Genomic DNA, 105,357 nt, shown 5'->3' on the forward strand with positions numbered 1-105,357 from the left:
TATGCAATTACAAAGTTTCAGCCGAAATCAACAAAAATAAATAAAACCACCCTAAAATCTCCTGACCCCCGGGGCCCACTTGACAGGGACAGAGAGAGAGGGGGCGGCTCCCCTGCTCTGCCCCGGCCGCTCATGGCGGCGCGCCCGCGTGAGCGCGGCGGCCACAGGCCGGCCGGCCGGCGGGGCAGTGGGATGGCAGCGGCGGGCACGTGCTCAGGGGCCCGAGCACCCGCGGCTCGCGCAGGAGCGGCACGGGCGGAGCTAGGCGGTGGCGGCGGCAGGACGGCGGCAGCCCGCGGCGGCACGTGGCGGTGGCGTCGTTCCGGCCGTGGCGGGGCAAGCCGGCCGCAGAGCTAGGCGGCGCAGCGCTCAGGGAGCCAGAGCGGCCTCGGGGCGCGCGGCGGCGCTGCGCACGCCCGAGCCAGGGCGGCCCGCGGCGGCACAGGCGGCGGCAAGCGGCGGCCACGGCACCCGCGGCGGCGTTCCGCCAGCGGCGGTGCTAGGAGGGGAGGGGGAAGGGTTCGGGGAGGACTAGGGGGCCTCGGGGAAGCTCACCTCGCGGCCGAATCGAACGGAGGGAGACCGGGGAGGGAAGCTCGACGGGAGGGGCGGAGGCTTGGTGTGGACGGCGATGGCGGACGGCGGCGCAGGGGCCGATTTGGCCGGGAAGAGGGGTCGGTCGGCTCGGGGAAGGGGCGGAGGAGGTGCGTGGTGAAGTCGGGCGACTCGAGGCGCGAGGAAACGAAACACGGCGGCGAGGGATGGCCGGAATCGGCCAGCACAGCTCCGGCGACGGCGAGCAGTGGGCTAGGGTTGCTCGGCTCTGCTCGCGGCGCGAGGAAGGGGAACGAAAGGGGAAAACTAGACTTGGCATCCGACTCGGCAGCGGGGCGCTTAAGCGGCGACGGGCTCGCCGGCGCGACGCGTGGCAACCCCGACGTCGAGGCCGGCGGGGCACTGGCAAACAGGGGAGGCAAGTGACCAATTCAAAGGTTTTTGAGCCGATTTTGACCGTCCAAAACCTAAAATTTCATAAAGTAACTTGAAATTTGGTCAAAAAGGAAGTTGTAGAGGACAAGATGATCTACAACTTTCGTTTTGGGTGCAACATGATTTGAAGCTCAGATCATTAAGAAAAACTGGGTCGAACTTGGCTAAACGATATTTACCGTGAGAACTCGATTAACGCTAACGATGAGCTCAAGTCCATAATTAGCGGTTTAAGCACATGATTAGCGTCGCGATTAACACTGGGGTGTTACATCCTTCCCCCCTAAAAAGAATCTCGTCCCGAGATTCAAACACGAGGGAACGTATAAGATGAGAAGGTTGAAAGATGAAGTACCTGGATGACTATTTAAAAAGTCCGGATACTTGGATCTCAGAAATTCCTCGTTCTCCCATGTAGCTTCATCTTCGGAGTGATTACTCCATTGAACTTTGTAGAATCGATTAGTTGTGCGACGAGTAATCCGATCCTTGCGATCAATAATCTTGATAGGATGCTCAGGATAAGTGAGATCAGACTCTAGTTGAATTGAGTCACTATCAATAGCTTCAGTTGGAATTCTCAAACACTTCTTCAGTTGTGACACATGAAAGATGTTATGAATTGCCGAAAAATTCGCTGGAAGATCCAACCGATAAGCTACAGGACCGCATCTTTCCACAATGGGATATGGGCCAATGTAGCGGGGTGCTAATTTTCCTTTTACTCCAAATCTGTGAACACCTTTTCCAAGGTGATACTTTTAAGTATACATGATCACCAACTTTAAAAACGAGTGGATCAGTCCTTTTGTCAGCGTAGCTCTTCTGCCGAGACTGCGCTATTTTCAAATTTTCTTGAATAAGACAGACTTGTTCTTCAGCTTCTTGAACTATGTCGGGGCCAAACATAGCTCTTTCACCTGCTTCACACCAATTCAAAGGTGTTCGACATCGATGACCGTATAATGCTTCAAATGGTGCCATTTTGATGCTCTCTTGATAGCTATTGTTATAAGAGAATTTAGCTAATGGCAAACATTGATCCCATTTCTGTGGATAGGCTAAGACACATGCACGGAGCATATCTTCTAAAATCTGATTGATTCTCTCCGTTTGACCATCTGTTTGAGGGTGGTAAGCAGAGCTGCGAATCACACGAGTTCCTAAGCAAGTATGCAATTGTTCCCAAAAGCGAGCAGTGAAATGGCTTCCTCGATCCGAGATGATAGTCTTGGGTATACCATGCAGGCATAAGATACGCTCAATATATAACTCAGCATATCTTTTTGTGGAATAACGAGTACTGACTGGGATAAAATGTGCTGACTTGGTTAGTCTATCAACCACAACCCAAATCGAGTCGTAACCTTTTTGGGTCCGAGGTAACCCAACTATAAAATCCATACTAATATCTTCCCATTTCCATTCAGGAATACTCAAAGGCTGCAGGGTTCCTGCTGGCTTGAGATGACTAGCTTTAACTCTGCGACAGATGTCACACTCGGACACATATTTAGCGACCTCTCTTTTCATCCGAGTCCACCAAAATCGTTGTTTCAGGTCCTGATACATCTTGTTGCTACCAGGATGGATGGACAGTCGGGAAGTATGAGCTTCATCAAGAATTTGCTTTAGGAGTTCAAAATCCTTAGGTACCACTATTCGGTTCTTGAACCATAACACATTCTCACTATCTTGGTGGAAACAGTTTACTTTTGGATCTCCTTCTGATAATCTTCTTTGAATTTCCTTTACTCCTTTATCTTTCTTTTGTGCTTCGATGATAAAATCACGAAGAGTGGGAGTAAGTTCTAAATGAGCCAATGTGCCATGGGGAACAATGCTCAGGTTCAGCTTTTCCATCTCAAAACAGAGAGACTCACTCAGGGGTATAGCAGAGAGGCAATGACAGTGAGCCTTGCGACTTAACGCATTAGCAACCACATTTGCTTTTCCTGGATGGTAGTGCACTTCGAGCTCATAATCTTTAATCAACTCGAGCCATCGTCGTTGACGCATGTTCAGATCAGCTTGAGTGAAAAGATATTTGAGGCTCTTGTGATCTGTATAAATGTTACACTTTGTGCCCAGAAGATAGTGTCGCCAGATCTTCAAAGCATGGACTACAGCTGCTAATTCCAGATCATGTGTGGGATAGTTCTCTTTGTGACGCTTGAGTGATCGAGAAGCATAAGCAATCGCCCGGTTCTCTTGCATCAGAACACAGCCAATTCCGGTGCCCGAAGCATCACAATAAACATCGAATGGCTTTGTAGTATCTGGTTGAGCTAAGATTGGTGCTGAAGTAAGTAGAGTTCTCAACTTCCGGAAAGCTGCCTCACATTGGTCACTCCAATAAAATTTTGTACCTTTCTTGAGAAGTTCAGTCATAGGTTTAGCAATTCTAGAAAATTCCGGTATGAACCGACGATAATAACCTGCTAACCCTAAGAAACTTTGGATTTCAGCCACTGAGGTTGGAGCCTTCCAGTTCAGTACATCCTGTACTTTACTGGGATCAACAGAGATACCCTCAGTCGTGATGACATGACCTAGAAATGGAACTTCCTTTAGCCAAAATTCGCACTTGCTGAGCTTAACATATAGCTGATGTTCCCTGAGACGCTGGAGTACTATTTGAAGATGCTGAGCATGTTCTTCCTCCATCTTGGAATAAATTAGGATATCATCAATGAATACCACGACGAATTTATCTAGCTCTGGCATGAATACCGAATTCATGAGATACATGAAGTAAGCTGGAGCATTGGTTAATCCAAAGGACATGACCAAATACTCATAAAGACCATAACGAGTGGAGAATGCTGTTTTTGATATATCTGATGGCCGGATTTTGATTTGATGATAACCAGATCAAAGATCTATTTTCGAGAAGAATTTGGCACCGGCTAGTTGATCAAAGAGAATATCAATGCGAGGAAGAGGATATTTGTTTTTTATGGTGACCGCATTCAAAGGTCGATAGTCCACACACAATCGTAACCCATGATCTTTCTTTTTCACGAACAAGGCTGGACAACCCCACGGTGAAGTACTGGGTCGGATAAAACCCTTATCTAATAACTCTTGCAACTGAACTTTCAATTCAGCTAACTCACTTGGAGTCATTCTGTATGGTCTTCGAGATATGGGCGCTGTGCCGAGCTGTAACTCAATGACAAACTCAATATCCCGATCGGGAGGCATGCCTGGCAAGTCCTCCGGAAACACATCGGGGTATTCACAAACCACCGGAATTACTTCTAGAATCTTCCCCTCAAGATGGTATATGATAGTGGTTGGAATTTCACGCTGGGAAAGATGAACATTCAAAATGCCATGTGTGGAAGAATTGATTCGGACAATGCGAGATGAAGTATCAAGGATAACACGATGTTCCTCCATCCAATTCATTCCAAGAATGATATCTATTCCTTGGTTTGGAAGAACAATGAAATTGGTTTGGAAAACTTTCCCACCTAGGTCAAGGGATACACCCGGAACAGATTGACCGGCTTTTAACGGTGCACCCGGTGCATGAATAATATATGGTCTCTTCATGTGTGTTACTTGCAAGTTGAGCCGTGCTACGCACGCTTCGCTGATAAAAGTACGAGATGCTCTGGAATCAAATAACACAACAACAGGGCGTTGGTTAACGGAGAACATACCCGTCATCACTTGAGTACCGTCAGTAATATCTTCCAATGTGGTGTAGTTCACACGACCCGTTTTGATAGGTACAGTCTTCTTCTTATTATGCTGGGTACTAGAAGTTGAAATTGGTGTAGGAGGCTGGTAATTGACTTGTCTGTGTGGCATGGGACATTCACGTGCAAAATGCCCAGGAAGCCCACAGTTATAACAAGGATAGTTACTGGGACGTACAAACTGCAAAGCGGGAGGTCTCTGCCCTTACTGTGGCGCTGGGAGACGTGGTACCCACGGCTGCTGCTGTGGCGGCCTAGCGACCCAACGGCCTTGCTGCGGTGGATGACTGGGAGTCCGCTGACTTCCTGTTTGTACTAGCTTGTACTTCTGGGCCGCACTGCTGGAAGATCCAACAGGTGCCTTCCTCTTTTTGTCGGCCTTATGAGCTAAGATAGCATCTTCTTGAGTAATAGCCTTATTAACTAGCTCGGTAAAGTTGGCACAGGTTGTTAGAGCTAATTTACCCTGCAGCTTGGTATTCAGTCCCCTCCTGAAACAATCCTGCCTCTTTTCATCACTATCCACATGAAATCTGCCATACTGAGCTAACTGGTTGAAGGTTTGAGCATACTGAAGAACATTATTGTTTCCTTGCTTCAATTCTAGGAACTCTGCCATCTTCCTTCTCATCAGACTAGTAGGAATATGATGGGCCTTGAATGCTGCCACAAACTCATTCCAAGTGAGATGCGCATCAGCGGGGAGTAGAGACTTGTGATTAACCCACCATATCTTCGCTGGGCCTCTCAGTTGTTGCGCTGCAAAGGCTGCCTTGTCTACTTCTGTGCAATTGAGGATACTGAACTTGTCCTCAACAGTGCGAATCCATGCATCGGCTTCAAGAGGATCATCTGCCTTGTGGAACAGAGGTGGTTGTGTGGCTAGAAAACCCACGTAGTCAGTTTTTGCTGGTGGCGCTTGTCGACCTCTGTCGGCATTGTTTTGCACTAATTGCCTCATCAACTCGGTCTGCTCATTGCGGTCAGCAATAAGAGCCGCAATAGCTTGAGCCAAAGAGGGAGGTGGTTGTGGCTGTGCTCCGTGATTCTCATTTTCATGGTTGGCAGCGTGGTTATCACCCATCTGCAAAATAACCACCCCTTGGTTAGCCATTCCGCTATCAGGACTAATTCATGCAAATAAAGAATGTGCATATCAAATATGAACACACGGCATGAACCATTTCCCTTGCGATATGGTTCACCGAGGAAAAAAAATAAACCGACTTGCTTCGGTTGAAACCTCATCTACTCAACTTGAACCACAGATTGGTAACTCGGGGTTGCACAACTATTAACTACGAAGCGGTCAAAAATAAAATTTTTGATGAGACGCAACCACAAACAACAAAGCGATCAACCAACTCGAATATGATAGATGCATGCACGTTCTATCGTTTCTCACCCATGCAAGTACCAAATATGGTATACGAAGACGACTAATGGCACAATTACGTACTCTCCCTATATATATTAGTCGTTCCTACGATCAAGGATTGCATAACGCGCTTAACGAGGTTAGTTACCTGCAGACAAACCAAGACAACAAGAGAGATATAAATATCCATTTCTGGACCCTTCGTGCCAGCACACACGAACGGCCCCCATGTGTCCTACGCCACACGGGTAACGCATATGCAGTTTCCCACATATTCACACATACATTACCATCTACTATAGAGATGGCACCCAAACGTTCGACGCTGATTGGGCAGCGCTGCATACGTCATAATAACGTATTCACTTCCCGTACACTCGCCTTACGGGACATCCAAGGGTAGACGTGTCCCAAGGGTCACGGTCATGGCCAACCGCATGACAGGTTTACATCTCGTAACATTGCCTTACGAAATAACCGTGATCACAATCACACGGTATGAAATGCGCACTCCATATCAGGCGGCAGATAGCGACATGCTCGTTTGAATTGAACCTTACCACCTCCTCGTATGCTCATCATACGGGACCCGCACACGTATGAAACACGTGGGCTATTCTAAGGACTACCAGAATGCTTACCTTGCTTACCTCAGCGTAGGTGCGTCGTTACAGAATAGTAGTTGTGCACAAAAGTAAGGTTTAACGAGAAGTAAATGCTGGAAGTGCTGGAATAAAATAGATACTTAGATGCCACCTAACTTATAACACATAATTAGGGCATACGAACTATCTATTCTATTCCTTAGCGCATCTAGCGTCAACTTTTCGAAAAACCCAAAAATTTTGCAGTTAAGCACTCAAGTAATCACCCCCAGTGCAATTAGCTCTGATACCAGCTGTCACAGAACAGTCCAAATAATACTGATCAAGTGCACTAATTAACCACTTAACTTAATCCTCCGATACTGCACTTCACCAGTACACTCAGACTGCCTGCTTTAACTAGGATCGATTGCACAGGAACTCTCGCCAAAAGACGAGCACAGGTGATTACAAGCAACAAAAGTTTTTAAACTTAAATTACAACCAGAGTTAAATAAAAGTCTCCAGATTAATTTACAATAAAGTTTTACAAGCCAGAGTTACATTTCGAATACAGAGTTCAAACGCAGCGGAAATTACAAACAGTTTGAAACAAGCTTCAAAATCCGTCAACCCTACCCAGCACTGCAGGTCGAGAACCAGATTTCGACGCAATTAAGGTAATTAGCTTACCGGTTTCGACTACCTCCTACTTCCGGCATGTGGTTAGTACTGTTCAATGCTCAGTCAAAGGGCCAACAACGGAACAGTCCTCAATCGACACAGGCGGAGACTCAACTTTCTTTTCTCAATAGCCATGTCCAACTTTCCCTCCGCCCGGTCTTCCATTTCCTTCTCATTGCATTATTTCTCAAAACACTGGCTGAAGTAACAACCCTATATCTCGCGGGTGACAGGAAATCACCCGTCTTCTACCAAGTTTACTTAAGCCTAGCAGTGCTAGCGATACCTACACTAGTAAGGACACTGGGTAATCAAGATTATGCATCTATGGTTCCAATCAATTCCTTGAACGTAAATGCACAATACTTAAATTATAACATGGATTAATTAAAATAAGGGATATGCTCCGGAGCGGGGTTAGCGATTTCTTCGGGAGCGCGCTCGACTGCGTCCTCCTACTGTTCTCCTTCTTGCGGCTCCTGGACCGGCTCAGCAACCAGCTCGTAAACCGCTTCGTTCGTGACGTCTACACGTATAAAAAGATGCCATGCAGGAGTTACAACAGTGCAAGGCACTCAGGAGGCAATGTAATGCGAGTAAAAGAAGATATGACTGGCAATCATTTAACGAACAACCATGAAAAACTAGCGATAAAGGAAACGACTTGGTGCTGCTTGGCAGGTTTAATTTCCGACTGAGCTTAGCCTGAAGTGTTTCCTTTCAACAACACTACTTAAACTTGCATTAAGAAAGCTAGGTGCACCACAAACAAAAAGAAGCAATAAGGCATTGTTTAGCCATGGTGAAAATAAAGAAAGACTAAAGCTAGGAACTAGCTAAACACAAAAACTTAACAAACCGCAACGATCTAGCAGCACTGCTTTTCTATCATGAAAAACTACTGATAAGGAGTGCATAAATAAATTACCAACATTTATTGACATATAAAAGTATTTACTTTAACTCTAGAAAAGGAAATCAAACAACAATAGATCCACAAACATAAACATAGGCCCTACACCTGGAAATTTTACAGTGGACTACACATGCAAAGAGTAGGCTACCATAAAATTTTTAAGATTTTTAGACAAACAGAGCAACCAATACAAAATAATCTAGCTTAAACGCAAACCCTAAATTTAGCAGGGGCAAAAGTGACATTTCACATGAACCAGTATTTTTCTTCTGAAGATCTCGATTTTAGAAACCTAACAAAACTGGGTTTACATTTTTAGGATTTTTCCTTAATTTATTATGCAATTACAAAGTTTCAGCCGAAATCAACAAAAATACTGGTTCAGAGAGAGAGAGGGACAGAGAGAGAGGGGGCGGCTCCATTGCTCTGCCCCGGCCGCTCACGGCGGCGCGCCCGCGCGAGCGCGGCGGCCACAGGCCGGCCGGCCGGCGGGGCAGCGGGATGGCAGCGGCGGGCGCGTGCTCAGGGGCCCGAGCACCCGCGGCTCACGCAGGAGCGGCACGGGCGGAGCTAGGCGGTGGTGGCGGCAGGACGGCTGCAGCCCGCGGCGGCACGTGGCGGTGGCGTCGTTTCGGCCGTGGCGGGGCAATCCGGCCGCGGAGCTAGGCGGCGCAGCGCTCAGGGAGCCAGGGCGGCCCGCGACGGCACAGGCGGCGGCAAGCAGCGGCCACGGCACCCGCGGCGGCGTTCCACCGGCGGCGGCGCTAGGAGAGGAGGGGGAGGGTTCAGGGAGGACTAGGGGGCCTCGGGGAAGCTCACCTCGCGGCCGAATCGAACGGAGGGAGACCGGGGAGGGAAGCTCGACGGGAGGGGCGGAGGCTTGGTGTGGACGGCGATGGCGGACGGCGGCGCAGGGGCCGATTTGGCCGGGAAGAGGGGTCGGTCGGCTCGGGGAAGGGGCGGAGGAGGTGTGTGGTGAAGTCGGGCGACTCGAGGCGCGAGGAAACGAAACACGGCAGCGAGGGATGCCCGGAATCGGCTAGCACAGCTCCGGCGACGGCGAGCAGTGGGCTAGGGTTGCTCGGCTCTGCTCGCGTCGCGAGGAAGGGGAACGAAAGGGGAAAACTAGACTTGGCATCCGACTCGGCAGCGGGGCGCTTAAGCGGCGACGGGCTCGCCGGCGTGACGCGTGGCAACCCCGACGTCGAGGCTGGCGGGGCACTGGCAAACAGGGGAGGCAAGTGACCGATTCAAAGGTTTTTGAGCCGATTTTGACCGTCCAAAACCTGAAATTTCATAAAGCAACTTGAAATTTGGTCAAAAAGGAAGTTGTAGAGGACAAGATGATCTACAACTTTCGTTTTGGGCGCAACATGATTTGAAGCTCAGATCATTAAGAAAAACTGGGTCGAACTTGGCTAAACGATATTTACCGTGAGAACTCGATTAACGCTAACGATGAGCTCAAGTCCATAATTAGCGGTTTAAGCACATGATTAGCATCACAATTAACACTGGGGTGTTACAGTTAGGTCACAGGATCGTGACCCTCTGACAACATGTAGAAAAATAGGATGCGTATAATGTGGTCGATGTATTGCATTGAGCCCATTGAGCTGTATATATAGAGTACATAGCTTGGAGGACAAATAGCATTTTCTCTCGGGATTACAATCAATTATAAACTAATCATATCCGGAGTTGCCTAATATACTCTAACAGTATTGACATGATGTTCTCTTGTTTGTCATCTTAGCTAAACCGTGCAGATGCTAATAAGTGTGTACCGTACGAACGAAATGGTCGCAAACTTCACCGGCACAAAAGAAAGGGTGCATGTCACGATCGAAGCTGTCGGTCAAATGTAGAAAGTAGGCCAATTGAATTGACCAAACGCCATCAAAGAAACCACCAGCAGGCAGCAGCCATAGCAATTCGTGTATCTTCTCGTGTTTGTACCGCACGCACGCACGAATTGAACGAACTGGTCACAAGCTTCACCGACACAAAAGAAAAGGGTTCCGCACGTGTCGAACTGAATTCGCATGTCAAGTACTCGTGCACACTCCTCTTTTAATTTTGGAGATCCATCCATCATACGGAAATCTTTGTGTAATAATGTTTAAGTAAAGAGCAATAAAATCTTTGTACTACCACCTGCAGATGAAACCGTCCCCTATCAAAAGGGCACCTGTTGGTTGCATTGCAACACTCTGGTCCGAGTCCTTTCAGATCTTCAGTTGTGTATTCAGTCTGAATTTAGAGGATTGGACAGGTATGCCAGCTTCAGGGCAGATTCGGCATGTGAAATGAAAGAAACAGCAACCATTTTGTTGCAATTCTGTCTGATGTTCAGAAATCCCAAGACGACGCATCAGAATTCAGAACACTAGGCAGGTTTGTCAAATTTTGATGCGATGGAGGTAATGCAATTGCTACTTAATATACAGAAAGCCAGAAAGGTGGACTTTTTCATCGTTGACAATTTCATGATGTTCCATGGTCTACCGGTGTGGCAACAGTACTCTTGGATTTTTCATAACTAACTAGGCGTATAGCCCGCGCATTTGCGCGGCTAGTATTGAAAATTCAAAAATTCGCATGGCGTTGTATCCTTACTTAAAGATTATACTATTTTTTTTTATCATATATCACTCTGTTCATTATCGTACATTATATCCTATTGTTGGTTAAGACAATTCAAATATGATCTACCTATAATAACAATTTGATGTATTGAGCTTTAATAATATTATGCATATAATTATTCTTATTTTCATTTTATTTTGATTAATTATTGTTAGCTAAATGGTATTTTATATTTAATTTTTTATAATGGCATTGGTGGTGATTTTTAATTAGGCGCAGGGGTATTTTGGGCCAACTTTATCATAATGGCAGTGGTGTGTAATTTTTATTTTTCTATTTTTCTCCGATTAACACGGGAATTTATAAGCCTTGAGAACAAACGTGGAGGCTTCGTTTGTTGGCCAAATAATAAGATATAACTAATTAACCCATCGGTAGGATATATGAAACAAACAAACAACTTTCCATTACAAAATCTCGCACTTAGACAGATAAACTAGTGATTCATGCTACTAGAAAACTGTAACTCCGAATATAACCATATTTTGTCAGAAAGGAAAAATAAAACAGTATGAACAGAGTAACCAAGAGAGGGAGGGAATATTATGGACACCGTGTTAGGCAATAGAATATGCCGCAGCTCCTTACCATATGCTGCGGCATATCATAGCTATAATTAGCAGATGTAAATCAGGGATAACAGCTGTAAATCAGGGATAATCACGAGTTCAGGTCCCGATCCCGATCTAATCTCGCGATCTCTCCCCTCAGCCCCCTCCCCTCCCCATGGGAACCGATTCAGACCTCTCTTCGGCCACCAGCGGCGCTCTCAAAAGCGATGCTGCCCCGTGATCTGCCCCTTCACCACCATCAACATTAAGCTCCACGTCCCCATGACCCTTGAGTTGAAGCCCTCTAACTTCACCAAGTGGTCGACGGCGTTCCAGGCCACCTGTGGGAAATTCGGGCTGCTACATCATCTCGCCACCGCCTCCACCACGAACTCCGACGAGACCTGGCTACAGGCTGACTTCTGCGTCCGCGGATGGATGTACAGCACCGTCTCCGACGCCGTCCTCAACCTCGCCATGACCGACGACAAGCAGACGGCGAGCGCCCTTTGGGCGGCCGTCGGCGCGGTGTTCCAGGCGAACAAAGCTCCTCGCGCCATCTTCTTGAATCACGAGTTCCACTCGATGACTCAAGGGGATCTGTCCATTGACGCCTACTGCGTTCGCATGAAGGAGAAGGCCGACGAACTGCGCGACGTTGGGCAGCCCGTCTCTGAACCCAACCTCGTCCTCAACCTGCTGCGAGGGCTCAACGAGGTCTACTCCAACGTCGCCGACAACATTGCCGGGATGCAGCCCCTCACCCTCGCTGCCGCCCGGCACCAGCTCCTCCTCAAAGAGCTGCTCCTGCAAAACGAGGAAAAAGTGCGCGCCACCACCGCCCTCCTGGCTACTGCCTCCTCTCTTGGCGGTCACCAACAGCAGCAGCTGCAGGGCGGACGGTGCCCTAACACCAAGATGGGTGGCCAGCAGCCCTTCCCAAACTCCTCCGGCGGCACCTCTAGCAGCACCAGCACCAACAAACGCGTTCCCTGGGGCTTCAATCCCTGGACCGGCAAACGTGTGGCCCCTGGAGAGCGTGTCACCCCTCCTGGACAGCGCCGTCAGGGCGGTTCTGGCGCCCCTGGAGGTCCTGGTGCCCAGGCTGGGCGCAACCCGGGCATACTAGGGCCTTCCCCGCAGGCCAATACCGCCTTCGCTCCGCTCCAGACCTCCTCCAGCGGCTCCAACACCTCCACCAGCACCTGGGATGCAGTCGGCCTCATCGCTGCCCTGCAGAACATGCAACTGCAGGGCGACTGGATAGTTGACTCCGGTGCCTCCACGCACATGACATCCTCGGCTGGTATGCTTACCCAATGCCTCCCCCCCTCCATCTCCTCAATAACAGTAGGTAATGGCACCAGCATTCCTGTTACATCTAGAGGTCATTCCGTCCTTCCTACATCTACCACAAATTTCGCTCTTAATAATATTCTTGTCGCACCATCCATAGTCCGCAACCTGCTGTCCGTCCGTCAATTCACTCGCGACAATAGTTGTTCCTTTGAATTTGACGCACATGATTTTTCTATTAAGGATCTCAGGACGGGACGCGTGATTCTCCGCTGTAACTGCGACAGGGACCTATACACCATGCCTGCCTCCACAGCTGCCGCTCCACCTCATGCTCTCCTGGCTGTTTCGTCCACTCTGTGGCATCAACGTCTCGGCCACCCTGCACCCGCTACTCTAGAACGCCTTAATAAACTGCATGCTATTTCCTGTAATAAAGTAGACCGCTCCCTATGTCACTCATGTCAGATAGGCAAGCATACGCGTCTACCTTTCAGTTCTTCGCAGTCCATAACTCATGCCCCTTTCGAACTGGTTCACTGTGATGTTTGGACTTCCCCCATCAACAGTCTGTCTGGTTTTTCATATTACTTGGTATGTTTGGATGATTGTAGCCACTACTGTTGGGTTTTTCCGCTCCGGAAAAAATCAGAGGTCCACCAACACTTAGTTGAGCTTGCTGCGCTCGCCAAAACACAATTCAGCTCTCCCATAAAATGTTTTCAGGCTGACAACGGGACTGAATTCATCAACACTGCCACCACCAAATTCCTCGCTGCTCAAGGCACTCACCTCCGCTCCTCCTGTCCCTACACATCACCCCAAAATGGCAAAGCCGAACGCATCATCCGCACACTCAACAATTCCATTCGTACCATACTCCATCCCCCTCGGATGTTGAGCAGCCACCACCCGACGTTGCGACATCACAAGGATCGCCTCCTTTGACACCAGGCAGGCATGGTCACGTGCCCCCGCCTGGACCCAGCGTGGTCCCTTTTCCACGGGTCTACGTCCGCCGCCCCCACCCTGAGCCGTCCGGAGCGACGGCTGCCCCGGCAGTCCCTCCTGACGCCCCGACACCACCGATGGCGCCCTCACCGGCACCGGCGGCATCGCCTGCTCCGCCACCACCGCCACTGCCGCCCCGTACCACCCGCACCGTGACGGGTGCCATCCCTCGCGTCAGCTATAAAGGGCTGGCGGCCACTACATCTTCCTCACCATCGCCGATTCCGACGAACTACCACAGCGCGCTGGCCGACGCCAACTGGCGTGCCGCGATGATGGATGAGTACCAGGCCCTCGTCGACAACAACACCTGGCAGCTCGTTCTGCGCCCCCCGGCGCCAACATCGTGACGGGGAAGTGGATCTTCCGGCACAAGTTCCATGCCGATGGGTCCCTCGCTCGCCACAAGGCTCGCTGGGTTGTCCGAGGCTTCTCCCAGCGCGAGGGCGTCGACTACGACGAGACCTTCAGCCCGGTTGTCAAACCGGCCACCATACGGTCTGTACTCAGCATCGCCGCATCCCGCACCTGGCCGATTCACCAGCTGGACGTGAAGAACGCCTTTCTTCATGGCCACCTCGAGGAGACCGTCTACTGTCAGCAGCCGCCAGGATTCGTCGACCCTGGTGCCCCAGACCACGTCTGCCATCTGCAGAAATCCTTGTATGGACTGAAGCAAGCTCCGCGGGCCTGGTACCAGCGCTTTGCCACCTTCATCCGGCAGCTCGGCTTCGTCGCCTCCACCTCCGACACGTCCCTTTTCATTTTACGAGAGGGGACGAGCCTCGCCTACCTACTGCTGTACGTCGACGACATCGTTCTCACCGCCTCGTCCTCGGCCCTCCTTCAGTGCATTATGACTCGGCTGAGCTCCGAGTTCGCCATGACGGATCTTGGTGCCCTCCACCACTTCCTCGGCATCGCTGTCACATGCTCCTCATATGGCCTCTTCCTCTCCCAGCGACAGTACGCTGTCGAGCTTCTTCAGCACGCGGGCATGGCTGAGTGTCATCCGACACCGACACCTGTTGACACTCACGCCAAGCTATGCGCGACCGACGGGGTTCTACTATCAGAGAAGGACGCGTCTGAGTACAGGAGCCTGGCGGGGGCTCTCCAGTACCTGACGCTGACTCGTCCTGATCTGGCCTATGCTGTTCAGCAGGTGTGCCTCTTCATGCACGCCCCGCGCGAGCCTCACCGTGCGCTTATCAAGCGCATCCTACGCTTCGTCCATGGGACTCTCTCCTCGGGTCTTCACATTGGCACCGGCTCTGTCGACACGCTGACTGCCTACTCTGACGCTGACTGGGCAGGCTGTCCAGACTCTCGACGATCCACCTCTGGCTTCTGCGTCTATCTCGGCGACAATCTGGTTTCCTGGTCCTCCAAGCGCCAGACCACGGTGTCCCGCTCCAGCGCCGAGGCAGAATATCGGGCCGTGGCTCACGTTGTGGCCGAGTGCTGCTGGCTTCGACAGTTACTCCAGGAGCTCCACATCCAGCTGCCCTCCGCCACCGTTGTCTTCTGCGACAACGTTAGTGCCGTCTACATGACGGCCAACCCCGTCCACCACAAGTGAACGAAGCACATCGAGATCGACATTCACTTCGTCCGCGAAAAGGTGGCACTTGGTGAGATTCGGGTTCTCCATGTGCCCTCCTCTCACCAGTTCGCCGACATCATGACTAAAGGGCTTCCGACAGCACTCTTTCGAGAATTTCGATCCAGCCTTTGCGTCCGGGAGCCTCCCGCTTCGGCTGCGGGTGGGTGTTAGGCAATAGAATATGCCGCAGCTCCTTACCATATGCTGCGGCATATCATAGCTATAATTAGCAGATGTAAATCAGGGATAACAGCTGTAAATCAGGGATTAGTTGCTATAGTTAGCAGATGTAAATCAAGGGAATTACCCTTGCCTTGTAAAGCAAGGCCAGCCGGCCCTATATAATAGAAGGCGCCCCCTCCCATTGAGGTGTGGCCAATTGCCCCAAATTCTAATCTTCTACACTTCCTACGATGAAGCCCAGATCCTTTCTGATCCCGGATGGTAGAGCCAACCTACGATAGATCACACTTATACATTAAGTATTTAGAAACCAGGAGACTAACACTTACAAAACACTTATTTTATTACAACACAATAGTATTACACAAGAGTACACAACACACCCTCTCTTTGTAGCTATCTTATCACTCACTCTTCTCATTTACCATGCTCTTAAATAGATGGCATGACAAGGAGGAGGTTCTCTATTTATAGTCCCAGAAGGATCATAGGGTGGTGACATCCCCACCCCTTCTAGAGTTTTCCTAAATATTACAAGATTTTTTAATTTATTTTTTACTAATTCTAGAGTATTTCATGAAAATATCTTCTTATTGCCTTGTGGAGAATACTCTAGAAGGCTGTCTTGCATTCTTCCAACATTTAACATGTTTGATAATTATCGGGGAACATTGTAGACTAAAAACAATAATTTATTTGTACTTCTAGAATTAATTTGATTACCATATATTTACACTTCATAATATCTATTGGCTCACAAAAAGTATTGAGATCAATAGTGTCCAATATAGTCTTCTCGATGTTACACATTGCAAAGCCATTTAATTTTTTTTTTGACATAGTTGATCTCAAATAGTTATTTAACAACTTTAGTTTTGAGAAACTTTTTAAGCTGAAGCTACAGTCATAGGTACAATTTAGAGGATTCGATAAGCAACCAAAATATTTGAATAGTAATCTGCAGTCATAACAAACTTCATAATCTCAAGCGCTGACATCAAAGAATTTGATAAAGTTACTTGCAAGACCTTTAATGCTTAGCTTTTGGCCTCTTAGACTGTGATCACATAGACCAGCTGGCTAATAGCCATATTGTACGTACATAATACATACCTGAGCTTGACCCCCTCATGACTTGGGCCCTCGGCCGTCGCATATGGTGGCCTACCCCTAGGGCCGGCACTGCTCAGCAAAGCAGCGGTGCGTGTGCCCTACCCCTAGGGCCGGCACTGCTTTGCAAAGCAGCGGTGCGTGTGCACATTGGTAACAGACTGGTTTACACCACGCCAATTGATGAGACATTCTATTTCTGCCTAAGGTATCGTGATAGATACATCGTTTTCCCCATTGTAGCCAGGAGGATGGCTTGCATGGTTTTAAATAGCGGGCTATAGCCCCGCTATAGTTCCGCTATAGCCTTTTTAGCGGGTTTCCGCTACACTATTTGTATTTTTGCCGCTATGGCAGTTATGGACGCTAAATTGGGTTATAGCTGTGCTAAATGGTGTAGCTTTAGCGCCGCTATAGCCTTATCTTTAGCTCAGTGCTAATGTTTTGATCTTTTGGACAACTGAATATTTGATTATATGAATTTTGTTGTATTGTCAACTTAAATAATGTTTCTATAGCCCTAGAAACATATTTATGTTTATGAATTTTTTTCTCGAATACGCAGGAGAGCTGCGTATCTTTGTATTAATAGAGAGAGAATAAGTCGGCCCCTTACAAGCAGCACACCTCACTCCGAGCCGAGCTGTGAGTGGCTGAGATACAGAAAGTTAGGTTTCTTACAAGTAAAAGAACACTTGACCACGAGACCCACTCAGGACAAAAATAAAGAAACTTATCCTAGCCCACTGGCTTGACCAGCACTCAAGGAGTTAAGGCTCCGAGCGCCTGCAAGACACCACAAATGGTGTTCATCCTTGAAAGCCTGAAACAAGTTGTCCAAGCTCGGTCTGGCACCCTCAAAGATGCATGCATTTCGGTGTTTCCAAATGATCCAAGCACCCAGCACAACCGATGTATTGAAACCTTTCCGTTTGTCTTTCTGGATCTTTTTGGCACTCTTCCTCCACCAATCTGAGAAAGAGAATTCATGTCTTGAGGGGACACAGAGCTTCCAACCAAAACTTGATAGGACGCGAAACCAGAAATCTCTGGTGAATACACAAATGGTGAGTATATGTTAGATATCTTCGGCCTCCTGATCACAAAATAAGCAGCGTTCAGGATGAGGGAGATTTCTCCTAGCCAAACGGTCTGCTGTCCAACATCTATTTCTTACAGCTAACCACAGAAAAATGTTGCACTTTGCGGGTGCCCATGTTTTCCAGATTCTGCGCCAAGGTTCAAATGTAGTTGCTCCATTGAAAAAGGCCAAGTATGCCGACTTAGCTGTATACTGTCCTGAGACATTGAATCTCCAAATGTGAGTGTCATCCTCTTGAGTAAGCACGAAATCAGATAGAATGTCTGTCAGCTGGAACAATTCATATAGCCCGATTAAAGATAAACCTCCTTGTATGTCATGCGCCCATCTGTGGTCAACCAAAGCATCTGCAACTAGGCGTATGTTGCGAGCACGTGTCAGTACCGCAGCAAACACCGTTGGTGCGAGATCATTGATCGAGTTACCATTAATCCATCTGTCTGTCCAGAATTTAGTAGTAGATCCGCTACCAATTGTAGTTTGCAAAGCAATCTGAAAAAGTGCAGCCACATTGGCGTGTATAGGAATATCCAGGGACAGCCAAGGTTTGCTTGTGTCAGTTTTTCTGAGCCAAAGCCATCTCACCTGTAATGCCCAGCCCATGATCTCAAGATTCAGAATCCCCAAGCCACCCAATTCTAGTGGTCTTTGCACCTTTTCCCAAGCTACCAGGCAGCAGCCACCCTGTACTTCTCGCCTTCCCTTCCAAAGAAAAGCTCTCCGAATCTTGTTAATCGCTTTGATGAACCATTTAGGGACATTTAATGCAATCAGGACATGTATTGGCAGAGCTGAGATCACAAATCGTACCCAAGTTGCTCGACCCGCCATGTTTTTGTGTATCTATTACTTGTATTTTTTATAGTTTAGTAGTAAACCGCTGTTTGTCATAGCCCGCTATAGTCTCTTAGCTTCGGAGAAAAATACGTAACTATTTGTCATAGCCCGCTATTTAAAACCTTGATGGCTTGGTTGGTCGGCTTTTACACTACTGCCAGCTGCGTGTTTCAAATGAGGATGATGGAATTCCCTCTTTTTCGATGGCCAGGAGACAAAAAGATCATCGTATGCAATATTCTTGGTGAACAAGGTTGGTTTCCTTGTTATTGGGGTATTTATTTAATGCAAAGTGTGCAGTTAACATCAATGGCTACTTTTCGCTCTGTTGTTAATAGAAGAATCTAGATGATGTTAACTGAATTGTGGATTTGTGGAAGAATACATAACACATGTTTTCTCTTTGCCTTGTTCACTAAATCTGGAAATTTGTCCACATGGAAATTTGTTCGCTAACTGTGTCCTTTCTCTAGAGTTGCTGTATTTTTTGAAGCCAAAACATTCAAATGATTGCTGTTACTGCAACTACCTCGATGATTGCTGCAGCTAACTGGGTTATCATCACTTGGCGTCTTGGCATTGTTTCAGTTTAGACATTAATAACCTCTGGCATGCTTCCTGGCAGGATATTGAACAACTCCTGAACTACATCGGCGCAGAAAGTCTTGGGCCGAGGTGTTTGTTCATGCCATAGGCCATAGCCATAGTTACTATTGTTTTAGCCTGTTCTGTTCTAGTAGTGTGAAAAAAATGCACCCCCTGGTTTACGTGCACACTTTGACTGCCGCAAGATCGAGCAATATTTCTTGTATCTTGCACTGCATGTCAGTAAAATGATGAGCTGATTTGCTCAATTCTCTCTTCTTTCCTTCATTAGAAGCTTTCTGTGGTCCAGTAGCCATGGTTCATCCGGGGAAACAGCAACTTCAGTCCGTCCGTTCCTTGTGTACATCTCGTTGTTCAAATGAAAGAGGTGGAACAGAAAGCAATTGCCGCGTGTCAGTCGTGTTTTCTGCTACTCGTGCAATGCAATTGAGTTCTGGGGTCGTTTCTGTTGCAGCAGTTTGGGGGTGGGATCAGGTTTATACTTCAAGCATCAATTAAAGCTGGAGGCCCTCACGGTTGAGCCAGAAGCACCCATTATTCTTAGGCTTTGTTTACTTCGTGAAAATTTTTAGGTTTGGGTATTGTAACAGTTTCGTTGTTATGTGATAATTAATATTCAATTATAAAATAATTAGATTTAAAAAATTCATCTCGTCATTTATAGTTGAACTGTGTAATTAGTTATTTCTTTCAACTGCATTTAATACTCCATGCTTGTGTTTGAAAATTCGATGTGATGGATACTGTATGAAATTTTTTGGGAATTAGTGCTTTACCCGTGTGTCTGTATGGCATTGTTTATCATCTAGCGTAGTCGTGTGATCTAGGGCCAGCAGAGCAGGCACTGATTCATTCATTGCTGCACGCTCCACCCCCTACCCCACAAGAAAAGAACGCGAGCACATGCTGCAGTATCATTGTACCATCTGGGAACTTGTTATTAGGGGGGAAAATGTTTTTTCGCATTACATGTAGATTTAGTTTACAAATTAACATATTTTTTTCACCTCCATGCAGACAGCAAAAGTTGATGGTGTGAGCTCAAAATCAAACCGCAAGCTACAAGCCCATCATTTCCTTCACACCTGAAAGGATGCCGCAGCTTGGCTCTGCTGAAGGTCAGAGGGTCTGGCTTCATGTCATTTAATCAGTGCTAGTGTGCTACACAATGACAATGACCTTTAGCTTGGGTGCTGTACCTCACTCTTAACTACCAGTATATAATCCGCAGCGATGCACGAGCAGCCAGGTCAGACTGGTTGGATGGTCCTACTCTTAGATGGAGACTGTTCCAGTGTTTCGTTTTGAAGAAATGAGGTGAGGTGAGCACGACAGCTAGGGACCAAGCCACCAAAGGGTTCATGCTACTATGATGGCCAAGCACTTTCCCTTTCGCCTTCCCCGCAGCAGGCTCGCAGGACAGACATTGCCGTCAGGTCATGGTCTCCTTTCCGTGCCGGCCAAAGCATTCTTGCCGGCGCAGCGCTTAAGGTGGCGGCCGCTGCTGCTGCTTCTTCCATCTCCCTCCAGGCAAGGAATCCCTGCACCGAAAGGGCGACACTGCGCTGCAGCTTCGTGCCTCCCTCCTCTGCTTGCCTTGCTTGCTTTATTCCCTCCCTCTCTCCCTCACGGCACCTTTCCCTGCCACTCCGTCCCCCCATTCCCCCTTGCTTTCCCCATCCACCCACCCCGTCAAAGAGGCAACTGTGTAAGGGATTCTTGGCTCTCCACGCTGCCCGTCGTCTCGTCGAAGCAGGTGAGTCTTGTGCGTTGAATTGCGGTTCTTGCACCGTGCATACTGCTCTTGTCCTTCATGCCTTCATCCAGCATTATTTTGTTCCGCATAATATCAGTACAGTTTAGTTGATCTGCAAATTTTTGTCAACATTCACTTCTCTTATCTTAGCATCTCGTTCTTAGTGTCATGATCATCTTGTTGAAGGTTCCTTTCCTCGTTCACACATAATGTTAGACCCTTGAGGTCAAGCATTTCACAATCTATTTTCAAGGTTATTAGACTGCAGACCTGCAAAGATGAAATGATCTCCGGCTACAAAGACCAGATAGCTGCCACTTCTGCTATTTCTCTTGATCTGTAACTCTAATGATGCTGACTTGACCATCTCACATCATGTGGTTGATTTTCCTACACAAGTTTAGATGCTACATCTTTTTTCCCCTCAACTGTTACTATACTAATCTGCTTCCTCCTTTCCATTTCCAGGTTATATTTGTATCCCAGGGCTGAATTCAAGGAGACCAAAATGTCATTTGACACGAACAATCTGATGTTGCAAATCAAGAGAATAGTCTATCCTTATGTCAGACTTGGCTATCGATCTGCTTGTGACTATCCTGTAGTACTCAGCATTGGAGTTTTGTTGCTGTTCCTACACAAAGCTTGCCCTTCTCTGTTTATTTTCCTTCTGTCTTCGTCTCCAGTGTTCCTGTTAACTGCACTTCTTCTTGGAGCGCTATTGAGTTATGGGGAACCAAGTGCTCCGGTGATTGGAGAGGAAACGTTGGAGAACCTGAAAAAATCGCCCCCTGAAGCCAAAGTCTCCGTTACTGAATGTTCAGTTGAGGAGGTTCAGAATGTTGCTGTCACCCATGCGGCGAGGAGTTTTGAAAGTCCAGTTGCTTGCATCGAGGAAAAAACTTCTGACATCTTTGTGCATAATACCCATCGCGATGAAGAGAATGTTATATCTGTGTCAGCCGATACTGTTCTTTCTGCAGAAACTTCTGAACCTACCAAGAATAAAGTTATTGTGGAAAGAGAAAAAGAAGAGCATGTCAAGGAAATATGTGAGAAGGTTGAGCCCCAGCATTTTGACAGAACCAATACTGAAAGGTGTCACTATGAAGTGAACAATCAGTACCAGTTTGGTGAACTCATGTTGGCAACCTGTTATGAGGCAGGAACCTCGTTCTGATTCTGGATCTGATCTTAGCGAGAGTTCTTCTGATGCATCAATAACCGACATTATTCCAATGCTTGATGAGTTAAACCCTCCTGTAAACTTCGAAACTGATCACCCTTCCTCAACCTTTAGAGACAACCTGAATTCCTCATCAGATGAAGAAGATGAATTAGAGGAGGATGGTGACCTTAGCTCAGATGAAGATAGGGCAGAAGAGAACAAAGACGACGGAAATAACTGGAAGGACTTTATAGATTCAAACTCTTCAGATATGGAAAACAATGGGAACATGGAGAGTTTGATGGAGCGGCGAAAAGCAAAGAATATTCTGAAGTATGAACTTGACAGGAAGTTAATGGACATGCAAGCCGCTGATGAAATTCAGAAAATGGAGGAGGCATCACGCTTCCGTGTTCAGATTCCCTCTATTTCTACACCAAGGCCTTCAGAGGAAATAGTTGAGTTACCACAAATTCCTGATTCAGCACCATCTGTTCTACTTCCCTGGAGAAAACCATTTGATGTTTCATTTGACCAAATTGTGGACCGTAACAGCCATTTGCAGGAAACATGGACTCCTCGCTCGTGCTTTCCATCAACACAGCATAGGAAACATGACAACTTGTATTTAAGGCAGTCTACTTATCTGCGACATCACAACGGCATAAAGCCGGAGAAGCTTGAAGTCAGTGAAAAAGATGCGGGTGACTATCACTCAGACAGCGATTCTGAGCCAGCATTGAACAATGGCAAGTTATTTGGCTCACTGGAACCACATGTTGGTGACGAAATTAAAATACTAAGTGCAGCGATTTCAGACGTATGTGTGTTAGAAGTAAATCATGGCATTAAGGAAGGCACTGAAAGTACCGTGTCCATCAATGGCACAGATTCATTTTATATCCAAAAATCTATATCCAGCACATCAGAAGCGAATGGTTCAGTTTCTGCAGGTAATATGGGTCATTTTCAGATTATTACAAATGCTATTCAAACAATGTATTTACAATATTTTACTCAACCATGGCTGATGTGGTGCAGGTTGTGAGGAATTGCTATTATGTTCTTTATCAGAAGAATATAATACCGAGAAACTTCTCGTTGAAGCTGACTCCATCAGTGAAGTTAACTCATTATTTAAGTGCCGCATGGATGAAGTACTAGTGCAGTCTGTTTCAGAGTCCGGTATTGACCAACCCTTGACAGTTAAGCTTGAACACGAATTGAATGATACTTCATCCGCAGAATCTGCAATGCCTGTAATTGAAGCAAGATCAGTAGAAGACTTGAGTTCACAATTTGCACAGCTCAATGGAGAAGCATTAGTATGTGCTGCTTCTGACTCCAGTTATGATAATGAGCCGATACAAGAGAGATCAAGTGAACCATTGCCTGTGGAAAATGAGCATACTCCAGAATTGCCAACCAAAGATGGCTATTCATGTTCGACTCTTGACAATCCGGTGGATGCGAAGGTCGAATGTAAATCAAAGGAGCTGTTGACTAAAGATGGTGAGCTTCCTGTTCTAGAAGCAAGCTCGGTTGAAGAGATGAACTCACTGTTCAGGCAACTGCAAGATGAACCGCAGGCGCTAGCACAGACGCCTCATAGCTCAGAGCTCATTTTTGGCGAGCATAATGGGACGACTGATTCTGGTGTGCCAGTTCCTGGTGCAAATTCTAGTGAAGATATCAGTTCTGCTTTTGTGCACTTAAGGAATGATGATGATAAAATTCCTGGCGATGGTGAAGTAATCTTGGATTCTGTGGGGTGAAACTCAGGACTGCATGCCATGGAGACCAATGTTCTGAATGGTGATGACACATCTGGATCCGATAGTACCAAAGCAATTGAGGTCAAAGAATCACTTGAAAGGGCTAAGTCTTCTTTTACTCAAGGGCAGCCAGATGAAGAGACGTGAGAGTAAATATTTGATGATCACAGCGTGCAGCTACATCATCTCCTCAGAAATATTTTTGGCCTTTGGAGAACAATTGATGAACATGTCCGTGTGTTAGGCAATAGAATATGCCGCAGCTCCTTACCATGTAGAAGATTAGAATTTGGGGCAATTGGCCACACCTCAATGGGAGGGGGCGCCTTCTATTATATAGGGCCGGCTGGCCTTGCTTTACAAGGCAAGGGTAATTCCCTTTATTTACATCTGCTAACTATAGCAACTAATCCCTGATTTACAGCTGTTATCCCTGATTTACATCTGCTAATTATAGCTATGATATGCCGCAGCATATGGTAAGGAGCTGCGGCATATTCTATTGCCTAACAGGAAGACTCTACCTCCCGGAAGCCAACTTCCTATTGTAGGCTCTCCCACCCGGAAGCGAGAAAGCGGAAAGAACATCATACACTAAGTAGCTATAAATTGAAAAAAAATTGACTGACTCTGCAGTGAGTTGGTGTATTTTAGATGTAGGTTCTCAGCTTAATGAGTATTAGGAACACCTCAGTTCTCATCATTAAATTAAAAAGATATCAATATATTTGTTTTTGCTTTACAAGTAAATAGCATAAATATATTATAAGATTTATATAAGGTCTGGACTCTCGTAGGAGTCACGATGAGTTCGCCAGAGGGACCTCAAAATCCTAGGGTAGGCAGTGTTGCAGAGCATCTAATACCTGAGGTAGCTCATGCATCGCTCATAGTTTCGTTCGTAGATACTGCTCAGGCATTCCGTCCGAGATGAGGGACACAGTATTCTGCAATGTAACAATTGCGTTTCAAGCATCAGGCGTTCCGTCCAAGATGAGGAACACAGTATTTTGCAATGTAACAATTGCGTTTCAAGCATTATTAAGGAGATGTGGGGCGAGATGACATGAAGAGAGAAGAAAGCGACTACGTACCCTGGGCATAGCACGGATAGAAGCGTCCTTTGCGCCAATCAGTTTCTTCTTCTTGGCCATCGCCGTTGGCCGTAGATGAGACAAGCTGCCAACCAAGAAACACAAGATTAGCTCTTGGAACAAACGTTTCAGCGCGGAACCAAGAAATAGGGGCAGAATCGCGGAAGAGACAAGCAGCTGAGCAGACCCAGATCGAGGACAAGAAATCAAGAAACAGGGGCAGAAATCAAGAAACAAGGACAGGAGAGAAGAACAGAACACGCTCTGTACAAGAAAGAAGGAATTACCTTTCCTTCCTTGATTCTTCGGGATGGCAATGGAGTCCGCCCGCCGCCTCAAGTATTCTTGGTGGGGGCGAGCCTTTCCTCGCTGATCCACGACAACGGCGCCCGCCCGCCACCGTGAATTCTTCTTCGTGGTGGGTGGGGTAAGGGGGTCGCGGCGTCGGCGTGAGGAGCAAGGTGAACGATCCTCCTCTTCGTCGGCAGGCAATAACTCTTCGTCGGCAGGCAATAATAAGCGCCCGACGGAAGGCGCTGCGGCTCCTGATTGCTCTTGATCTTGATCGGTAGACGGAAGGGCAGCCGACCGGAGTATGGGGGTTCTTGGCTTCTTGCTCCATCTTTCTTCTTGCTCCATCTTTCTTCGCGCTCAGTTGTGGGGTTGGACCTGGCGACCGTTGGAGCAGATGCGTTTGTTTTCTGGGCCTGGGCTCCAAGTCGGTGCCGAGCGGCCTAGTACTTAGACATTACATTTTTCATTTTGTTTTCCCCCTTCCCTTCGTTGTATGCCGTTGTCGGTTAGAGATTAAGAATTGTTAAGCAAACATTACAAAATGGTAGAAAACTTTGGTTTCAGAGAGGGAAAAAACAAAAGAGAGCTTGTTTCCAGCTTAGATGGCATATGAGGTGTCAAATTGCTGCACTTGGCTTCTAATCTCTTCATCTATGTGAGCAACCATTGAACAATCTTGCCATTTTTATAGATTTATATATTGCTCCACTCTGCTTGGCAATTGACATCACTGTCTGAGTGACAACCATGACACACCACACGCGAGCATCTTTTTCTGTGATCTCACCTTCTCCATATTGTGATGATGCGGATTAGTATAGTGCCGGCTGCCCAATGTGATTCTAGCTGTCCTGACTCCAGATGAAGGATGAACGAGCAGTCCGTCGACCTTGCAAAAAACCTAGATTCCTCCGTGGGAGGAGAGCAGAGCAGATGCTGCTGCGCTGAGTCAGGAACATGTGGGTACTCTAGCTCTCTGGATTTGAACAACGAAATGGGTGGGAACTGACGGCCAAACGCTTCTAGTTTCCGAGATGCACCGGCGGCTTGCAAGTCCATCAACATCTTCCCAAGTTTCACTTTCAGAATGCTGCTCTCTGCACATCCATCGTACTCTCCATGTTACTATTATCTTCTTGATAGCGTCCAGCTCCGCCATCTTCATTTGAGCTGAGGTGATCGCATATCCCCGGTTTACCACTGGGTTCAACTCATACTTTATCAGCATAACATAAGACATGATGCATCAGGAGAACTCTCAGCCAGATAAGATCCAGAGTCGGACCTGCTCATGATAGGTTGCCAGAATGAGCTCACAAGTTCCACTGGACGCACTGATTCTGGTTCTTGGCTTCAGTATTGATGCTGAAGTTCTTTAAGCTCGACCTTCTCCCAGATTACATTGACAAGCTTCTCTTTCTATAATTACGTTGGCCTCAATACATCCACAAGTACTTGCACAAACAACAGAACAGCCTGACGCAGGATATAGCATTTTCTTCAGCACTCTTCAGTATCTTGCAAATACCATCAGAAGCTCTCTTCTCATGTGGATGACTTGACTTCCAGATTTCTCTCTACTTAGCCTTGATAGCAACATTCTCCAATGTTTCCTCCCCCATCGCACAAGCCTTTGTTTACCATGCCTCAGAAGTCCTCCAACAAAACGTGCAGTTAACAGGAACCCCACAGATGAAGACAACAGAAACGTGTACATAGAAGGGCATAGTTTATATAGGAACGGCAACAAAATGCCATCACTAAGGGGGAAACACACTACTACGGATCAATTCTCGAAGGAAGAAGCAGCTTGACCTGAGAGTTAGCATCTCATCTATTATCCACATCTTCCCTATATACCTAGCAGCGATTACATTCTACACCAGCAAGTTCATTTACTTGTTTACATGAACATATCAGCAGAAACATGAAGCCTTCTGTGTCATGAGAAAAGAATGGTGCCTGTAAAAAATGGCATCAACCCATATCTGCACCTATCGCACTGAGAACTCCAAAAAAAATTAGGGGAATCCATCAACTAGAAATGTATTGTTGCGACTGGATGATCGTTGTCAGCTGGTTGAGGTTAGCTAATACATGCCTCAGGCCAAGACTTTCAGCGCCAATGTAATTCAAAAGTTGTTCAATATCCTGCCAGGAAAAATAAGCCTGAGATTAACATATGCATATATAAAAGAATCAAAACCAAAAGAACACCTGCAGATTTAATAATCAGATTGTTACAGAATCAACCAAATGGAAAATTTCCAACGAGAACAAAAGAGAAATCCTTTCTTTTCAACAAGGGAATTTTATTGATTTCAAGCAATGTTACATCAAGAATTCAAGATGATACATCGGAACTTGAAAAGAATCCCAGCCTCTGCCTTAGAAGCACAGAGCCATACAAAAGAGAAACAAAAGAGAAATCCTAGAGATCCCATGCACCATGGTTTTTTCTAGAGAAAGTGCACAGATGCCTGTTGATAACAATTTCAGGTATTAAAAAGCATAGCTATTTGCTTTTGGGTCATTTGTGACTCACAGCCCCATTTGATGTCGAAAACCATGCAAAAAACTTCATGAGCTGCCAATATCGGTACTCCCACAATGATTTATCTAATTCACTTCATCAGTTTACTCTAGTCTGAACTATTTCTACACATTCTCCAACTCAAATATAAAAACACATCTATTCTGTTTGTGAATAAGGAAACAATCCAGTACAAGTAGAAGCAGGGCGTCAGCAAATATAAACAAGCATTTCAAAGTTTCTAGTTTCCAGTGACTTAGCAAGAAGTATTACAGATTTGCCAAAAGGCAGCAAGAGAAAAACATGCATATTCTTCCTTAGTTACTTCCACTTCATCGGAGTTCTATGATGAATAACAGTATTAAAGAATAAGAGTTATTTGTATGAAAGTGCTGACGTTTGGACTAAATATATGTCAATTTATCAGAGAGAGAGAGGTGGGGGGGGGGGGACCGACCTTGTTTAATAAGAATACTGCATATGCCGATCTTGTTGACTCCTGGCCATCAAAAAACAGAGGGAATTCCATCATCTTCATGCTTGTGCTCGGATGTGCAGAACTCACAACTGAAGTTATAGATGATGGCTCTACTGCAGGCGCATGATCAAGTACATATGACTGTGAACCTCCAAATTGCAGTGGATAGCGAAGAGGAACACTGAGATATGATGCAATGAGGGAGACTGCCTATGATTCATAACAAATAAACAGTCAGATCTATAAAATAGTACAAACTGGAGAACAATGTTCAGTAACATGTCCACCCAATCTGAATACCTCTTTTCTAGAACAGAGTGAACTTATAAACTGATAATATTTCAAAATGCTCTAGCAAAGAAATTAAAAATAACGAATGAATGGTGAATTTAATTTCCATTTGATAATAATCAATCAAACTAGACTATACATACATGTGCAGCATATCCCAGAACAGTAGAAGATTTCTGAAAATCAGTCTTGTCACTGAAGTAGCCGGTCTTTTTGGCAGTAGGCTTCAATAATTGTAGACCCAATATGGCCAGTGGTCTTTTCTGAGAGCCATTTGACAAAATTGATCCAGCAGTGCCTGAAAAATTTTCTGTAGCATTTAAGTTTTGGAAAGACACAATTTAAGAATAAAGAGTCTTAGGACAGATAAGTAGTTCTCTATCCACTAAGTCTGACAAAATAATTAAGGTTTCATGTTTTTTGTATACCTCTTCCTATATCTTAGAAAATTTTCATGCAATCCAGTGAAATAGAATAATAGCTCTGCCACAAAAAAAAGAATCAATTCTTGCAACTAGGAAATCGCTGCAAGACACAAAGGTACGCTTAGTACAACACTTTGAATGTTCATAATTTTTACAATAGACACTTCATGACTTTTTTTGTTAGCAACTGTAAATCATGTCCTGATAAGCCCATAACTACAGTTATTATTTGGCTATCACCTTTTTTGAAAAAAAGAGATTATCCATAGAATTGTATAGCATGAACAATGAAGTGAAAACCCATGAAAGATGCAACACAGAAAAAGACATACTTGTTTTGATGATGCTAGTGGAAATTCCAGGCTTGTGACCTGGAGATTGTTCATCCAAAGGCCTCACAGGATATATCTGGGCAACTTGTGTTACCATATATTGCTGTCTTTTCCGTAACTTCTGTTCCATATTTTTAAGGCGCCCATGACCATTTTCGGCTGACAGCAATTTATTGGCTTCCTATAACCATAAAATAAAATATCCAGGAGAGATTTGTGGAAGATATCAGCCTTGTCGAATGCAACAAGCAAGAAGCAACACATGTAAGGGGCGAATGCATATTACACAAGTTTAGACAAAATATTTTAATCAAAATGATTATTACTTACAAAATCACCTTTTGTTTGCACTCAAAATTTTCTGAAGGAAACTACTTGCTGCAGTACCTATTCTGTAGCGTTTCGGTGTTGGTACTGGTAGTGCTATTAGAGTTGAAGAGGGAAAAGAAATGTAGACATGGAATACCTCAAGCTTATTGCGTGCCGTGCCGAGAGTTTTGCTTGCCACAGACAATGTTCTAATTTTGACGCAAAGCTGTTGCCTTTTACCCTCAACATCATCTGACGATTTGTTTGTGCACACCTTCAAACCCCCCAGATGATGAGTATGCTCTTGCAGTCTCTGCCTCATTTCAGCCAACTCATTATCCTGCTGGAGAAACGCCCGTCTAGCCTGCCCACAAGCACAATGATGTAACAAATCTGTTGTATTCTTGGGTTCCAAAATCAAGCACGGGAATTACTCCATGGGTGCTATTCAATTAGTTTCAGCCTTTCAGGACACGCTGCATAGGGAAGAATTGGGAATGTGGGTTTCCGTCGTTTTGACATTCCAAGCACAACCAAAGGTATGGAGACGAATCCAACCTTTCCCAGGAATAATTCCGGGCTGAAAAGGAAAGCACCAAGATCCGAGCACCCACCCATTGGAGAATCAAATGGTAGAGCGCAGAGGATCCGACAGTTCCACTAGGAATCGCGCAAGGAGGGGATCGACTCCCAACCTCAGTGATTATTACCTCTAATGCGGACTCGAGTCGGGCGGCGAGTTGCGCCTTGCGGTCCCTGACGGATTGGAGCGCGGCGGAGAGGCTCCAGAGGCGGGCGAGCTCCTGCTGCAGGTCCTCCCAGTGGATCACTTTGGGATCATCGATACCCTCAACCTCGCTGGGCGGAAGGATCACCCAGCCGTCCCCTTCCTCCGGTGGGGGCGAGGGCGAGGGCGGGGGAGGCTCAGGGGCGGCGGACGACGGGCCCGGATCCTCCATCGCGGGGTTTCATGTCCGCGGGTGGGGGTTCGGGCGGAGGAGCGAGCACAGCATGGGCGGGCGGTGGGGGCTCGTGGTGTTGTGATAGGGGTTGGTGAGATGCTTCGCCGGCGTGCTCCTTCTCCGGCGACTGCTTTTTTGTTTCTGGAAAAAGAAAAAAAAAGGTGTCGTCGTTGGTGTGGGGAGGCGATTTGGGTTCCAATCTCATATAGGTAGAAGGCCCATGGCCCATTATCTAATTTGCGCCCGAGAGTTTGCCTACTAGTAGGTTGGGTTGGGCCAAAAGAATTCCTATGTTTTTTTTGCATCGGTGACACGTCGAGAGAAAATGACCCTGTTGAAAATGAAGAAAAGCAATAGGGAGTACTCAACAAGCAAAGCATGCTCAGTCAATGAAAATGAAGAAAGAGAGAGAGAGAGAAGGATTTGATGATGAGTGATCAAGCCCCTTGTGTTTGACGATGGCAGCCATTAGTAACTACGAGTACAAGTCAACGGAAAAGTCAGCTGTGTCCTCCAGTGCGTACGTACTCTCTCTGACCTGGTCAAGCAGTGACCCTGGCCTAGAGTGTCGGTTCGTACCAAACCACTTTCACACACGATAAGAGTGACCTGGTCAAGCAGTGACACCGCAAAGTGAGGGGAAACGTAAAGCTCAAAGCGAAGGGCGGGATCAATCAATATACCAAGCCAGTAGCTGACGTGTTTGACCACGATAAGAGAATCATGCATGTATAGTTACTTACTACTAGTGGCAGCTAAATTAAAGTTGATTAAATATTTGATTTAACTGATTTAAGAAGCTCCTTTTTCAGTTTGGATCGTCTGCAACTAAATGTAACTTCGGACTAAACTTTAGGTGATAAATATTAGGTAACTAAGGTTTAGTTTCCATTTGGATCCATTGACTAAATTTTAGGTGGGACACATATACTCCCTCCGTTCCAAAATAAATGCAATTCTAGGATCAAACACGCAAATCAATGTTAGGTTTAAAATTACTAAAATACCCTTTGTCTTTTGTGGTGAGGGAATGAGATGTTAGTTGTCTTTTATGAGAATTTTTTTGGAAATTGGTTTGTCTTTTGTGGTAGGTGGGTCAAAGTTAACATTTTTTGTGGAACAAATTTTGAACTCTAGAATTGTATTTATTTTGGGACGGAGGGAGTAGAAATATAGAAATCTTTTTTTAAAACTTTTTGATTATAAGGTTGTTGTGCCTTGGTACATACACAAGACGTAGTTTGATCTTTTCGCAGTTTGCGGGTTGGTTAAATCCAAATTAGGTGGATTTTGAAAACTCATAGACTAAACATTAGTTGAGATTGAACTAAATTTTAATCCACATTTCCTGTTTGTATCACCTAATGGATAAACTTTTGGCTTAAAATTTAGTTCGTGGATCAAACGAATCATATACGCATAAGTAGCATTAGATTTCCACGGAGAATGGAAACTACTTCGTTTTAAAAAAAATACCATTAGATTTGTTGTGTACAAGTACTTTTCACACTGGAGTGACTCTTTGACCATCGCTGTGTTTGCGTGGCTAATGAATCGAAGAACTGGCATGCTAAAACAAGCAAGCGGTTAATGACAAGACGCAGCACATAATCCATCTCTTGTGTGGCCGGCTTGGTCGGTGCTGCCCGCCATAACAAAGCACGCATCCATCACTCCTCATTTCAAGCATCTGCTTCAATCTCTTTTGGTGTAGTGGTGCTCGTCTTTTCGTTACAAATTTACGAGTTAGGAGAGAAGCTGAAGCTCAAGTTACCCGCCTCACTGTCAGCGTGGGACCAGCAGCGCTGACGTGGCTGGCGCTGCTACCATGCCCTGGCTTCTTCAACCCACCACCTACCCCCATATAAAACCACGGCGCAGCGCACTCCTGTTGCCAATTGCCATCTATAGATGGCCAAATGGGCCGACACAGCCCGACCCGACCCTAACCCTATCAGACACGGCACGAATCAGGCACGATAGTCGTGTCGTGTCGTGCCGGCCGCCGCGGATCCAGTCGTGTTGTGCCGGCCCATTGGCACGGCTAACCCATAGGGTTAGTGCCGACCCAGACCCATCCCGGTCGCCGGCCATCGACTTCCGGGCACTTGCCGCCGACCTCCGCAGCGCGCACACAGGCCTCCGTTGCGGTCGCCGGCTGCCAGCCTTCCGCGTGCTCGCCGGCCACGGGCCTCCACCGCGCTCGCGGCGCCATCCACCGTCGCGCTCGCCGGCGGAGCATCCGCCGCGCTCGCAGGCCTCCAGCGCGCTCGCGACGCCACCCGCTTCCGGGCTCGCCGGCCGGGCCTTCGCTGCGCTCGCCGCGCTCGCCGGCTGGGCCTCCGCCGCGCTCGCCGCGCCACCGGCCGCCGCGCTCGCCGCGCCACCGGCCGCCGCGCTCGTTAGCATCTCTGCCGCCACAGGGAAGAGAAGGGGCATCGAGAGAGAGAGCGGAGATTGGGAGAATGAGAGCACGGGTCACGGGGAGTAAAAGGATAAGATTGGGAGAGTGAGGGAGAGATGGCAACATAGGTAGGAATTTAGGGTTGAGTGGGGAACTATGCGTCATTAATGGATCAAATTGTGCTAGGAACAAAATTAGTCGTGTCTGATCGGATAAGATCCATTAGTCGTGTCGGGTCAGGGCCGGCACTATGAGTCGGAGTCCAGGCCCAGGCACTACCCTATGCATTGTGTCGGGTCGCCCCTGACCCTATAGATCGTGGGCTGGACTGGATTAGAATAGGATTTTTTTTGTGTCGTACCTAGTGCGGCCCATTTGACCCAGGCCATTTGAAAATGGCCATCTAGATTAATGCCATCCCGCTCGCCTGCTCTGCTCATCTCCCTCCGCTCGCCCAATCCTGACCTGCAGGCACCAGACCAGACCAAAGGATGCTCATGACCGCCGCCGCCGTCCACATGGAATCCGCCCATGGTCACGGCACGCTACCCTCCTCCTCCACCTCGCCGGCGCCGCCATGGCTCCCCATCCTTGCCGTTGCCAATGCGTTTTTTATTTCGTCTAGATTTAAGTCTTCATGCAGATACCGGAAATTTTTTTGGAATTTTGAATTATGCAACTAAACAAGGGCTTATTTTGGATCCTTGGCTTGCCTGACTGCCAGCCATCATCATCAAACGAAATGAAAAAAAAAACAATGCATGGGTTGACGATGACGATCCTACTACCGTACCAAATAGAAAAGGCAAGCGATCGATCTATCCTATTCCTCCCAAATGGAGAAGAAAGTCCAAATTCAAAACAAAGCCTGACTAATGAACCATGCCAATGACACTGCGGTGGTGGTAAAACCTGATGCTCATGCTGCTAGAGCGGCAGTCAAAAGTAGCGGCGGCCCCCGTCGCAGAGGATCGGATCGGAGCGAGCGAGGCAGTCCCCGTTAGGGGCGGCCCGGGTCTCGCCTCGGTCGGAGTTCGTACCGACAGCCAGAATCCCCATGAATTGCTTGCTCTCTCTTGCTTGTGGTTTCAACGCCATTGGAAATCGAATATGGATGGAGATCGATCTCAGCTCCGCTGACGGACCAGTCCCCGGGACTGCCTGCTACAGTAGTCGACCCACCTCTCTACAGAGTCGAGTGTCCACCGTCCACGGAGCGCGACACGAGCGAGATAGATTTCGAGACGATGCTTTTGTCCGGGCACGTGCTTCCTCGCCGCCGCCCTGCCGCCTCATCACTCTTCGATCGGCGCCCAGATATAGATGCCATCATCTCGTCATGCTCATGTCATCACCTGCTTCGTTGTCAAGTTAGGCCCTTTTTTTTCTGAAAATTGCAAATTATTGGGTCAGGTACCAATGCAACTGCATAAGGCTAGTCTCACTACTAGTATCATAAGAGTACCATACAGTAAAGATTATAACACATCAGCAAAATTGCTGATTTGGCTACAGAGTTAAGAGTAGAGAGAAATGACTCGGGTCATCATCATGACCCGCTCGTGATGCGGTTGCCAAGCCATGACACGGGGTTAAGTCCTACCACATTCGATCACACAACTATTGCACTATTTAATACTGTAAGTTGTCTATAAAATTATGCTATGATACTGTGCACTGAGAGTGACTATGTCATTCCAGTGTCAAGCTGATGTAGCACTCTTGGCAACTGTGCGATGACACTTCCCACGAGACTGGCCTAAGAAGGTAGATTATTAAGCAACAAATATGTATCGGTGTGAGCTCAATGGCAGATTAACTGGATCGGATGGCTGCAACTGCCTCAAGTGATCTGAGTGGAAGCACCAATTGCTTCATTTCACACACCAATTATACATTCTTCCTCTTAATCATTGATGGCTTGCAACATCCTCGCTTTTCCCTCCAACAGACAGGTCATTCCTTGAAATGTAACCGTCCTCCGATTCATCCGTCATATCGTCACTAGAAGCGTACTCCTTTGCCGCATGAATGCTTTCGAGCATGATCTCCACCTGTCTCATTGTCGGCCGGTCCTTGCTTATGGCTTTCACGCACATCTTTGCTAACAAAGCAATGTCAACAACTTCGCCACCTCCCTCCTTCAACACTTGTGGATCCAATATGCGAGTTAAGTTGCCTTCGGATAGTAGACTCACGAAATGGTACACAAGACTATGTCCCTGAGGGGATCTATATGAAACGGGCTTCTTTCTGGTAAGTAGCTCTATCAGGATCACGCCAAAACTATAGACATCACTTTTCTCGGTAAGATGCCCCGTGCTGTGGTACATAGGGTCCAAGTATCCGAATGTTCCTTGGACTGTAGTATCCATCCCAGTCTGATCAATTGGAACATACCTTGAAGCTCCAAAGTCTGACAACTTTACCGTCAAATTATCATCAAGAAGTATATTAGGAGACTTCACATCTCTATGAATTATTGGTGTTGAAGCGAGTGAATGAAGATATGATAGAGCCTTGGATATTTCAACCGCAATCCTCAGTCTATCTTTCCATGATAGTGATAACGAAGCTTTCATGTGAAGATGATTGTGAAGAGTGCCGTTGGAAATAAACTCATAAACAAGTAAAGGAACTTCTGTCTCAAGACAACACCCCAAGAAGCTTCACAATATTTATGTGGTTTATTTGAGAAAGAATAGCAACCTCGTTGATGAACTCATCAATTTCTCTTTGTATCACTATCTTTGACTTCTTAATTGCCACCACATGTAGACTTGATAAAATACCCTTGTACACTGTGCCGTGCCCTCCGCCGCCAAGCTCACGAGCTTTGTCAAAGTTGTTGGTGGCTTTCTCTAGCTGTTCTAAAGGAAGGATCATTCTTTCTGCTATATCTGCCCTTTGGCACATTTGTTGTTGTAGCAGTTGCCCTCGGTTTTGCTTGAAAAACCATAGTCTCATCCTTTTCTTCCGTCGTCTTTGGATTATACGTATTACAAATATGCTGCCTATAACTAGAACCAGAAGCATCTCGCCACTTCCAGCTCCTAACCCAATGATCAGCCCTGAGAGACGCACACCAAATCGTCAAAAATTGAATTATAAAATATTCATTTAGAATATAAGATTTTTGGAAAGGATTCGGAAGAAATGTTGTTTCTCATAGGTGGGTTATTGAGAGACCTACATAATAAAAAATTTCAATCCATATGGTTGCTTGTGTGGGTTAAGTAATTGTTACCTGTATCGAGATCATGCGGGGCAACACAGCCATTTCGAGTGTATGGGTCACCAGAGGTTCCCTTAGGGCATAGGCATAAAAACTTGCCAGGTAGATTTGTGCAATTACCAAAGCATTGTGCAATTACCAAAGCATTTATTGGAATCCTTGCACTCATTGATATCTAAAATAAACACAAACAAATAAATTAATTTCATCCTTCTCACAAAAAAAAATAGTATTTTCATCCTTTGGGATATACCCGTATATGCGTAGTAAAGGGCTATATAATCCTTAAGCACATGTAGTGTAGTATATTACATCTTTCCCAAAATAAGTGTAATTTCTAGGATTTCTCATGTAAACTATTAGTCACATAAAATTTCTAGCTAGATGCACTTACTTAAATCTGTTAAGTAGTCAAGTGCCGTGGCATGCACCCTAGAAAAGTGGAAAAAAATTAAAAAATTAAATATGCATGAACCATGAGAAGGGAAGAAAATAAGGCAATTAAACGGGTATGCACCATGGAAAAGAGAGAACAAATAAGGCGATTAGATGACCAAACAACATTTTTTTGAGAGGTGAATTCTAAACACTAGAGGCATACTTTTATTTTGAGACATAGGGAGTATGTTGCGTAGGTAATTCAAAATTTGATTTTTTTTTTAGGTAAGGTGCACACATTTTTCAAAAAAATGTGCTATAGTACCTTGACATCCTTGGGCGAGGTAAGGGTTGCCTTGGTAACCCTGGTCGCACATGCAGATGTAGCCGGTGGTGTGGTTGAGGCTGTGCCTCTTGTACTTGCTGGGGCCGGTGGTGGCCCTGCAGGGCTGCAGGTGCTGTGGCTGCTGTGGCACGCCGCGCTGCCAAGATCCCGAGGGCACGTGGCGTTCCCGGGGTGATCCACGTGGTGGTGCAGTGCGTGGGACCCTACCTCCCAGTCCGTGGCGGAGGGCAGCCAAAAAATTAGGTATGGCGGGATAGATAAACGCTAAGAAATTGAGAGAGAAACGCTATAAATATGACTTTGTTTAGATTGAAAACAAGTTCGTATCCATTGAATTATTTTGGCCAAGGTATGGCAGCTGCCACTCCTTGCCACATGCGGTCCTCCGCCACTGCTCCCAGTCCATGACCAGCTGCTTGTTGAAGAGGTGCCAGCCCGAGCGGGCAGTGGTCTCGTTGAACACCGCCTCCTCCTCCGGCTCCGGCACCAGAGCCGGCTCCTTGATTTCCCGGCGCGGCCAGAAGCGCATGGTGGAGTGCTCGAGCGAGATGTTGGTGACCACGTACTGGTCGCCGGCGAGCCAGACGATCAGCCGCGGCGAGCTGCAGCTGGTGGTGTTGCAGGTGGGGTTGAACCCCCGCAGCTGGCAGCCGGGCTCGATGTGGTTGCAATGTTTCAGGAGCTAGCTAGCTAGGCATGTCATTTGATCGGCGTGTAACGCACATCCCAACAATTGAAGTGACGACGTATGTACGGGCGAAACAGTGCAGTAGGATGGCTGGTATCGTCCGTAGGTGCCGCCGAAGGACCCAACGGTCTTGTTTGTTTGTGTTCTAGATAATCTAGAACGGGATTTGACCAATAATTAGGGGTGTCAAATAAGGGTAGTTTACAAAACCAATTTCAAAACTTCTGCGCTAGGAACCCTGACGAATCTAATGAGGTCTTTAGCCACACGATTAGAGGATGGTTACTGTAGTGTCACTGTAGCCAATCATCAATTACCATCATTAAATTCTTCACGAAAAGTTACTCTCATCCGTGAAAAGATTTTGCAAATAGACTTCATTTAGTACTTCATGCATGCGAAATTCTCTTCTCGAGAAGCGCGTTCTAGAATTCTAAAAGATTATTTTCATTTAGTACCTTATTTAGTACTTCATACATGCATCGCTTGGATTTCACTCTCCCAATGAATCACTGCTCCAGTGGACTGCTACACCTACACTACTAATAATCACCATCAGTTAAGTATGGTGAAACCAAATAAGATAGTAACAAGGAGCTGAGGAGGAGATCAGTGGATGATCAACTAATATAACAAGGGACAACATAATTGATGGAATATATATAAAGTGAGTTACTAACTGAAAATTTTGAATACAGCAAGAAAATCAAAGCATTTACAGTGCTAGCAGACATGCAGGAATACTCCGGAATATCAATAATTTGAGCAGATCCATCCTTGTGATTTTCAAGACCTTTCACAAAAGAACAATATGTTTCTTTTTCGCAAAAAAAAAGAACAATAGGTTTCTTTCACAGCAGTCAGGGTCAAATTAAATTGCAAAAAGGTGGAAGCTGACATGTCTGGCTTTGGAGGTGAAGGTAGGGCAGTCCCAACTCTCCACCTCAGCTGGTATCTATAGAATTTATTATACTGCCACATAAGCAAAAATCTGATGTGGCAAGAAAATTAATGAAGAAAGAGGAAAAACATGGAAACGGTGTCTATGCAGGAAACGGTGTTGGCGCGTGCTCCAAGACGAACGAAACGAGCGAAATCAGCATTGGGGGCGATTCATCGTTTCTTCCCAATGCTTCCCCCAACCTCTTCATCCCCTGCGCCACCTTCTGTTCCACCGCCGCGGCGCCATGCCCGCCTCATGCACCGGCTTCTTTGGCGCGCCCTAGCCCAGCAATTTTTGGCGAGCTCTCAAATCCAATCGGCATCAAGGCCCTGCTCTGCTCTCCCTCCCACCATTCAACTCGCTGCCTTCATTTCCCCCCAATGTCTCTAATTCCCGTCTCGAATTCCTCTGGTCAGAGCCACAAATCGGCAAAATTCATCCTCAATCGTTTGTCCGCATGGGAGAAATCGTATCCAATCTGCGGATGAATGAATTGGGCAAAAATCAACGAATCGGCATTCGAGATCCAACATAGCTGCCGTTGATTTAGCTTGCATTGCTCCAGTCGCCGGTCGTGCTCTAGGAGCTAGCGGTGCTCCAATCGCTGGTGCTATTGCCTCTGGTGGTGCTCCAGGCCTCCAGGCCCCTGCGATGCTGTCCTCACTGGTGCTCAAGAGCTGCCCTTGCTCCATACGCCAATGGTGCTCCAGGAGCTGGCGGTCCTGCAGTGGTATCTCTTGGCGCATCCTTCAGGACTGAATCGTCTCCTGGCAGGCCGCATGGGTATGTAGCCTTCTCCAAATTCATCATGTATGACTCTGCTTGCGTAGTTACAATGTCTTTCAAAACCATGGGTTGGGACTGCCCTGACAATCAGTAGTCATGAGTCATTCACAGTGTTGTTTCCCGAGGGTCGCAGAAAATTGGTCTAGGAATGAAAGCCCATTGTGATGGAGACATGGAGTAAATCTAAGCACGGAGAAACAGAGCTGGGCTGGCTAGAAGCAAAAGGGAAAAAAAAAGGCTTGATCAGAGGCATACAGCCACCTCTATTTTTTTTAACTCTTTCATTACTTATTACTATCCAAACAAACACGTCTTATTGTAGTATGAGACAAATAGTAAGATATTTAATCATCACAGGTGAAATCGACACAAAATCCATAGTGTGCAAAACAATTTGTGATCCTTGCAATCAAGTCAGACCATCCAAAGCCGAGGGACCAATATATTGACCATGCATTATATTGCAGACGTCTATGTCTAGATTCTAATGTTAGAGCGAGACAAGACGCAAAAGAACAAACAAACATCGTTATCATCAATCAACATTATTGTGTTGAAATAATGCAAAAGCCATAAGAAGCAATCATGGTCTGACTTTTAATTTGGGATCTCAAGTGACAATTAACTTCAGAACAAGTCGACAATGTTGCTTTCAGGTGGCAGAAAAGGTATGAACAATAACCATTGGCAAGGGGATTATTAGTCGTCTGCGAACCCTGAAAAGGTAAACTCAACAGGATGCGATGCATGGGGGAAATAATAATAGTACAACCATCATAGCTGACTTGATCATGCCCGAGACTTCAAATTGGATTTACAATTATAAAGTGTAAAGGCATACTCAACATGATGCAAATGCCTTGCAGGAGTACAGTGCCTTTTTTTCTTTTTCAATAAGGGGAATTTTATGAAATCCCAGGTGTTCATAACGAGACGATACAAGACCTTGAAAACATCTGTGGTCTCCGGCATATATACCATGTAATCCAGCTCTCAGGTGGATTAGGATAGGTTTAAGTTTTAGCATGGCTGAAGCATTAGATGATGCATTGTCTAAAGTAACAGCAAACACCTTATCAGTCAAACCATAATCAGCAAGAACAGATGCTACACGATCAGCAATATTTTGTCCATTGTGGGACATATCAATAAGAACTAGACCAAGAACCCTCTTCTCTAATTGCCAGTCAGAGTTTATGTAGTGAGCAACAACACTGAGGTAATCCTCTTTGGCATTACCAGACCAAATGTTAGAAGTTAGACACACACAATTAACAGAAGTACCAAAAGTCTCAACAAGTTTAGCCTTGCAATCAGTGAAGTACTTCTATATGTCTCTAGTGGTGGTTAGCCTAGACACTCTAGTATATTTAGGATTGTGAGCAGTTTTAATAAACTCTTCAAAAGCCTCAGATTCACCCATAGAGATAGGAACATCAAGTCTAGCAATCAATCTAACCAGTTGAGTACGAGCAACCAGAGGACAGTAGTCCCAAGTACGCATACTACCATCAGGATCAAAAGAGATTTGAAACTGAGACATGTGAGTTTTTTCACGCCTCTTAACACAAGAGGCAATGTGGCGTGAAAGATGACCAGTGCCAGCACTAGAAAAAGCAGAGTAGATCTTAGAGCAATGTAGGCACCTAGCTCCATACCTGACGGCCTTACCATCAGCTGTGGTTCTGAACAGCTTCTCGAAATCATCCCAAATAGAAGAGGTAGAGGGACGTGAGCGCTTGGCGCTGTTACCGTCTGGGGGAGGTGCACCGCCGCAGGCAGGTACAGCAGGGCCATCATCATCGACGTTGATGGGATCATCAGCACCAGGGCCGAACAAGGCCTCACGGTCCTCGCGCAAGTCATCCTCGTCATCATCTCCGGCCAACCCGCACAGCCGCCGCTCCTCGTTCTCGGTCACACCGAGCTCCACCGTCTCGTCGTCAGATCCGGCCATCGTCACTCGCCAGTGACCTGGTTCCTCAACAGCTGCACAGATCAAGACCTGGGTTAGAGAAAGAACATAGATCTAGTCATCTAGGGTTAGGGTAAGAGACTCACCTTTGTAGCCGGAGCACCAGGTACACCGGCGAGGTCGATGAAGCACGGATCTAGCCCCCCGGCCCTGGTTCCTCGACGGATCTCGTCTACATCTACAGAAAAAGGTGAGGAGAGTGAGAGATCGAGAGGCCGAGAGCATCTGTGCGAGAGCGAGATGAAAGGATAGAGGTACTTACGCGAGATCCGGAGCACCAGAGTCCAGCGGCGGCGACGGCGAGGAGGATGACAATGAGAAGAGGATGCTACATCGTCTGTGCGAGATCGAGACGATGGGTCTGGATGGCCGTGCCGGCCCCGCACCCCGGCCTTCGCCCTCTGGGGCTCCACTACTACAGAATTGGCCATAGCAAATGGGCTATCACCACTGGTTCATTCCGAACCGTTGGTGATGCCTCATCACCGCCGGATCCAAAGTTGGTGGCCGTAGTGGCCGTTGGAACCGGCGGTGATGTCAGTCATCACCGCCGGTTGGTTACACGAACCGGCGGTGATGATGTCGCCGACCATCACCGCCGGTTGGTAACACGAGCCGGCGGTGATGATGGTCATCACCGCCGGCTAGTATTACCAACCGGCGGTGATGAGTCTGTATAGTATAAAACCCCAACCCCTTCTTCCTCCCACCAGTCTTCTTCTCCAACCCGACGGCCACACCTCTCTCTTCCATTGTTGCGGCCGGATTTTGCCAAAATTCTCAAGAAACCTTGCCATTCTTGATGTATTGACTCTACCAACTTGTTCTGAGGTTAGTAGTCATCAACTCATTGGCTTTGTACCCATTTTTTTATTACTCTTGCATTTCGTGATGAATTAATCATGGAGAGCTTTTTTCTCCATTTTAGAACCATTTGTCATAATGGGGGCTCCTTTTTTTGTTGTGTAAGTGCACCAACTTGTGCTAGGTTAGTGGCTAGCAATCCATTGTACAAGACTCATCATGATTCGTGGCTAGCTCTTTTATCTTAGGATTAACCTTCCATTTTTTGATGAATTGATCATGGATAGTATCTTTTTTCTTGAACGCTTATCATGAGGGTTTCTCTTTTTGGTTGTTTGAATGCAACAATTTAGTGGTAAGCAATCCATTAGATTCATACCATTTATCTTAGGATTGTGAATTTTGTGATGAATTGATCATCAAGAGTCTCTTTTTCTTCACTTTAGAGGGTATTTTTTAATTGTGATAATATTTTTATTAAATTGATATTATTACATGTTTTTCGTGCATAGATGAATCGAGGATGGATGTACGGTATGAAGGCTGGAAATTTGGAATTTGTCGATGGTGTTGACTCGTTTGTGCGGACCGCCAAGGCATACAAAAACCTTAGAGATGATGGCTACGTGTATTGTCCATGCATTGATTGCAAAAATCAGAAGCAATTTGTCAATGTTGAGCAGATCCGCTTCCATTTACCGTTTAGGGGTTTTATGCCCAACTATCAAGTTTGGAACAAACACGGTGAGGATGGTGAGAACGAACCTACCCAAGTCTCAATGCACTCCGTCCATGAGGACAGGCATGAAACAGTGGAGGAAACAACTAACCCAGAAATAGTAGAGGAAACCGGACATGAAAACGTAAATGAAACCATGCAGGAAACATTAGTTGCTGATGATGTTGTGGATGCACTAGACCAGATGATACGTGATGGGGAACCGGATTTTCTTGACGAAAAGAATCTGAAGAAGTTGGAGCAGATGAGGATAGATGCAAGAACACCACTTTACCCAAGTTGCAGCGTGTCTAAACTTGAAGCAAACCTGATGCTATTGGAGATGAAGTCTAGTAATGGTTTGTCAGACAAGGGATTTGATGATTTGTTAAGCTTATTGCAGAAGTTGCTGCCAAGCCCTAACGGGTTGCCTGAAAACACATACCAGGCGAAGCAAATGATTTGCCCAATGGGACTGGACGTACAAAAGATCCATGCATGCCCTAAGGATTGCATCTTGTATCACGGCAAATATGAAGACTTGGATGTATGTCTATTGTGCTCAGCTTCACGGTACAAATGTCCTGAATCGGCATTGTCAATGAAAGGTGACCGCAACAAACGACCACCTGCCAAGGTCGTCTGGTATTTTCCTATCATTCCTCGTTTGAAACGGTTGTTTGCAAACGCGAAGACTGCCAAGCTGATGAGGTGGCATGCCGAAGATCGACTCATTGATGGGAATCTCAGACACCCTGCAGATGGTTCACAGTGGAGAGCTATCAACTACAAATACAAGAATCGGTTTGCAAAGGAAATAAGAAACATAAGATTCAATTTGAGTACGGATGGGATGTGTCCTTTTAACATGGTGAGCAGCAAACACAGTACGTGGCCTGTAACCCTTTGCATATATAACCTTCCTCCTTGGTTGTGTATGAAGTGGACCTACATCATGATGCCATTACTAATCCAAGGGCCAAAACAACCTGGAAATGATATCGATGTGTATTTGGAACCACTGGTGGATGATCTAATGAAGTTGTGGAACGATGGTGTTAGGGTGTGGGATGAGTACAAGCGAGAACACTTCACTTTGAAGGCAATGTTGTTTGTAACAATCACAGACCTTCCCAGCCTTGGTAGCTTAGCAGGCCAAGTAACGAAGGGTTACAAGGGATGTGTGTTTGGATGATACCGACGCAAGATGGTTGAAGAATAGCAACAAAATGGTTTACATGGGTCATCGTAGGTTCCTTCCAAAGGCTCACCCATATCGCCGGAACAAGAAATCCTTTGATGGTACAAGGGATGAACGTTTACCTCCCAAGTTTCTAGATGGGAAGGACATATACAAGAAGGTTAGTAAACTAAGAGTTGTACTAGGAAAGGGCAAAGGAAGTGTACCCGCTCCAGCTGATTCGTTGTGGAAAAAAATTCCTTGTTCTGGAGACTCCCTTATTGGCAGGACTTGATTGTTCGTCACGCACTTGATGGCATGCATCTAACTAAAAATGTTACCGAGAGCACGCTCGGAACATTAATGGCCATGAAAGGTAAAGAAAAAGACTCACTTGAAACTCGACAGGACCTGCAAGATATGAATGTCAGAAGTGAGCTGCATCCAATTACTCAACATGATGGGAAGACGAAGCTTCCGGTTGCATCTTGGACCTTGGATAAAATTGAGAAAAGGAAAATTTGTAGCTTCTTCCACGAACTCAAAGTGCCAACGGGCTACTCATCAAACATCAGAAGGCTTGCCAACATGAAGGAGTTAAAGTTCAACATGAGCTGCATGAAGGCCCATGACTGCCATGTCATTATGACACAATTGCTCCCAGTTGCTCTGTGGGGCGTGCTTCCCGTGAAGGTCAGAGATCCGATCATAAAGTTGTGCTCATTCTTCAACGCAATCTCACACAAGGTCATAGACCCAAACACACTTGACAAGCTGCAACCAGACCTGATTCACACAATTAATCGGCTCGAGATGCATTTTCCACCAACTTTCTTTGATATATCGGTGCATCTTATCACTCACCTTATTGCCCAGATAAAAGCTCTTTGTCCAATCTTCTTGCATCAGATGTTTCCTTTCGAGAGGTTGATGAGTGTTCTAAGAAAATATGTTCAGAATAGATATCGTCCAGAAGGGTGCATGGTTAATGGATGGTCTACAGAGGAGGCAGTTGAGTTCTGCACATACTACCTGGATCTTAATAGAATTGGAGTTCCAGTATCTCGTCATGAGGGAAGGCTGGGGGGCAGAGGTATGATTGGTGAGCAATCAGTTCGTATCGATGACCTGGCTAATTTTAATCAGGCACATTTCACCGTTCTGCAGCAGGCATATGTAGTCTCACCTTATATTGAAATGCACAAGAGAGAACTACAAGGTAAATATCGCGGTAGGTCAGAAGCATGGCTCACAAAACAACATAAAGAGGAGTTTGGAAGCTGGTTATGACTTAAATTAGCAGATGTCGATACCGGCAATGCTCAATTAGATCTTTTGGCCATCGGTCCATCTAGTACGGTCCTAAAGTTCCAAGGATATGAGATAAATGCATACACATTTTACACTAGAAAACAAGATGAGAAAAGCACCAACCAAAATAGTGGTGTCCGTATCGATGCTTACAACGACAATCGTCAATTGGAGACATATTATGGGTTCATAGAAGAGATATGGGAGCTAGAGTACAGACCACTAAAAATCCCTCTTTTTCGGTGCCAGTGGATCAAGCTTCCTAAGGGTGTGTTCACGGACAAGTATGGCATGGCGGTCGTTGACCTCACCAACATAGGGTATAGGGATGAACCATTCATATGGGCTAAAGATGTAGTCCAAGTCTTCTATGCAAATGACCTAGCGAATGAGGGCAAACATGTGGCGCTGCAAGGGAAAAGGAAGATCATCGGTGTCGAAAATATGACCGAGGATGAAGAGAAGGGATTTCAGGACATGCCTCCACTTGGACCCGATATCGACCTACCTATGTTTGAAGAGGGAGAAGAACCAGCTTACGTGCGACTTGATCATAATGAGGCCCTCATCGTCAATTGAAGCTATCTTTTCACTATTTATGTACTAATTTAACCATGTAATATTTAGAAAGAATTAAAGTATTTTTATTAATTATATGCCTCCACTTCGTATGTTGTAAAACTTATTAATTATATGTCTTATTAGAACTATTATATACATGCGAAGTAGACATATTTGTCTTGAATGGAGTATTGCCATATTTGTCTTGATGAAGTAGACATGCGAAGTTGATTGCAGTGACGGCCTCTACACCACCGGGTTGGGGATAGACCCGGCGGTATAGACACTCAACACCGCCGGGTTGGGGATAGGCCCGGCGGTGTAGAGCATCAACACCGCCGGGTGAGGGCTGGGCCCGACGGTGGAGCCCCTGTTTTCCCTTTTTTTCCCTAGCCCATGCCCCAAATCTCAGTCCTGACTCCAGACGCGGCGCCGCGCGCCCAATCCCCAATCCCCGGCGCCGCCGTCCCCGAGGCCCGTCCCCCGCCCCTGCGCCGTCCCCCGCTCCGGGCTCCAGACGCGGCGCCGTCCCCGAGCACCGGCGCCCCGTCCCCGAGCCCCGGCGCCGCGCGCCCCAATCCCGGCGCCGCCGTCCCCGAGGCCATCCACGCCGCGGCCGCTCTCGCCCTTGTCCTTCGGCCCTGCCCCTGCAGGGGCCGACAGCTCCGCCGCGGCCGCTCTCGACGGCGTCGCCACGCGGCTGCACTCCCGGCGCGGATCCCCCACAAGCGGGACGAGCGGCCGCCGTCCTCGAAGCCCTGCAGCACTTGCCTCGTCCCTGCAGCGTTCGCCATCTCCACCGGGCCATCCATGCAGGGGTCCCCGAAGCCCCGTCACGGAGGGCACCCTGAACATTGCCTACCAGGTACCTGTCTTACAAAAGCTAAAAAGCTATTCTATTGAATTTTGTTTCTCCTACGTGCAGCCACTTAATTAGGTTTGGTAATTAGTGCTGAAATCTTGCCGGAAATGATCTGGCATTGCAGTAGTTCGATATGGGGCTTTTACACTGCATCCTATCGGTGTTTTTCCTTATGGTTTCACCCAACAATGAATTAGAATGATTTGCTTGGAATTTGAACTTGTGTGATTCAGTACCCTTAATTTGTTTACCCTTGCATACCTTGATATGGTACAGGCGAGTACTTTTGTTCTGGTTCACTAAGAAGAAATGCAGAAAATAACCCGGAATGACATACTGATAAGTCATTTGCTTGGAATCTGAACTTGTGTGGTTCAGTACCTGCCTTTTCTTTCTTAATGACTGATTGAACCCCTGAATGTCAATTACCTGTCTTGCTGCACAGAGAGAAGCCCACCATTAATCTATGTTCGCTAGGTTACAAGAATATAATTTGAGCAAACCATATGCTTCTTTACTCATATGCAGGTATAATGGGGCGATTTTCACGATTCAAGTCTCGTCGTGGGAAACAAGCTGAAGCTGAGAATAATGCGGAGAATGATGATGGAGGGGCCCGTAGTAATAGTGAGGGTGGAGGGGATGGAAGCCCTTCTGAGTACTTAAACCTCAACCAAAATGATGAGGTAATTCAGTGTCGCATATATGTGTGCTCTTCTAATTGGTCAATTGTAGGAAATAACTGTTCAACATATGTGCAGGCGCCAGCTCAGACTGAAGAAGAGAGCACGATATCAGCTGCCGGTAGGGCCAAACGAGGTCGGAACAAGATGCCTAAGGGTCGGTCTCTTATTACCGAGCTCGATGAATTATGTGAGCCCGTCGCTCCTGTCAAGGTGATGGGGCCATACAAGTCAGCTATTGGGGTGGTGGTGAAGCAAAATGTGCCCATCACGTACAGGCATTGGAATGCGAAGGATAAGACTTGGGTGGTACCAGACTCAATCAAGGAAATATGTTGGGGCAAGTTGAAAGAAAAGTTCATCTTCCCCGAGGATTCAGAACCATTAGCAAGGCGTCGAGCACTGTTTCTCATGGGCAACTCTTTGAGATACTTCAAATTTACCTTGAACAAGCATGTGAAGAATGAAACTGAGCCAGATTGGAAGGATTTTCCAAACCAACGACCTTTTTGGGAACAGTTTGTCTTGTACAAGAGGTTAGAGGAGGCACAAGCCAGCAGCGCCACAAATTCACAGAATTGTAGGAAAAATGATAAGCCCCATAAGACCGGCTCTTGTGGGTATATTAGAAAAATACCCGAGTGGGAGGAGCAGGCAGAGAAGCTGGTCCATAGTGGTGTTACGTTGCAGACAGAAGGGTGGGATCCTCGGGCCGTGAGGTATCTTCTAGCGAGGGGTGCGTACTACAATCCTGATGGTTCCCTTGGTTTTCGTGATCGTGATGCTGAGGATCTAGGACGCAAGATTCAGGAAGCACACGAGGCTGCTTCCACAGGCGCTTTCGTGCCAGACAGGGAGAACGATGTGCTGACTCGAGCACTTGGATCCAAAGAGCACCCAGGCCGCACACGTGGGACCGGCAATGTTCCATGGAGGTTTGCCTTCCCCGAACATTTGGGCACATACAGGAGCCGTGGGAGGAGGAATGCTCAACAACAGGCCGAGTGGCAAAGTCTTTTACAAGCTGTCCGTGAAGAAATAAATGCAACGAATGAGAAGGTTTGGGCTGAGCTTGTGGAATCACTTTCCCGTGGTGCTCCCTTGGCACCAGGAGAAGCAATGAGAGATGCTGCGCCAGATCTTACAAGTCCACGAGGGTTGGTTCGGAGTAGCTGTGGGAGCACTGCATTGCTTGAGGAGGATGTTGGAGTCACCTTCCCTGTGGATAAGATCACACAACCAACAACCTGCAAGCTATACATCCATCAGAAGTTCTTTGATATGAAGGTGGCTGTAGGTCAGGCTTGGCCAACCGGCGAAGGGGTTATGCTGCATAATCGCCCTTTACCTGAAGGTTATGCAAAGGTTACCGTTGATTCTCTTGTTAAGAGGAAATACAAAAATGTGGAGTTGGATATCCCCGGTGATGACAGTAGGTTGCTAGGGGATAACATCGGAGGATTTGTGGCGTGGCGTAAATGCTACATAATATTTGAATCAGAATCTGAGTCATCCGATGATTATCCTCGAGAGTCACCGGAGAGGGACCTACCTCCTTCACCAAAGTCCAAAAGAGAATCAAGCCCGCCGTCACCTCAAAGAGAGCTAACTCCTCCTAGCCCTCCGAAAAAAGGCGAACATCATCGAGAACACAGAAAATATCATCTCAGAAGCAATATTCAGAACTAGCAGAAAAGCCAGAGGGACCATGTGAAGGGACGGGCAAGAAACAGGTGAGTGGAAGCATAACAACGCTCCTCAAAGAAAAAGGAAAGAAAGGAGAGGAGGACTTCATAGTCCCCAAAGGTGCAATGGACCATTTATTAAACTTAATGAAAGTGCCGCAAACTGGAAATAATCAACCTCCGCTTTCAGACTATGAGCGAACTATGAATATAGAGAGGTGGCGTGAAGGAACCCGAGCTGCACACAAGTTAAATGTAGCTGAACGGGCCGCATTTTGTGAACAAAACAACATGACAGAGTTAGAACTTCTTCAAATTGAGTATGGAGAAGATTGGTGGAAACAACCATTGCCACTACCACCGATTACCTGGCAATTTGAAATGGGGAAAGATCTGGTGGCCCCAGAACAAATCCCGAAGCTACCCACAAGAATGCGACAGTTACATTCTTGGTACAAGATGCAAAAAGGTAAGCTGTTTGGGGCAAGTTATCTTCATGAAGATCTTCATAAGGGGGAAGGCAGAGTGTGGGTTGAATTCGAGCACTTGTATCATTTCTACCAACAGGTTGCTCTCGATGTCTCAATTATGACCTTGTGGACTGTGTAAGTATCCTCACTACTGATCATCTGTCGTCATTTATCACTCATTAGCATGTTTAACTTTTCATCATTCTTTTCTAGAATGGAGTCACACAAATGTAGACGAAGTGGGATTAACAATATAGGCTTCTTGGACCCTAGCACCGTACATGAGAACTCAGTCCACTTACCAAGTACTGTTGACTACTTGTACAAAGCTTTCCTCTCCATGCAGGATAAAAGATCCATACTTCTTTCATACAATTGCTTGTAAGTTTGTTTTTTAATTCCATATCAAAGTTATTCTCACCACGGTTATTATTAATTTGCTTTGTTGTGTCATATATACAGTTATCATCATGTCCTACTCGATATCAGCCTTAGCGATAGTCGAATCGAGGTTTCTGACTCACGAAAGAGGCCATTATCACTAATCCAGCCTGTCATTGATGTCCTCAACAAGTAAGTAAAGCAAGTGAATTTATACGATATTTGAATGCCATGTATCTTATTCATGCAATTTCTCTTTCATAATTTCGCTCATATATAGGGCCTTCGCTAAGTACCGTAAGAAAAACAAAATCCATAGACCTTTTTGGGGAGACTTCACTGTAGAAGAGGCTAAATACATCCTCAAGCAGCCTCCGGGCAACAATCACTGTGGGTTCTATGTAATGCATTACATGCACTGCTACACCGGCGATTGCAGAAGCGCCGAAATGGTTTGTATGAAATGGTTAATTGATATACGTTTTTGTGTCTTGAATTATCTAACTTGTCTAATATCTTGTTGTTGCGTCATTTTTTTTTCAGAACACTGAGTTGGATTCAGGTGAATTGCTCATGGACGAGCTAGTAGCACTTCAAGAAGAACTAGCCGGATGGCTTGTGGACTATGTGGTGAAACCAGGACCTGAGTACAACATAATCTAGGTGTAATGCATAGATCGCATCGTTCTTGTCAAGCATTGTAATATATTTGGTGTATGGACTAGATGTTCTTAAACTTGATGCGTGGACTCTATATTTTTTATTATGATGTATGAACTCTCTCATTTGAATGACTCCCCAAGGTAGCAGCCGGGCTCGATGCCGAAGGGGTAGGTCATGGTCACGCCGCCGCAGCTGGTGCTGCAGTTGGGATGAAGCCCCATCCGCAGCTGGCCTGCGTCATCGGCGTCAGCCACCACCACCATGAAAGGAATCGGGTGCTCGTAGACTAAGAAGGGGAGGGGGTGAATTAGACAAACTAAAAATCTTAACCTCAAGCTCCAACTAATTTGCACAATATTTAAACTAAAACAAGCTATCTAGATGTGCACTAAGGTTTATCTAGTGTAAAACCCTCATCCCAAAAGAGTTATGCAACCTAGAGCCAATTCTATCAAGATACTACTCTATGAAAGTAAAGGCACACAAGGATTGCAATAAATAAATGAAGAAGCTTAAATGGGAATGAGAGAAAGCAAACTCTTGTGACACGAGGATTTATCCCGTGGCTCGGTTAGCCACAAAGGCACACCTACATTCACGTTGTTGAAGCACTCACAAAGAGTATTGCTTCTCAGCCACCATGTCTCTTCCGTGAACACAATCACGGTCACCTTGGCCCCGGGTTCTACTAAGGAGCTTCTCCACCAAGAAAGGGGGTCTCCACGTTCCCCGCACAAAGCTTGTCGTCGCCGCTCCACACCAAGCCGGAGGGTCGAAGACGTGCCGGCGAGTCACCAAGACTCAAAGGATGGCCGGCTCACCGAGTCCAATCTTGAGCTGCTCTCAAGCATAGCACACAAGGCACACAACCTTACTATCACACTCAAACATGAGCTATCCTAGCACTCTCACTTACAAGGATGTGCTAAACCTAAAGGATTTGATCACTTTGCTCTTTGGTTGGCTTGGAGGTGTTCTTCAATGTGTCTAGGGTCTCTCTGAACTCCAGCAAGCTTCAAATAACTCGGGTGAGGCGCTTATATAGGCCACCAACTTGATCTAGCCGTTAAGAGCCGTTGCTGCCTTTTTCTGCGTAGGTGTCGGATAATCCGACCCTATCTTGACCAGGGCGGCGGATCATCCGACCCCACTGCTATCTCCACAGTAGCTTTTTGCTGGCGCCATTTATCCGATGCTTTTGTCCGACGTGTTCTGAGTTTACGCGTCGAATAATCCGGCCTTAATTGAAGTTTGAATTCCAAAGCCAACGGCCACTGATCATTGCTCCTGTGTATTTGTCCGACGCTCAGAAACATTCACGTCGGATCATCCGGTCCAACAGAGAGTATACTACCTTGAAAACATGCTCTCTGGTACATCATCCGAGCATTAATCCGACGTGCAATATTATAGCTTCGGATAATCCGATCCGAAAGGGCATTTTCAGTCTCTGGAAAACATGCTCTCCGCAGAATACTCTAACTCAAAATCCGACCAGGTATTTTGAAGCGTCGGATAATCCGGCTGCTTCGGTGTGTTTATCCGACCTGTGTGATTCGGATTATCCGACCCCACTGAAAATTTCCTGTTTCTTGTTCCACTTGTGCAACTCGTCGCAGCGGTCATTTGGACACTCCAAATATATTCTCTCTTCTTTTTCACTGCGACTTGATATCTCTACAGTGAATTGGACACCTCGTCTCGACGGTGCATTGGACGTCTCGTTTTGACGTTGCATTGGACATCTCGTCTCGATGGTACATTGGACGTTCGGATATGACTTAGACGTCATCCAAGAGACCTAAGAAATCCTACAAATATGATCTTGCTAAATCATTAGTCACATTGATTGCGTTGTCACTCGATCACCAAAATCACTCAAAATGGCCTAAATGGGGCCATATTTATTACACACCACCAGCAAGAGGAGCGGCGGCCACCACCAACTGGGCACGCATGGCTTAGCTTCAAACATATATGCTGCCTGGTAGCAGAACGAACGACATGGCATCGATCATGCGCCGGCCTGATATATACTACATACTGGCGGGCAAACCCAAGAACGACATACATACAAGCGGGCGGACGGTAACATGTAGCTAGATTCTTTGTGGTTTGTGCCCCTCTGCTCACAATTAGTTTAGTAACCCAACCAACCATGGCCATCGCCAGAAAATTCTCTCCTTCGTACGTTCCTTGGTGGCATAACCAAGTCTCAACTCAAGGAGGCAACACTGCCAACGCGACGAGCTTCACCAACCAACACAAATAATCAGGCCCGGGCGGAAGGGCGTGCGGCTCGTGCGGCCATACAAGGTTCCTATTTTTTTGGGGGCTTCAAATTTTTTCTGTAGCCCATCATGATCAAGCTCAATAGCCTAATAATTATTAACTAGTTTCCTTGTTCCTAACCTGCCGGTCCAAATATAACTGCATTACTATAGAACAAGGTTTTAGTAACACCAACTTGTGTTATGATAGGTCAATAAATGTATTACTAGGTCTCTTAGTAACCACTACCGGAAAATGCAAGTTTGCCGAGTGCCATAGTCCCGACACTCGGCAAAGTTTTGAACTTTGCCGAGTGGCTGCCGTTAGGCAGTCGGCAAAGTCGCCGTCAACGGTTGTCCCACGTGGCAACTTTGCCGAGTCCCGCGGTTCTCGGCAACCTCTTTGCCGAGTGCCCGAAAAACGGCACTCGGCAAAGCCTCCTTTGCCATCAGGATCTTTGCCGAGTGGTCTTTGCCGAGTGTTACACTCGGCAAAGCCTTCGCCAAGTGTATAACTGCCTTTGCCGAGTGTGCCTGACACTCGGCAAAGACGCTGAATCCGGTAGTGAACACATCACATTAGTGTTCCTATCTACGATGTTACTATAGCCTAATCTATTAGAACAAAATACATAGGTTCCTTTATATCTCAAAAAATGTTACTATTCTGTAACGAAATTAGTAATCTATTACGTGGAACACTTCTCAAGTGTTACATCGTTTATCTCAAGTGAGAGGCTTGCAATTGCCGGTGCGCTAATCACTTCCACTCCCATCAGGATCATGATGATCTCTCATGTGTCCGGAAGAGAGATCATCATGAGGGACCAAACCTGGTTCCATCACTTCCGAATTTCAGATTTCTGGTAAATATTCAATAGCTTTTGACCTGTTTGTAGATTCGCAGTTCCGTATATTGTTTTTGAGGTAGAGTTCATGCTACTGTAATTTGTTTTTTTTGCCAATGAATTGCTCGTTACCTAAGAATTTGATTCGGTTAAAAAGACCCATCCAGTTCACCTAGTTGTAATGAGGAGAGAGTAGCTAATCTGCTATTGCAGCTTGTTCTGATGTAGGTGATGATTTCGATCAGATACATATATATTCTTGGGACCATAAAGTCGGAGTGCGGGAGTGGTGTAGTTGGTTATCCCGTTAGTCTCCCAAACTAAAGGTCCCCAGTTCGAACCTGGGCTCAGACATGATGGTTTTTTTTGTTCCTTCATTCCCCAGTGTTTTTTTTTTCTGGATTTTCTCCCCTGTCTATCCATGCTGGAAGATATAGCAGAAGCATAACGACATTACTCTGGCAACTATGCAGCTTTGCTCACGTTTTATCACAACATTATCATGCTTGTGAGCCATGAGCCATCAGCCATCTAGTGACCCTTTTGTTATATTACATTACTTAAAACAGCTGGTAGCGCAAGATGTACACGCCACCACATACTGGCATTCCACAGTCGGGTAACACATTCTTCCTAAACTAGAATATTCCAGTCATGCATTACACAAAATACACACTGCCACAAAAGCTATGCGCCTCACTGACTACCAACGCGCATTTCAACCTACTACCTGTCTGCTCCGTTGCCAGTAGCAGCAGAAACCAAAATCCCTAACAAAACAAGTCCCTGCTTGCATAAGCCCAAAGGAACACTGCAACCTGAAAAGACAAGATAGAAGCATTAGGCAACCATGGCCCAATGGAGCTTGCCAAAATTTACTGTTCAATTTTACCACATTTCACACATTGAAAAATGCATGAGCAACGAAATGCATTGTTAACTCTAGTTGGTGGTGGTTTTTTTTCCCAGATTTTAGCAAAACATATGGTGGTCAACTACCTTATCTTTTATGTGCGGAATGCAGTCCTGATAAAAACTTGTTCTTTCCGTCTCAAAAAAAAAAAACTTGTCCTTTCTTGTGCTTTTTCTTGGGGATAGAAATAAAAGATGTTGGGGTTCAAATGTACATGCATTGTCCAAATGTTGGCCAAGAACAGAACTGAATTATTAAACAATCTAAAAGTGCCATCAAGAATAACAACTACTCATATAAGATTTATTCAATATGTAAACAAGACTGTGATCTACTAACCAGTAACCACTGAGCATTGGAGAAAGATTTATTGAGTTTAGAAGGATTATATTGATATTTATGATTGATACATTCGCTAAAAAGGAAATAATCATCATAAAAAAATGCACAGAATAGTAGAGTTCAGCAGAATTGATCAATACTAATTTACATTTTAAGTTGTAAGAATAATTTGTAGCATAGCGATCAGAAATGATAAAATTTCTTTACCTGCTTTGGTACATTAGTTCGTGCATTCCCAGCACGTATTTCAGTTCTATCAGAAAGAACCTCGGCAATTGGTAGAGCCACAGAGGCATGGCTTGAGTTTTGGTGCATTTGGAAACTTTCCCTTAATACCAGGAGGAGCTCCTCTTGTTCCGTAATCATAGGTCAATTCAGTCATGGGAGGAATATGTTTCATTGCAAAAAACATGATATGTGGGTAACTGTTGTCACCATGGTCGTACTGTACAGGCTGCCAAAGGAGATTTGGAGAACAGCTATGGTTCAGAAAGCGAGCCACATTGCCTGAACTTTTTGCACTTATGACAATAGGTAATTTCTTTAGTCTCTCAGTTGTGACATTAACACTTGCATCTTCCAGTAATTCTGCTCCTTGGTTCCATCTTAAAGCCTTATCAGTGGGCCATGATGTGCAAAAGGTATATTCATCTTCCTCTGCATCCATCTTCATATTTGTTTCATCAATGATTTTACCAGCATACTCACAGATGAATGTGCCAGCACGAATGGGATCCCAAGACCGGACACCCCATCCACAATCCCCAGTCCAAAAGACCTCAAAGTTCAGATAAACACCCTTCTGTGTGACCCTGTTTCGACAATTTTGAGAACACTGGCATCTGGAAGAGCACTCATAAAGCATTGGAATATGCTTCACAAGCAATCCAGAGGAGGTGTAAGGAAGATCACCACCGTTCAGTTGTGAACATGAACAATTAGGATCACCAGGCAAGCACACACTAGGACACTTGCAGCTCTGTAATGGTTTTGTCTTGCTAAGTGGCTTCAAATATTCCACTCCAGTTACATAGTTGAAGTAGCTTGGCCCTTTCTCATCATCAACATCATTGACAAGGCAAACAGGTGTGTTCTCCACTTTTGATGATAAATCCAGTAGTATAGCCTTGTCTCTTGTCGCAGGATTTGCTTTCCACTTCTCAGTCATCTTCCAAACTGAAATTCCATCAGGCTGTCCTGGCTCTCTTCTCAGCTTGTACTTGAACACACTAAAGCCATTCTTTGCTTTGTCCATCCAGGAATCTTCGACCCGATAAAGTCCATCATAGATGTAAATTTTTCCCGAGTTTAAGAAAGGGTCTTGTTCACTGCGCACAACCCTGATCAGGTTTTTCTTTTTCATGCTGTTCATGAGAGCGAGGTTACCTCTTTCAAGCTTCTGATCATGCTTCTCCTTGTGCCGACTATTGCCTCCCTGGCCTGTGTACACCAAAATGTTCATGTCATTGTCATCATTCTCATAACCACCAGATGAGATGATGCTGACAGCCAGAGTATCATTGTTTCCAACATGCTTAGCGGAAATGTAATCAATGCCAGCCATTGCAGGTGCATGTAAACCTACAATGCACATTTCAATCCTGAAGAAGAAAATGTCTCCAATTTCAACACCAGGTACAGGTCCTATGGTCTTCAGGTTATTGATCCTCAGGCCATTCTGCATCATGAGAGTACCAGCTTTCAAGTCAGCCCTCCTGCCTGCGTCCTCCTTGTCATCTAGTTGCAGTATACGGCGCCGAAGTGAATCAAACATCATCATAATTTCTTCAACTGATTCATTTGGGTTGCTTGACGAGGATGGACAGGAGGCGAGTTCTATGTTGAGGCTTCTCTTAGTTGACCTGCGCTTGATGCTAGCTGCACCGGAGTACCCAGCCTGTTGAGTCCTCTTGGTTGTATTCTGTGATGGTTTTTTATGATCAGAAAAGGGCTTGTAGTCTTCATCCGATGATTCATATTCATGTCGCGGAATGGGAAATGCTGCTGAGATTGGAGTAGCCTTCATAGGAATTGGTGACTTTGGTAATGGTTGACCAAATGACGCTGCTGATTGTTCTGGTGCGGCGGGCGGCCTGAATGGCGTAACAAAAACTAGTATGGGATCAGTTGACTGGGTTGTCACATCATATCCCAGAGGAGTCGGGAACATTGGAGCTAATGACCGCAAAGGCTTCATGTCCAATGGTTGCTCTTGATCGTCATTTTCTGATTCATCTTGCGAGTTCTTCATGGTGAACTCCTGGTAGTTCCACTGAAAATTGGTCAATAAAGGTCACTGAGATATCTGTATTTGTGATGGTAGAGTGATAAAAATAACCAACCAATTGTGATTATCGTGTAAAATGTATGCAAAATTGTGTACTAAACAAGTGAGATGGATGTATAAGAAACAAGAAACAGAAATGACAGACACAAAATAAAATATAAGAGATAACACAAATGACGAGCAAACAACGACAAATGACAATTTCTAAAAGAAAATAACAGGAGCATAATATCTTCTGAAGTCCAACAATAAACAAATCTAGAAGAAAATGCATATCCATTGATCACTACATGTTTTGCTGAGCACAGAGAAGTCACAATAGATATGTATGTATCTAGTATGCTTACAGATTCAAGTGGATGGATTCACACAAAGCACAAATGCTTCAGCAAGCTACTTCTTCCACCTTTAGGCATTAATAAAATAAAATGCAGGTATGAATAAAGAAACGATGGGGGAAATATGATATATTTCTGCAACATTGAGGAGATCGCCCAAGCAACCAGAAAAAAGAGGGCCATTTCTTTCACAGTCAAATCTAAATCATAGGTTCTTCTAGGCAACCACTTACACGCACCAAAAGAACATTAGCAAGATCAAGAGTTGGGTGTTGAGACTAAAACTTTCAGAGTAGCAGATTAGCTAGGGGAAGATGAGATGAGAGCTGTAACCTTGGGGATGTCGTCGGAGCTAACAATGCACGGAGTCTTCCTTCCGAGCTCACAAGGTAGGAAGAAAAAAGGAGCCGGGCGCAGGGCGCTGGCACAGTGGTGGAAAGTTGCTCCTCGTTCAGCTCGCTTCTCTCAGGATTATACACGTATACGAACACGGGACACCAGGCAGTCTTGTCACCGCTCATTAATCTCTGGCTGACAGGCTCTCACCAAACAAAACAGTGAATCCAATCTCCACCGTTAGACTTGGTTAATCCTTGAGATACGTGCCTCTGGAATTTGCTGGAAACAACTAAAAAAGTGTAAAATTTGAATAGTTGATAAGATGAATCAGCGGTATAGCTGACGTAGCCAGGATAGAATGGTAAATTTGGAGGCGTTGTTGCACAACAGCTCTTGATCATTTCAATCCAACCTCGCATTACCTTAGAACGCATTTTGTAGGCTCTGCTTCACTCCAGCTTAAAACATAGAGAAGTACTAACAGAACATTGTACTACATTGGGCATGCCTTTCTATCAACTTCACCAACAATAGTATGCCAGAAAAAGGATAACAGAACTCGTGCTACAGCAGAACACTTGTACTTCATTTGGATACTCCAGAGGATACAAGAATTTTAGTTGTAGAGAAACGCCGATGTGACTTGAGCTACCGCTCGGTGATGCGTTGCATGGTCATCATCTTCACTTCTGCGAAGCGTTTCGCGCAGTTGGACAAGCACGAGGCCTCACTCCTGCTGAAGCTGCTTCCGATGCTCCCAGTAACGCATTTGTCCCAGCAAACATGAGTCAGCTTTGCCACGAGCTCGTTTGTCAAGGCCTTCGTTCTCTCCTCCTGCAACACACGAAAATTTCTTCAGTAATTCTATTTCTGTCAGAGCAACCATCACTAAGTCAGTTCAGTTGCACAGTTTTTTCCCCCAAAGAGATACTGGAGGCACCAATTGTAAATGCTAATGATTCGCAGGATACGAGTGATACTATTTAAGTCTCCAATATGCAGATAAGAAATCAAACTGAGACAGAAATCAGTTCCTTGAGTAAGGATTGCAAGTAATCATCTTCCACCCATTTAATAAAAAAAAGCAATGTTAATTGTCCCTGAAGCATAATAGAAGTAAAGCAGCATCTCCTCTTGTAATTATTCTCGTCAAATTTGAAATTTGATATAGCCAACCATCATTTTTCTCTCAGGTTCAACTACTTAACTACAAAATGCAAACCTATATGCTATTTGTATTTTGCTAATTTCTCATTCACATCATATGAGATAAAGGACCGTGCAAATTATAACAAAACATCTGTAATAAGTGTAAACATGCCAATTTTGATGGAAATCACAACTACGCAGCTCACACACTCTGTTTGAAAATAGTGTGCAGTAACAATATTTAGATCCTGGACAGACATTAGGTTCAGTTAAATTCACAGGATTGCAACATGCCATCTCCTTGTATATATTCACACATGGACTTGGGAGTTTATGAGTGTTCAAATTCAAGCAACTGGCTTATAAACTAAATTATTTCTGTGTTGCCATGAGGAAAAATTCTTTTTGTGGGTCCACGACGTCACTTATTATTGTATGGATCCACGAGGTCACTTTTTACTCCCTTTCTGAACTAACATAGTTGTCAAGTACAGGTTACAAAAAAATAGTTAGGAAGTCCCCTTAGTTTAGGTTATACAGAAACATTTCCTATTTCTCAGGGAAAACTCTGTGAATCAATTCAGGCTTAGCTAGAATCAGCAGGAAGATAGTTCAGATACAGTCAGGGCTATGTATAGATTGGGCACAGAGAATTGGTCAAAATCTGGTACTACCCCCTGTTGTAGAATGGATCTGAGACCCTTTTAAAAAGTGAACCATGATACATCACTTATACTAGGCATTTGTTACTGAATCCTCCTAGGGTTTTATCACTGGTTATATCCCAATCCTATCACCCAGGACACCTTTGAACTTAAGGAGCACTCAAGGTCTCAGCTTATAAGATATCATATTTACCATTATCTAGGAATTCAAGCACACTGAAAAATAAAGCCACAGTGGAAAAGGCCGTAAACGCTTGTTCAACAAAGGAATTAATGATTCATGCAGCACAAACTACTAGGTTTAAGCCCAAATAACTTTTGTAAGCTAATAACTTTTTCACGCATATTACGCAAAAGAAAGAACCTTGCAACCACAACACATTGCATTTATCAAGTTTCTTATATATAAATCGGTGCTCACAAATTGCACCCGAGAAAAAAGCAAGGTCACTAAGCAGACTTGCACATGTCATGTAATATAACCAATCAAGCAACTTCTTCCATTTTTTCCCTCCTTTGTATCGGATTATATAAGAGTATATACATTCTGAGTTTCACGCTATTCAAAACCAAGCAACTTCTACACATATGTTTATCTAGATCAAATACTACCCCACCATAACAGATATCACAATACTATTTAGATCCAGAATAGGCATATGCACTTCTGTTAAATTCACAGGAAGTAACAAAGTGGCTTTTTTGCTTACATCAAAGATGCTCCTAGGGGTTCAGGATTGTTTTAGCTTTGAACAACTAGTTTACGAAATATATCGTTTTCCTGGCAGAATCCAAAAGAGTCATCGTGCCATTTAGGTTCCGGCAGAATCCAAAGAGAAGGGAGATGAGTCAGTCTAGGGTCAGGGCTATGTATAGTTTGTACACCCAAAACGGAAATCAACCAAACCCAGAACCAGAAGCTCGGCTATCTGCCGTTGAACAATGGATCCGATGACCGTTTTAACAACCGAACCAAGCTTTTGGACCAAGGGGACCCCACTATCAAGATATACATAACTTATATTCCGACTCCGTGGAGTGCAGGAATACTGGATATATATACATGTCCACCATTACGTTCCTGAACCTTGCTCGTGTTTTAGCACCAGTTACATCTCGATTCCAACTCCCGGCACACCTGTGAACCCCAAATTCAGGGGCGCTCTCGCTCTCAGCTGACAATAGAGCCCTTTACAGCTCTATAATATAGGAATTATAGCACATCGACGGCGACGAATAGTAATAAGACTAAAGAATGGAAAAGGGGTGGATACATCATACATATACCGCTATGGGGCACAGCACGAAAAAGTACGTTTAAGCCCAGATTCACAGCACTTTGTATCATCTAGGTGCCTGCCGAGGGTATATTGAGCAATAACGTCGCCTAGAGCAAAGAACCCGGCAACAAAACCATCTGGGGATGGAGTGCGGCGCCGATGGGCATGGGTACGAAGAAATTGAAGGTTTTTTCAGGTCTAGGTTGGAGTGGAATACCTACCTCTATGAGCGCCTTGAGCCGCGGGTTGTTGAGGACCGAAGCATCCATGGCTGGCTGGCCTTCCTCTGTCGAGGTCGAAGTCGGTGGTGGTGGCCGGGGTGCCCTCGAGCTCCTCGCCTCCTGTGCTCCTGCCCACGATTTTTCTTCTCGGCAAGAAAGAAAGAGAGGTTGCCGGCAGGAGCACAATTAGGTGACGGCCCACTCACCTAATTGGGTTCCATCGCTAGGCCTGGTCTTGTTCAGTTCATCTTTTGAGTTGGGCCTGGATCGGGTCGGATCGCTAGGCCACTTACTACGTATGTGACTCCCTATCCTCTCAAAAAAAAAAAACGTGCAAGAGCAAGCGAAGCGACGGATAGGATAGATGGGAGCAGACGAGCAGTACACGAGTCCTAATTAATAAGGCATGCGTGCTCCCGAATCCATGCCATGCATGCATGCGCACTACATTATTACATTCTTAGCTTGCATTGCTAGTTCATCATGTCGTGTCCACAATCCATATATGCCTACTCTACTTGCTGTCACGTGTCACCTAGCTAGTGTTTTCCTGCGACTGACGCGATTGATGTGTTTTAGTTTTTGGCTCCTTCAATAAAGAGAAGAAGATCAGATGACAACATGACATGCATCTTCCTCCTCCTGAGACTGACTAGTTGGCTGGTGTCTTTTCTTGCACCGGATACGACTGGATCCCAAGACGACAGAGCAAGACAATCATATCCTAGGGTCCTCACTGTTGAGTGCTTGCTTCGCCAAGTTAGTTAGATGACCTCACCACTGCAATTGATGCCGGGTGCTTCTCCTTCACTCTTCAACCATCTCCTTCCTGATCAGTGGCCAATGATTGAGCCTGATCCGCGTGCGGGTGCGGCTGATGGATGGGGGGACGACGATGTGGTCGCCGGCGGCGGCACTTCCCTTCAAAGCCACTGATTCATCCCAGTTCCTCTACTTAAGCGCACACCTCCAGGGCTTCCTTCCTGTCCTGCACTCGATCGCCTCTTCCGTCGGGAGGTCTTGGATGGTGCCCGCATGGTGAGCGTGCAGCTAGCTTAGCTCCCTATGTTTTGTTGATCCGACTTGTTCAGTTCTGGATATATGCTTAGTTTCAGCTTCTTCCATGTGTTCTAGTTTGGGTCTCTTCTCTTGCATTTATTGTGCACACAAGATGTTCGGCGGAATGAACAAGAGAGGAGGACAATTTGGTTAATCTTTGGTGCTCTTGTCGGATGATTAAATGATTATAGTATAACATTTTAAATTGACCCAACCGCTCTTCTTTTCCTATTGTATATAAGTGCCTGCACAGCTCGTGCCTGACGAAACAATGCTGACCATTTTAAATTGCAGCTAGCTGCACTGAATTGTACAAGGTGGATACGAATCATTTAGCTCAAGGATAATGTTTTGGACATCTATCTAGCTGTTACATGTGTAATATATGCCCGCCTTATGATACTTCTATTGCTCTGAATTTTTCTAATCTCAAGGTGTCAATTTTTGGTAGCTTGTGCCTATCAGTTTCCATCTACTCTACTGACCTCTGATAATATTGTCTTCTTCTCTTATTTGTTCAATAGACACATGGGTTCGATTAGAGATTACAAGTGGAAGCGTATGGGTACCAACGAAGCATCCCCTCCTACTGTTCTCTGCCTCTTCTTTCTGTTCTGCTTAGGCTGCAAATGCTTAGCGTCAGAATTCGAAGCCACCCAGACAGCAACCCTCAAGGTTGATGCCTCACCGCAGCTTGCTCGGAAGATTCCTGATACACTATTTGGGATCTTTTTTGAGGTGAGACAGTAATTTCTTGGCACACGCAAGTTTTATTGGTCTTCTCATGTTTTACCCCACATAATCAGAATAATCCAGATATACTTCATGTAGCATCATGTTCATGCAATAACCAGCTTAGTTGTACTGTAGGAGATCAACCATGCAGGAGCTGGTGGAATATGGGCTGAACTCGTTAGTAACAGAGGTACTCTAGTTATTCTTGACTTTTGCTGCGTATTTTTTTTAGGTGTGAACAGTCTGAGAAGCGGACTGAATGTGCTTATTTTGCACGTAAGCTTGAAAAGATTCTCAAAACAATAAACAAATATTCGAGCATAAGCTTCCTCTTCAGAAGCTTCTGCCAATGTATAAACATTTTCTGGATTTATGCTACAGGTTTTGAAGCTGGAGGCCCTCATACTCCATCAAACATCGACCCATGGTCCATCATTGGAGATGACTCTTCCATATTTGTGGCGACTGATCGTACATCATGTTTCAGTCGAAACATTGTTTCTCTAAGGATGGAGGTCCTCTGTGATGACTGTCCAGCTGGGGGTGTTGGCATTTACAACCCAGGATTCTGGGGCATGGTACGACTTTGTGTTGATTGCATGTTTTCTCACATATTTGCATGTGAAATAGATAATTTGTTATAACTACTTAGTTAATATCAGTAATTTGTATGATATGTTGTAGTCTAATGTACGAGGGTTTGGTGATTGTGTCATACATAATGACATCATTGAGTTCCATGCATTTCCTTCAGAACATCAAGGAGTGTTAATTTTTCGTGCCCTGATGTTATGCGAACTTTATATGTATTCTGTTTTACTACCTTGGTTTCCTTTTTTTGCTTTTCAATAATGCTACCTTTTTTTAACATCCAGAACATAGAAGATGGAAAGACATACAACCTAGTTATGTATGTTAAGTCACCAGAAACAACAGACTTGACTGTTTCATTAACGAGTGCCGATGGGTCGCAAAATCTGGCTTCAGCTACGGTCACGTTAGTACTTTTTCTCACATTTTTGAGACGAGAAAATATTTGTTTATTCATAATATCTGAAAGGATTGCACTGTCGTAGAGTTTCTGGCACGTCAAATTGGACAAAACTGGAGCAGAAGTTGGTTGCTAAAGGAACCAATAGAACCTCAAGGCTTCAAATAACGACGAACAAGAAAGGAGTTGTCTGGTTTGATCAAGTATCACTCATGCCTGAAGACACATACAAGGTATATCACATTTATTGTTCTCGATCTTGGTAGTGAAAGACACAAATAATGCCAAAAATACCTCTGTAAAATATTATTGAAAATATATAGAGGTTAGTAGAAAACCTTTGAGCATGAAGCACTGATCAATTAATTATGGCTGGCAACAAAATTATACCCCTTAAAAAATACTAGGTCAGTAGGTTGAGAATCCCCCTTTCCATAATCCAATAATTTTGTCCCATTGCCATTAAATCCTGGGCACCTGAACCATGTGCAGGTATGCTTTGTGCCACCCACTTGGCTGCTATATTTTTATTATGATCTGCATTCTGTTGTTTTACAAATCTTGCTACTGCCTAGTACTTTTAACCCTTTACCTCCAGAGGAATAGTGTAGCACCCAGTTCACCGCTTTGATTTGTTTGATGAATGTAATCATCAAATACCTACCCAGTTCACCGCTTGGATATCTGATGGATACCCTGTTTTTTTTTTAATTTATATCTTGGTTCATCTATTTAGTGTACTCAATACTTATCATGCACACACAGGGACATGGTTTTCGCACGGAACTTATATCCATGCTTTTGGATTTGAAGCCACGATTCTTGAGATTTCCTGGTATGCTCCCTTTCTTTTTTGAATTGAAAATCAAGTTCTTGATAGTAAGACATCTATGATATGTTCCTATATATTAAACATATTTTGGGACAATTGACTAGATTGCATGCAACAATTGTAGGAGGCTGCTTTGTGGAAGGTGATTGGTTAAGGAATGCCTTCAGGTGGAGAGAATCTATTGGTCCATGGGAAGAGAGACCTGGACACTTCGGGGATGTTTGGCATTACTGGACTGATGATGGCCTTGGATATTATGAATTTCTTCAGGTACCAGTTTTCATTGCTTCATATTAACCTTTCCTTTCCTATCGTTGCTCCCTAACAATTCAACATCAAAATCTATATCGAAGCTTGCGGAGGACCTGGGTGCTGCGCCAATCTGGGTGTTCAACAATGGTAATTGTTTTCAGGTCTGTTAGATCTTAGCTCGTTGTTGGCCTTCTTAACTGATGTAAAATTCCCTCTTATAACTCAGGAGTCAGCCACAATGATGAAGTTGATACTGTTGCTATTGCTCCTTTTGTAAAGGTTTGTTTTGAGCTCCATAAACATTTCTTGATCTAGCTATATAAGAGCCTTCCATTTTTGTTGCATTGTATTTTTTTCAGAAGTGGGATGAAAATTACTTTTATATATCAGAACATTGGATGTTATAATAATAGCATTTCAGTTTCGTGAGCAAAAGAAACATATCTCCAGATTAAAAGCTTTATTGCTCAGATGATAACGAGAACAATTGCAAATAATCAGTATGCTAAAGGTATTCTCTTCTTCATGAGTGCTGAAAAATGCATGATGGTTGGTTTGATCCTTTACATTTTATTCAGGTAGTTCACATGCACAGATGATGCTTGCCTTGAGTTGTACATTCACGTTTACCAAGAATTTCCATGAATAAACTTCTTCCCGTAAGATGAATAACAGAAAACTGTTATGTGTAGAAAGTACTGTTCACGCCGTGAACAGTAATAGGGTCCATTAGGAAAGGTTAGATTAGATTGGTTTGTTATTTCCATAAATTTAGAGATTGGTTTCTTAAGGGTCAAGTTAGAGTTTCTTAAGTGTCAAGTAATGAAGAAACAATGAAGAAAGAACAAACAATCCAAATCCCCCAAATACTCTAGTCTCCCTCCACGCCAACTTTGCCTGGCTATCTTCCTGGCACTGGTTATCCTCCCTATCCCCAAATGAACCAAGGTTCATAACATCAATAAGATACCTTATGTCTTCTATAGATTTAGTTATATATTCATAGTCGTAACTTCATTGTCATGGAAATCTTTGTCTTTCTACAGGATGTATTGGACAGTCTAGAGTTTGCAAGGGGGAGTGCAAATTCAACATGGGGCTCTGTTAGGGCTTCAATGGGTCACCCTGAACCCTTCCCAGTGAAATATGTTGCAATTGGAAATGAAGACTGTGGGAAAAAATTCTACCGTGGTAAATTTGTCAGCTACATTTTTATTGCATCCTTTTTTATAGTATATAGGTCAATGACTTGTGCATATGGGCAGTTTCTACCTGATGTGTGTTTACTAGGAAAGAAACTCAAGTAAATTGATTATAACTCCCAACAGTAGTCGACAAGGGAAATACCTCTGCTACAATTTGTTTGTATACAGATGAAAACCCAATTTTTGTCGCATGGCATAATATTCTCAATTTCTGTTGGACAGGTAACTACCTCAAGTTCTACAATGCTATAAGACAGGCCTATCCTGACATTCAAATGATCTCAAACTGTGATGGTTCATCTAAACCACTGGATCATCCTGCTGATCTATATGACTTCCATGTAAAGTTCTTGCTGCAAAGTCTAGTTGTCTCATGCTTCTGTCTTGATTTTGTGGTTCTGTTCAATTTTTCATGGTCAAGATCAACTTGCCTTCTCAATATTGCTTCTTCTTCTTCTAGGTCTACACTGACTCCAAGACTTTGTTTAACATGAGGAGCACATTTGACAGAACATCTCGTAGTGGACCCAAGGTAAATCTTAATTTCACAAGAAAGATTCACACGATACAGCCCTCTTTCATGACCAATCATTTACATTGATTCGGAATTTCCATAATGCTTATCTTGGGATATTCTTAGGGTAGTATAAAATAGGTCCTTTGTTGCTATGCAAAACCCTTGAGAGAGGGAGGAGGGTACAAATTTTCAAGGTGTTATGATTCTAAGAAAAGGAATATATATGTGGAGCTTGCATGATGAATCCTATGATGTATGATTTTATTTCCATGTTCTGGAGACTCTCAAGAACGTCATTGATGATTTAGATCACCATATCCTGCTTAGAGTTTAGACAGTAAAAATGTTTCTGAATATGATTCCAATGCAGGCTTTTGTGAGTGAGTACGCTGTTTGGAGAAGTGACGCAGGTAGAGGAAGTCTTCTTGCTTCGTTGTCAGAAGCTGCTTTCCTTACTGGGCTGGAGAAGAATAGGTGAGTTGTCCTTCATTTACTTTTTTTTTGTTTTGAATTTCTTGATGATCAGACCTGAGTTTTCATGGATAAATAATGGGAGTCGTCTTTGCTTATTGAGTAGACATGTCGGACTTCCGCCTGCTCTAGTTCCACTTCCACTTACACTACCAAGATAATATTTTACTGTTAGATGACCTTTTATGGTTCTTTGCAGTGACATTGTTCAGATGGCAAGTTACGCTCCATTGTTCGTGAACAACAATGATCAAACGTTAGTGTTCATGGTTATCTGTTACTTGTTTCTTGTGTCCATGTTGATATAATCATCTAACATTGCAATTATTCTGTTTGAATAAAACAATCAGGTGGAACCCAGATGCTATCGTCTTTAACTCGTGGCAACATTATGGAACTCCTAGTTACTGGATGCAAACCCTTTTCCGTGAGTCCAGTGGTGCTATGATTCATCCAATCAAAATCAGTTCCAGCTACTCTAGTTCGCTGGCAGCATCTGCAATTACTTGGCAAGATTCAGAGAATAGTTTCCTAAGAGTAAAGGTAGGAAAAATTTATCACAACCATCTTAGCCTGTACCTGACGGATTACAAACACAAACATGTGATGTCAAGCTCTTGTGCAGGTTGTCAACTTTGGATCTGATGCTGTTAGCCTTACAATCTCCATAACTGGACTTCAGGCCAGTGTTAATGCTCTGGGATCAACCACCACTGTTCTCACATCCGGGAATGTTATGGATGAAAATTCGTTCAGTAACCCAAACAAGGTAACTTTTGCCATTGCTTTCGCTTTCTTTAGTCTGAATGACCATATGTCTCGATGCATGTTTGCGCTCTGTTTTCGGCTGTCCTCGGGCCCATCTGAATCCAAAGCCTGATTGTAAACTATTGTGCAGGTTGTGCCGGTGAAGAGCGAGCTGAGCAATGCCACAGAGCAGATGCAGGTCCCGCTGGCTCCTCGCTCCTTCAGTGCATTCGATCTCGCGCTGGCTCAGTCCAAGCTTGTTGCGGAGATGTGAAGTGGTTGGTATCTCCCGTACTAGTCTGGTGACAGATACACGAGGAATACACAACAGGTGGTGTGATACGCAAATAGCAGCAACCAGGGAGTTGCTCCTGTTAGCATCTTGATGAAGCTCTGTATAGTGTAACACGATGCAGATATACAGTACTAAATAAAAAAAATCACATCAGGTTGGTTTGGTGTTGACTGATGACTGATTTGCTTTCTCCATGTTTTCTTCGCTTGCATGTCAGATCACGCCATACTTGCTTCATTTTACTCATCATTTTATCATTTATTTGAAAAGAGAAGCTCCAGAGTACCCGTGCCGCCACATTCTTCAGAAAAAGAGAAAATGAGTACTAGGGCATGTCTTTTAGGAAGATATGATCTTTGGGCATGTTTTTTTCCTTATAAAAATACGAGACATTTTTTGTATGTTTTTGAATTAAGATGATATTTTTTACCGAGATAATCTATTCTGGCTTATTCTTTTGCTTTGTATATACCTAGCAATGCTATAACTATAAGCAACAAGATATTGAAATCTCTATGCGAAAAAAATGTTAAATAAACATTTGATAATACCACGTGTGTTCTATAAATATAACAATGTGAATATTTCTTTTTAATACGTGCGTGCTGCATGTGCATCTTTACTGGTCAGTATAAATAACAGAATCTTAATGATTATGAAAAAATATATTTTTCTAGGGATGAAAATAGACTCGATGAAATCACAGATTGCTGGGATGGTTCTAGGTTTTGTAATCTTCAACATTGTTAGAGCAACTCCAACTCCAAAAGACTCTCTATATCCATCCTAATTTTTAGAAATAGAGATTTTGATAAAAAAATACTCTCAAGAGCTTCTCTAAGTAGTTATCTAAATATAGACATAATCTATTCCAGATTTCTCGCTAGCCAAAGATAGCGAAAATGACTCTCTAGAGTGTAAACAAGATATAGAAAAGCTGTTGGAGAGTGAAAATATATAGAAAACGATTTTTGTGTAAATGACTCTTCAAATGATGATTTAGAAAGTGAAATTTTAAAAAGCTTTTGGAGATGCTTTAGTGGCTGATTTTTTTTTACCGTCGGATGGAAAGTGTTGGTTGTCCAAAAAAAAGAAAAAAAAGGATCGATCGTCCACCGCCATGGGGTGCTGGGTCCGATCGATTCGAAATCCTACACTGCCGCCATAGACGAGTCAGCGACGAACGCCGCCGTGTGGACCCCACGTGTGAATCGATCGAGGAAAGAGGAGAAGAAGACGACCAAGTTCTTCCAAAAAAAAAAAAGAAGAAGAAGACCAATTCCTCCATCTATCCATCTATTCGATTCCCCTTCCCTTCGGATTGATTCATCTCCTCTAGGGTTGAAAACGGTCGGAAACGGTAATTATTCGGTAATCAGTTTTTTGGTCGTTTTTCTTTGATTGCGAATAAATAGGATATAGAATCTTGTATACAAATTTGTATTCTTGTTTTGAGCATTGAGCTTGTAAAGATTCATAAAAGGTAAACCTCAAATTCATCCTATATTTTCTCAAATGATAGATATAAAATTCGGTATGGATTCGGAAATAAATTCGATATTTTTTTCACTTTTTTTTGTTGTAGGGAGCAAATAATGCATAAAATAATTTATGCAAAATTTTATTCTTATTTGTAATAATGTGCTTGATAATATAAGAAATGATCACCATCCAATTTTATACATATCTATTTTAAAATATTAAATTTGTTCTCAGATTACCACTTTCATCCCTAATCTCCTCTCTCCTCTCCTTCTCGCAAGAAGCGAAGCGCAAGCAATCCCCTCCGATCCTCTACACGTCATCCACCATTGGCTTGGATTGGAGTTGAAATAATAGCAACCCTTAAGGCGGAGGTGCGGCGGCGGCGGCGGAGCCCGGAGGTGAGGTCAGGTCGCAAGCTCTTCCTCTCCCGTTTCTCCTACCCCCCGCCGCCCTCCATCCCCATCCCGGCCGCCGCCCCGCCTTTCCTGCCCATCCCCGGCCGACGCAGCGCAGGAGTCCGGCCGCCCCCTTGGCCGGTGGCGACCCGTCGCCGCCCCTGAAGAATCCGGCCAGCAGCTCCAGCCCGGGTGGGCGTCCCCGGCGACCCCCCGCCCTTCCGCGGGGCCCGCCGCCGGTGCCAAACGGGGCCTAAGACACAGTATCAGTTTAGTTTGTTCCCCTTGCGATTCATCATCTCTCTGCCGTTCCTGCCTGCCTGCTAATTCCATTCAACTTACTGCTGTATTCCTTCTCCGGGATTCGATCTGCCCTACGTCGTATTTACTATTTTGTAATGATAATAATAATAACAACATACAGTAATACTGTTCTAGAGGAAGGAGGGAAACCTAGCTACTAATCAATCGCAGGGTCAGCTCAAAAAAAGATGATGATGATGATGATGATGCTGCTATCTCGCAATTAATTTATCTGCAGACGAGAAAAAGAACAAGAGATTTGCTCGTTCGTTCACCAAGTGGAGATAGAGAGAGAGAGAGAGAGCCATCATCCATGGTCTTGTACGACCAAGACCCAGATATCATCCGATGGGGCCTTCATCTCCTCCTCCCAGGTGGAGTAGTTGGTGTTGGTGGAGGTGCTGCTACCGACAACTCTGCCCATCATCACACCCAGACCACCACATCTACACCTTATTCAGCATACGCTCTGCCCCTTCAGCATGCCAACGGGGATAGCTCCAATTCCACCGAGATCAATGTTGAGCATGTCGCCCGCGACGATGCCGTTACCACATCTACACCTTATTCAGCATATGCTCTGCCCCTTCAGCATGCCAACGGGGATAGCTCCAATTCCACCGAGATCAATGTTGAGCATGTCGCCCGCGACGATGCCGTTAACAATGACGAGATCATCGCGCAAGCCCTGCAGGAGGAACTGTCCCAAATCGCCCTTGCCGAAGCATCTGGAGCATCCTCCGCTGACGACAACCACTCTGCTGTTCTCACGCAACAGTGGTTTCGCCCACGCATCATCCATGTAGCATCAGGTATGCACCCCATTCTCAAAGTCAACGCAGCAAAATATAAATCCAAAGCACCAGGCGTTTTTCCATTCAAATCTTCGTGTTCATTATTTCTACTGCATCTTAAGGGACATCTCCAGCTTCTCGACAGGCAGAGAGCAGGGAGGAACCGTTTAGTTCATGCTCAAGCCCTGGAGATGACAATGCCCAACATGGTGACGCATGCTTGATCGACCTCATGGATGACTTCTCTGTCCTAGACGGCGAAGTTGGCAAAAGATTGAACGACATGGTTCCTGTTCCTGTAAGTACTAGTCTGTACGCAATGATACATCTACTAATATCTGCATTTTCATTGAGTTGTTCCTTTTGTTGTCACAGCATGTTCCTAAGACAAATGGAGAGATCCCTTCTGTTGATGAATCCATCTCAGATCATCAAAGACTCCTTGACAGGTAAACCACAGTTTTGTTCCATTTTCTTTTCCCTTTTTGCTAACCATGTATGTGGATTTAACTGTTTACCTCATAAATGACGTATCAGTTACAAATGACCTATTCTACATTACTACCTTGATAATTTGCCATTTGACTCAATTGTATTTTTTCCCCTTTTTTGTTACAGGTTGGTGCTGTACGGTTTGGTCGAGCTCAAGGTTAAAGGAGATGGGAATTGTCAGGTTCGTGTACAGAAGCCCTCCTTTTCCCCCCTTTTGTATGATTGGCATCTCACAGTATTGAACTATTGATTTATTTTGTATGGACTCTTAAACAGTTTCGAGCATTGTCAGATCAATTTTACCGCACTCCTGAACATCACAGATTTGTTCGGCAGCAAGTGGTGAAGCAGGTTAGTATTGTGGAAGGGTCTAGTTGCATTTCAGCCACACCTGAACTTCAGTATGCACATGGATTTCATGGGCAAATCTCTTCACAGTCACTTGTTAACTGTCGTTCTTCATTATGTATAACCTCTGAGGCTCTTCAACTTGCTTGGCAGCTTGAATCACATCCTGAGTTTTATGCTGGATATGTCCCTATGGATTACAGGGAATATCTCAAAAAGATGTCAAAGTGAGTATTTGCTCTGCTCTTTGTTTATAAGCAAATGTTTAGTTTGTATTGTAAATACACATCCTCATTTTTGTTATATTCGAACAATCCAACCAGGAGTGGAGAGTGGGGTGACCACGTTACGCTGCAGGCTGCTGCAGACTCGGTAATCTTTATGTATCTTGAACCATTGTTATTGTATTAGTGAATGTCTGACCCTGTATATATGCTGTAAAAACACCAAGTAGCTCCTATGATTTTAGCAATGGGATGCGTGGCTAATGGATGTAGCTGCAGCAGAAGCACATCTGAAAAACTTATATTTTTGATGCATGCACAATTGGCAATATGGTAAAACTAACTATGATCTCACAGTTGCTGCTTCTGTACTTGGTGGAGCTTTATGACCAACATTCCAGTCTTGCATGCAATCTCTAGTATTCTGTACAATTTGGCTTCTTCTGCTAGCATGTTGTTTCTGCTCTGGTCTTCAAGCTGATTGGTTAGACACTGTCAGAAATTGCATTGCATGGCTATGGTTGAAGCGTCGTTTTTCTTTTTCGTTTTCTTTTCAATTCGATAGGACAAGATATCTATTTTTTGGATGAGCTCCCAGGTGCCTTATGTGTGTGCGTTGCCTCTTGTAGTATGGTGTGAAGGTCTTCATCCTGACATCATTCAAAGATACATGCTACATTGAAATTCTTCCTGTTGCTGAGAAATCAAGAAGAGGTAGCTAGCTTTTCCTTGGTAATTGAAAGATACATGCTTCGCAATTAAGACTCTTAATAAAATAGCCTGCTGTATTTACGAATTGTGCAGTTATATGCTTGAGCTTTTGGGCAGAGGTGCACTACAATTCGATATATCCGGAAGGAGGTATACTCCAAGTATTTATTTTTTGGTTACAGTAATTTATTCGGTGTGGTCTTGATTTCGTTATCACCGCTGTTGGTGCAGAGTTACCTGTGTTGGAGAACAAAAAGAAGAGTTGGTGGCCCTTGTAGCGGTAGCCGGTAGCAGTTCCAGGTCAGGAAGAAGATTAGAGCAGCTAACGTAACCTCCGCTGAATGATTTCATCCGTTGTTTTTCCGGTGGCATCTACGTATCTCGGATTTTGTCTGGCCATGTGACCTGACTGACAGCGATGTAGATAAGATACTAGTATCTGTACAGACAGAGAGGTGATTACTGATTAGACATATTCATTCATTTTCTGATTTGTGGCTGGGCCTTTAGGATCATTCTTTTGTTCTTTGGACAGATCAGACTGTAATTTTACTACGTACTACTTGTGTGATGATAACTTGAGAGGGAGCAAGGAGATTGCCTTGGACCAGGGCTCCAGAGCCTCCCTCCAGGCCGGCGTCGAGAAGCTCGCCAGTCGGCGTCACCCTCGCCCCCCGAGGTCTCTCCTGCTCTGCGACGCTCTTTCTGATATATATTCCACGATTGGGGATGGATGATTGCGTGGCAGCCGGTGGCCCCCACCTGGTACCAAATTCACTCCTCGCGCGCCTTATCCTCCCTCACTCGACCGCCTGACCTGCACACATCTTCTTCTCAATCGCAAGCTGCCATGCCACCAGGGCCATCTAGAAGAAGAGTTCTCGGAGGGTGAAACTGAAAGCGGTCATATCTGATATCGCCTCTGAGAAAGCACCAGGGCCCGATGGCTTTATAGGGCTATTCTATAAGAGAAGTTGGGACGTAATCAAGAATGACTTAATGGAGGCTGTGAATTTCTTCTACACGCAGCATGATCAGCACTTCACATTGTTAAATAATGCACACATCATCCTGCTGTTGAAGCGTGCTGATGCGAACTCAGTAACTGATTATAGGCCGATCAGTCTCTCCCACAGCACGGGCAAGGTTATCTCCAAATTGTTGGCAACAAGGCTGGCCGGGGAATTGAATGTGTTAGTGTCAAGGTCACAAAGTGCGTTCATTAAAAGGAGAAGCATACATGATAACTTCCTATACACTCAGAACATCATCAAGGAGCTACACAGATCAGGGTTACCAGCACTTTTCCTAAAGCTTGACATTGCAAAAGCTTTCGATTCGGTCAGATGGGACTTTCTTCTGAAAGTGCTGGATAGAATGGGTTTTGGAACACTTTGGAGATCTTGGGTCTCCATACTACTGGCTTCAGCTTCGTCTTCTGTTCTGTTAAATGGTGCAAGAGGCCGGTGGTTCAGACATAAAAATGGTTTGAGACAAGGAGACCCCCCTATCACCGATGCTGTTCATACTTGCAATGGAGCCTCTACACTTAATGCTGGACAGAGCCACTAATGATGGTTTGCTCACGCCAATAAATAATAGAAGGGCTACTTTGAGGACTAGTTTATATGCCGATGATGCTGCAATCTTGCTCAACCCTGTCAGCAAGGAAGTCCATGCAGTGAAGGACATTCTATCAAGCTTTGGGGCAGCATCAGGTCTGCTTGTCAATATTCAGAAGAGTGCAGTCTACCCCATCCGATGTGAAGGATTGTCACTTGATCATATCATGGAAGCCTTTCAATGCCCAATCAAAACTTTTCCTTGCAAGTATTTGGGACTTCCACTTCACACTCGACAACTCAGGCGCGTGGACATCCAGCCGCTCATTGACAAAGTGGGGGCGAGATTGTCGTCATGGAAAGGGAAGCTACTCAACAGGGCAGGGCGTCTCCGACTCATAAACACAGTACTCACCTCCTTGCCAACCTACCATCTAACAGTTTTCAGCCTCCAAAAGTGGGCAATCAAGAAGATTGATAAGTTGCGACGAGGTTTTTTATGGAAAGGTGAAGAATCAGTGAATGGTGGGCACTGTTTGGTCCAATGGACGAGATGCCAAAGACCCAAGAAATTTGGTGGCTTGGGAATTCTGGATTTAGATCTTTTCAGCCGGGCACTGCGTTTGCGCTGGCTGTGGTTCCAATGGACGGAGCCGGAGCGGCCATGGGTTGGGACAGATCCTCCGGTAAATGCAGTCGATCGCCAATTGTTTCGAGCGAGCACGGTGGTCACTTTAGGGGACGGTGCAACGGCTTCCTTCTGGCAGTCCGCCTGGCTTGATGGTTTGGCCCCCATGGACATCTACCCAAACTTGTTCAAGCTGGCTTGGAGGAAGAACCGTACAGTCAAGGAGGAGCTGGTGAATCAGAATTGGACGCGGGGCCTTTGGCGGATGCAAAGTGTGCAGGAGATGGCTTGTTTTGTAAACCTTTGGGACGCAGTGCAGGCGATTCAGTTGACTGATCAGCCTGACTCCATCCGTTGGAAATGGACAGCCCATGGCGACTACTTGGCCAAATCAGCTTACAATATTCAGTTTGCGGGGTTCTCATGGACAGTTCATCAGCTCTCACATCTGGCAAGCGGAATCGGAAGGGAAACACAAGTTCTTCACTTGGCTGCTCGTGCAATCCAAGCTTTTAACTGCGGACAACCTACTCAAACGTCAATGGCCTTGCGAACCGGTGTGTCAGCTTTGCAGTCAGGAGCCTGAAACGGCTGATATATAAAAAAAAACCCATATCAATCACGCTGCGGATCGATGATCTCCTCTCCTCTCTTTCCCTCCGCGCCGTCCCCGCGTCAAACCAAGGACGCCCTTGAAAGCGGATAGGAGGCAAAGGGCACCGAACCAAACAACCTCCTCTCTGTGTTGCTGTCCTGCCAAGGCGGCGCGACGGTGAGGTCCTTCTTGTTACTCTCCCCCTCCAACCTTCTTCGCTCCCCCATGAATTCCAGCCGGAGCCTCCTCTCGTCGCCCCTCTTTGCTAGCTCATCTCCAAACTTCAGGTCTGTACTCGGTGTTCTTAGCCTTATTTTCTTTTATACTGCTTTCTGATAATGTCATCAATGGAAATCCTCGGCCTGGGTTGATCCGATTTGGTTTGGCAGTTCCCATGGTACATGACAACACCGGCAGAGCATCCGTCGATTGTAGCAGAAGAGCAGCTTCATGGTTCCAAGGATGCATCAGCCTTGAAGGGTGAAAAGGCTTTGCTTGAGCTGCTGCTCGACATGGTGTGTCACGCAAACTTGCTTGATTACTACTTCATATCGTCGCCGCTTCATGATAGCTAATAAAACCGAATTGTCTTCGCCAATTCGGATCTATATCTTAGTGCTCACTGCTGATTTTAAATTTCTGATGTGTTCTCCCAGGCTCTGGACCAGCATGTCAACGGAAAGAAGCTCATTAGTCAAGAGACAAAAGATAGTGATTTTGAGAGCTATTTAAGAGATGCAACAAGCCGAGTGCTTTACCAGCCAGCATTTACGTACGGTGGTTTCTATTTATCCTTCAACATTTTTTGAAGCGAATATTTTTTTAAGCAGTTATTTCTTCTTCAAACTTATCTTGTACTTATCACCCTTCCTCCCTTTTTTTTTTTATGACCAATGTCATGTGAATCGCTTTTATGGCTGTCTGACCTAAACCTATTGGCAGCGAAGAGGGTGATTCTCAGGGGCGTAGCTAGGGAGGGGGGGGCAGGGGCCTGGCCCCCCTATAGCTCCCAAATTTACATTGCAAATTTGAAATTTGATTAAATTTTTATATAAATTAGCATGGTTGGCCCCCTCTAATAATGAAAAAAATAAATTTCTGGCTCCGCCCCTGGTGATTCTACTACACCGAGATCTTCAGCGTCAGCCGCGGAACCCATTGGGAGTTTGGATCTTGGCGCACCTTCAATGACACTGACAGAGGAGGTGATGTCGCCAGAAGAAAAATCGGGCACTTCACCCACCCAGTTGGATGTACCACAGCTTCACCAGTTTGTTTCTTTGTGCTTGGTTTAATGTGGTAGGATCAGCGTAGGAATGCAACAAGCATGGCATGCTCTTCATTCTAACACTTAACCATTGTGCTCACAACTAGTGTGGACCCAGGCCACTCATATGAGGAACTGCTGGGCAATGGTCAGGTGTTCGTTAGATCCAAAAGGTTACTTGAGAGGAGATCAAAGAAACGTAAGGTTCCCAGAGCATCAAGTAATGACGCTCTGTGCAGTGTTGTCAACTCAAAGAAAAAAGAGAAGCCAAAGAAATTTGGCAGAGTTCTCGACCCAGATGAGCCTTTTAAGTTGTTTCTACGGGATCGCGAGACGACAGAATTCTTGACAGCAAAAGAGGAGAAGCAAATGTTCAGTCAAATACAGGCATGTCTTAATTTTCTGTCTTTTCTGCCCGGCACATATATTAATAGATGATTAATGCTCAGTTGCACTTTGAAGTTACTAATTCAAAACTAGGATAACTTGAAAGAATCTTATGAAACTAGAGGAGGCTCAGCGCAAATTAGAAGTTCAATGCGGCCGAGAGCCGACAGTAGGAGAGTGGGCTGAAGCTGTAGGAATGAGCTGCAGGGAGTTGCAGTCCTCTATTCGTATTGTAGAAGATGCCGAGAGAAGATGGCTCGCTCCAACTTCCGTCTTGTGATACATGTTGCTAGGAAATACGAGGGATATGGGCTTGACATTCAGGACCTAGTTCAGGTCTGGCTCTTTTACATTAGAAAGAACTCCTCTGACTGGAGGCTGTGGCATCATGCATGTTTCTTGTTGTAAAACTGTTTGTCGCCTCGCCTGTAATGCACCAGGACGGATGCTGTGGGTTGATGAAGACCTTTGAGAAATTCAATCCAAGCAAGGGGTGTAGATTCCCGACCTGCGCATATTGGTGGATACGCCAATCAATTAAAAAGTCCATTTTCAAGAATTCAAGGCTAATCCGATTGCCGGTATGAGCAGATTTCTGACGGTGCATTTTTTGTTTACTGTTTGTTTCTCAAGGCTGTATGTCTGCTCCTTGCAGGAGAGTGTGTTTGCGCTTTCGAGGAAAGTCGGGAAAGCAAGGTTGGAGTGCATAATGGAAGTGGAGCAGCCCACAAATGAAAACGTGGCAAGGCGTGCTGGCATCACAATTGAGAAGCTGGCAAGACTGAGAGCAAAGACCAGAATACCACGGTCGATGCAAGACCGGGTTTGGTCAGATGACGGTGTCACATACCATGTACTGTAGCATTCATTCTTTCACCTGATCGAGAATGTTAAGTATTTGTGGAGTTTGGGAAAACAACTCAGGAGATTTTTTTCTCCTGGTGTCTTTTCTTTATTCTTAACCATTTTACACTTTAGCCCTGCATATATACATATATTATATACACACAACAACACTCCCCTTCAAGATGGGTCATATACATCTATCATGCCCATCTTGTCACATGAAGACTCACACCCTCTAACACTCAACTCTTTTGTTAGACAATCAGCAATTTGTTCCTCAAAAGTCACAAACCCTAGACACAAAGTCCCATCATCAATCCTTTCTCTAATAAAGAAGCGATCGATCCACATGTTTGGTTCGATCATATTGAATTGGGTTGTTGGCAATATTAATAGCCGATTTGTTATCACACCAAAACTTCATAGAACTGGCCTCCTAGAGTTTCAACTCGGATAGAAGATTTTTAATCCATAATAGTTCACTTAGACTCTATGACATAGCCCTGTACTCAGCCTCTGCAGTAGAGCGTGATACTATAGACTGTTTCTTACTTCTCCAAATCACCAAGTTGCCACCAACAAATACACAATAGCCTGAAGTTGATCTTCTGTCATCAGGACAACTCGCCCAGTCTGCATCACAATAACCCTCCACATTCAAATGCCCATTTTTCTTAAACAGCAAACCTTTGCCTGGATTCCTCTTTAAGTATCTCAAGATTCTATAGACTGCATCCATGTGACCACACCTTGGGTCATGCATGTATCTGCTTAATACACTCACATCATATGTTATATTTGGTCTTGTATGGCATAGGTAGATGAGACGTCCCACTAGTCTTTGATATCTTTCCTTATCTACAGGATGTCCAGATTCAGGACCCAATTTGTGGTTTTGCTCTATTGGTGTAGAGGTTGCACGACACCTAAGCATACCTGTCTCATCCAGTAGATCCAGGGCATACTTCCGCTGTGAGAGCATTATCCCTCTAGGGTATCTCACTACTTCAATCCCCAGAAAAATATCGAAGTTGTCCCAGATCTTTAATTTCAAATTCCCTTCTCAAATTCTCCTTCAATCGTACCACTTCCGAAGTATCATCTCCAGTGATAATAATATCATCAACATAGACGGTTAGGATAGTTATATGATTTTTGGAGCATAGATAGAACAGAGTACGATCTCCATTACACTGCTTATATCCCATAGCAAGCATAGCACGTTTAAACCTATCAAACCATGCTCTTGGCGATTGTTTTAGTCTATATAAAGATTTTTTCAATCTTAGCACCTTACCTTTTGTTTCAGCAGTAGTGAATCCAGGTGGAACCTCCATATAAACCTCCTCTTTAAGATCACCATGAAGGAATGCATTTTTAACATCTAATTGATATAATGGCCAATCAAAGTTAGCAGCACAGAAAATCAAGGTCCTCACGGTACTCATCTTTGCAACTGGTGCAAACGTTTCATCATAGTCAATCCCATATGTCTGGTTGTATCCTTTTGCTACCAGCCTTGCCTTATCTCTCCACTTTTCCTTCAGGGTTTTGTTTCACAGTATATACCCATTTACAATCGACCACCTTCTTCCCAGGAGGAGAAGGTACAAGCTCCCATGTGTCATTCTTCTCAAGTGCCGCCAACTTTTCAAGCATTGCCTCTTTCCATCTTGAATCTTGCTTCGCTTCTTTCCAGTTTTTTGAAATTTGTACGGATTGCAGGGTTGTCACAAATGCCCGGTACTCAGATGGTAATGACTCATATGACACATAATTACTTTCCTCACTACTATGTTCATCTTCATAATTATCTTCAAAGCCATATCTCACTGGAGGTTTACCTGCAGTGCTCCTTGCTTCTCTTCTTAGAGCAATAGGTAAGTCATTCAAGTGATCCATTATCTCTCCCCCTGACTCAGATAACTTATCATTCTCAATTTCACCCAAACGAGCTTGATCACTTTCAACTTCTTCAACAACAGTGATAGGCTGTATGAGATTTTCTCTCCTTCTTCTCGTATATACTCGTAGATTCCTCTCTGTCGGAGGCTGTTGTACTCTCCCTTCCTGTATAGTGTCGTTCACTTTAACTGAATCAGGCATTAAACCAACCATAACACTCTTCTCATTTGTTTTAGTCTCAACTTTAGGCTCAATTTGCTCACTATCTTCTGATTCATTTGGAGGGTCTAAATCAATGAACAGAGAACTTAAATCAGTCTTCTCACCATAGAAAGGAACTAATTCCCTGAAGGTTACATCCATACTTACAAACATACGGCGCTCAGATGGGCTCCAACACTTATACCCTTTTTGTCCAGATGAATACCCCACAAAAATACACTTGATAGCCTGAGAATCCAGCTTTCCAACCCCTGGTCTATGATCTCTAACAAAGCATATGCATCCAAAGATTTTAGGTGGAACCAAGAACTCATTTTTCCCAAATAACATCTCACAAGGAGATTTCATACCAAGTACTCTTGATGGCATACGATTTATCAAGTGAATAGCAGTCAAGACTGCGTCACTCCAAAGAAATTTAGGTACATTCATTGTATGCATAAGTGAACGAGTTACCTCCAGAAGATGCATATTTTTCCTTTCAGCCACTCTATTTTGTGGTGGGGTATCGGGGCACGGAGTCTGATGTAGAATTCCTTCTCTCAAAAGGAAACTCTGAAATTCCTTATTCACATATTCAGTTCCATTATCACTTCGGATAATTTGAATAGAAATGCCAAACTGATTTTTCACATAAGCATAGAAACCCTTAAAACATTCAAGTACCTCACTTTTATGCTTCATTAAATACACCAATGTCATACGAGAATAACAATCAATAAATGTAACAAAATATTTTGCCCCACTTATAGCAGTGACTGGGGAAGTCCACACATCTGAATGGATTAATATAAAAGGTGATAAACTTCTCAAACCCCTGCTCACATATGAGCTTCTAGTGTGCTTCCCGTATTCACATGCATCACACAATAAATTACTCTTATTCACCTTAGACATTTCACGAGGAAACATTTTGCTCATGATATCAAAAGATATATGTCCCAGACGACAATGCAACAACATCACCTTAGCTTCATCCTCACTAGCTGATAGAGCAAAATAGACTTCTCTTGTCTTGCTTCTATCAAGATATCAGAGCCCATCATGCCAAGTTCCAACTCCAAGATTTCTTCCCGTCCTCCTTTCCTGAATTAAACAATTTTCACGATCAAGAAGCACCCGACAGTCCATTTGATCAATCAATGAACTTATTGAAATATAAGATTCACGGGAAAAGATGGAACATGTAATACTGATGATAAGGTAATAGATGGTGTGCATTGAACTGTTCCAATGCCTCTAATATAACGAGGGGTTCCATCTGCAGTTTTAATTGTCCCCTTATAAGAATGTGAGTACGGTGTATAAAATGTAAATTCATTTAATTTACCCGTGACATGCCTTGATGCACCCGAATCTAATATCCAATCAGATGTGCGGTTTTGGTTGAATGTACCTGAGTCTGAGTGAACCGCATCAGCAACAGAGTTACTCGAGGATGTTGTTTCTTGATTGTTCAATTGAGAATCCTTTCTGATTTCCTTGCACCTTCTGAACTCATCTAGCTCATTTGGCGAAATTGTAACTGATTCTGCATCATACCCATCTGACATTGCATGATTAGCTCTAAAGTTTACCCTTCCACCACGACTAGCACATCCTCGGCTAGTACCACCTCTCTGCATACCTCTACCTCGACCCCTACCACGATTTGGTTTGAGTGGCTGACTGCAATCACGAATCAAATGCCCCTTTTCACCACAGTTATAACAAATTCTGGTCTCTTGGGTAAATTTAAGGTGTTACCCTTTATCACCTTGAGTCTTGTCTCCTCCTGTGCCATAGCAGCAATAGCTTCTTCAAGACTAGGGAGATTAGTTTGATGGAATAATGCAGCACGTCTTCCTTCAAATTCTGGATTTAGGCCCCTCAAAAATTGAAGGACCCTTTTTTTTCTCTACCCACTTCTTCACCCAAGCCACACATTCTGGGTGAGGTAATTCAATAGGATCATAATGATCTAAATCAGCCCATAGTCGCTTCAGTTCTGCAACATAATCCATCAAAGTCTGCTCCCCCTGTTTCAGATAATGTATCTTATCATCTGTATCTGCTAACAACATCACATTCCCAACACCTGAATACATGCTTGCAAGAGCCTTCCATATTTCCGAGGCAGAAGTAATAGTATCAACAGAACCAGCAATTATTGGGGTCATAGAATTGAATAACCAAGTAACCACTAAGGCATTAGTGGCATTCCAATTCTTCCACTCATTGCTCAAATTATCTTTGGATTCAGTTATTTCTCCATTGATGAAGCCCTCAAGCTTCTTTGATTGCAACTGTAATAATGCCCTCCTAGACTAAGCCAAATAATTTTTCATGCCCTCTATCTTGATATCAACAGGCATCAACTCCAATTTTTGAACCATATCAATCTCTTTACTTGAGGACAGGATATCATCCTTCTTTGCAGTGAGTAGTTCTACCAATTTACACAGAATCTGTTCAATTCTTTGATTCTCTGTCATAATTGACTTTGCAACCCCTTCTCCCTTTTCCACAAGCCTTCTTTGCACAACTGCAGCACCTCCTTTTTCTCCTTTCTCTCCTGCCGAAGACCACAACTGCAGCACCTCATTTTTCTCCTCTCTCCTGCCGAAGACCAACAGCAGCAGCGAGCCACCAGCACCTCCTTTTTCTCACTCGAGCTCACCCACGCAGCACCTGCTGCTCCTTCGATGCTGCCCCGCAGCCACTGGCCAGCCCGAGCTAAGCCTTCCAGACCACGCAACGCCGCCGCCGGACCCGCACACCACGCCTGGCCGCAAGCCTCCCGTGCACGAGCCTCTGCAGCCCGCTGTTGGCCTGCTCTGCTTGGATCTTGAGGTCGCCCCTGCCTGTGCTCCTCAGCGCGCCGCCGCTCGCTGCTTCCGCTGCAGCTTGCCGCTGGCTGCTCCCGCACGCTCCCTACGCGCCGCCGGGAAAGGCCTGCTCTCCTCCTGTAGATCCGCCGCGCCGCTCGTGCACAAGATGCGCGCCCTCTGGCCCGCCTGCACATTGCTGCTCCAGGCCGCCGAGCCACACCACCGCTGCTGCTCCGGTTCCTGCTCGCCGGCCGATGTCACGCCGACGAAGCCACCACCATCGCCACCATCGCCATCGAACTCAGCCCTGATACCATGTGGAGTTTGGGAAAACAACTCAGGAGATTTTTTCCTTTGGAGCCTTTTCTTTATTCTTAACCCTTTTACACTTTAGCCCTGCATATATACATATATTACATACACACACCAACAGTATTAATGTTACTGAAAAAGAAAATTGAACGACACTGCTACAGGAGATCACAGAGGACCCCAACGTTGAGCCCCCGGAGCTGAGCGTGGACAGGCTGCTGATGAGGCAGCAGGTCCGCTACTTCCTGGGGATCCTGAACCCAGGGAGAAGGAGATCATGGAGCACCGCTTCGGAATCCACGACGGGGAGCCCAAGACACTTCATGTGATCGGCGACATGTACGGGCTGTCAAAGGAGCGGATCCGGCAGGTGCAGAACAAAGCACTGGACAAGCTGAAAAAGAGCGTATCGGCACAGGGTTTTGACGTTTACTTTGATTTGCTAAGGTGAAGGAAGAGGCCAATAAAACTTGGTTTCGATTCCATTGCTCATGTTGATACCCCCCCAAAAAAAAATACAAAGGGATTTTAGCAGCTAGACAGACTTGTATACGTCCCCAAATTAAAGCCAGTGAATGACCATGTAAAGGAAGCAAAAACAATGCAGTATCTCTTGTGCTGCCTGTACTCATGTCAAGTGTCCGATGGATGCAATGCAAGAACCGGCACCAAGTGTATTGTATTATTGGAATCTGGTGGACTGGAAGTGGGGCATGCAAATGCTGGGCTTGTTAGTCCATGATAGCTCCAACTCATCCCCTGATCAGACATCATTACAGAGTAGGATTCCTATTACTTGTTTGACTGACACTTGCTTGTTTTTCTGATGACATGGGGTCTCTTAGGATTCCTTTTCCCTGTTGGCTGTTGCTGGCGGTGGCTAATGGAATGGATTGCATTTGCACACATGTGGATGCGGCTTTGCTGGCTGGCATGGAGATCTGGGACATGTACAAAGTATAGCCATGTAGGATTTTTTTTTTTTGAAGGATGAACTTGAGCATTGTCTGGACGTTGCTGGCAAGTCAAATAAGATGCACGACAGTGTGTGTGCTCGTCTCATGCAGCGAAGACAGTGTGTGGTCTGCGGGCCACCGTCCGTGCGAGGGTGGCGGGGTGAGGCGAGGGCCATTCCAGCTGCGTCTCCTGTACGAACCGTCCGCACAGAGTAGCAACATCGTCCTCACCCGCGCCGCGCTCCAATGGCCGGAGAACGGCGGCGGGGTCGGCGGTGACCGCGACGAGTGGCGCGGACGGTGGCTCGGGGGCTCCTAACATCTTGTGGAAGATAGTTAAGCAAATCATCTATAAAGCCCATTAAGATCCAGTTGATGTTGAATTAGCATTTTGAAAATGTTGAACTAGTATTTTGAAAAAATATTGAACGAGTATTTTAAAAATATTGAATCAGTGTTTAGAAAATGTTGAACTCAAAATTTTCCCACCTTCTCCGGCGCCGGCAACGAGCGGCGTGCGGCGGCGCCGGAGCTCCAGCGGGCCAGCACAGGAGCACATCGGCCGGCGCGTGGCGCAGCTCCAGCGTCCAGCCGGCGGCGGTGCTCCCGCAGCAGGCACAGTGAGGACGCGCGCGGGGAGGCCGCGGCGCAGCGCGCGCAGCTGCGGTCGCGGCGCGCTAGAGGCAGGCGCAGCGGCGGCGGGTGCGGGGCACGCGGAAGCAGCAGGCAAAGAGCGGCGCGCGTGCAATGGTGGGTGATGGTCGGTGCGCAGGCGGCGACGGGCATGAGCAGCGGCGCGGGATAGAGAGAGAGGGAGGTTGGGGTTTGAGGAAGATAGGGTTTGGGATGTGGGGATCCAACGAGTGTTATTTGTTTGCACGAATCTGAAACGCTGGAAGATGGAGAAGAAAAATTCTTCCGGAAAATATATAGGTTTGGCGGTGGCTCGGCCTCGACTATTGAGCGTCCATCCCTGGGTTACGGGAGCCGTCGGACCCAACAAGCAGCCCAGTGATCAGCATGGGCCGTAACTCGTGATGCACTGGGCTGAAGCTGCACGCATGGGCCACCGGGGCGGCACACCCCGTTGACGAGGACAAGGGCCAGGGCCCAGGTGATCGCCGCCGCCGGCGGCTTCCTCACTGTCGGCAGCCGCGGCTGCGCACGATCGAATTGAAACTGCTTCGACAGGTTCCTCTCCCCTGCCTTTGTTCACTTTCAAAATTTCTCTCTCCAAACTTCATTATTCATCTATCACATCAAATCTTTTATCTCATACATAGAGTATTAAATATAGATAAATAAAAAAAAACTAATTGCATAGTTTTGATGTACACGACGAGACGAATCTTTTGAGCCTAGTTAGGTCATGATAGGACAACAATTACTCTAAATAAATAAAAAGTGCTACAGTGTATCACAGTGTCCGATATGACTATTTTTACTACTATTTTACGCATCTAAACACATCCCCTGTCTAAATTCTGAAACTCCCGCGGGCCCCTTTCAAGGACACTTCTTCCCCGTCGCCGGCTGCCTAGCTTGGACATCCTGTGATCCTGGTCAATGTAAGCTGCCGCACGACTTATGGGGTGCTTCATGCTCCAAAGATGCACAATTGTTCTCCGTCAGCCTACATGGCAACCCAGCCGCCGCGTGATCTCCGTCGTTCTCCGGGACAAACTGAAGCTCGCTCTCAGACTCTGACATTGGCTTCTGCTGGTTCGCGTCCTGTGCATGCATCGATCGCCGCCGGCCGCCTGACGAACTCATCAGCTCTGATCCGTCTGTCTCACCAGGAATTATGTACCGAGCTGCAATCATGCACCGTACGTTCTCCTCTAGATTAGCAAGCTAAATGATGCCTGTGCCAAAATCAGCGTCTGATAAATCAATCAGATTATTTGTGTGGAATCTTCTCTTTATTGGCATTGTTTCCGTAGGCATAGCTCAGATTTTCTTTACAACAAGCAAATTTCTCGGTGATGCACCATCATGGCATCATCCCAAATCCATGCAAGTTGTTTGTGTGTGCTCCACTCTCACTGCAAGGTGCAAGCTGTTGCGTCGCGCATGCAACCGTTTCTGTTCTGTACAGCTGCAAGTGGAGCTACAATCTCGTTCCGTGGAAGATGGTAAGGTGCCTCTGCAGTTTGATCTAGATGCCGGGGAACGGCATTGATGCCCGACGATCTCGGTGAGGACGGTGGGCACCTGCTCGAGCTCGCTTTGGGGTAAGCTGCCTCTGCGTGCAGCGATTCAGCACGCGTCAGATTCGGCCGCCACGGCTGGACCCCACCCCGGCGGAGCTTGAGACGCGTCCGAGGAATGAGAGGCTCCTGCTTCGGAGTTGGGAGCGCGTTCCACTCCACCGCCGTGCCGCAGGCCGCCGCCCGGTCCATAGGTCTATGGGGCCGCCATGGCGCGCGCCATCCGTTTGAGAGTGGCGGGCGAGGCAAGGCCGTTCCAGGCTTCCAGTGGCCGGTGAACGGCGGCGGGAGCGGCGCTGACCGCCGTCCACCCCTTGGGTTGTAGGAGCTGGAGGAGAAGGGCTAGCTAGAGGCTCGCCTCGACGACGTCGGCCACGGCCTCGCGCCCTCTCCACGATCCGCTGCTCTCTAGATTTCTCGAACCCGGTTGCCACCGGGTCGAGACTCGAGAGGAACAATCCCGAAATTATTGCTTCGACGACGGGTATCTCTATCTCTCTGCGCTGAAAATGCTAGTTCGTTGCTGCTGTTTCCATGGCAGCCTGCAAGGTTGAAGAAAGCATCGGCACGTACCTGAGGCGAGCCAGGCAACCGGAGATTTTTTGCTTGCACGGCGTTCCTCTCCCTGATCTCCTCTCTGAATTGAGAAACTCCGTCCGTGGAGCAGCTCGGCTGGCCTCGGCGTCCTGGTTTGGTCAGCCGCACCATGGCACTTCTTCCTAGACGGCCGGATCAAATGTTGAAGACGACTAGTCGTCATCAAACGCCACTTCTTCGTTCGACTTTGTTTCTTCAACTCACAGGAAATTGTAATGGAGAAAAATTAAGCACAGCCCATAATAATGCCTTTTTTTAAGGAAAGAGCCGTCCCCAAAATAGTTAGTCAGCCCAGTCCAGCCGGAGAAATATGATCGTCGCTCGGTCATCAGCACGAGGAGTCAGGCCGACAGACCCTGACTCCCCTGCCCCCAGTCCCCGGCGTCATGTGACTACCCTCCCCTGCTGCCCCGTCGCCGGCTCAGATGTCTGTTGAGGGAGAGAAGGGATCGACATGGTGGAGACACAGGATCAGAGCTGCCCGCTGCCGTGAGGAGGGCAGGGAGAGAAGGGATCTGAAATTGCGCAGTTCTTACGAATTGGAGTTTTTCACGTTCTTGAGAAAACTCCAATCCATTTTGATCTTCCCTCGAATTCTCAAGTTCCTTTGATCTTTTGGGAGAGATCTCTTGGGGATATGTCCACTGGACAGTTGTGAAGGTATCCTCCAAGTTTCGTTGGATTCGAACATCGTTTGCTCAAGATTCATCTTTTGGAGGTTTATTTTCGGGGTTTTCTGGGTGTCACTGGTCAGACCGGCCGGCGAGACCGGTCAGACAGGTCAGGCGTCGGGGTTTTCTGAGTGTCACCGGTCAGACCGGCTGGCGATACCGGTCAGACCGGTCAGGCGGGCACGACCGGTCAGACCGGATCGTTACACCGGTCAGACCGGTCCAGGCAGAGATCTGCAGATTTTGATTTGCGCCCATTCACCCCCCTCTAGTCGCATTTCTCGATCCCTCACCTTTATATAGTCTTGGGGAGGAGTAGGGACTACTCCACATCAGCCCTCTATATGGGAACACATGGGCACCGACTTCAAGAGGATAAGATCAAATCTCCCACCAAACTGCACCTGGACGGGAGCCTATCCAGGGTCGGGCGACTCAGGGGGTCGACCGCCCCAGATGGAGCTCCCCCAGGCCCACCTTCCTCTGGTTGGCTGACAGGTGGGTCCTGGTCTTATACCTTTTGTGCTTGTGCCGTGGCGTGCCCGTTTCCTCTGCTAGATGGGCCCTCTTTGTAAGTGAAATGCAGAATAGTATCTTCTGTGTGTTTCTTCTCCGTTTACTTGTGTTTTCTCGTGTATTCCACATGTGGGTGCCTGCAAATGATAATTCACCAAAACTCGTGGAACCAGTTAGAATTAAACCCCATATCTAAGTTTGGTGACTATTTATCATGAAAAACTACAGCAGTTGACGGTTGATTTTAGCACATAAGGACCGTCAACATCCCACCAGCGCATCAGTTCAGCATCAAAAAATGGCTCAGGCGATCGGCAACGGGGAGGTACTGTGGTAGAACCGCCTAAATTAATTTGTCTTAAGTACGCTAACCATCACTATAAAGGCAAATTGGGCTAACACGCACTTAAAATGGAGTAACCGAAAAGTCTATCGGGTAACATCCCGATGCAATCACTGAGTCATGATCGAAATAAAGCATACAAACTAATCACTCGAAGGTGAGCCCAAAGATTACAAACCGAGTTCAAAATCATAAAACAAGTACTTCGGAGTTCAACAATGTAGCGAAAATAAATGATAGTTCTAATCGATGATACATGATATCATGATAAAGCCTGTACATGACATCACCCAGCGTGATCATCACAGGCCGGGGATGCATCCCATTCCACCGACTAACAGCACACGACCAAGTCAAACTGGCAACCATGTCCTCAAAAGTCTCACCTAGAATCAAAGCAACAAACAATATTGAGTATACTAATCTTAGCAAGACTTACCCGACAAGTGGAATATTTTTAGCCGACTCCTAAGCATGCAAGGCTTTAAGGCTTGAGGGGTTTTATTTTGCAGAAAAGCAAAAAAGAGTATGTCCTGACTTTCAAATTTTAGCTTCAAAATTCTAGTTTGATTAACCATTCTAGATGAGCATCTATCCACATAACACATGGTGGAAGAAATTAATTTAAGTATCCAGCAATATTAATCATCATCATGATTGTTCCTCTTCTTACTCTATGTAGTAAAAGGATCAAATAGTCTCAATGGCTGCGAGAAACAGACGATTCGAATCGGATTTCATAACCTTGCAAGGAAAACCTAAACACACATCACGTGGTTACACCCAAGTCACACATGCAACACATCACGTGGTTACACCCAAGTCACACATGCAACTTTTTCCATCAATTCTTGTTTCATGGAGCAGGGCCACCCCCTCCCCTAAAGTACAAAGCCCCAACAGTCAATTCTTGTTTCATGGAGCAGGGCCACCCCCTCCCCTAAAGTACAAAGCCCCAACAGTCCGTCGTGGTGACTTTACACTAACCATGTGGTCATATGGAAACGCAGTCAAGAGGGTAAATACAACACCCGAGATTACTCATGAGTAAAATGCTACAACAGTATTCCATGCGCTTGCGGATTTATTTGTGATGTAAGAAATACTAACAATCATTTTGGCGCCGTTGCCGAGGAAGCCACTAGTTAAAATTAAAAGAATAGATAAATTTATTGATTAATCTCTTAGTTGGTATTTGTTGTTTAAACAGCCTAATTTGGCTTTGTTCTCTGTCTTTGAATGTGAAAACAGGGCATGAAGCATCAATAATGCTGTATGAGATTAAATTAAATAATTCAAGTACCTTTCAGAGTTTCAGAGGCCAGCCATCAGCCGAGCACTGCAGTTATTTGTTGCATATGCCGTGTTCTTAAGCTTAATCTTTGCAAAGCCTAAACTTTTTACTGAGTTGGTAACCATTGGCCTAGATTCCAATCATTTTTTTTCCCAATGCTACTAGTTTTTTTAATCACGGAGTAACATGGAACAGGTACATGACCACATATGAAAATGAACCACATGAATCACGAGACACCATAGGAAATAGCCCAAGAAATTGTGTTGTGCCGAGCGGAGGGCGGATCCCACGGGTTTGCTTTCTATATAAAGCATGGCCAATGGTCTTTGGTCTGAAAAACTCAGGCAGCTCGATCATCCCCAATCGCGAAAGAGAGAGCGCCATGGCCAAGGCTCACATCCTCGTGCTGCCGCTGCCGGCTCAGGGCCACGTCACCCCCCTGATGGAGCTCTCCCACCGCTTGGTCGACCACGGCTTCGAGGTCACGTTCGTCACCACCGAAGAGACTCACGCGCGGGTCGTCGGCGCGCTGCAGGCGGCGGGCGGCACGGCGGCGCTGGCCGGCATCCACCTGGCGTCCATCTCGGACGGGCTGGAAGATGAGGACCGCAAGGACGTCGGCAAGATCAGCGACTCCTACTCCCGGCACATTCCGGGGAACCTGGAGCGGCTCATCGCCGAAATGGAGGCGTCTGGGAGGCCCAAGGTGAAGTGGATCATCTGCGACTTGCACATGTGGGCGTCCTTCGTCGTCGCCAAAAAGTTAGGCATCCGCGTGGCCGCAGTCTGGATAATGGCGGCGGCGTACTTAGCCCTAAATATGAAGATCCCCAAGTTGATAGAGGATGGGCTCCTCAACAACAATGGTTAGTACGGACCTCAATTTATTCGATTTTAGATCAAGATTTTAAATAGCCGGCTATAGCCTGTTATAGCCCGTTGTACCTGACTATAGCTTCCGCTATCAATATTTTAGAATAATTTTTTCCGCTAAATACTATAGCCCGCTATTTAAAATATTATTTTAAATTAAATATATATTTCAATTTGAATTCGGACACAGAATGCATGCATTCCCACCATTATAGTATTACTAAGGGCGCATGCACTTGCGGCAGGTTTGCCAGAGCGTGACGAGACGTTCCAGCTTGCCCCTGGGATGCCGCCGCTCCACACGTCGGAGCTACCGTGGATCAATTTCGGCGCGGCCGAGTGGGAGACGGGCTTATTCGAGGTGTCTAGACAGACCGAGAGGCTCAGCGCCCTCGCCGAGATGGTGGTGTGCAACTCTTTCCGTGAGGTCGAGGCCGCCGCGTTCACGTTCCTGCCCAACGTCCTGCCCATCGGGCCCCTCACCTCCGACGGGGAGCTACGGAAGCCCGTCGGGCAGTTACTGCCGGAGGACAGCCGGTGCCTCCCGTGGCTCGACGCCCAGCCCGACGGGTCCGTCGTGTACGTGGCGTTCGGCAGCTCCACCACCTTCGACCCGCGCCAGTTCCGAGAGCTCGCCGAGGGGCTGGAGCTCACCGGCCGGCCGTTCCTCTGGGTGGTGCGCACGGACTTCACCACCGGCGACCTGAGCGAGGCGTGGTTCGACGAGTTCAAGGCCCGCATCGCGGGCACGGGAATGGTGGTCAGCTGGTGCCCCCAGCAGCAGGTCTTGGCGCACCGCGCGGTGGCGTGCTTCGTGTCGCACTGCGGCTGGAACTCGACGATCGAGGGTGTCAGGAACGGCGTGCCGTTCCTATGCTGGCCCTACTTCTCCGAGCAGTTCTTGAACCGGAACTACATCACTGACGTGTGGCGGACCGGCCTGGCTGTGCCGCCTAACGCGGACGGGGTCGTGAGCAAGGAGGAGCTGAGGAGCAAGGTGGAGCAGGTCATCGGCGACAGCGAGATCGGGGAGCGGGCGCGGCTGTTCGGGGACGCGGCCCGCTGGGCCATCGGCGAAGGGGGAGACTCGTACGACAACTTTCGAAAGTTCGTGGACCTGCTGCGCGAATGAGAGTCGCCGCGCGCGTTGTATTCTGAATTTCTCATGGATCTGAGAACAATTCGATGATTAGACAAATAAATGGCAAGTCCGGCGCCCAGCTTGATTATTAATCCTGCCGAAATGAAACTCTCCCACATATAGTTTATATATCCATACGATGCATGGGGTTCCAGTAACATGTATAAACTCATGCATAACGCTGAATTTTCTAGTAGAAGACTACTCAATGCAAGTTAGTAGTCTCTCCAAGTACACTAAGGTATACATGGTATGATGCTCTAGTACTGAAATCTGTTTGTTTGGGTTGCACGTACGTATATATAGCGCCCAAGATGCATACACGCCATGCATGCATAAGCATCACATATGGTGGGCTTCCAAAAGAAATGAACTCACTAGGTGAGCTTGTACGCCTCACCTCTCCATCGCAGCCTGCTGCAAGGTTGAAGAAAGCACTGCTGATCCCGAGAGCGCTTGTCCCTGCAGATGGAGGCTGGCGCAGTTTCGAGGCGCGCGCCTTCACCGATTTACTCCGAGATGACGACGCCTCCGTCTGGTGTACAGATTGTGATACAGAATCTGTGGTTCCCTACGCCGACGGGTACATTTGCTTCACCAACCCAACCACCGATCAATGTGTCGACTATAGCCCGCAGGCCCTGAAAATCTACCCCAAGGAAACCAGGACCCTGCTACTTGAGGTTGTCAGTGGGTTTGTCTGTTAGGATACGACGATACTGCTACTGAGATGGCATCAATACAAATACAATGCACTGTGCCTTCTAAGATTTGTTGCTATGCTCATCTTACTCGATGGAAAAAAAGCTGCAACATACACAGAGCATCCTTGGTTGTAACGCCTCAGCGGATCCAGAAGAAGAAGGAAAGAATGGTAAAAAAAAATGGTCATCATCAGCTAGCGGCACCAATCAGGGCCACAGCAAGCTTGGCCAGCTTGAAGGCGGAGTCATCCTCCACCGTCGATGGCGACGTCAAATTGTGGTCGCGGAACAGTTCCTCGCACCCCTTGACCGCGCCTGCCGCTCTCTCCAAGATCAACGCCGCCCGATCGAACTCGCCGCCCTTGATTGCGGCGGCGCAACCAGGCATCAAACCCACTATGCTGGTGTACACCGATTGGCATGACTGCAGGTACATCGTCGTTGCATCATACTTGCCGCCGCCGGCTTTCTTGAGCAGGCCGCCGATCTTTGCCCCAGTGCTGGTGGCGTTGGCCGCCAGGAGGTCGATGGCGATGATGGAGAGGGCGCTGTAGCCCCCGGCGTCGCGGCTCCGGTCGTCGTGGCTCCCACTGCTGATGGTCTTGCAGAAAGGAAGCAGTGGGTCGATGCGGTCTGCTTGCACCTCCGTGTGGGTGGCTGCTGAGGCTAGAAGCGCAAGGAGGAAGACGACGAACAAGGAAGAGGAGGATGAGGGCACGTTCACTTTCATGGTGGAATTTCGATCAAGGATCGATGTTGCTGCTCTGTCTTTTTTTTAGAGGAAAGGGTTTTCCCCCTGTTTCATTCAAAAGAAAGAAACGAGTTCGATACATGAAGTTCAGAGCGTATTCTAGGCGCGCCCGCCACAAGTTCAGAGAATGGACTCAGTCACAGCCAACACAAAAGGACTGACAGAACTATCACTGGGAGTGGCGCCAGAACTTGATAAACTTTCCGCACTCGCCCGATGATGCGTCACCCAGTTTGAAGTTGGGGGAGCAGCCTGCACCAATGGCTCTGCCCACGTGATCCTCAGCGGTTCTCTGCATCTTGCTTCCAGTCGTAAAATGATCTCCTCCAGGTATTGCACGTTTTCTCCCTTGCCGAGGCATGACCACCTTCGCAGCATCCTTGCCACCTTGCCCATCAGCACCCTTTCATCCTTCCAAATCGTCCCCTGAAAACAAACATCATTCCTCAGTTTCCAGATTGACCAGAGAGTAGCTGAAGAGCACATATTGAACACAGAATGTTTCTTCCTGCTGAGCCACCATTTTGCAACCTGTTCAAAATTTTCCCCTAAAGGGGTGCCAAACTCATCAGAAAAGAAAGACCAAACTGCTTTAACAACACAACACTCAAAAAAGATATGATTAATATTCTCAAGGTCAGAACAGAAAAGGCAAGATTTATCATACACTTCTCTCCTCTTAGAAAGATTGTCTCTAGTCAGTAGCTTGTTATTGCTCAGGAGCCAAAGAAAAACTTAAACTCTCTCCTCTTAGAAAGATTGTCTCTAGTCAGTAGCTTGTTATTGCTCAGGAGCCAAAGAAAAACTTAACTCTGGGTGGGATACAAAGACCCCAGATAGCACTGGGATAAACAGGTTTAATCCCACGAAAGTTCGCCACCGCATAGAGGGATTGAACAGAATACTTCCCCTTGGAGCTAAAGGTCCAAATGAGAGAGTCTGGTTCATCAGTGAAAACAATGGACTCAGCAATATTAACAACCTCCCACCATAAATCCATAAGGCTGGGTGGAAAGGTTCTCCTAAAGGAGAACCAGGTTCTCCTAAAGGAGAACCTCAAGGAACTCCCATCCCAAACCTCCTTAACAGTTTTGCCTTTCTCATTGACAAGGATATATACAGGCCAAAACTGGATAGCCAAACTTGAATTACCAAACCATCTATCCTCCCAGAACCTAACCCTGCTACCATCTCCCACATTCCAAGCATACCCCATCTAGGCAGCTTGTTTAGCCCAAAGAACCCCTTTCCAAAAGGGAGAGGCACCTTTGTTGCTGCTCTGTCTGTATTCTAAAGATGGAGGATGATACACACACACACACACACACACACACACACACACACACGTGGTCCGGCATGTCATGCATAAAAGAATTTGGTGATTAGATAATGTGAATTCGTCCAGCCGTCCAGCTGATACGGAATTGATTGTGCTGCGCATTATCTAAGAAAAAAATGATTGTGTGGCGATTGTTTCCATACTCTTCATTCTTTCCATTGCCAGTGCTTTCAGTCAATCAAGAAGTTCGAACTCTTTCCTTTTATTATGGGAAGAAACTTTATTTCTGAGTTGTCTATTAGTGCCCATATCGAGAGTGATTATGAGGATTTATATAAAACTTTATTAGTTAATAAAATAAAATGGAGCACATTATATAGTACTAGTACTGTAGTCACGGCCAGCACACGAGGCATGAGGACGATGTTGGTCTATCAAAAAAAAAAGCTAAAGAAAAGAAAAGCAACAGCACATATTCCCTCCATACATCCGTACTCGAAAAGAAAATTGTTTTGGATAGCCATAAGGTCTCCAAAGCTAAAATTTAACTTCTTATTTTTATAAAAATATTTATCACAAAGTGATATATTTATATTTTTATGAAAGTATTTTTCAAGATAAATCTACTCATGATTTTTGTATTTTGAACTCAACAATTTAAAGTTATTTATGATTTAATTATATTACCATTGTTTGATCCAAATCTTATCCAAAACGACTTTCTTTTCGAGTATGGAGAGAGCATATCTTAGTGTAGACCATCAAGGCGACAACAAGCTTGGCGAGCTTGGATTTGGGGACGTTCTAACTTCTAAGAGGATCCGACTTTTATCTTATGCAATTTTAAGTTTAAAATAAATAAGGATCAAGTTGGATTGTGATAGGATCACGACCTGTTACCACTGCTAGGTTGGAATACGATGATTTTTCTTTTTGCTCTTCAATCTTTCCATTGCAAGCACTGCTAACTAATGCCGTGGTTTATAGATCGTTTTTTCCTGCTATGAATCAAATGATTTGTGAGATTAGTATACAATAACATGATTTGGGCACATGTACAGTGGCATTTGTACCGTTTGCTGCCAAGTCAATCACTCAATCAACGGCCTGGGCGGAGCAACGCGGATTAACTGCTATAACATATACCATAATTTTTCGTGGCTTTGGTTTGCATGTAAGAACATACCGGCCAATGCAAATGCTCTGTTTTATTTTGGAAAAAAGGATATATCGATATGATACATCATCTTGAAAATTTCACGGACTCTATCGAAAGCCTCACAACCTACAAAAGTTTGATAAAAATTATAACGCACTAGTGACTGTCGATCCTAAAGCTAGACGCCACCCATGTGTCCAGGCAAAAAAGTTCTTAGCCATCCGTGTCAATAAAAGAGATCGATGCCGCTATAAGAATGTTCCGCGAAATATGCCGCTGTAGGATAGCCAAATGCTCTGTTTTTTTACTCACTTTATTCAGAAATGTTTGTAGTACACAGTTGCTCGACAATTTCTTTATATATAAATAAAGAGGAAAACAAATGACCCTGATGACGAATGAATCTGCTTCTGCTTCTTCACGAGGCACACGTACGTTTACTGACCATCAGCGCCTTTGATAAGAGCGACAGCAATCTTGGCGAGTTTGAAGGCGTTACCGTTCTCCGCCGCCACCGGCGACGCCACACTGCTCCTCCGGAACCCGGCCTCGCACTCCTTGGCAGCGCTCGCCGACTTCTCCAGTGACGATATCGCCTCCTCGTCCCTCAGCTCCTTGATGGCGGCAGCGCAGCCGGGCTGCCTTTGCACTATGCCGCCGTACAGCGCTTGGCATGACCGGAGGCAGCGCGCCGTGGCGCCACCGCCGCCCTCCCGGAGCAAGGCGTCGATCTTGGCCGCCGTGCTGGTGGCGTTGGCCGTGAGGAGGTCAGCAGCTACGACGGAGAAGTTGCGGTACGTCATGTCGGCGTCGAAGGTCCGTTGGTCGGAGCCGAGCGCCTCCAGACAGAACTGGACGTCGAAGAAGCTGCTGCCGCCGCCGATGCTCTTGCACACTGGGAGGATGTAAGGGACGGCGGAGACCTGGCCCGCGGCCGCGAGGAGGAGGACGCCCATCATGCTACTCAGGTAGAAGCGGGAGGAAGACATGGTGCTCACTTTAATTTCGCCGTGTCAGATGATCTGAGATGCGTATGCAACTGTGGATCGCAGGTAGGTTGCAGATTTATTTATACACAAAGATTGTTTTGGTCAGTCAATGTTAGGAAATGGCATAATTAAGCACCGGAAATCACGTACTAGTATTACTTACCCTAATCACGTCATTTGTTATGGCATGGTCGTTTTAAGATGATTGGTTTTCCTTTCTAGCTTAACTCGCCATCTGCAAATGCTGACTCACTGTTTAATTTGCTGCTATATATAAACCGGCCAATTTATGAGGGGCAAACATTAGTTACTAGTATTTCACGATGATACAGTTTGTGAGCAGAAAATCCAACCTTCAAAAATTATTTTGAAGGTACTTTTCATGGATACTGTAACATCTATCTTATTTATTCTTCAAAATATGAAATTTCTCACTGGTTTATTGCAAGACTTTATGCCATCAGTCAGATGAATTGATCCACCACTTAGCGTGCAGGTCCTATGACTCTGCTTTTGTGAACAAGGTGCATCGCGTGCCCTGGAACACAACTCCGGTTGATCACACGCCGTAGTTGTGACTTCTAACTGCAGATTCATTTAACTTTAACTAGGGTTCGGTCTGATCAAGCTTGAGCAGGTTAACAAGCATCATCCTACCACCATTAGCAGTTGCTCGTCTGCAGTCTCACAAACTCGAAGTTTAACACGAGGCACACACACCAGAACGCACATCACACTACGCCTGCCTTTTGCTCCAGAGCTAGGTCGAATGAGGTGAGCGAATAAGGATTCAGCAAGGCATGCGTCTCTTCTGCGGCATTGGGCAGCTCTCTGATGATCGGAACGACCTGCACCATCAACAAGTTTGATGTTACAACTTACACGAGCTTAATGACAGGTGACATCGGTGCCTTACATTAAACTAGCTAGAACGCTTCCTGTAAATTGGCTCAACACATCGCCAACACCCCAGGCATATTGACAGATGAGCTCACAATGTATATATGGAACGGTAAGAAGCATGTGTACTAAACAGTCACACTCTTACGTTATTTGGGTTGCTGAATGAATTTTCATCCATCACGTTGCTATACGTGAGAACAGTGAGCCTTGATGCCATTGTATTGACTGCTGTACTAGCTTGAAGTCCAGTTGCACGTATCGTCAGGTTCACAGCATGAGATCCAAAGTTTACAATCTGCTAAGTGTCAATATGACAGATGTTGAGCACTCACAAGCTACAGGAAATAAGAAACTGTTGGTTTTTACCTTCACCCTCAGGAAGCTATTCTCAGTGTCGTTCCAGGTTATAGCAGATGCGGCCAATGAATCGGAGTAGCTGGACGTGATCTGAACTGGGTGAATCATAGCACCACTTGATTCACGAAAGAATGTCTGCATCCAGTAACTAGGAGTTCCGTAATGTTGCCAGGAGTTGAACACTATGGCATCTGGGTTCCAGCTGAAAAGAAGTTTAAGACATTGTCACTGCATTTATCATAAAGGAAAAAGTCTAAATTACTCTCCTTAACTATAGCCAAAGTCTAGATACCCCCTAAACTATCGTTTGGTTCATTTTACCCCAAAACTATGCCTTTGGGTTCAAATTACCCCCTAATACAATTTGTCTTTTTTATTTCTCCATGCATAGGTGGAGTTTTAAGTTGAAATTTTATAAAATAATAGTACACATCATAACACATGTTATAAAAAAATACATCATAATGTTTTATCATTACTTTGATATTTAATAATAAATTAATCATTGGAGTTCAAAATTATATGCAAATTAATGAGGAAAAAATTATAACATTTTTATAAATATGCATTGTGATGTCCAATACTACCCTGTAAAATTTGAAATTCAACTTGTGCATGGAGAAACAAATAAAAGACAAATTGTATTACAGAGTAAAATGAACTAAATGACATAGTTTAGGGGGTAAATTGAACCAAGTTATAGTTTAGGGGGTTATCTTGACTTTGGCTATAGCTGAGGGGAGTGAATTGAACTTTTTCCTGTCATTCATAAATTACAATGCCAGAAGGAGCAAAAGCATGAAGCACAAACCGGCGATCATTGTCATTTGTGAAGAGTGGCGCATAACATGCCATTTGAACGATGTCACTGCAGAGAAGCATCACAGATAGCTCTCTCATTAACCCACCAGAAGTAATTGTCTGTTAATCATTGTCAGTATTTATGAGAGAATGCTTGAACTAGCTTGTTGGAACATTTTCAGATCACCTATTCGTTTCTAGCCCGGTGAGGAGTGCAGCCTCTGCCAGTGAAGCAAGGAGGTTTCCTTGACCAGCATCCTTTGGTTCGTTAACTGCATATTCACTGACAAACACCTGAATACAAACAAAACGTAGTCAATTTACTTCCTGTCTATGATATCAATAACAAAAGAGAACTAGGTTGAATGGTGCTTCTTAGGTCCTGGTAAACAATGTTTATACTACTTGACAGTTGAACTCATCTGCTCAAAAAATGTAGTCACCACATCATACTTTGAGGAAAAATGCATATATTACCAAATTGTAAGATGAACAAATTGCATATCTACATTATGAATGGCATATGTTACCAAGATAAATCACTTCATAGAAACCATAAATACTAGATTATACCTTAGGTCCTGTACGTGGTGTCCTGTCAAATTTACTTTTCATGAGGAAAACGTCAATAGCATTGCTATAAATCTGCAAAAAAGAGGTGATGTTTAGTATACTATCAATAAAAATGCCGCAAAAACTCTGCTTTGGAGTCACAAGATAATTTAAATAGGGAGGAAATGACAAACTGGGAACCAATAAGCTTACATGGCTGTCATACAAATCTGCAGGACGGCCAAGCGACCCAGATGAGTTCTCACAGTTAGATACCACTTGAATGTCAGGATACGCCTCTTTTAAAGCATTATAAAACTCGAGGTAGTTTTCTGTTCAGTAGAATTAAAGAAAAATCAATACAAAGTGTCTCTTCTTGGGAAGTTAAGTGTTGTATTCAGTAATAACAGGAAAAAGGGAAATAAGGGGCAAATGATGAAGAAAACTTGGTTCTGCATATACAGATTAACAGAAAACGATCGGTTTGTGCTGATACAAATAGGTAATGACATCAGTTCAGTCCTAAAAATTTTATAAACACCAATATAAATGACGAAAAGAGGTTCTTTATAGTTGCATATGTTAAAAATCGGACTTTACCTTGGTAAAATTCCTTATCACAGTCTTCATTTCCAATTGCAACAAACTTCAGGGGGAAACTTTTGGGATGCCCCATTGTGGCTCTAACAGAGCCCCATGTTGAGTCTGCACTCCCCCTTGCAAACTCAAGACCGTCAAATACATCCTATAGCAGGAAAGACGAAATGATTTGAAAAAACATTGAATTTAAATTTCCGAAGACAAAAAATAGAGAAGGAATAGCTATTTTAAGAACAAAATTGACATGAGTGATCAACACTGAGCTATGTGGCTTCCGTCTAGGTATTGTGCATGTGGGATATATTTGTTCGTCTATGAAGCAAATAGACATCAAGGCAAAGTGTGTGTGGTACGTGTTTGCTACATCTATGAAATAGAGGTTCATCATGAAATCTGAGCTATATGGAGCTTCAAACATGTATAAAATTCAAAATATATTAAGTGAAAATGCTGACAATACCCACAATATTCTTACATACTAGGTTAGAACGCAATAACAGTTAATGTTCACTGAAGAAGGAAAAATCTCTGTTCACTCATGCAAACAATGAAAGATCAACGCAGTTCAAACGGTACCTGAACAAAAGGTGTGACCATACTACTGTTCACTCCATCATTATGGCTAATCCCTAAAATTGAAGAGAAAAAAATTCCACAAACTTAACATTTATGATATCGAAGATCAGATATAAAATGAAAAGGGAAAAATGTAAAAATAAATAATAGCAAGTACCAGCATTGAAAACCCAGACTGGTAGAGTGCCCAAGTCTTCTGCAAGCTTTTGTGAATGTTTCCAAAAAGATATATGATCAGTTGTAGTGACAAGTGAAGCCAAAAAAAAAGGCAAACTCAGATAACATAAACCAATGTTTACCAGGAGAAATTCATAATATCCAAGGCCATCATCAGTCCAATAATTCCACACGTCTCCATAATGTCCAGGCCTCTCTTCCCATGGGCCAATAGTTTCCTTCCATCTGAAAGCATTTCTCAACCAGTTTCCTTCAACAAAGCAGCCCCCTATAAAAAATGATACAAAAATATTGTAATTCAATCTGTGTAACATTGGAGCTAGAATTTTTTTTTTTTTGCTTCAACCCGTCTCTGTCAAGAATAAAAGGTAGCATCTTGGTACCCATAGAGATATACACTGGTTTTAGACTAGCTCAATTTATAACATGCTATTCCTGATTAACTCACCATAAGTTTTGGAAGTTTTCTTGAGAGTATTAAATATTTATGTGTTATGCTGTAGCAGTAATAGATCAAGAGTTCCCTGAAAATGTATTGGGATGTGACCCTAAAGTACCAAAAAAAATGATCTCAAAGTAGCTTACTTTGTTCCTTATGGATAGAGTTATATTCCTATGTTTTCTTACCCAAAATTAAAACTTCTTGCAACAAAACTGATAAATGCAAGAGCACCAATCAACCATGAAAACATCTCTGAACGAGTGGTGGGCATTATGTATTCTAGATAAATATGGTAACAATAGTAGGATTGGTTTAAACATAAGCATTTCAGCAAAGAGGAAAACACTGTGTTTTTATTATATTGTTCTAGGTGACAAACTTACTCCTAATGCAAACGAAGGCAAACTTAAAGTTCACTGAAAAACCATTGGATGCAATCCATAGTTGGCTTTGATCAGAAAACATAGAAAGTACCTGGAAAACGTAGGAACTGTGGTTTCAGCTCCAAAAGCATATGCATGAGTTCCTTGCGAAAACCGTGCCCCTGTATTTTTAGAGAAATATACATTTAGCGACTGATATAAATAAGTTGTACAAATGATCGATTGTTTACAAAGGTAGATAAAATTTATTTTAAAAGGTAGATTAAATTTATTTCATATTTCTAAAAATGAATATAGCTTATCTGATTTGATCTAATTGCCTGGTTAACAAGGTGAAACCTTGGGGCAACATTTTTGTCACGATTGATTATTAGTTATGACTGAATAATTCTGATGGAAATATTGCATTCATGAAAGGGTTGCTCAGTGCTCACTGAATATATGCCTGTTAATTGAGGAACAAAGCAAAGTTTTTTTTCTTCTTTCAGTTCGTGATAACATAATTGCTCCTTGGATCTTGAAGATTATGAGCTATGCTATAATACTCTCGTACTTGCAAATAGCCAAAATAGATAAAGGATAAAAATGACACCCACCTTGTAGGTATCTGAAGGCATGAGTGACACTTGGTCAAGCCATAATACTCCTCTTTTGAAAGTTGTTAGATCAAGTCTTGCAGTTCTGCATGTGCCTTGAGCTAATAGTTGGAGTTCTACCTTTGTCCAATTAGACACATTAATATCTCTGCGATGCACAATATGCCACTATATCAGTTAGCAATGAAAAGAACAAACTCAAAATAACCTCGATGTCAGGGAAAGATGCATACTGTATAGGAGCTGATGCAAGGTTTTGCAATGCGCTTGAAGGTCTAGAACATGTGAGTGAAGCTGTCAAGTCCACAGAGTCAGAAGATCTGATGTACATGACTAGATTATAGGCTTTTCCTTCTTCTATGTTCTGGAAAACAAAATGGTCAGGATCTTCTTGAAACCAGAATGGAAAAGTGGAAATGGTTTGGACAAAAATCATAGCAGCGGTTCAAAACAAAATGAGGTGTATCCATTAGATAGGCTCATGGAAAGCTTTTATCACCAGCAAAAAAATCAACATGAACAGAAACCAAACATGATCTTGCTGTGCAGTTTACTTCCTCATGTAAAAGAAATTCACTGTGTGATAACATCTAGTGTGTGAATTGTTGGCTTAGAAAATATTCTGTTGATTACACTTATATGTTCATGCTGTGGCAGATGTGTTACGCATTAGGATGAGTACTATACCATGCCCCAGAATCCTGGGTTGTAAATGCCAACTCCACCAGGTGGACAGTTGTCACAGAGAACCTCCATTCTTAGAGCAACAGTGTTTTTAGTGAAACAGGAGACCCTATCAGCCATCACGTGAAGGGAGGATTCATCTCCAATGATGCTCCATGGTTCTATGGTTGGCGTGTTGTTAACCAGGGCCTCAAAACCTAGAACAGTTAGGTGAGGTGAAACTTTTAGTAATGGCAGCGCATATAGTGCATTTATCTACATAAAAACCTCAACTATTTAAGTAGTAGAACTGAGTTAACCAGCAAGCAGCATAAACAAATGAGAATAAATAACACCATGGATAAGACATCTTTTAGAGTTGTCTTTTTCATAAGACATACTGTAGTTTCATAAAAAAAAATTCTTTAATTTGTTCAGAAGGAGCAATTTACTCTTTTATTTAAAAATCTTATTTTGAACGAACCAAGTCAGCAATTTGATCATTTGCTAACTGCATTGAGTCATTTGCAAGGGCATTTCATGTTCAGACATAACTGCTAAGAGCAGGAAAACAGGGAAGAGTAACACACATACCTCTGTTGCTAACTAACTCTGCCCATAATCCACCACCTCCCGCGTGGTTAATCTCCTGTAGTATTCATAGTTAGCGTGAAGAAATACTTTGATTGGTTTCTACTAGGTAATGTGACTGAATAAGCTGACGAGCGTTGTGACTTTGCAAGGGCAGAAAGGAATTGTCGCAGCATAAAGATTAAAAAGTTGCATAAATTAAGGTCGTAACCCAAGAATTTAAGTCCGAAAGTACAATAATGGATACGTACAAATTAAAACATCAATCAAGGGGAGGAAAGAACAGGAAGGCAAATCTTGGCGTTGTGAACTTTGTGAATTGAGATGGCGAGAGCTGCAGGCAAACCTCCACCTCCAGGCAAATCAGGGACCTCTGCTGCACATTCTGGCAGCAGCATGGCCTTGTCGCCAAACTGGATCATCAGTCAGTCCACCCAACCCCCGTACCCGCAGTGAGGAGGCGACTGAGGAAGATCCTCAGCGAGGGGAGGGGAAAAGAAAGAAAGACAGTGGCTTGGGATTTGCTTGTGCCCAGCCGCCCAGGCAACAGCAGGAGAGAGTATCCCATGAAATGGGCCTCTCTGTCCTTCAGAAAAAGAGGAAATGGGCTTCTCTCGTCGTCAGGCAGCCTGGCCTGGTAATCTTTTTTTTTTTGAATAAATAGCCTGGCCTGGTATGGTAATCCACCCAACGAGCTGGACCCTTTGTGTGTTTTTCTTCTTTTTTTTGAGCATGGACCCTTTTGTGGCTGTGAATAACAGGGGTGAATCGGGTGATTACAAACAGGGTAGTCGTCTTCTTGTTGGATCGTTGGATTGGAAGGTTAAGGAAGGAGGAGAATGAAGAAGAGGATGATGTTCTTTTTTTATGAAACAGAAGAGGATGATGTTATGAAGAGTCACCTCGAAGAAGATCCCAAAGAGTGTCTGAGGGATCTGTCGCGACTTGCTGGAGTCCACGAACAGAGATGCTTCCTGCTCGTCCAGCCCTCCTGCTCCTTTGCAGCTCATCGTCGTCGTCACCAAGAACACGGCAACAAGGGAGCAGCAAATGGGGGCCCAGGCCTGCTGCTTGGATCCCATGCTCACTTCTTGCACGCTGCTACCTGGCTGCAAACAAATTAAACCACACATGCATCAAGCCAGGAACGTGACTGACAGAAGGGATCAGCTAGCGATGAACACAATGCATGTACGCAGAGGATCAGAGCAATATAGCCAATGCAACCGAAGATCGGAGGAGATCTTGACTTGACTTGAGTAGGCAGAATCATGCATAGAATTGAGACGGGTCGAGCACTCACCGGCAGGCCAGCGACAATGCAATGCTCTCCAATCGGAGTAGGGTGATTCTTCTGCGCGGTGTGCTTGTGTGCTCGACGAGCGAGGAACGAAGCGCTCTGCTTCTTTTAAGCACCAGTCAGGCAGTGGTCAAGTTTGTTGGAATGAGGAGGAGGAGGCACATGACCAGCCAGCCCAAATATAA

The 105,357-nt window shown here is 45.2% G+C and overlaps 11 protein-coding genes, 1 non-coding gene and 3 pseudogenes across 24 annotated transcripts; 8 read left to right on the forward strand and 7 right to left on the reverse strand.

Annotated features, from left to right (window-relative positions):
- The first annotated feature begins 21,003 nt into the window (after positions 1–21,003).
- Positions 21,004–24,299, forward strand: LOC120685366 (annotated as a pseudogene).
- A 297-nt stretch (positions 24,300–24,596) lies between these two features.
- Positions 24,597–26,851, reverse strand: LOC120685368. Its single transcript, XM_039967234.1, has 3 exons — positions 25,294–26,851; positions 25,007–25,091; positions 24,597–24,859 (listed from the first exon to the last, which is right to left on the reverse strand). The coding sequence occupies exons 1-3, from the start codon at positions 25,626–25,628 to the stop codon at positions 24,800–24,802; spliced, it is 480 nt and encodes a 159-aa protein (XP_039823168.1). The 5' UTR covers positions 25,629–26,851; the 3' UTR covers positions 24,597–24,799.
- Positions 26,852–26,969: 118 nt separating this feature from the next.
- LOC120685367 lies at positions 26,970–30,718 on the reverse strand. Of its 2 annotated transcripts, none has more exons than XM_039967233.1 (6): positions 30,379–30,716; positions 29,826–30,032; positions 29,360–29,540; positions 28,746–28,900; positions 28,291–28,521; positions 26,970–27,451 (listed from the first exon to the last, which is right to left on the reverse strand). In XM_039967233.1, exons 1-6 carry the CDS (start codon positions 30,625–30,627, stop codon positions 27,335–27,337), a joined length of 1,140 nt encoding a protein of 379 aa, XP_039823167.1. In that variant the 5' UTR covers positions 30,628–30,716; the 3' UTR covers positions 26,970–27,334. The 2 variants fall into 2 exon arrangements, 1 of the variants encoding a protein (XP_039823167.1); XR_005679527.1 differs by having other exon boundaries at positions 26,994–27,451; positions 28,291–28,517; positions 30,379–30,718.
- Positions 30,719–34,944: 4,226 nt separating this feature from the next.
- LOC120686527 lies at positions 34,945–41,213 on the reverse strand (annotated as a pseudogene).
- Positions 41,214–46,355: 5,142 nt separating this feature from the next.
- On the forward strand, positions 46,356–46,862 carry LOC120686529 (lysine-rich arabinogalactan protein 19-like). Its single transcript, XM_039968750.1, has one exon. The coding sequence runs from the start codon at positions 46,356–46,358 to the stop codon at positions 46,860–46,862; it is 507 nt and encodes a 168-aa protein (XP_039824684.1).
- A 1,328-nt stretch (positions 46,863–48,190) lies between these two features.
- Positions 48,191–50,734, forward strand: LOC120684314. The gene is made up of 4 exons (XM_039966188.1): positions 48,191–50,040; positions 50,122–50,232; positions 50,321–50,492; positions 50,584–50,734. Exons 1-4 carry the CDS (start codon positions 49,844–49,846, stop codon positions 50,701–50,703), a joined length of 600 nt encoding a protein of 199 aa, XP_039822122.1. The 5' UTR covers positions 48,191–49,843; the 3' UTR covers positions 50,704–50,734.
- A 3,367-nt stretch (positions 50,735–54,101) lies between these two features.
- Positions 54,102–54,175, forward strand: TRNAG-CCC. Its single transcript has one exon. It is a non-coding gene; the product is annotated as a tRNA-Gly (tRNA).
- A 162-nt stretch (positions 54,176–54,337) lies between these two features.
- LOC120686185 (histone-lysine N-methyltransferase, H3 lysine-9 specific SUVH3-like) lies at positions 54,338–61,554 on the reverse strand. Its single transcript, XM_039968357.1, has 4 exons — positions 61,356–61,554; positions 58,035–58,874; positions 55,284–57,348; positions 54,338–54,639 (listed from the first exon to the last, which is right to left on the reverse strand). The coding sequence occupies exon 3, from the start codon at positions 57,325–57,327 to the stop codon at positions 55,333–55,335; it is 1,995 nt and encodes a 664-aa protein (XP_039824291.1). The 5' UTR covers positions 57,328–57,348; positions 58,035–58,874; positions 61,356–61,554; the 3' UTR covers positions 54,338–54,639; positions 55,284–55,332.
- Positions 61,555–62,051: 497 nt separating this feature from the next.
- LOC120685901 (alpha-L-arabinofuranosidase 1-like) lies at positions 62,052–68,649 on the forward strand. Its single transcript, XM_039968023.1, has 18 exons — positions 62,052–62,393; positions 62,939–63,152; positions 63,285–63,339; positions 63,531–63,727; positions 64,025–64,146; positions 64,226–64,373; positions 64,906–64,975; positions 65,097–65,242; positions 65,326–65,371; positions 65,451–65,503; positions 66,271–66,415; positions 66,652–66,770; positions 66,890–66,961; positions 67,317–67,420; positions 67,617–67,673; positions 67,768–67,960; positions 68,043–68,186; positions 68,316–68,649. The coding sequence occupies exons 2-18, from the start codon at positions 62,943–62,945 to the stop codon at positions 68,436–68,438; spliced, it is 2,004 nt and encodes a 667-aa protein (XP_039823957.1). The 5' UTR covers positions 62,052–62,393; positions 62,939–62,942; the 3' UTR covers positions 68,439–68,649.
- A 1,050-nt stretch (positions 68,650–69,699) lies between these two features.
- LOC120685403 (OVARIAN TUMOR DOMAIN-containing deubiquitinating enzyme 9-like) lies at positions 69,700–73,788 on the forward strand. Of its 4 annotated transcripts, XM_039967307.1 has the most exons (12): positions 69,700–69,787; positions 70,195–70,342; positions 70,881–71,454; positions 71,559–71,734; positions 71,812–71,885; positions 72,055–72,109; positions 72,205–72,279; positions 72,430–72,503; positions 72,600–72,648; positions 73,130–73,214; positions 73,305–73,361; positions 73,443–73,788. In XM_039967307.1, the coding sequence occupies exons 3-12, from the start codon at positions 70,956–70,958 to the stop codon at positions 73,487–73,489; spliced, it is 1,191 nt and encodes a 396-aa protein (XP_039823241.1). In that variant the 5' UTR covers positions 69,700–69,787; positions 70,195–70,342; positions 70,881–70,955; the 3' UTR covers positions 73,490–73,788. The 4 variants fall into 4 exon arrangements, with proteins under 4 accessions (XP_039823241.1, XP_039823238.1, XP_039823239.1 ...); XM_039967304.1 differs by lacking the exon at positions 69,700–69,787 and having other exon boundaries at positions 70,201–70,608; XM_039967305.1 differs by lacking the exon at positions 69,700–69,787 and having other exon boundaries at positions 70,201–71,454; positions 71,571–71,734.
- A 2,296-nt stretch (positions 73,789–76,084) lies between these two features.
- Positions 76,085–84,651, forward strand: LOC120685402 (annotated as a pseudogene).
- A 6,025-nt stretch (positions 84,652–90,676) lies between these two features.
- On the forward strand, positions 90,677–92,441 carry LOC120685633 (UDP-glycosyltransferase 83A1-like). Its single transcript, XM_039967681.1, has 2 exons — positions 90,677–91,201; positions 91,454–92,441. Exons 1-2 carry the CDS (start codon positions 90,718–90,720, stop codon positions 92,338–92,340), a joined length of 1,371 nt encoding a protein of 456 aa, XP_039823615.1. The 5' UTR covers positions 90,677–90,717; the 3' UTR covers positions 92,341–92,441.
- Positions 92,442–93,243: 802 nt separating this feature from the next.
- LOC120686531 lies at positions 93,244–93,783 on the reverse strand. Its single transcript, XM_039968751.1, has one exon. The coding sequence runs from the start codon at positions 93,781–93,783 to the stop codon at positions 93,244–93,246; it is 540 nt and encodes a 179-aa protein (XP_039824685.1).
- A 2,677-nt stretch (positions 93,784–96,460) lies between these two features.
- LOC120685634 lies at positions 96,461–97,406 on the reverse strand. Its single transcript, XM_039967682.1, has one exon. It carries the CDS (start codon positions 97,229–97,231, stop codon positions 96,680–96,682), a length of 552 nt encoding a protein of 183 aa, XP_039823616.1. The 5' UTR covers positions 97,232–97,406; the 3' UTR covers positions 96,461–96,679.
- Positions 97,407–97,618: 212 nt separating this feature from the next.
- On the reverse strand, positions 97,619–104,420 carry LOC120685631 (alpha-L-arabinofuranosidase 1-like). 9 transcript variants are annotated; one of them, XM_039967676.1, is made up of 17 exons: positions 104,225–104,419; positions 103,876–103,930; positions 103,306–103,499; positions 102,852–102,982; positions 102,619–102,766; positions 102,114–102,183; positions 101,320–101,465; positions 101,178–101,223; positions 101,021–101,073; positions 100,445–100,589; positions 100,058–100,176; positions 99,866–99,937; positions 99,480–99,586; positions 99,303–99,359; positions 98,501–98,693; positions 98,280–98,429; positions 97,619–98,079 (listed from the first exon to the last, which is right to left on the reverse strand). In XM_039967676.1, exons 3-17 carry the CDS (start codon positions 103,420–103,422, stop codon positions 97,963–97,965), a joined length of 1,671 nt encoding a protein of 556 aa, XP_039823610.1. In that variant the 5' UTR covers positions 103,423–103,499; positions 103,876–103,930; positions 104,225–104,419; the 3' UTR covers positions 97,619–97,962. The 9 variants fall into 9 exon arrangements, with proteins under 9 accessions (XP_039823610.1, XP_039823611.1, XP_039823608.1 ...); XM_039967677.1 differs by having other exon boundaries at positions 103,369–103,499; positions 104,219–104,419; XM_039967674.1 differs by having other exon boundaries at positions 104,219–104,419.
- Between the last annotated feature and the right edge of the window lie 937 nt (positions 104,421–105,357).

This window comes from Panicum virgatum, chromosome 8N, assembly GCF_016808335.1.
Source record: "Panicum virgatum strain AP13 chromosome 8N, P.virgatum_v5, whole genome shotgun sequence".
Classification (NCBI taxonomy): domain Eukaryota; kingdom Viridiplantae; phylum Streptophyta; class Magnoliopsida; order Poales; family Poaceae; genus Panicum; species Panicum virgatum.

Coding starts and splice junctions, on each gene's coding strand:
- LOC120685368 (XM_039967234.1), bottom strand. CDS start 25,628: ATGGAGCAAGAAGCCAAGAACCCCCATACTCCGGTCGGCTGCCCTTCC. Junction 25,092..25,293: donor GAAGAATCAAGGAAGGAAAG/GTAATTCCTTCT, acceptor CTTGGTTGGCAG/CTTGTCTCATCTACGGCCAA. Junction 24,860..25,006: donor CTATCCGTGCTATGCCCAGG/GTACGTAGTCGC, acceptor GTTACATTGCAG/AATACTGTGTCCCTCATCTC.
- LOC120685633 (XM_039967681.1), top strand. CDS start 90,718: ATGGCCAAGGCTCACATCCTCGTGCTGCCGCTGCCGGCTCAGGGCCAC. Junction 91,202..91,453: donor TGGGCTCCTCAACAACAATG/GTTAGTACGGAC, acceptor CACTTGCGGCAG/GTTTGCCAGAGCGTGACGAG.
- LOC120685403 (XM_039967307.1), top strand. CDS start 70,956: ATGGTCTTGTACGACCAAGACCCAGATATCATCCGATGGGGCCTTCAT. Junction 72,280..72,429: donor GGCAGCAAGTGGTGAAGCAG/GTTAGTATTGTG, acceptor CTTGCTTGGCAG/CTTGAATCACATCCTGAGTT. Junction 73,215..73,304: donor TGCTGAGAAATCAAGAAGAG/GTAGCTAGCTTT, acceptor CGAATTGTGCAG/TTATATGCTTGAGCTTTTGG.
- LOC120685634 (XM_039967682.1), bottom strand. CDS start 97,231: ATGTCTTCCTCCCGCTTCTACCTGAGTAGCATGATGGGCGTCCTCCTC.
- LOC120686531 (XM_039968751.1), bottom strand. CDS start 93,783: ATGAAAGTGAACGTGCCCTCATCCTCCTCTTCCTTGTTCGTCGTCTTC.
- LOC120686529 (XM_039968750.1), top strand. CDS start 46,356: ATGCCCCAAATCTCAGTCCTGACTCCAGACGCGGCGCCGCGCGCCCAA.
- LOC120685631 (XM_039967672.1), bottom strand. CDS start 104,294: ATGATCCAGTTTGGCGACAAGGCCATGCTGCTGCCAGAATGTGCAGCA. Junction 102,983..103,305: donor ACCCAGGATTCTGGGGCATG/GTATAGTACTCA, acceptor TTTGTTTTCCAG/AACATAGAAGAAGGAAAAGC. Junction 99,360..99,479: donor ACCGGGCTAGAAACGAATAG/GTGATCTGAAAA, acceptor GCTTCTCTGCAG/TGACATCGTTCAAATGGCAT.
- LOC120686185 (XM_039968357.1), bottom strand. CDS start 57,327: ATGAAGAACTCGCAAGATGAATCAGAAAATGACGATCAAGAGCAACCA.
- LOC120685901 (XM_039968023.1), top strand. CDS start 62,943: ATGGGTTCGATTAGAGATTACAAGTGGAAGCGTATGGGTACCAACGAA. Junction 63,153..63,284: donor TATTTGGGATCTTTTTTGAG/GTGAGACAGTAA, acceptor GTTGTACTGTAG/GAGATCAACCATGCAGGAGC. Junction 65,504..66,270: donor CTATTGCTCCTTTTGTAAAG/GTTTGTTTTGAG, acceptor GTCTTTCTACAG/GATGTATTGGACAGTCTAGA.
- LOC120685367 (XM_039967233.1), bottom strand. CDS start 30,627: ATGGAGGATCCGGGCCCGTCGTCCGCCGCCCCTGAGCCTCCCCCGCCC. Junction 30,033..30,378: donor GACTCGAGTCCGCATTAGAG/GTAATAATCACT, acceptor GCTTGTGGGCAG/GCTAGACGGGCGTTTCTCCA. Junction 28,901..29,359: donor CACTAGCATCATCAAAACAA/GTATGTCTTTTT, acceptor AAAATTTTTCAG/GCACTGCTGGATCAATTTTG.
- LOC120684314 (XM_039966188.1), top strand. CDS start 49,844: ATGTTTAACTTTTCATCATTCTTTTCTAGAATGGAGTCACACAAATGT. Junction 50,233..50,320: donor GTCATTGATGTCCTCAACAA/GTAAGTAAAGCA, acceptor GCTCATATATAG/GGCCTTCGCTAAGTACCGTA. Junction 50,493..50,583: donor ATTGCAGAAGCGCCGAAATG/GTTTGTATGAAA, acceptor TTTTTTTTTCAG/AACACTGAGTTGGATTCAGG.